This window comes from Hyla sarda, chromosome 5, assembly GCF_029499605.1.
Source record: "Hyla sarda isolate aHylSar1 chromosome 5, aHylSar1.hap1, whole genome shotgun sequence".
NCBI lineage: Eukaryota > Metazoa > Chordata > Amphibia > Anura > Hylidae > Hyla > Hyla sarda.
Genome location: NC_079193.1, coordinates 260,005,560 through 260,149,738, shown reverse-complemented (window position 1 = coordinate 260,149,738; position 144,179 = coordinate 260,005,560). Strand labels below are relative to the sequence as shown.

The 144,179-nt window shown below is 43.3% G+C and overlaps 1 long non-coding RNA gene across 1 annotated transcript; it reads left to right on the top strand.

The window, feature by feature from the left end:
- Window positions 1-34,106: 34,106 nt before the first annotated feature.
- Window positions 34,107-134,257, top strand: LOC130273976 (uncharacterized). The gene is made up of 3 exons (XR_008844189.1): window positions 34,107-34,269; window positions 53,518-53,678; window positions 134,153-134,257. It is a non-coding gene; the product is annotated as an uncharacterized LOC130273976 (long non-coding RNA).
- The last annotated feature ends 9,922 nt before the right edge of the window (window positions 134,258-144,179 follow it).

Here is a 144,179-nt window from a genome sequence, read left to right as displayed (position 1 = left end):
TCATTTAGCCTTATGCACTCATGACTTTGTCACTGGTTCCCGGGTTATCCCTTCTTAAACCATTATTGGTACGTCTTGACCACTTTATATCAGGAACACCCCACAAGACCTGTCATTTTGATCATGTTTTGACCCATTTTTCGAAATGTCACAATTTGGCCCATGTTAACGCTTACCCATTTTTTCTGCATATAGCATTAATTGATATGTCTCACCCCTTGACCTTCACACACATATACACACAAACTTTTCGTACTGGATTTCCCTGCAGCAGTGATGTGATCTTGGAGCTTTAAGTTCTTTCTTTCCACCCACTCTCCAACTCTCCTCTTGTCTGTAGGTCATGCTGCCTGCCATCTGCCATGTTGCCCTTGAGAATTATCACAACCGTCTTTCACAAAAGTGGCCTAAACTCACCTACCTCACAATCCTGGTGTACTTCCTCCTTGACAGACATTTAGCAGTTTTCATGGCACAATATTGCTATTAAAATATTCCCTTTCATTTTGACATATTTTTTTTAGAACCAATGGAAGTTAATGTGAGAAAGAATAAAGTGTACCTTGTCAGATCCCAAAAAATGAATATGCTACTAAGTACCTAATCCTGACCATGTACATCTAATTTTTATGTCTCTATCACCGACACCTACATTTATTATAAAAATCCCTTTTTTTTAATAAGCTCACAGTGTTAGAGCTAGAAGGCGTGTCCTTCCCTTGTGGTGGTGGGAGGTGATTGGTGTCTGCTCATGCAGCCTTGTCCATGAGTCATCTCTTGTCCATGACTTACAGACAAGCCTGATGCTGTTGCACTGGTTAGTGTCCCAGTAGGTATAGGGACCCCTAATGGTGTGATTTTCAAGAGCCGTTTTCTTTATTAAATATTCAAAAAAAATGTAAACAAGCATATTACAAAAGGTCTTGAAAGGAAATCTGTCAGCAGTATCACCTGCACTAAACATGTCACACAGGCTTGTAGTGCGGGTGATTCTCAAATGATACTCACGGCATCCAGATTTGCCCAGCCGTTCTCTTGCAATTCACCTTTTTCTTTTTATGCAAATAAGTGGCTTGGGGCATGGATGGAGCTCCGAACTGAGCTAGAGGCATGCTGACATCATCTTCGCCGGGCGGAGGCTCCCACCCAGCGAAGATGACGTCAGCATGCCCCTAGCTCGGTTTGGAGCTCCGTCTATGCCCCAAGGCCCTCATTTGCATAAAAAGAAAAAGGTGAATTATGGCGGAACGGCTGATTGTTTTGATCAGCATCACCCGCACTACCAGGGCCAGATTAAGGCTGCCTGGAGGATGGAGCACTTCAATATGACCAATACACCAATACTGGCACAGACACCTGATCCTAAGGTGGTGAGGGTGGTGTGATGGAGTTCCATGTGCCCCAGACAAATTTGCATATGCTCCTCCCCTCAGGTCTCCGGACATTTCCAAACCGGCTCTTCAATATGCATTACTTGCCTCCCCCTCTCCACTATGTATTACTGATGACTGCGTGTGTGCTGCTGCAGCCTCTGATCCTCCCACCTGCCTGACTGCCATCATCCTGAAAGTTTTCTCACTCCCATCATCCTCACACTAAGGCCCCTTACACACTGCCGTTGCTACTCATCGAGAACGGCCATTAAAGTCTCTTTTTTTTTCCTGATGAATTTAACGGTTGTTCTTGTGACCGGAAGCAATGGACAACAGCAGGTCCCGGCTGCTCCCATTTACTATTATGGGGGCTGCTTGGCGCCGTTATTTTTAGATGGGATTAGCTGGAGAAAAAGATGGAACAAGCAGTAATTTTTCTCCCGCTATTTCCCCGGGCTCCCCCGTCAGCCGTCACATTGCTGTGCTCACGGCAGTGTGAAAGAAGCCTAACCACACTCCCATCATCCTCCCACTGTCCCCAAACAGACATATACGCATTTATATCCAAGAGTATACCTTTATAGCAATTGCATACAATACTTATACACACACATATCTTTATTTATTTGGCGATACATGAGAATAGTCATGTTGATGTAATAATAATTTAATAAATATTTATACATCACTATATGCATTTATATATGTACACACACATATATCAGTGTTTTCCAAACATTGTATTGAAAGCTTTTGTAAAACTACAACTCCCAGCATGCTCAGGCAGGCTTTTGCTGGGAGTTGTAGTTTTGCAACATCTAGAGACACTCTCTAAAACACTTGTAAGTAAACACTAATCTATCTCACTCTCTCTCTCTCTCCTCTCTCTCTCTCTCTCTCTCTCCTCTCTCTCTCCTCTCTCTCTCTTCTTCTGTGTTTTCCAAACAGTGTGTTTCCCGCTGTTTCAAAACTAGAACTCCCAGCATGCCCAAACATCCATATCCTGTCCGGGCATGCTGGGAGTTGTAATTTTGCTAAATCTATCTAAACACTGTTTTGTAAACACTGATTATATATATATATATATATATATATATATATATATATATACTTTATATATATTATATATATATATATATATATATATATATATATATATAAACTTTAGGAGTCACGTCCAAGATAGCCGGTGATGTGAAGCTGCGCTGTGGCAGCACACACACAGTAGCCAGTAATAATGAGCGGAGAGGTGGAGGTAAGAAATGTATAATGAAGAGTCAGTTCGGAATTGACGCAGACCTGAGGGGAGGAGCGGACGTAATGTTGTCCAGGGTGCATGGAACTCCATCACAGTGGCCCTAGAATAAATGTATGTACAGTGATCCCTCAACTTACAATGGCCTACACATACAATAGTTTCAACATTTTCTGGACCATTGCAAGTTGAAACCAGACTCAACATACAATGCTACAGACAGTCCAGATCTGTGATACCTGTCAATGGCTGGAAGATCTGACCAATCAGAATGGACATTCACTGGTAAAACCCTTGTATTACTGAAGCATATGCACTGACTGATGTCTGGTACCGCCCCCTACAGTACAGGGAGGTATTACATGTTCTGTACTCTTTACCTGTACCAGGGTTACCTGCTCCTTTGGACACCAGGTGAGGGCGACCCCATGTTACTTTTTTAGGACATTGCGTGTACTGTACAGGACCCCGAAGAAGCTCCTGTCCTCTACATAGACCAGTGTTTCCCAAGCAGGGTGCCCCCAGCTGTTGCAAAACTACAACTCCCATCATGCCCGGACAGCCTTTAGCTGTCCGGGCATGCTGGGAGTTGTAGTTTTGCAACAGCTGGAGGCCCCCTGCTTGGGAAACACTGACATAGACGGTGATTTACAGCTCCCAGCAGATCTTTCTTACTTTTATGTGTAAGGATTTGCTTTATCTGTATTAATTATCTGCTTATTTTTCTTTAATCCTCACTTTTTCCTATTTTTGGATGACATTTTGGTGCCTTTCGAACCAATTACTAGGTTTCCATAGAGTTCTGGTCTCAACATATAATGGTTTCAACATACAATGGTCATCCCAGAACTAATTAATATTGTAACTTGAGGGACCACTGTATATGTGTGTGTGTTTGTGTGTATTTGGGATTATACATTTGTGTATGTATGTTTAAGTTTTTTTTTCCTGTAGTTGATATGTAGTGTATCTGTCACTAAGCCAATATGGCCCAGACCTAGTGCCGCATTTATAACAGCGGTGGCCAAGCTGCATCCCCCACCCCATCTCCCCATATATCATAAATAGTTCACATGACACATGTTCACACACTAGATCAGTGCTTTCCAACCAGGGTGCCTCCAGCTGTTGCAAAACTACTACCCCCAGAATGGGGAGGAGGAGCTGGGGGTGGGGGGTTGGGTTTTTAAAGGGATACTCCAGTGGAAAACTTTTTGCTTTTTAAATTAACTGGTGCCAGAAAGTTAAACAGATTTGTAAATTACTTCTATTAAAAAATCTTAATCCTTCCAGTACTTATTAGCTGCTGAATACTACAGTGGAAATTCTTTTACGTTTGAAACACAGTGCTGTCTGCTGACATCATGAGCACAGTGCTCTCTGCTGCTGCTCTGTTGGGCTTGTAGATAATATATGTTGTTTTTTCCCAGCTGAAAATACCAAGTACATGGATTATAGATCCCGGGATCAGACCTGGGCTACACAGTTGATACATTTATTTGATGAAGGTGGTACCCAAATTCAAGATGTGGATACGAAGGTGAGAGAGACTCAGACAATTAAAATTCTTGTTGAAAAAACGCATGAAGGTGTGGTGGAATAAGGCAACCCTAGAAAATTACCTGCAAAAAAACATCATACCCAGAGGGTTACGGGTGCAAATTTTCCCCTCATTTCCAGTAGAGGATCTGAATGTGAGATCCAGGTGGGAAGAGTCCTGTCGAGTGTGTTCAAGGACTTTCTTGGAGCTATTAATTGGCATTGATAAGAAAACCCTGGAACAATTGGAAATTGAAATTGATAAGCTCAAGGAGGTGTTGAGTAAGGAGTTGAATGCTGAGCGCCTGGCTATCTTTGAAGCCGATCTGAATACAGAATTTAAAAAGTGGGAGAGTGAGATACAGGCCTCTAAGATCAGTAAATTTAAAAGAGATCAAGCCGACTACTCCAATAATACCATATACAAATGGCAAAGACCAGGAAATGGGCGGTCACTATCCAGATCTTCCTCCTTCTCGTCTGTTCGGAGCAATGGGGGTGAGCGTTTTTTAGACAAACGCATGCCCAGCGAGGGCGAGGAGGAAGGTACAAGAGATATGCCAGTTACAACACGGAACCTGAGAGAGAGAGACAACGTCAAGTGGTTCCTCAACATCAAAGGAACAGATGGAGGCATTAAAGGTAATAAATTTATCAAGATATGCACTGACAGACGAACAGGTGAAAGTGTTATCAAAAGGACTTACCTTTTCCCCGAGCATTGACTTTGACTATTTTGAGGCGATCAAGGACCTTCATCTCTTTGCCCGGAAAATTATGCTACGTAGGTACCATGGTAGCAGAGAGATGACGTCCTTGATCCCGAATGACTCACAGGTTCTGGCCATGCTGGAAGAATTATGGAGTGAGGCCCAAGGTGAGAGTAATGACCCGATACCAGGGGCATTGTCACGATGCCGGCTGGCAGGAGGTGGATCCTCTGTGCCAGAGAGGGATTGGCGTGGACCGTGCTAGTGGACCGGTTCTAAGTCACTACTGGTTTTCACCAGAGCCCGCCGCAAAGCGGGATGGTCTTGCTGCGGCGGTAGTGACCAGGTCGTATCCACTAGCAACGGCTCAACCTCTCTGACTGCTGAAGATAGGCGCGGTACAAGGGAGTAGACAGAAGCAAGGTCGGACGTAGCAGAAGGTCGGGGCAGGCAGCAAGGATCGTAGTCAGGGGCAACGGCAGGAGGTCTGGAACACAGGCTAGGAACACACAAGGAAACGCTTTCACTGGCACAATGGCAACAAGATCCGGCGAGGGAGTGCAGGGGAAGTGAGGTATACATAGGGAGTGCACAGGTGAACACACTAATTAGAACCACTTGCGCCAATCAGCGGCGCAGTGGCCCTTTAAATCGCAGAGACCCGGCGCGCGCGCGCCCTAGGGAGCGGGGCCGCGCGCGCCGGGACAGGACCGACGGAGAGCGAGACAGGTACGGGAGCCGGGGTGCGCATCGCGAGCGGGCGCCACCCGCATCGCGAATCGCATCCCGGCTGGAGGCGGTATCGCAGCGCACCGGGTCAGTGGATCTGACCGGAGCGCTGCAGTAGCGAGAGTGTAGCGAGCGCTCCGGGGAGGAGCGGGGACCCGGAGCGCTCAGCGTAACAGTACCCCCCCCCTTGGGTCTCCCCCTCTTCTTAGAGCCTGAGAACCTGAGGAGCAGACTTTTGTCTAGGATATTGTCCTCAGGTTCCCAGGATCTCTCTTCAGGACCACAACCCTCCCAATCGACCAAAAAAAAAGTTTTCCCTCTGACCTTCTTGGAGGCCAGTATCTCCTTTACGGAGAAGATGTCCGAGGAGCCGGAAACAGGAGTGGGAGAAACAAGTTTGGGAGAGAAACGGTTGATGATGAGTGGTTTAAGAAGAGAAACGTGAAAGGCATTAGGAATACGAAGAGAAGGAGGAAGAAGAAGTTTGTAAGAGACAGGATTAATCTGGCACAAAATTTTGAAAGGACCAAGATAGCGTGGTCCCAATTTGTAGCTAGGGACACGGAAGCGGACATATTTAGCGGAGTGCCATACCTTGTCTCCAGGAGAAAAAATGGGGGGAGCTCTTCTTTTCTTATCAGCAAACTTCTTCATGCGTGATGAAGCCTGTAAGAGAGAATTTTGGGTCTCTTTCCATATGGTGAAAAGATCACGAGATATTTCATCCACAGCGGGCAAACCAGAGGGCAAGGGAGTAGGGAGGGGGGGAAGAGGGTGACGGCCGTACACCACGAAAAATGGGGATTTGGAGGAAGATTCAGAGACTCTGAAGTTATACGAGAATTCGGCCCATGGTAGAAGATCTGCCCAGTCATCCTGGCGGGAGGAAACAAAATGCCGTAAATAATCACCCAGGACCTGGTTAATTCTTTCTACTTGCCCATTGGATCGAGGATGATAGGCAGAAGAAAAGTTTAATTTAATCTTGAGTTGTTTACAGAGAGCCCTCCAGAATTTTGACACGAATTGGACGCCTCTATCCGAGACGATCTGCGTGGGCAACCCGTGAAGACGAAAAATGTGTACAAAAAATTGTTTTGCCAACTGAGGCGCTGAAGGAAGACCAGGAAGAGGGATGAAATGTGCCATCTTGGAGAATCGATCAACGACCACCCAAACAACAGTGTTGCCACGGGATGGGGGTAAGTCTGTAATAAAGTCCATACCAATCAGAGACCAAGGCTGTTCGGGGACAGGCAGAGGATGAAGAAGACCAGCGGGCTTCTGGCGAGGAGTCTTATCCCGGGCACAGACAGTGCAGGCTCGCACAAAATCCACAACATCCGTCTCCAGAGTCGGCCACCAATAGAAACGAGAGATGAGTTGCACGGATTTCTTGATGCCCGCATGACCTGCGAGATGGGAGGAGTGACCCCATTTGAGGATTCCGAGGCGTTGGCGTGGAGAGACGAAGGTCTTCCCTGGAGGAGTTTGCCTGATGGAGGCTGGAGAAGTGGAGATCAGGCAGTCAGGAGGAATGATGTGTTGCGGAGAGAGCTCTACTTCCGAGGCATCCGAGGAACGAGAGAGAGCATCGGCCCTAATGTTCTTATCGGCAGGCCGAAAGTGAATTTCAAAATTAAATCGGGCAAAGAACAGAGACCACCTGGCCTGGCGAGGATTCAGCCGTTGGGCAGACTGGAGATAGGAGAGATTCTTGTGATCGGTGTAAATAATAACTGGAAATCTTGATCCCTCCAGCAGATGCCTCCATTCCTCAAGTGCTAATTTAATGGCTAGTAGCTCTCGATCCCCGATGGAGTAGTTCCTCTCCGCCGGAGAGAAGGTCCTAGAAAAAAAACCACAAGTAACAGCATGCCCGGAAGAATTTTTTTGTAGAAGGACCGCTCCAGCTCCTACTGAGGAGGCACCAACCTCCAATAGGAAGGGTTTAGATGGGTCAGGTCTGGAGAGCACGGGAGCCGAAGAAAAGGCAGACTTGAGCTGTTTAAAGGCGTCTTCCTCTTGAGGAGGCCATGACTTAGGATTGGCATTCTTTTTTGTTAAAGCCACGATAGGAGCCACAATGGTAGAAAAATGTGGAATAAATTGTCTGTAATAATTGGCGAACCCCAAAAAGCGTTGGATAGCACGGAGTCCGGAGGGGCGTGGCCAATCTAAGACGGCAGAGAGTTTGTCTGGATCCATTTGTAGTCCCTGGCCAGAGACCAAGTATCCTAGGAAAGGAAGAGATTGACATTCAAACAGACATTTCTCCATTTTGGCATAAAGTTGATTGTCACGAAGTCTCTGAAGAACCATACGGACATGTTGGCGGTGTTCTTCTAGGTTGGCAGAAAAAATCAGGATATCGTCCAGATACACAACAACACAGGAATATAAGAGATCACGAAAAATTTCATTAACAAAGTCTTGGAAGACGGCAGGGGCGTTGCACAGGCCAAAGGGCATGACCAGATACTCAAAGTGTCCATCTCTAGTGTTAAATGCCGTTTTCCATTCATCCCCCTCTCTGATGCGGATGAGATTATAAGCACCTCTTAAGTCCAGTTTGGTAAAGATGTGGGCACCTTGGAGGCGATCAAAGAGTTCAGAGATGAGAGGTAGGGGGTAGCGGTTCTTTACCGTGATTTTATTAAGACCGCGGTAGTCAATGCAAGGACGTAGGGAGCCATCTTTTTTGGACACAAAGAAAAATCCGGCTCCGGCAGGAGAGGAGGATTTGCGGATAAAGCCCTTTTTTAAATTTTCCTGGATGTACTCAGACATAGCAAGAGTCTCTGGGGCAGAGAGAGGATAAATTCTGCCCCGGGGTGGAGTAGTGCCCGGGAGGAGGTCAATAGGACAGTCATAAGGCCTGTGAGGAGGTAGAGTCTCAGCTTGTTTTTTGCAAAAAACATCCGCAAAGTCCATATAGGCCTTAGGGAGACCGGTTACAGGGGGAACCACAGGGTCACGGCAAGGAGAACTGGGAACCGGTTTAAGGCAGTCCTTGAAACAAGAGGGACCCCAACTCTTGATCTCCCCAGTGGACCAATCCAGGGTTGGGGAATGGTGTTGAAGCCAGGGTAGTCCAAGGAGAATTTCGGAAGTGCAATTGGGGAGGACCAAAAACTCAATTTTCTCGTGATGAGGTCCGATGCACATTAGGAGGGGCTCCGTGCGGAAACGTATGGTACAGTCCAATCTTTCATTGTTAACACAATTGATGTAGAGGGGTCTGGCGAGACTGGTCACCGGGATGTTGAACCTGTTGATGAGAGAGGCCAAAATAAAATTTCCTGCAGATCCGGAATCCAAGAAGGCCATAGTAGAGAAGGAGAAGGTAGAGGCAGATATCCGCACAGGCACAGTAAGACGTGGAGAAGCAGAGTTGACATCAAGGACTGTCTCACCTTTGTGCGGAGTCAGCGTACGTCTTTCCAGGCGGGGAGGACGGATAGGACAATCCTTCAGGAAGTGTTCGGTACCGGCACAGTACAGGCAGAGATTCTCCATGCGGCGTCGTGTCCTCTCTTGAGGTGTCAGGCGAGACCGGTCGACCTGCATAGCCTCCACGGCGGGAGGCACAGGAACGGATTGCAGGGGACCAGAGGAGAGAGGAGCCGGGGAGAAAAAACGCCTCGTGCGAACAAAGTCCATATCCTGGCGGAGCTCCTGACGCCTTTCGGAAAAACGCATGTCAATGCGAGTGGCTAGATGAATGAGTTCATGTAGGTTAGCAGGGATTTCTCGTGCGGCCAGAACATCTTTAATGTTGCTGGATAGGCCTTTTTTAAAGGTCGCGCAGAGGGCCTCATTATTCCAGGATAGTTCAGAAGCAAGAGTACGGAATTGTACGGCGTACTCGCCAACGGAAGAATTACCCTGGACCAGGTTCAACAGGGCAGTCTCAGCAGAAGAGGCTCGGGCAGGTTCCTCAAAGACACTTCGAATTTCCGAGAAGAAGGAGTGTACAGAGGCAGTGACGGGGTCATTGCGGTCCCAGAGCGGTGTGGCCCATGACAGAGCTTTTCCAGACAGAAGGCTGACTACGAAAGCCACCTTAGACCTTTCAGTAGGAAACTGGTCCGACATCATCTCCAAGTGCAGGGAACATTGAGAAAGAAAGCCACGGCAAAATTTAGAGTCCCCATCAAATTTATCCGGCAAGGATAGTCGTAGGCCTGAAGCGGCCACTCGCTGCGGAGGAGGTGCAGGAGCTGGCGGAGGAGATGATTGCTGAAGCTGTGGTAGTAGCTGCTGTAGCATCACGGTCAGTTGAGACAGCTGGTGGCCTTGTTGCGCTATCTGTTGTGACTGCTGAGCGACCACCGTGGTGAGGTCGGCGACAACTGGCAGAGGAACTTCAGCGGGATCCATGGCCGGATCTACTGTCACGATGCCGGCTGGCAGGAGGTGGATCCTCTGTGCCAGAGAGGGATTGGCGTGGACCGTGCTAGTGGACCGGTTCTAAGTCACTACTGGTTTTCACCAGAGCCCGCCGCAAAGCGGGATGGTCTTGCTGCGGCGGTAGTGACCAGGTCGTATCCACTAGCAACGGCTCAACCTCTCTGACTGCTGAAGATAGGCGCGGTACAAGGGAGTAGACAGAAGCAAGGTCGGACGTAGCAGAAGGTCGGGGCAGGCAGCAAGGATCGTAGTCAGGGGCAACGGCAGGAGGTCTGGAACACAGGCTAGGAACACACAAGGAAACGCTTTCACTGGCACAATGGCAACAAGATCCGGCGAGGGAGTGCAGGGGAAGTGAGGTATACATAGGGAGTGCACAGGTGAACACACTAATTAGAACCACTTGCGCCAATCAGCGGCGCAGTGGCCCTTTAAATCGCAGAGACCCGGCGCGCGCGCCCTAGGGAGCGGGGCCGCGCGCGCCGGGACAGGACCGACGGAGAGCGAGTCAGGTACGGGAGCCGAGGTGCGCATCGCGAGCGGGCGCCACCCGCATCGCGAATCGCATCCCGGCTGGAGGCGGTATCGCAGCGCACCGGGTCAGTGGATCTGACCGGAGCGCTGCAGTAGCGAGAGTGTAGCGAGCGCTCCGGGGAGGAGCGGGGACCCGGAGCGCTCGGCGTAACAGGCATACAGAAAAAGTCCACGACCTTCCCACCCTTTGCACTTTGTCCGCAGGTTGAAGTATTTGTCAAATTGGTCTCTGAGGACCTCAAGACGCTACAGGGCCAACGTTGGGATAACCTCACTGGTAGCGAACGTGTAGCACTTAAACAACTGAGGAGTATTAAAGATGTCATCTATAAACCTGCGGACAAGGGTGGCAACGTGGTGGTTTGGCCGTGTGACATGTATGAGAAGGAGGCCAGACGCCAGCTAAATGATGTTAGAGTGTATCGCCAATTGTCTAACAACCCCATGGCAGTATTTCAGGGTAAATTATGTAGAATTTTGGACAGGGCTGTGGACGAAGGTATTATATCAAGAAAGGTCCGGGATGGCTTGGTTGTGACTCACCCGAGGGTATCAACCCTATATCTCCTGCCCAAAGTCCATAAGAGTGTAACTTGCCCCCCGGAACGTCCCATAATATCTGGGATAGGGAGTTTGACGGAGGTGGTATGTCAGTTTTTGGATTTTTATTTGAAGCCCCTTGTCGAGTCCCTGCCATCATACTTACGCGACTCCACTGACGTCCTTAAATGTTTTGAGGAGATTAGATTGGAGGAGGATATGGTCATCGTGACGAGTGATGTGGAGTCGCTCTATACTTCCATCGCACATGATGACGGACTGCGCGCATGCAAATTCTTTCTCAGTACCAGTAATCTTTCTTCACAACTTATTGATTTACTATTAGAACTGTTGGAATTTGTTTTGAGACATAATTTTTTAGTTTTTTGTGACAAATTTTATTTACAGATAAGTGGTACTGCTATGGGGGCGCCTTGTGCGCCCCCATATGCAAATTTATTCATGGGATACTGGGAGAGAGCAATGATCCAGGATGGTGAGCATGCATGCGTGCAGTCCGTCATCATGTGGCATCGTTATATTGATGACATAATTTTTGTATGGCAGGGACCGACAGATGACTTGAAAAGATTTTTAGTTTATTTACACGACAATTCCATGAATGTCAGGTTGACCAGCAAGTGGAGTAGGTCCAATATGGACTTTTTGGATGGGTCGAAATGGATGGGTCAATATCGACTGACATTCATAGGAAAGAGACCTCCGTTAACTTCTATCTTTTGGCTAGTTCATTTCACCCTCCCCATGTTATTGGGGGAATACCCCGGGGGCACTTCATACGGGCTAAACATATATGTTCTAATGATACCTTGTTTGATAGACAAGCGGATGATGTGGTCAATCGATTTTCTAACAGGGGATACCCACGTGATAAGGTAGTGCAGGAGTGGTTACAAGTGAAATAAATACCGAGAAAGACACTTATGAACAAGAAGGAGAAGAAGGAGGATGAGGGGGGTGGACACACGAGGTTCATATCCCAGTTTAACAAACAATGGTCAGGGATGCGGAAGATCTTGACGCGCCATTGGCACGTCTTACACAGTGATGCTAAGTTAAGACACCTACTACCGGATAGGCCCCTTATGACACCCAGGAGGGCACCCAACTTGAGGGACTTATTGATGACCAGCCACTATGTCCCTCCCAGGTCAGGAAAATATTTGTTTGGATCGAGGGGACCGCCCTGGGGCAACTATCCTTGTGGTAGATGTGGAGCCTGTTCCGTTATGGAAAGGACTCAGAATTTTGCCAATTCTAGCGGGACGAGGGAATACAAGATTGTCCACACCATTAACTGTGGTGTCTCTGGTGTGGTTTATCACGCGCGCTGCCCATGCAATAACATCTATGTGGGTATGACCACACGGGAAATGAGAGCGCGCGTGATGGAGCACATCAGGGACATCAAAAATTCTGCACGCGATGATTGGATAGACGAGGGTGGATCACGTGGGAAACCTTTAGCTAGACATTTTAAGATCATGCACCAATCCAATTGGAGATTATTGAAGGTTAAGGGCATTGATAGGATTTATATGGGGAATAGAGGAGGCGATGCCACAAGGGCCCTCCTACGTAAGGAAACAAAATGGATTGTGACGTTGGATACCATGACCCCTAAAGGGCTAAATGAATATGTGAGTTTCTCTCCCTTCCTATAATTTGGGACTTGTTTTTAATGACTGTTTCTTTTATTGAGGTACTACTGTGCTCTTTGTGATGAAGTGACATATATGGGGACACTTAAGGAGGAGTGAGTCGATTGGCATCATTGCAAGAATCATTTTTCACCCACATGGAAGAATAACATTTGAAGGATGTGGACCTACGTGATTATCCGACAGCAAAGGATTTGGACACTTAAAACTTGGGACTGATATATAACAATAATAGATAGGAATCTTTTTGTCCTGAGGACCATTTGGGTCTAATGTATATTGTATAGTTGTGTCCAGGTTTTGGGAATTTTCACTATGCGTTTATAGGCAAATATGTAGGTTGTGTTGTGAGTGTGGTATGGGTATGTAGGTGGTGGATCACTTGGGATTGTACGGTCACACAGCATGGGGTGTAGGCGTGTATGTGTGTGGGTTTGGTAGAATTTTTTTTGTGGGGGGGTTGATTGTGTGGGAGAGGGGGATCGATTAGTATGTGTGCGTGCGTGTGGTGTATGGGGTGTTAGTATTTATTGGGTATGGATACTATAGGGGAGGGGGGATGGGGCATGGGGGGGAGGTTGTTATCATTACACGAATTAATCAATTATTTTATTTTCATATTTGCACTACATTTAGTTTATCTATATCTTCACACTATGATCACTAGCACATACATTGATCACAAGTACACATAATAGGGGGTTTATCACCAGGTGGGTTATTGAGCTTTGCTCTCCTATGGGATTATTATTATTAGTATGATGAACCATTCTACTTTTGGGTATGATGGTGTTGGGTCGTGCATGCATGGGTATGTATGCGGGTGTATACACATGTACGCATGTGCATACATGGGTGAATGTATATATATGTATATAGATTCACTTCATATATATATATATATATATATATATATATTTTTTTTTTTTTACATAATTTTTTTACACAATATTATTTCACTATTTTTGAATCATTGTTTATATTGGTATCCATGATAAGTTGAAATGGATGTTTTGGTTAGAATATATCATTGGATATGGGATATTGGGTGTAGGCTGTGGGATTCTTGTGTAGGTTCCATGCTAGTCTATAGGGGGCTCCCTAAGGACAAGGATACATAGTTGCTAGAGATATCAAGCGATTATACGATAGATATGGATAGTGTTATGGTTCATAGGTCCTTATGATTCTTGCTTTGATAGACAATGAGGGTATCAAAATTATATTGTAAAAATTGATTTAGATTTAGGATCCAATGGTATGGTATTCCTACTTTTGATATTTGATATATGATCACTATTTCTATTCTATATATATAATTCTTAATACAGTGCAAACAATCTATAATGTTGTGTACCTTTCCCTTTTGGGATATGCGATGCGGCTCCCCTAGTGGATACTTAAGAATGAGGATGGTTACGCCCGGAGCGCATGCGCGGATTCGTGGCGCTGTGCCGTCTTTCGGAGGGCAGTCTGTACGGGCGGATGTGCTTCAAGTTATGACGCGCATCCGTCGGTGACGCCACCTGGAAGTCGGCCGGTTCCGCCACATGCGCCATTTGAGGGTGACCATATAAAAAGCCGGTAATTCCTACCTCATGTAGCGCCTCTTGAGAAAGGAATCATCCGAAAAACATGTCGAGGTTGCAGGATCATCACTGGGAAGCCGTCAGCATGTCACAATTAGGTATTGTGTTGATTTGAGATATTGTTCTCCTATGTGCTGACTAAACTAATACTGCTAGACTGTATATTGGCATTACCGATTTCTGTATATATCCCAGTGATATCCTGCTTAGCTTTGTGTTGGTTTTTTTTTAAGGGTGGGTCATTTTATGGGTGTTTTTTCTACCTGTTTTTGTATACATTAATAAAGATGAATTTTTTGACTATATCTTTGGGTTAATTTTGTAGGTTTTGTTGGAAATTCTTTTACGTTTGAAACACAGCGCTGTCTGCTGACATCATGAGCACAGTACTCTCTGCTGACATCTCTGTCCATTTTAGGAACTGTTCAGAGTAGGAGAAAATCCCCATAGCAAACATATGCTGCTCTGGACAGTTTCTAAAATGGACAGAGATGTCAGCAGACAGCTCTGTGTTTCAAAAAGAAAAGAATTTCCGCTGTAGTATTCAGCAGCTAATATGTACTGGAAGGATTAAGATTTTTTAATAGAAGTAATTTACAAATCTGTTTAACCTTCTGGTACCAGTTAATTTAAAAAAAAAAAAAAAGGTTTCCACCGGAGTACCCCTTTAACCCCTTAACCCCTTAAGGACACAGGGCGTAAATGTACATCCTGGTGCGGTGGTACTTAACGCACCAGGACGTACGTTTACGTCCTGTGCATAACCGCGGGCATCGGAGCGATGCCCGTGTCATGCGCGGCTGATCCCGGCTGCTGATCGCAGCCAGGGACCCGCCGGCAATGGCCGACGCCCGCGATCTCGCGGGCGTCCGCCATTAACCCCTCAGGTGCCGGGATCAATACAGATCCCGGCATCTGCGGCAGTGCGCGATTTGAATGAATGATCGGATCGCCCACAGCGCTGCTGCGGGGATCCGATCATTCAGAACGCCGCACGGAGGTCCCCTCACCTTCCTCCGTCCGGCTCCCGGCGTCTCCTGCTCTGGTCTGAGATCGAGCACACCAGAGCAGAAGATGACCGAAAACACTGATCTGTTCTATGTCCTATACATAGAACAGATCAGTATTAGCAATCATGGTATTGCTATGAATTGTCCCCTATGGGGACTATTCAAGTGTAAAAAATATGTAAAAAAATTTAAAAGTAAAAGTTAAAAAAAGTGAAAAATCCCCTCCCCCAATAAAAAAGTAAAACGTCCGTTTTTTCCTATTTTACCCCCAAAAAGCGTAAAAAATAAATTTTATAGACATATTTGGTATCGCCGCGTGTGTAAATGTCCGAACTATTAAAATAAAATGTTAATGATCCCGTACGGTAAACGGCGTGAACGAAAAAAAAAAAGTCCAAAATTGCTACTTTTTTAATACATTTTATTTAAAAAAATGTATAAAAAATGTATTAAAAGTTTTTTATATGCAAATGTGGTATCAAAAAAAAGTAAAGATCATGGCGCAAAAAATGAGCCCCCATACCGCCGCTTATACGGAAAAATAAAAAAGTTATAGGTCATCAAAATAAAGGGATTATAAACGTACTAATTTGGTTTAAAAGTTTGTGATTTTTTTTAAGCGCAATTATAATAGAAAAGTATGTAATAATGGGTATCATTTTAATTGTATTGACCCTCAGAATAAAGAACACACGTCATTTTTACCATAAATTGTACGGCGTGAAAACGAAACCTTCCAAAATTAGCAAAATTGTGTTTTTCGTTTTAATTTCCCCACAAAAATAGTGTTTTTTGGTTGCGCCATACATTTTATGATATAATGAGTTATGTCATTACAAAGGACAACTGGTCGTGCAAAAAACAAGCCCTCAAACTAGTCTGTGGATGAAAATATAAAAGAGTTATGATTTTTAGAAGGCGAGAAGGAAAAAATGAAAACGTAAAAATTAAATTGTCTGAGTCCTTAAGGCCAAAATGGGCTGAGTCCTTAAGGGGTTAAAGGGTAGCTCCCACCATCATGTTTTTTTTTTTTTCTGTCCCTGCCTATTGCCCTTCTATCCCTAACACCCTCCCTGCCTTTATTTTTTTTTTTTACTATTTTAAAAATGGCATTTAGTTTGCCTGGTAGTGTGCTCACTACCAGGCAAACTTCCCCAACAGGCACCACGTCACTGATGCCTGCTGGGGGCCAACTTCCGCCCTTAGTTCTCCTAACAGGGTGCCTCCAGCTGTTTCACCACTACAACTCCCAGCATGCCCTGACATATACTGGCTGTCAGGGCATGCTGGGAGTTGTAGTGGGGAAACAACTGGAGGCACACCGTGATGGCTGCACATCCCGCTCCCCGCCGCGCAGCCCGCAATACCAAACCCCCCCCCCCCCGGCCCCGTCGCGCCGCTCAACTCCCGCCCCACCCCCCCTTAGTTCACCTATTCAGCGTCCCTCCAGCTGTTTACGCACTACAACTCCCAGCTTGCCCTGACATCTATTGGCTGTCAGGGCATGCTGGGAGTTGTAGTGGGGAAACAACAGGAGACAGACTGTGATGGCCCATCCCGCTCCCGCCGCACAGCCCGCAACCCCCTGTCCCCGCTGCGCCGCCCAACCCACTACCGCAAAAACATGCAGTAACAGACACAACATAGATAATCTTACCTGTCGCCAGGGCCTGCCAGGGAGCCTGCGCGCGTCCTCTTCATTCAAAGCGCTCGCTCCCGCCTGTCTGACTGACAGGCGGGAGCAAGCACCGCAGTGAATTAATTCCGACTCGTTGCCAGGCTTCAACGAGTCGAAATTCATTAGTGACGTCACTGCCCAATGCATTTGGCCACTAGGAGGGCGACCCCCAGTGGCCGAATTTTAAAGTGATTTTAAACTGTTTTAAAATCCCTTTTTTTACTTAAAGTATATTAGAGATATGTTGTAGTACTTAAGTACTACAACATATCAATTTTTTTTATTTCATGACAGTGCCAATTTAAAATACGCAGCCCTTTTTCACCTTACTCTGGTGAAAACCTTTTTTCTTTTAAATCAACTGGTGGCAGAAAGTTAAACATATTTGTAAATTACTTCTGTTAAAAATTCTTAATCCTTCCATTACTTATTAGCTGCTGAATGCTACAGAGGAAATTCCTCTCTTTATGGAACACTGATGACATCACGAGCACAGTGCTCTCTGCTGACACCTCTGTCCATTTTAGCAACCATGTATGATGTATGATAAGGGCAGCATTGTGGCTCAGTGGTTAGCACTACTGCCTTGCAGTGCTGGGGAGTTGGGTTCAAATACCACTAAGGACAACAATAAATAAAGTGTTATTTTTATTATAATAATGTCAGCAGAGAGAACTGTGCTCATGATCTCATCAGAGAGCATTCCAAAAAGAAAAGAATTTCCTCTGTAATATTCAGCAACTAATAAGTACAGGAAGCATTAAGATTTTTTAATAGTAGTAATTTACAAATATGTTTAACTTTCTGCCACCAGTTGATTTAAAAAAAAAAAAAAGGTTTTCACCGGAGTACCCCTTTAAGGACTGAGCCCTTTTTCGCAATTTTGACCACCGTCGCTTTACGAATTAATAACTCGAAAACGCTTTTACCAAATATTCTGATTCAGAGATAGTTTTTTCGTGACATATTCTACTTTATTTTGGTGGCAAATTTTCAGCGTTACTTGCATCCTTTTTTGGTGAAAAATCCCCAAATTTCATGAAAATTTAGAAAATGTCGCATTTTTCTAACTTTGAAGCTCTCTAGCTGTAAGGAAAATGAATATTCCAAATAAATTTTATTTTTATTCACAAATACAATATGTCCACTTTATGTTGGCATCATGAAATTGACATATTTTTGCTTTTTGAAAAAATTAGAGGGCTTCAAAATGGAGCATCAATTTTCAAAAATTTCATGAAAATTGGAAAATCTGAAGGGACAGATGTTACAGAACTACAACTCCCAGCATGCCTGGGCAGTCTAGGTATGCAGAGAGTTGTAGTTTGGCAACATTTGGAGGGCTACCGTTTGGGCACCACTGTAACAGTGGTGTCCAAACTGTGACCCTCCAGATGTTGCAAAACTACAACTCCCAGCATGCTGGGAGTTGCAGTTTGGCCTTCCTAGTGGTTTGCCACAGTAAAGATCACTTTACTTTCCCTACTCCCCCCCCCCCCCCCCCATGTACCAATGTGGTTTCCCTACCTGTGCCTGTCTCCAGCGACGATCGGGGGTCCCCAGGCATTTTCTCCTCCAGGTACCGGCCTCCATCTTCTCCCCACGTTTCCCACAACATCCAGGGGTGGGCAGAACGGTGGTTGGCATGGCAACCCACAGACCTGCACTGCCATTGGTTAGAATCAGTTCTGACCAATGGCAGGGGATAGGAGGAGATCGCAGCACTGCGACCTCACTCCTAACCCTCAGGATGATCGGGGCTGTCACTGACAGCTTGGATCATCCCTATTTTCCGGGTGATCGGGTCACCAGAGACCCGATCAGCCCGGAATAGCAGAAAATCGCATGTCTGAATTGACATGCGATTTGCTGCGATCGCCGACATGGGGGGGGGGGGTCTCAGGACCTCCCTGGGTGATGTGCCGGGATGCCTGCTGAATGATTTCAGCAGGCATCCCGGTCCGGTGCCCAGCCGGCTAGCGGCGGGGACTGGAATTCCCACGGGCGTATGCATACGCCCCACGTCCTTAAGGACTAGGGATGCAGGGCATATGCATATGCCCGGCGTCCTTAAGAGGTTAAAGAAGCCCGGCCTCTCCCTGTCAGCACTACCTGAATGGCCTCTGCTGAGAACTTTTAAGAAGCAGCAAGGTTAACTTCTAAATGGTTGTCAGCATAGTTCCCACACATTAGGTTGGCAGCATAGTTCCCCCACATTAGGTTGGCAGTATAGTTCCCCCACATTAGGCTGTCAGCATTAGTGTTGAGCGGCATAGGCCATTGTCGAATTCGCGAATATTCGCGAATATATGGACGAATATTCGTCATATATTCGCGAATATTCGCATATTCGTTATATTCTCGTTTTATTTTTGCGTATGCGAAAATTAACATATGTGAAAATTAGCATATACAAAATTAGCAAGCGCGAAAATTCGCATATGCGAAAAGTAGCATATGTTAATTTTCGCATATGCGAATGTTCGCACGCCAGTCTCACACAGTAGTATTACAGCCTTCTTTACACCACACAAGCTGGAAGCAGAGAGGGGTGACCACTGTGATGTGTACTGTGTAGAAAAAAAAAAAAAAAGAATATTCGTAATTACGAATATATAGCGCTATATTCGCGAAATTCGCGAATTCGCGAATATGCGATATTCGCGAATAATATTCGAATTGCGAATATTCGCGAGCAACACTAGTCAGCATAGTTCCCCCACATTAGGTTGACAGTATAGTTCCCCCCAAATTGGATTGGCAGTATAGCCCCCCCCCCCCCATTAGGTTGGCAGTATATTTACTCAACATTAGGTTGTAGTTCCACCACATTAGGCTAGCAGTATAGTTCCCCCACATTAGGTTGGCATCATAGTTTCTCCACATTAAGTTGGCAGTATAGTTCCCCCACATTAGGCTGGCACTATAGTTCCCCCCACATTAAGTTGGCAGTATTGTTCCCCCACATTAGCTGGTAGCTCCCCCACATTAGATTGGCAGTATAGTTTCCCAACATTAGGTTGGCAGTATAGTTCCCCAACTTTAGGTTGGCAGTATAGTTCCCCCAATTTAGGTTGTAGTTCCCCCACATTAGGTTAGCAGTATAGTTTCCCCACATAAGGTTGTAGTTCCCATACATTATGTTGGTATCATGGTTCCCCCACATTAGATTGGCAGTATAGGTCCCCCACATAAGGTTGGCAGTATAGTTCCCCCTCATTAGGTTGGCAGTATAGTTCCCCCCACATTAGGTTGGCAGTATAGTTCCCCCCACATTAGGTTGGCAGTATAGTTCTCCCACATTAGTTTATAGTTCCCCCACACTAAGTATGCAGCATAGTTCCCCCACACTAAGTAGGCAGTACAGTTCCCCCACACTAGGTAGGCAGCATAGTTCCCCCCACATTAGGTTGTAGTTCCCCCACATTAGGTTGTCAGCCTAGTTCCCCCACATTAGATTGTAGTTCCCCCACACTAAGTAGGCAGCATAGTTCCCCCACACTAAGTAGGCAATACAGTTCCCCCACATTAGGTAGGCAGCATAGTTCCCCCCATATTAGCTTGTCAGCATAGTTCCTCCCACATTAGGTTGTCAGCATAGTTCCCCCACATTAGGTTGGCAGCATAGTTCCCCCAAATTAGGTTGGCAGTATAGTTCCCCCACATTAGGTTGGCAGCATAGTTCCCCCACATTAGGTTGGCAGTATAGTTCCCCCCAAATTGGGTTGGCAGTATAGCCCTCCCCAATTAGGGTGGCAGTATAGTTCCCCAACATTACGTTGTAGTTCCCCCACATTAGGCTAGCAGTATAGTTCCCCCGCATTAGGTTGTAATTCCCCCACATTAGGTTGGCATCATAGTTTCTCCACATTAAGTTGGCAGTATAGTTCCCCCACATTAGGTTGGCACTATAGTTCCCCCCACATTAAGTTGGCAGTATTGTTCCCCCACATTAGTTGGTAGCTCCCCCACATTAAATCGGCAGTATAGTTCCCCCCATTAGGTTGGCAGTATAGTTCCCCCCACATTAGGTCCGCAGTATAGTTTCCCAACATTAGGTTGGCAGTATAGTTCCCCCAATTTAGGTTGTAGTTCCCCCACATAAGGTTAGCAGTATAGTTTCCCCACACAAGGTTGTAGTTCCCCTACATTAGGTTGGCATCATGGTTCCCCCACATTAGGTTGGCAGTATAGGTCCCCCACATAAGGTTGGCAGGATAGTTCCCCCTCATTAGGTTGGCAGTATAGTTCCCCCCACATTAGGTTGGCAGTATAGTTCCCCCCACATTAGGTTGGCAGTATAGTTCCCCCCACATTAGGTTGGCAGTATAGTTCCCCCACATTAGTTTATAGTTCCCCCACACTAAGTAGGCAGCATAGTTCCCCCACACTAAGTAGGCAGTACAGTTCCCCCACACTAGGTAGGCAGCATAGTTCCCCCCACATTAGGTTGTCAGCATAGTTCCCTCCACATTAGGTTGTCAGCATAGTTCCCACTACATTAGGTTGTCAGCATAGTTCTCCCACATTAGGTTGTCAGCATAGTTCCCCCCACATTAGGTTGTAGTTCCCCCACATTAGGTTGTCAGTATAGTTCCCCCACATTAGGTTGTAGTTCCCCCACATTAGGTTGCAGTTCCCCCACATTTGGTTGGCAGTATAGTTCCCCCAAATAAGGTTGGCAGAATAGTTCCCCCACATTAGGTTGGCAGTATAGTTCCCCCACATTAGGTTGGCAGTATAGTTCCCCCCACATTAGGTTGGCAGTATAGTTCCCCCACATTAGGTTGGCAGTATAGCCCCCCCCCCCCCCCCCAAAAAAAAAAATAGGTTGGCAGTATAGTTCCCTTACATTAGGTTGTAGTTCCCCTACATTTGGTTGGCAGTATAGTTCCCCCACATTAGGTTGGCAGTATAGTTCATCCACATTTGGTTGGTAGTTGTTACGCCTAGCGCTCCGGGTCCCCGCTCCTCCCCGGAGCGCTCACGGCGTCTCTTTCCCTGCAGCTCCCCGGTCAGTCCCGCTGACCGGGAGCGCTGCTCTGTCATGGCCGTTGGGGATGCGATTCGCACAGCGGGACGCGCCCGCTCGCGAATCGCATCCCAGGTCACTTACCCGTTCCCGTCCCCTGCTGTCATGTGCTGGCGCGCGCGGCTCCGCTCTCTAGGGCGCGCGCGCGCCAGCTCCCTGAGACTTAAAGGGCCAGTGCACCAATGATTGGTGCCTGGCCCAATTAGCTTAATTGGTTCCCACCTGTTCCCTGGCTATATCTAGTCTCCTCCTTTGCACTCCCTTGCCGGATCTTGTTGCCCTTGTGCCTTGTGAAAGCGTATTGTGTGTTTTATAGCCTGTGTACCAGTACCTTTGCTATCTCCCCTGACTACGAACCTTGCCGCCTGCCCCCGACCTTCTGCTACGTCCGACCTTGCTACTGCCTACTCCCTTGTACCTCGCCTTTCTTCAGTATCTTCAGCAGCCAGAGAGGTGAGCCGTTGCTAGTGGATACGACCTGGTCACTACCGCCGCAGCAAGACCATCCCGCTTTGCGGCGGGCTCTGGTGAAAACCTGTAGTGGCTTAGAACCGGTCCACTAGCGCGGTCCTCGCCAATCCCTCTCTGGCACAGAGGATCCACCTCCTGCCAGCCGGCATCGTGACAGTAGATCCGGCCATGGATCCCGCTGAGGTTCCCCTGCCAGTTGCCTCTGATATCACCACGGTGGTCGCCCAGCAAGCCCGACAGATCGCCCATCTAACCCACCAGATGTCAGAAATGTCCACCATTGTGCACCAACTTCAGTCGCAACTTCATCAGCAATCATCTCCTCCGCCAGCTCCTGCACCCCTTCCGCAGCGAGTGGCCACTCCTAGCCTCCGCCTGTCTTTGCCGGACAAATTTAATGGGGACTCTAAGTTTTGCCGTGGCTTCCTTTCGCAATGTTCTCTGCACTTGGAGATGATGTCGGACCTGTTTCCTACTGAAAGGTCTAAGGTGGCTTTCGTAGTCAGCCTTCTGTCTGGAAAAGCCCTGTCATGGGCCACACCGCTCTGGGACCGCAATGACCCCGTCACTGCCTCTGTTCACTCCTTCTTCTCGGAAATTCGAAGTGTCTTTGAGGAACCTGCCCGAGCCTCTTCTGCTGAGACTGCCCTGCTGAACCTGGTCCAGGGTAATTCCTCCGTTGGCGAGTACGCCATACAATTCCGTACTCTTGCTTCTGAACTATCCTGGAATAATGAGGCTCTCTGCGCGACCTTTAAAAAAGGCCTATCCAGCAACATTAAAGATGTTCTGGCCGCACGAGAGACTCCTGCTAGCCTGCATGAACTCATTCATCTAGCCACTCGCATTGACATGCGTTTTTCTGAGAGGCATCAAGAGCTCCGCCAGGAAAAAGACTTAGATCTCTGGCCACCTCTCCCACAGTCTCCACTGCAATCTGCGCCTAGGCCTCCCGCCGAGGAGGCCATGCAAGTGGATCGGTCTCGCCTGACCCTGGAAGAGAGGAATCGCCGTAAGGAAGAGAATCTTTGTCTGTACTGTGCCAGTACTGAACATTTTCTGGTGGATTGCCCAATCCGTCCTCCACGTCTGGGAAACGCACGCTCGCACTCAGCTCTCGTGGGTGTGGCGTCTCTTGATGCCAAGTCGGCTTCTCCACGTCTCACGGTACCTGTTCGGATTTCCACTTCAGCCAGCTCTCCCCTCTCAGCCGTGGCCTGCCTGGACTCTGGAGCTTCTGGGAATTTTATTCGGGACTCCTTTGTGAATAAATTCCGTATTCCGGTGACCCGTCTTGTCAAGCCACTCCACATTTCCGCGGTCAACGGAGCCAGGTTGGACTGTACCATACGTTTCCGCACGGAGCCCCTTCTTATGAGCATCGGATCTCACCACGAGAGGATTGAACTTTTGGTCCTCCCCAATTGCACCTCGGAAATTCTCCTTGGACTTCCCTGGCTTCAACTTCATTCCCCAACCCTGGATTGGTCCACTGGGGAGATCAAGAGTTGGGGGTCCTCTTGTTCCAAGAACTGTCTAAAACCGGTTCCCAGTAACCCTTGCCGTAACTCTGTGGTTCCTCCTGTATCTGGTCCCCCTAAGGTCATTAAGGACTCTGCCTGCCACAGGAAATGCCCCTCCCCCCCTCCCAGTTCCATCAGGCAAGCTTCTGTGTCCCCTCATGGCCCTCGTCCTGGTGTCACACTGCCCCGTGCCAGGTCCCGCCCTCTGCCCTCTCTCCCCATTCCTACTCCTGCGGTTCTGCCTGCCGTTGAGGAATCCCTCCATCCTTTCCCGGTGTCCTCATCCCAGGGGAGGCAGTTACCCGATAAAGAGAAGGGGAGACCTAAGGGGGGGGTACTGTTACGCCTAGCGCTCCGGGTCCCCGCTCCTCCCCGGAGCGCTCACGGCGTCTCTTTCCCTGCAGCTCCCCGGTCAGTCCCGCTGACCGGGAGCGCTGCTCTGTCATGGCCGTTGGGGATGCGATTCGCACAGCGGGACGCGCCCGCTCGCGAATCGCATCCCAGGTCACTTACCCGTTCCCGTCCCCTGCTGTCATGTGCTGGCGCGCGCGGCTCCGCTCTCTAGGGCGCGCGCGCGCCAGCTCCCTGAGACTTAAAGGGCCAGTGCACCAATGATTGGTGCCTGGCCCAATTAGCTTAATTGGTTCCCACCTGTTCCCTGGCTATATCTAGTCTCCTCCTTTGCACTCCCTTGCCGGATCTTGTTGCCCTTGTGCCTTGTGAAAGCGTATTGTGTGTTTTATAGCCTGTGTACCAGTACCTTTGCTATCTCCCCTGACTATGAACCTTGCCGCCTGCCCCCGACCTTCTGCTACGTCCGACCTTGCTACTGCCTACTCCCTTGTACCTCGCCTTTCTTCAGTATCTTCAGCAGCCAGAGAGGTGAGCCGTTGCTAGTGGATACGACCTGGTCACTACCGCCGCAGCAAGACCATCCCGCTTTGCGGCGGGCTCTGGTGAAAACCTGTAGTGGCTTAGAACCGGTCCACTAGCGCGGTCCTCGCCAATCCCTCTCTGGCACAGAGGATCCACCTCCTGCCAGCCGGCATCGTGACAGTAGTATAGTTCCCCCACATTAGGTTGGCAGTATAGTTCCCCCACATTAGGTTGGTAGTATAGTTCCCCCCACATTAGGTTGGCAGTATAGTTCCCCCACATTAGGTTGGCAGTATAGTCCCCCCCCCCCCCCAGCAATAGGTTGGCAGCACACGGTCCACTTTCTGTACACAATACACCTTTTTGCACATGGTCTACCTTTTGCACACTGTCGACCTTTTGCACACTGTCTACCTCCTTTACACAATACACCTTTTGCACATGGTTCACATTTTGCACACGTTCCACTTTTTGCACACGGTTCACCTTTTGTACAATGCACTAATTCTACACATGCTTCTCCTTTTTGCACACAGTTCAACTTCTGCACACCTCCACCTTTTGCACTCAAGGCACTGTATAGGGAGAGCTAATCACCTTTATTGGATTATCTCCCAGACTCACTGTCACCTGTATTGTCTTTACTGACCCTTTCCCCTGTGATGTCCTTGCTATAAAAGAAGACACTTGTCCCACAATGAAGAGTTCTGATTTTATACCTGAAGACTGGTGTTGCCTGGTTCTTTGGGTACAAGGATGCAATAATCTCTAATTCTGCCTGGGGATATTGCCTGTGATATGGAGGAGAAGTCACTTTTGGTCAGTCTGTCACAAAAGATAACTGGGACATCCTTGTGTCCTGAAAAGATCTTTTGGGAGACAGGGATGTCCTGAATGGGACAGGGGAAATTAATCTGGGAGGGCGGAAACGGATCCACCACAGCGCAGGGGGGCCCCTGGGGGATGGGGACCCTGGGCAATTGCCCGGTTTTCCCCGGCTTAACGCTAGCCCTGCCTAACACCACAGCAGTAAGAGCACAAAGGGCTGATCCATTGTGAAGAGGAGCTGGGGGCGGTAGTTGTTATAGGAGCCCACAGCAATAAAATATATCAGCAGCAGCTCCTTGTGTGATTGAATTTCTGCACCAAGGCTAAGTCCTAGACACTGCAGGCAGCTGCCAGTACGCTTCTCCTGCCTCTGCTCAGAGCCCTATCCCCACCTCATAATGCCAGACATTTCAGGGGCCCCCCTTGTTTCACTGGGCACACAGGGCCTGTGTGACAGGTTTAGCATGGGTGATACTGCTGACAGATTTCCTTTAATTTTAGTTAGTAACAACATATAAAAAGTTTTGGGATTTGACAGTGCCCATTTAACTTTTATTCTTTTCAACTAATCTTACTATAGTTTTAACTTCCTATCCAAGAAATAACTAGAAAAAAATGTCACAAAACATGGAGGAAAACAAGCTAATCACTTTATAAATGTCCTCTTCAGTGTCCTAAATATTACAATTTCACAAACTTTCTATGAGATTAAATCTATAAACTAATACTGATTTTCCTAAAAGCATACAGGCATACATTAAAATAATGCATAGATGTGAGATTAGTGGAAAAAACTGAGCAAGTGACTTTGATGTGTAATGTGTCTGGCCTATCCTGTTTGCATGCATGCACCTTGCTGTATGTCCTTGTTGAGTGATCTGCAATACATAAAGCCAGGGCAACTGATGCATTGTAATTTTCTTCAGTGCATTTGATGTCAATGTGAAGAGATTAAGATCAGCATATTTATTAATCCAATAAGTGACCACAGAAGTACATCTTCTCTCCGGTTTACTCTAAAGTTGTCCTATCTGTCAAATAAATTCATTGAGTGGATAAACCTGCATAGTAAAGGAGAAAAAGTATGGACAGACTAGACTGAGGAACGACCAGGTAGGCAAGAATCGGTATGCGGGAGGTCAGTAACTCAGGAACAGGTAATCCAAGAGATAGACATGGAACCTATCCCCATTAGAGATATGAGGCAGATGTACCACCTATTGGAGCTAGGTGCTAAAATAAGAGACCAAAATTCTCCAAGGCATCTTAGGGCAATTAAATTATTCACAATTTTAGGTACAAGCCCCTCAGGACCGCCCTAAACTAAAGACTGCCTACAGTCTAAGTTAACACTTAGCTTTTAATCATGCTCAGTAAAAAGCAAACAAAAAGTGCTCTGGTACCTACAGTGAGAAATTATACTTTAAAATTTACGTTCACTTATATTGCGTGCACACTAAATAGTGACTATTACTGTCACTTGTTCAATGAGTTAATTAGTGTGTAAATCACTGATTAACTAATTGAACAAGTGACAGTAATAGTCACTATTTAGTGTGCACGCAATATAAATGACCGTAAATTTTAAAGTATAATTTATCACTTTAGGTACCAGAGCACTTTTTGTTTGCTTTTTACTGAGCATGATTAAAAGCTAAGTTTTAACTTTGACTGTAGGCAGTTTTTAGTTTAGGGTGGTCCTGAGGGGCTTGTCCCTAAAATTGTGAATAAGGTGCTAAAATATGTGATCATTTGCAGATATTAACTATACCTGCTACTATCTTTATTTGAATAACCTTTCAGCATGTCCTTTTTCGTATTGCAATTTCAGTGTTGAGGAGCAAAAATATTTTTAATCTGTACCTGCTCTATGTCCCAGCTACTTTTTCCTCCAGCTAGATCATAAAAGTCTTAAAATTGCCAAATGGATTTTAAACTTACATCACATAAACAAATAGAGGGTTTTTAAGCTCAACATGTACTTTGAAACAAGGACTTAATTAGTTTATTTGTAATAAAATTTAAAAAAAATGAGCTCCTGTTATACATTGATTGCTCCTCCACTATTCACTAGCTGTGACCACACAAAAACAGCCCTAATATTGAAACCGGCAAAAAATATTGTTTCATAGATGATAAAAGCAGTGTAAGATTTAGAAAGTTTATACAGAGCAACCCTCCCATCCTCCGTATGGCAGGTAAAAAAAATTCTGGTCTCCTCCCTAAATGTGAGGCTTGTAAGCATAAATTCAGGCTGCCGGTCACCTTGACATCTCCTTACAAATTACCTAATTATCTAAGAAATCACCACACACAGCTTTTTAAAACATGAAATTAAATATTCCCTGCATGCCATACTCTGTCTCTCACCAATGATAAGTAATAGGCCATCAGTACAAAACTTACACAGTATAACTTATGATGAACAACCTTATCTGAGGATAGCCTTGTAAACATTGTGCCTGAAAAAGTATCATGAGAATGAGAATGAGAATGCCTGTGTCAAAAACAATTCCTAACAATTCTTCAAGCATTCTGTAGGCTGTATACACATATACAATGTGAATACAATCCATTAGCAGTTGATTATATGCAAAGGAATATAGATTTTTATCAGCCCTTACACCGAGTTCTAAACAGCTATACATTGTATGGTGAAATGCTCCATGCAGTTGCCATGTGAGTGCATCAAGTAGCTTTTAATAGTAATAGATTTGCTGGTACGTGAATACCAAAGACCATAATGTACTGGCAGGGGGAAAGCGATGTATGATAAGGCAACCAAAAGAAAGCTTATCAATAGAACTGATTTTTTATGAAAACAAATTAGAAAACTTTTTTATTTGTAGTAAGAAGTCCATTTCTGCTCAAGTTCATCCCAGAAAACCCCTTTTATGAGCTGTTTATATATTTCTAACCCTCTAGTCACTTTCCCCTTCAGTGTTTTTGTGAACTGATGACAAAACTGATCACATAGTTACAAAATGTTTCATGCAGTGTTTTTATCAGTTGTGTCTAGCTCAGGTGAAAAAGAACTGGCCACTTTCCATGTCACAGCTGGAATCAAGACTCTTTAGACCAATCAATATTCTTTCAGTTTCCATTGTCCAATTTTGGTGAGCCTGTGCAAATTGTATCCTCAGTTTTCTATTCTTAGCTGCCAGAGTGATCTTCTGCTCCTCTAGACCATGTTTTAAGATATGATGTGTTGTCAATTCAGAGATGGTATTCTGCATACCTTGGTAGTAACAAGTAATTATTTGAGTTACTGTTGCCTTTTTCTAGTTTGGACTGTTGCCTTTTCATCATCTCAAACAAGTCTGCCCATTCTCCCCTGACATCAACAAGGCATTTTTGCCCACACAACTGCCGTTCACTGAATATTTTCCCTTTTTAGGATCACTCTCTAAAAACCTTAGAGATGGTTTTGAATGAAAATCCCATTAGATCAGCTGAAATACACAGACCAGCTTGTCTGGAAACCACAACCATGCAAATATCAAAGTCACTTAAAGCCCCTTTCCTCCCCATTCGGATGCTTGTTTGACCTTCATCAAGTTGTCTTGGCCACATCTACATGCCTAAATGCATTTAGTTGCTGCCTAATAAAGTGGCCAGTGAGTGTATGTGAATGCCCTCTAAGCAATGCATCTGTAACAACAATATGTACAATAGTTCTTCTTTTATTGCCTTCTTTTTTATTTATTTGGACATATTTTATATTTATGTTTTTTCAAAAACAAACAACAACAACTTTCTTAAACTTTTCTGTGAGTCTGCGTATGCAACAGATAAACATTACATATGACCAAGCAAGTATAAATATTTTATGAGAAAAGTCACTATATTTTCACTACTTCAGAACAAAATCACATACAAATCCTTACTGTTCCATTACTGTTGCCTCGGACTTGATATATGGATAAAGTCTGACAGAACAGTAAAAGAAGGAAAGCCGCACACTAATGAGCAGAATTCCATTTGCACTAACACTACAAATTGTGGCATCATATCCCTCTTAGTATGTTAGCACTGGACCTGTTTCAAGTTTTGGGTAGTTGAAGCCAAATGAAGCAAGTTGCCAGGCAAATCATTTGCATTACAGCTGGCTCTGCTATGGCACCTCCTGGAGTCATTGTCACTGTTGATTACCCAGAATCATATAAATGTGAGTAAAAAACCAGATCCACAGATGGGATGAGCTAGCATGGAAAAATTAGTAGGACTGCAATTTGATCCTGTTTCGTTTAATGAGAGCAACTTATCATTACTTAACCCCTTTCTGCCTTACTTAAGAATTAGGTTCAAAAAGTTTTTTTAACCTAGATATAGTAATGGATCACTAATGCAAGGATGGTGATTATCAGTCAGCAGTGCCAAAAATTTACAGTCTGGCATCTGAAAAAAAAAGAGACCAGGGGTTAAAGGGGTACTCCACCCATAGACTTGCATTGGAGGGGCATGGTGTGACGTCACGAGGGTGCGATCGTGACATCACGACTAGAGATGAGCGAACTTAAAGTAAATTCAATTCGTCACAAACTTCTCGGCTCGGCAGTTGATGACTTTTCCTGCATAAATTAGTTCAGCTTTCAGGTGCTCCGGTGGGCTGGAAAAGGTGGATACAGTCCTAGAAGACTCTTTCCTAGGAATGTATCCACCTTTTCCAGCCCACCGGAGCACCTGAAGGCTGAACTAATTTACACAGGATAAGTATCAACTGCCGAGCCGAGAAGTTCGTGACAAATCGAATTTACTGTAAGTTTGCTCATCTCTAATCACGACCCCAGCCGCCAGTACCCAGCGTACGCTGGGTGCTGCACAGAGATTGCGGGGTCAAATCTGAGGGACCCCCCCAATCCTTTGGATAGGGGATAAGATGTCTAGGGGCAGAGTACCCCTTTAAGTCCCAGGTAAAGTGTGGGAACTCCTCCACTCAAGAGCTGGTCCTGCAAGACTCCTGCCAATGGGAACGGTGTTCCTGCTGTGAAAAAAGTACAGGAACTCAGTTCCCATGCGTTCCTGCAGGACTTGAGCCCTGCATAATACCTATTGTGAAACATGGAAAGCTATATGGAGCTGGATGTAACCTTTCATTGTAAAGATAACGATTAAAGGGGTAATCTCAAAAACGGCATTCTGGGTCTGTGTTTTGAATGGTGTGCACCACAGCTCTATTAATTGTCTACAGTGAGATTGCTGGAGTTTCTGCAGATCTGATGTAAATTAATGAAAATTAAAGAAACAGTCGAACAAAAAAAAAATCCGCCATCTGCTTCAATCTGATCAAGCGCCATCTTGAGTTTTAGATCTCATTTTCTTCCTCTGTGCTTTGCTAGCAATCCTATGATGTTTCAGCACAGCACAGCCTTACATTAGCAGCTAGAGTCAGCACTATCTCTATCAGCAGAGAGGTCATTGTAAGAACATGAACTGCATAAAAATCTACAGTAACGTGAGAACAAGAGTAGAGCCGTCCATGCAGTTTCATCATACAGGAGGTTCTAGCAGCACCTGTAATTGTAATTTCTAGGGGGTCACCATGAGATCACATGATTGAACTGAAAAAAGGGATTTTAGGAATTCAAAAACAGAATGGAATAACAATAGTAAGTACTATTAACTGATTATACATATATTGGGTTACTAGCTACATAACGAATTAAAAAGATTTTTTTACTGGATTACCTACTGTTACGAATAGCTGGGATCATCCTACTGGGATAATTGCTCTGCAACTGCATTACAGAGGGGGAAAAAAGCTGCTAGATGTCAATACATTTTCAAATGTTATATCTCTTACTTCAGTCATTTTGGGCAAGAGTCTTCCAAAAGCTATAACATTTTAATTTTCTGTCAACGTGAGGGATAATTTTTTTATGAGGCAAGTTGTAGTTTTCGCTCCCCCCCTTCATTTAACTATATATATATATACCACATAGCAGGGAACACCAGAATGTGGCTTCCTGCTATGAATAAACAGGACTGTATGCTATTCTCGGGGGGGTTCTAGCAGCCATCCCATATTCACGCAGTCGTTCCCATTTTTGATGGTGGCACATACACAAGGGGCCTCATTTTCAATAAGCGTCATTTTTTTATCTTTTTATTGTGATTTTTTTTTTCACTTTCATCATATGCAGTGTCCAACTTTCACATGTTTTTAAACTTTAGTGCTTTGGAAAAGTACGCCAAAATGTTAAATCTCTCTGTTGAAAGTGAAAAATCACACTCTGAAAAGATGCTCAAAACAGTGAAAAAAAATCATGAATGAAAAAAAAAATCACACCCATGTTTCTCTCACACCATTAAAGGGTTACTCCACTACCCAGCATCCGAAACATTGAGTTCCAAACGCTGTGTGCGGGCTTCCGTGTTCACACCCGCCCCCTCGTGATGTCACGCCCCGCCATGTGACATCCCGTCCCACCCCCTCAATGCAAGTCTATGGTCCCATAAACTTTTATTGAGGGGGCAGGCCATGATGACACGAGGGGGCGGCCATCAACGCGGAAGCCTACACAGCGTTCGGAACTCAATGTTCCAGACGCTGGAGAGCAGAGTAACCCTTTAATAAAAAGAGTGAAATGCATTTTCCCATGCTTTTTTCACCAACATTTTTATGGAAACACAATAGTACATGAGGCCCAAGGTGTACTTTAAAGGGGTACTCCACTGGCAAGCATTCAGAAGTAAATGCTCCGAACGCTGTTTTCGCGCTGCGGGGGTCAGTCACGCCCCTTGTGACATCACGGCCACACACCCTCAATGCAAGTCTATGGGAGGGGGCGTGACGCCCCTCCCATAAACTTGCATTGAGGGGGGTGGCCGTGATGTCGCAATGGGCGTGGCCGACCCCCGCAACGCGAAAACAGTGTTCAGAACATTTACTTCCAAACTCTAACCAGTGGAGTACCCCTTTAAGGTTAAAATATTGAGCACTATCGATAAGGCGGTAACCACACTGCAGTTTCCTAGAACCAATCTTAGATAAACTGAGAGCAGTTTATCATTCAATCAATCAACATTGATCAATCAACTTCATCATTTGACTTCATGGAACATGGAGAAATAAGAAAAAAAATATTTACAGCTGCATCATATGAGTTGGGTAGAAATGTTCTTTAAAAGATATTGGGGAAGATTTATCAAATCCTGTGCAGAGGAAAAGTTAACCAGTTGCCCATAGCAACCAATCAGATCACTTCTTTCATTTTAAAAAAGGTCTCTGTAAAATGAAAGATGCAATCTGATTGGTTGCTATGGGCAACTGGGCAACTTTTCCTTTGCACAGGTTTTGATAAATCCCCCTATTATGTAAGTCGAAATGTAAAATTCAGAGAGCACAACAACTATCTTTAATTGTTGAACTTGACTCCAGGTGCAGATCCTTTCCTTCTCCCAAGGTCTCCACCTTTTGTGCTCACATGAAAGAAAATAAACTGCTTTTGATGCTGAAAAAAAATATGAGTGTTTGTGATCAAAGCAAGTGAAAGCTGCTCTCAAAATGAATTGACACATTGGATTAACAGGATGTAAAAGTCTGAGTTAACACTATCATGCTTGTAGACATCAATCAGCTTGGACAGTGTAGGAGGTTTTTCAAGATGAACAGAAAGTGCACATTATTCCTACTTATTGCGTGGCCCTTGGATCAAGTGCGAATTTGATTTAAAGCCCACTTTGAAATATGTGTAAATGCTAGCACCCCCGAGAAATCGTCCACCTAATGATCCTCATTACCATTTAAACAGTCTCTTAAAATATATATATATATATTTGTACTTAGGAAGGTTATCCATCTAGAAGCCAACTGAGATCTAAATCCCATCTCATGCATACAGATAAGCCGTATATATTTATTTATATATATATATATATATACAGTATTTCACCTACGTTAAGACGAAAAAATATATATCATATGTTCATGAATAACATCAGCCAGCTACAGTCGTGACAAATCTGTCCCAGGAGTCATTTAATCAATGAATGCTTGAGAAATAGACACATTTCATACAGATCCACGAGTGAAAGCATGCATATAATCATACGAGAATAATTATAAGCATTAAGTGACACGGACAATGCAGGCTTAAGTGGTTATATCCGTTCCTTAAAGAGGTTGTCCGATGATGAAACCTATGTTCAATTGTCTAATTAATTAAAATACATTGGTGAATGAATTTATTTTACTACCTTTTTCTCATACTTTCCTTCTGGTTTTTAACTGTCTGCTCTGTTGTCTTTAGCTCACCACCCTGTCTGGTGTACATCCTGTAATGGATTTCCTATTTGTGTGTACACAGTGCCCAGGAAATCAGCCAAATCGATCACTATGTAGGAGGGGTTGTAGAGGGGAAAGGATAGAGCTGGCTGAATTCCCGGCTAGAGTGTCCTGACCAGAAAGGAAGTTGGGCTGAAAAAGGCAAAACAGCAGAAAGTTTTCATCAGAAGCAGAAGAAAAGAATGAAGGACCACCAGAAGGTAGTCAAATAATGTTATCATCAGACAATCACTTTTTCACTCCGGTGAAAAACTATTTATTTATTTTTTTAAATTAACTGGTGTCAGAAAGTTAAACAGATTTGTAAATTACTTCTATTAAAAAATCTTAACCATTCCAGTACTTATCAGTGTCTGTATGCTCCACAGGTAGTTGTTTTCTTTTTAAATGTATTTTCTGTCTGACCACAGTGCTCTCTGCTGACACCTCTTTCTGTCTCAGGAACTGTCCAGAGCAGGAGCAAATCCCCATAGCAATTCTATCCTGCTCTTGACAGTTCCTGAGACCGACAGAGGTGTCAGCAGAGAGCACTGGTCAGGCAGAAAAGAAATTTAAAAAGAAAAATACTTCTTGTGGAGCATACAGCAGCTAATAAGTACTGGAAGGGTAAGGATTTTTTTAATAGAAGTAATTTACAAATCTGTCTAGATAAAAAAAAAAAATATTTTTTTTACCGGAGTACCACTCAAATAACACCAATATACAATGACCAAATAATAATTCAATAATTTAATAAAAGTGTCATAACATTTCTAAGTAAAACTGCTACACAATTAATAATAAGATTCATAGTGGTCACAAGTCTTGGGTGCCAGGTGTTCTGTGGTGATTATTTCAGCTGAAACACCCCAAATGTCAGCCCCCACTCTTTTTCACTGGAAACACTCTTTAAGGTTGTACGATCATATGGTCAAAAATTAACAACTGGCACTCTGTATATAGTTGTGTTTATGCTATCGCTACATAAGTGATAAATACTAAATTATTCTCATAAACAGAAGTATGATATATACTTTTACTTTATTTGATCAAAAAAAATGTCATTTAAAACTAATAATAGGACACATTCATGTGTAGGGATATTACATGAAGTCTCTGCCTGAAATAACACAACTCTTGAGACAGATAGTCACAGACTGTGCATGCACGTTTCTTTGACATATGAAATATGTAAGAGCTTTTTAATGCAACCAGTCTCAAGGGTCCCTTTAGTAGCTGAAACAGCAAGCAATCATGTGCCCCACTAAAGGATGATTATTACTGAACTGTAGTGTCAGATTTTTCTACCGTAACACTTTCATTATATAGTATTTATTCATCTTTGAATCTCTTGAGAATATATTTCCTTTAATTTCTCTTTGGATCTCTTTTGTACTTTCCACACTATCATATTTTTTTACAATCTCATTTCAATTCTATCAGAATCTAATCTGACATTATAATTTTTTCATGCATTGTTATGTCTTACCTATTGTTATCATGTGTAGTGTTGAGCGGCACAGGCCATATTCGAATTTGCGATATTTCGCGAATATATGGACAAATATTCATCATATATTCGCTAAATTTGCATATTCGCAATATTCACGTTTTATTTTCGCATATGCGAAAATTAGCATATGCGAAAATTTGCATATGCTAATTTTCGCATATGCAAAAATGCGCACGTCAGTCTTACACAGTAGTATTAGAGCCTTCTTTACACCACACAAGCTGGAAGCAGAGAGGGATGATCACTGTGATGTGTACTGTGAAAAAAAATATATATATGCGATATTCGCAAATAAAATTTGCATTGCGAATATTCGCGAGCAACACTAATCATGTGTTGGATTTATGGTTAGGTGAAACCATTTTAACCATTTTGTGGACTACATACGTTTCTGACAACCTAGTGAAATGACCAAGGCCTGAGACATAACAGCACCATAACCCTGAAATGTCACTTTTTCCATTTGAATGGGGTATATTAGTATTCTCAGTTATGCAAAACAGCTGTAAGCATGAACTGGCATACATAAAAGTGCAGCTCTGCCTTCCAGCCACTTAACAACCACAGCAATTCCCTACCACGTATTTCCTGATTTGCTCAAGATCACCATAAATTCTTTCTCAACATAGCAGTAGCATACTAATAAGCCTACATAAAAAAACATTCACATATAGTAATATATAAAGTTAGTCTGAAGACTCAACTTGTGATAAAATATGGTTGCTTCAAAGATAATTTAGTAACAAAAATGAATGCAAATATCTTGAGCTCCCTTTCAGGCATCTACAGTGTGTATCACTTAAAGGGGTACTCCAGTGAAAAACATATATTATTTATTTTTTTTACATCAACTGGTGCCAGAAAGTTAAACAGATTTGTAAATTACTTCTGTATAAAAATCTTAACCCTTCCAGTATTGAATCCAAAGATGATAATCTCGGCACCATCCAGTACATGCTTGTGTGAGAAGGACACTATTACAATAGCCAGTATGGACCCTGGAAGCTATTCCTGATTCCTCCTCAGTGCTAACTCGCTGGTAATACAAGTACAGTCAGTGCAATAGTATAAAAGAGAACTGTGGAGCACTCACCAGGTATGCATATCCAGTGGCGTTGCTAGGGTTGGTGTCACCCGGTGCGGTAGAAAATGGTGTCACCCCCATACCTCCCCCCTCCCCCCAGTAAGTTTTTAGCCTGTTGTGACAGACACCACTGTTGTAGCACATTGTGAGAAATTCCAGTATAATAATCAGATATACCAGTTGCCACAGAATAGGAAAGTGTTAAAGAAGTTTTCACCATTGAAATATACAGCTCCCAGAATTACTTAAAGGGGTACTCCACTGGAAAACATTTACTTTTATATCAACTGGTGCCAGAAAGTTAAGCAGATTTTTTAATTACTTCTATTTAAAATCTTAATACTTACAGTACTTATAAGCTGGTGTATGCTCCACAGGAAGTTGTGTAGTTCTTTCCAGTCTGACCACAGTGCTATTTGCTGACACCTCTGTCCATGTCAGGAACTGTCCAGAGCAGGATAGGTTTGCTATGGGGATTTGCTCCTACTATGGACAGTTCTTGACATGGACAGAGGTGTCAGCACAGAGCACTGTGGTCAGACAGAAAATAAATTAAAAAAGAAAATAACTTCCTGTGAATCGCTTATACAGCAGCTAATAAGTACTGGAAGGATTAAGATTTTTAAATAGAAGTAATTTACAAATCTGTTTAACTTTGTAGCACCAGCTGATTAAAACATTTTTTTTCCAGTAGATTACCCCTTTGAGCAGTGGTGAGGTTATGCTGGGAGTTGTAGTTTCACTGACCTAACTGTAGAACGGACAAGTGACTACAGGACACAGAGAGGAGAATGTACAATGATATCAGTGACTACAGGTGACGTCTTCTCTATAGTCTTTCCTTATCTAATTCAGATGGTACATACCGCCAGGAATTGTTCCAGCTAAAACTTCTCTCTGCAGAATGTGACGCCCAGACGTCTCCTCACTATGTCAGCGCATTCTCATCCTCTATATGAAAACAATTATTATTATAAACCTGCCAGACACTGTATCCTCTAAATATAATACTACTATACACTATACTCTTTGATTATAAACCTTCCATACACCATACCCACTGAATATAAAGCTACCTAACACTGTACATTCTGAATATTATACCAACACATACTGTACACTCTGAATATAAATCTGCCACATACTGTACCCCTGAATATAATACTATCACATACTGTACCCCTGAATATAATACTATCACATACTGTACCCTCTGAATATAAATCTGCCACATACTGTACCCCTGAATATAATACTATCACATACTCTACACTCTGAATATAAATCTGCCACATACTGTACCCCTGAATATAATACTATCACATACTGTACCCTCTGAATATAAATCTGCCACATACTGTACCCCTGAATATAATACTATCACATACTGTACCCTCTGAATATAAATCTGCCACATACTGTACCCCTGAATATAATACTATCACATACTGTACACTCTGAATATAAATCTGCCACATACTGTACCCCTGAATATAATACTATCACATACTGTACCCTCTGAATATAAATCTGCCACATACTGTACCCCTGAATATAATACCGCCATACACTGTACCCTCTGAATATAATACTACCACACACTGTACATTCTGAATATAATACCAACACATACTGTACCCTCTGAATATAAATCTGCCACATACTGTACCCCTGAATATAATACCGCCACACACTATACCCTCTGAATATAATACTACCACAAACTGCGCCCTCTGAATATAATACTACCACAAACTGCGCCCTCTGAAAATAAATCTGCCACATACTGTACCCTCTGTATATAAATCTGCCACATACTGTACCCTCTGAATATAAATCTGCCACATACTGTACCCTCTGAATATAAATCTGCCACATACTGTACCCCTGAATATAAATCTGCCACATACTGTACCCTCTGAATATAATACTACCACCCACTGCACCCTCTGAATATAATACTTAGAGATGAGCAAACTACAGTAAATTCAACTCGTCACAAACTTCTCTGCTCGGCAGTTGATGACTTTTCCTGCATAAATTAGTTCAGCTTTCAGGTGCTCCCGTGGGCTGGAAAAGGTGGATACAGACCTAGGAGACTCTTTCCTAGGAATGTATCCACCTTTTTCAGCCCACCGGAGCACCTGATGGCTGAACTAATTTATGCAGGATAAGTCATCAACTGCCGAGCCGAGAAGTTCGTGACGAATCGAATTTACTGTAAGTTCGCTCATCTCTAATAATACTACCACAAACTGCGCCCTCTGAATATAATACTACCACAAACTGCGCCCTCTGAATATAAAGTTGCCATACAGTGCACCCTCTGAATATAATACTACCACCCACTGCGCCCTCTGAATATAACGTTGCCATACAGTGCACCGTCTGAATATAATACCACAACCAAAGTAACACCCCTCAACATCCGTTAGCTGATGCTATTACCACGGGAGGGGGGGTATTGGTGGTGTTGCTAGTGGATGATGGGGGTGCTACTACTGGGGAGGTGTTGCTGGAGGATGATGAGGGTGCTACTGGCCATCCCCCCTGGCAGTATCACCCCCATCATCCATCGGCAGGATCATCCTCCTGGCAGGAGCACCTCCATCATCCACCATCAGGATATGTTGATGGAGGTGCTGCTGGGGGGGGGGTGTTGCTGGTTGATGATGAGGGTGCTACTGCCAGGGGGGGAGCATTAGGTAGGCAGCAGTGCCCCCACATTAGGTAGGTCGCAGTTTCCCCACATTAGGTAGCAATTTCCCCACATTAGGTAGCACAGATTCCCCACATTAGGTAGCAATTTCCCCACATTAGCTAGCACAGATTCCCCACATAAGGTAGCATAGACTCCCCACATTTGGTAGCACAGATTCCCCACATTAGGTAGCATAGACTCCCCACATTTGGTAGCACAAATTCCCCACATTAGGTAGCAATTTCCCCACATTAGCTAGCACAGATTCCCCACATAAGGTAGCATAGACTCCCCACATTTGGTAGCACAGATTCCCCACATTAGGTAGCATAGACTCCCCACATTTGGTAGCACAGATTCCCCACATTAGGTAGCATAGACTCCCCACATTTGGTAGTAGTTTCCCCACATTAGGCCGCAGGTCCCCTTGCAGGTTCCCCACAATGGGTCAGAGTTTCCCCACAATAGATCGCTGGTTATACCCCCTCCCCCCCCCACACACACACACACACACAAAAAAAAAAAAAACACATACAACACAGAGAGACACACACACACTCACATACAGACAGACACACACACACAGAGTCACACAGTCACACACACACAGAGTCACACACACACACTCAGAGAGTCACACAAACACACACAGTCACATACACACAGCCACATACAAGCATAGATAGAGACAGAGAGACAGACATAAAAACTCACCCATCCAGCGCAGCGCTCCTTCTCACCGGGAGCCGTGCGAGTGACGTAACTCCTGCGTCCTCCTGCGCGGCCATGCGGTGTGACGTCAGGCCGGCGCAGACATGGGAGCGGAGGACGGGCACAGTACTGGTGAAGGTGAGGGGGGGTGTGATGACGGTCGGGCGCACAGTGAAGGTGAAAGAGGGGGTTTGCTGATGGACGGGCGCACCGCACACACAGCGGGGGGGGGGGGGTGCTGACGGATGCGAGGCCGGTCGGGCACAGATGAGGGGGGTGTCTGTGTAGCTGGGGAGGGGGAGGGGTGCTGCGGAGCGTCTTGGTGTCACCCCATTGGGTTGGTGTCACCCGGTGCGGGCCGCACCCCCCGCACCCGGGTCGCAACGCCACTGTGCATATCAGGAGTTTCTTTATTGTATATCAGAGCAGTCGGGTTCACATGCAGGGGAGCAGGAGGATCATACGCAGGGGTACAGGAGCTGGCTTAACACCTCCAGTACTTATCAGCTGCTGTATGCTGCACAGGAAGCTCTTTTTCATACCACAGTGCTCTCTGCTGACATCTCGGTTTGTTTCAGGAATTGTCCAGAGCAGGATAGGTTTGCTATGGGGACGTTTCTACTCATGTCAGGACAGTTCCTGACATGGACAGAGGTGTCAGCAGAGAGCACTGCGGTCAGACAGAAAATACATTCAAAAAGAAAATAACTTCCTCTGGAGCATACAGCAGCTGAGAAGTACTGGAAGGGTTAAGATTTTTAAATAGAAGAAATTTACAAATCTGTTTAACTTTCTGGCACCAGTTGATTTTAAAAGAATTGTTTTCCACTGGAGCACCCCTTTAAGGACACATTTATCATTAAACAAGTTTTATTATGATAATGATAATAATAATACTTTATATATAAAAATTGCCTGTTTAAAATAAAACATTTTAAAAGAAGAGAAAATAGCAGAAAACCATTGACAGCTCCTCCCAGTTGATTTATTATGCTGGGCCTAAGGCTAAGTTTCCACTTGGTTTTTTTTCTGGCAGTTTTTGGAATACTACCACTGCAGTTTTTGAGCCAAAGTCAGAAGTGGATCCATAAGGGAGGAGAAATGTAAGTCCTTCCTTTATAAGTCCTATTCCTTATGGATCAACTTCTGGCTTTGGCTCCAAAACTGCAGTGGCAGTATTCCAAAAACTGCCAGAAAAAAAACATGTGGAAACTTAGCCATAGGGTGAATTCACATGACCTTAATCTGCTACAAATTTCATGCTGCTGATTTTCTTTAATGCTGGTAATTCAACAACAATAACCGTAGCAGAAAATCAGCTGCATGAAATCAGCATCAGATAACATATGTGAGAACACACACTTAGTAGTGATATCTCACAGAAAGAAGAGTTCCCTTAAGCTATACACATTAGGCTGGGGCTATAAAGCATTGTGGCTGCGACTGAGATTGTACAATTAAAAAGCAATGTGTCAAACTTCAGGTAACCAAATGGGGCTGCTTAATGATCCACAAGTGGCTGCAATTAACTTTGCCCCGACACAGGGCAATCACAGCAGTGCGACACAACTTTTGGTCATGTGACCCCTGTCACAGTCAAAATCACCATGTAGCCCCAGATCTAAATGAAGGTGGCTGATCCTGCCAAATTGAGAGAGATTGGCCAACACTCTAATGCAGTGTTTCCCAACCAGGGTGCCTCCAGCTGTTGGTAAACTACAACTTCCAGCATGCCCAGACAGGCATGCTGGGAATTATAGTTTTGCAACAGCTCAATGCACCTTTGTTGGGAAACACTGCTCTAATGTGTATGGGATTAGCCTTGTATCCCCCAAATGGCTAACAGCTTGTAAAAGAAGGCACAGGTATGTTGAATTTCAGTTTCTATTGAAGATAAGTCCTGCTGTTATGAACAGTTATTGTTTCATCTCCACTGTTTTATTAAAATCATTTAGTTCACTACAATTTGGTCTTACAATATGGTACTTCTACTGTTTCAATCTTACTGCTCAGATGTTTTGTTGCTTTTCTATATGTATATAATTGTCTATGTACTCCAGGAGCACGTTTCAGCACCTTTGTGCTTCTCAGGGTGCGTTCACACGGAGTAAATGAAGAGTAATTCACGCTGAAAAATTTAAGGGCGGAAAAAAGAATTTTATTTCTGCACGAAATTCACAAGAAATTTGCGCGCAATTCGTGCGCAATTTGCACAGAATTGCGTGCAGAATTGCGCGCGGAATTGAACGAGAAAGAAGTGAAGGGTTTTTCAGCCATTTCCCCAATTTTTTTTTTGCCATTGACTTCAATTGATTTCTGCTAGCGGATTCCGCTTGAAGAATGAACATGTTCTTTCTTCAAGCGGAACAGAATTCAGTGTCGGAATTCTGCTAGCAGAATTTCCGCAGTGGGAACAGGCCAGCAGAAATAACATTAAAGTCAATGGGCAGGGGAGATGTGCATTAATTTGGAGTGAAGAATTCAAGAGGAATTACTCGACTTGTGTGTACGAAGAATTTTATCTTGAAGAAAGATTTTGCTCAGGTATGCATCACATATATCTTTCATACTGGTATCGCAGCAGCTGTTGTATGTCAATTTGTGGCTATACAGTAATATATTTAACCCCTTAATGACCAAGCCCATTTTCACCTTAAGGACCAGGCCAATTTTATTTTTGCGTTTTCGTTTTTTCCTCCTCGCCTTCTAAAATCCATAACTCTTTTATATTTCCATCTACTGACCCATATAAGGGCTTGTTTTTTGCGTGACCAATTGTACTTTGTAATGGAACCTCTCATTTTACCATAAAATGTACGGCAAACCCCCCCCAAAAAATTTTAGGGAGGAAATTTAAATGAAAACCCAAATTTTGCACATTTTGGAGGGGTTTGTTTTCACACTATACAATTTACAGTAAAAATGACATGTGTTCTTTATTTTGTGGATCAATACGATTAAAATGATACCCATTGCTAGATACTTTTATATTTTTATACCGCTTAAAAAAAAATCTAAAACTTTTTGTACAAAATCAGTAATCTAAAATTGCCCTATTTTGACCACCTATAACTTTTTCATTTTTCCGTAAATAGGGTGGAATGAGGGCTCATTTTTTGCGCCATCATCTGTACTTTTTTAGATACCACATTTGCATATATAAAACTTTCATTTTTTATAATTTTTTTTAAATAAAATGTGACAAAAAAGCAGCATTTTTGGACTTTTTAAATTTTTTACGTTTATGTAATTCACCGTACGGGATCATTAACATTATCTTTTGATAGTTCGGACATTTACGCATGCGGCGATGCCAAATATGCTTATTAAAAAAAATATTTTACGCTTTTTGGGGGTAAAATGGGAAAAACTGAAAATTTTCATTTTTATTGGGGGAGGGGATTTTTCACTTTTTTTTTACTTTTTACTTTTAAATTTTTCAACTTTTTTTTACACTTTTTATGTCCCCATAGGGGACTATCTATAGCAATCCTTTGATTGCTAACACTGTGCAGTGCTATGCATAGGACACAGCACTGCTCAGTATTATCGGTGATCTTCTGCTCTGGTCTGCTCGATCGCAAACCAGAGAAGAAGACCCCGGGAGACGGCCTGAGCAAGGTGAGGGGACCTCCGGCGGTCATGCTGGATGATCGGATGGCTGCGGGCGATCCGATCATCCAATCCAAGTACCGCAATGCCGCAGATGCCGTGATCTGTATTGATCATGGCATCTGAGGGGTTAATGGCGGACATCCGCGCGATTGCGGATGTCGGCCATTATGGGCAGATCCCCAGTTGCTGCTAGCAGCCGGAACCTGCCGTGCATGACGCGAGCACCGTTCCGATGCTTGCGGTCATACACAGGACGTAAATGTACGTCCTGGTGCGGGAAGTCCCCCAAGCCAGGATGTACATTTCGTGGTCGTGAAGGGGTTAACAGTAGTACATTGCCTAGCTGTGTGTCTGTCATTCCTTCATGTTTGGATAATGTACTGTTTTTGTGTTGTTTTTATCTCTTTTTGTCTACATTTTACCTTACAGGGTAAATTCCATGTGTAATTTTAAAGAGTACCTGTCAAATCCCACAAAAAGAAAAATGTCATATGTTACTCAATACCTAATCCTGTACATATCATTTTTATGTGTCTAGTACATTTATTTCTCTTATAAAATACCTTTTATCTATTGCTCACTTGGTTTGTCATTCTGTGCTTTGGAGGGAATGTGTTACTCTGTATGACTCATCTTTCTCCCTCAGTCTGCTGTGCTGTGCTGGGTCTCTTCATCCAATCACTGCAGGCTGCTCTGTAACCCCCTCCTCTATTTTCATGCTGCAGTGTAATAGGACAGGAGTGAGCACAGGGGAGGTCTAGGCCTACCCTCACTTACTGGACTTTGTCCGTGCCTATGCTTCAGCTGGGACAAAGATGACTCTGCAGCTGGACAGGATTATGGTTTGGATTGTATGGGAACCACTAGTGGTGTTTTTATTTTTTTATAAGCCATGCTTTCTATAAAAAGGAAATTTTAAATTAAAGCATCTCATATAAAAAAAACTAAAGCATCTCAGAGGTGGTGTAGACTAAACAGACAGTGTAAACTGCCTCAGATTTTTATATAGCCTTAGACACCTTGCACAATTATAGACATGTCGTTTTTTTGTTTGCTTGTTTTGGTTTTGGTTTTATTACCAGTTCAACGCATTACTCTTTGGATTACTCTGCCAGCCAATTGCATGAACTGCAACTCAGTGCTGTCTGCAGCAAAGTTAAATGTGTTTTAAAGTGAATGGTGAGGTGGAAAAGAAAGTATTTGTCACTATTGGAAACACTACATTATGATATTCGAGATTATATCTAATAATTATGGCTACAGATAAATCATATCGGAAAATAGACCCTCTGCATTCCTTTAATCTTCATTTTCTGAAAATGAGAGAATCCATGCAAAGTAGAAACAAACATGTAACTTTAGTAAAACATTAACATTTTAATCAAATACAGAATTAATGTAATCTAAGCAATTTATAGGAATGTGCCTTGTGATATTTATTTCTGATTACCTTGTAGAATAATACAGGCATACATCTTGTCTTGATGAAGAAAAACATCAAATTTCTTTCAAGTAACAAGACAAGTGACAAATGCTCTGATGAGTAAATTTTTAGAGATGAATATAGATGTAGAACAGAACTATTCTGCGTGCTATTTGTTATTTAAATAACAGATATTTGTTTGTGAAAAGTTTACTGGGTGACTTGTTGAATTTGTCAGAAAGAACAAAGGAGGCTCGAGTTTTAATCAATCATCTAGAGAAAGTACAACTTTTACAAGACACATATGCAATTTATCTACTGTATTTATATTTCCATGGATGGTTGAATAAATTGATATAAAAAAATGATGTCAACTGTGATAAAGTTTGGCACCTAGGACACAAATCTCTTTAATGGCATACAGCTTGTGTGGCTGTAAACTATGTCAGACAAATTCAAGAATTCAGCAAGTTAAGAATGTATTTGTTAACCCCTAGAGGACATGCAACATACATGTAGGTCACTGCGCCCTGGTACTTAGTGCACAGTGCAGGGTTTCACGATCACCATGTCTCCCGACACTGTGATTGGGCTATGTTATCAACAGCCGAGACCTCAACAATAATGGTGGACATCAGTGATCATGCTGATTAGAGATGAGCGAATTTTTTAAAAATTCAGTTCGGTCCAAATTTATTCACAGCGAATCTGTATTGAAAACTGCTATTTCTGGCCTACAGAGATTAGAGGCGTCACTATTATAATCACTGTCGCAGACCCGCACAATGTCTGGAGGTGGCATCAGTATGAGGAGACCATATAGTGGCTGAATGACACAGTGTGGAGGTGGCAGCAGCAATAGCAGACAATAAAGTGGTTGAATGACAAAGCCTGGAGTTGGCAGCAGCATGAGGAGACCATATAGTGGCTGAATGACACAGCCTTGGGTTCACGGCAGCATGAGGAGACCATATAGTGGCTGAATGGCACAGCCTGGAGTTAGCAGCATGAGGAAACTATATAATGGCTGAATGACACAGCCTGGAGTTGGTGTCAGCAAGAGCAGACCATATAGTGGCTGAATGACACAGTCTGGAGTTGGCGGGAGCATGAGGAAAAAATATAGTGGCTGAATGACACAGCCTGGAGTTGGCGGCAGCATAAGGAGACCATATAGTGGCTGAATGAAACAGCCTGGAGTTGACGGCAGCATGAGGAGACCATATAGTGGATGAATGACACAGCCTGGAATTAGCAGAAGCATGAGGAAACAATATAGTGGCTGAATGACACAGCCTGGAGTTGGCGGCATCATGAGGAGACCTTATAGTGGCTGAATGATACAGCCTGGAGTTGGTTGCAGCATGAGGAAACAATATAGTGGCTGAATGACACAGCCTGGAGTTGGTGTCAGCAAGAGCAGGCCATATAGTGGCTGAATGACACAGCCTGGAGTTGGCGGCAGCATGAGGAGACCTTATAGTGGCTGAATGATACAGCCTGGAGTTGGCGGCAGCATGAGGAAACAATATAATGGCTGAATGACACAGCCTGGAATTGGCGGCAGAATAAGGAGACCATATAGTGGCTGAATGACACAGCCTGGAGTTGACGGCAGCATGAGGAGACCATATAGTGGATGAATGACACAGCCTGGAGTTGGTGTCAGCAAGAGCAGACAATATAGTGGCTGAATGACACAGCCTGGAATTGGCGGCAGAATAAGGAGACCACATAGTGGCTGAATGACACAGACTGGAGTTGGCGGCAGCATGAGGAAACAATATAGTGGATGAATGACAAAGCCTGGAGTTGGCGGCAGCATGAGGAAACATTATAGTGGCTGAATGACAACCTGGAGTTGGCGGAAGCATGAGGAAACCATATAGTGGCTGGATGACACAGCCGGGAGTTGGCGGAAGCATGAGGAGACCATATAGTTGCAAAATGAGACAGCCTGGAGGTGGCAGCAACATGAGGAGAACATATGGTGGCTGAATGACCCAGCCTGGAGGTGGGGGAAGCATGAGGAGACCATATAGTTACAGAATGATACAGCCTGAAGAGGCAGCAGCATGAGGAGAACATATGGTGGCAGTATGAGACAGCCTGGAGCCAGCATCAGCACGATTAGAACATATGGTGGCAGTATGAGACAGCCTGGAGATGGCATCAGCTTGAGAAGAACATATGGTGGCAGTATGAGACAACCTAGAAGTGGCGTCAGCATGAGGAGAACATATGGTGGCAGAATGAGACAGCCTGGAGCTGGCAGCAGCATGAGGAGAACATATGGTGGAAGAATGAGACAGCCTGGAGGTGGCATCATCAGCATCAGGAGTGCTGAGTGCAGAAAGTGTTAGTGTGCACAAGTAAGTAATAAGTGTATGCATTACGTAAAATTTTTGAAATCAAGCAAAAGGAAAGGTGTGCAAAAAAAACACCATGTGCCACTTACACCACCAAGTATTGATGTAACCGACCTCTAAAAGGTGGAAGGGAGCAATGTATGGTTCATTGTAACCGGTGGGGGTAAAAACTTCCCCTGTAAGGCCCTACTCTCGCATTATTAATTCCCTTCTGTTACTCGCCCTAAAAAGGGTGGCCCCACACAGGAACCTCTCCCTATTTCCACTTGCAAACACTGCCATTTCCCAGGGTTTTTAGGTAGAAATAGGGAGATGTTCGTGTGGGGCCGCCCTTTTTAAGACGAGTAACACTTTCCTCAAAAAGGTGGAAGGGAACAACGTATTGTCCATTGTAGCAGGTGGAGGTAAAAAATTCCTCTGTAAGGCCCTACTCTTGCCCTATTAATTCCCTTCTTGGCAAGTGTTACTCGCCCTAAAAAGGGTGGCCCCACACAGGAAACTCTCTCCCTATTTCCACCTAAAAACCCTGTGTTTGTAGGTGGAAATAGGGAGAGGTTTTTTTGTGGGGCTGCCCATTTTAGGGCGAGTAACAAGAAGGGAATTAATAATGCGAGAGTAGGGCCTTACAGGGGAAATTTTTACCCCCACCAGTTACAATGGACCATGTGTTGTTCCCTTCCACCTTTTAGAGGTCTTTGCATCACATCCCTTCTTAGTGGTGTAGGTCAGTTGTTCTCAACTTTTTTTTGCCTGAGTACCCCTTGACCGCCCATTCCCAAAAAATTGTACCCCCATATTAGAGACATTTTGTAATGATTATAGTATAATTCACATGCTTTACTTTCCTCTGTAACAGGCCCCCCTGTTCCTCTCCCTATCTCCCCAGTCCTCCGATTTACAGGTGATGTCTTCTCTAACTGGAGTCGTTTACTTTTCTTTTCTTCACTATCTGGCCTAGACCGCCATTAAGATTTCTCCCATACAAGACTTCGCCACAGAACCAGCCAAACAAACATTTTAGGCTCCTTTCTGCAGTACAATTCCCACCTATTTACAAACTCCCCATGTTTATTGTCACACACAGTAATAGTACCCGCTTTGCATCCCCATAAATTTGTTAGACCCCAAATATAGCTTTGGCACCCAAACTGCCCCCATATATAGTTGTAGGCCACCACACTGTCCCGCTTTGGTGCTCCACTGCTCCCCTGGTCTAAGGACCTATTGCTATGGCTCATAGCAGTAGGTCCCCAGGCTGCAGGGGCAGTGAGGCAACAAAGCTGATGGTAGTTACTGCCCACAGCAGCCCAGTTCCCACACTTACCCTTTGCTGTCCTCCTGCTCCGCTCCTCGGTGCAGTGATGTCAGTCTACCATTCTTTTCAAAGTCGTCCAGTCCTGTAACCAGTGGCTGTGGCTGCCATTATTGTTTTTTTTTCAAGTCCCCCCTGGGGAACTGCTAAGTATCCCTGGGGGTACTTGTACCCCAGGTTGAGAACCACTGGTGTAGGTGGCACATGTTTTTTTTTTTTTTTTTGCACACCTTTCCTTTTGTTTGATTAAAAAAAAAATGTGGGTACATATATTTTATCCTAAGAAAAGTTTAAGTTTAAGCTAATGCATATCCTTAATACTTACTTGTGGTCTGATGGTGAGGAATGTCTGTAACTGGGGAGCAGCACCTTAAATATGTTTTGCACTATCCATAATTGTGAAGTGTTGGTGTGGCACCATGGTCAATCTACGCTGATGCATCAGGCATTGGTGGGTGGAAATCCTGGCTGATCCATGCCTGATTCATTTTCACAAAGGTCAGTCTTTCCACATTTTTTGTGGACAGATGAGTTCTCCTTGGGGTTTCTATGGCCCCCGCCACACTAAACACCCACTTTGATGGTACGCTACTGGCCAGGCAGGACAGCTTTTCAAGGGCAAGCTTTGCTAGTTGCAGCCACAAATCAAGTTTAGCTGCCCAGAAGTCCAGCAGATCTTCACAAAAGCTACTCATCAACGACTGTAGACTGCTGCTGATGGTGCTGGTACTGCTCCTGCCACCCCTCTCCAGCAGCCATGTCAGTGGAAGGTAAGTGCAGAGAGCCACTGAGTCAGACCTGCGAGAGGATGGACGATGGCACAGATAGGCATCGGCCAACTGACTATGTAGGATGTCTCTGTAGTAGGTCAGTTTGTCCTCCCTCTCAGTGGGTGTAAAAAAAAAAAAAAAAGGCCCCCATTTTGTGCCATTAGCGAGGGTCCAATAAGGTGGAGAGCCGGAAGTCATCCTGCTGCCGATTGGTGACAATTCGGCGGTCACTACGCAAGCAAGTAAACATGCATCGTGCCATTTGTGCAAGTGACTCAGTGGGACTCCCTGCCTCTATCTCCACTGCATACTGCCACAGTGTTTCTGGATCCTCGGTCTCGCCTTCCTCATAACCCTCTAGCTCTTCTAGCTGCACCTGCACCTCCTCTCCTGTCAGATGACTAGAAAAACCGCCCATCTCCCGAAACCTAAACTGTGCTCCACTGTGCCCCTCCCCCTCCTCCTCCAGTTCAGCCCCCAAAGGGCTTATGTAGCCTTTGAGATGTAGGCGCCACGTTTCCAGTGCCCTTACCAGCCATCGTTTCCAACACGTGTTGTAGTAAGTGAAGCAGTGGAATGACATCGTTCATCCCATAATCCTGGTGACTGACTACTATAGGGGCTTCCTCAAAGGGCCTGAGCAAATGGCCTGTGTCACGTATGAGCTGCCACTGGTTGCCATTGAAGTTACATTGACATTGAAGTCCCCTTATCCGCTTGGATCATCAAGAAATCGGGGATGGCTTTTCTCTGTTCGTATAGTCGGTCCAACATGTGGAGGGTGGAATTCCAACGTGTGGAAACATTGCAAATCAGACTATGATCTGATGCCGCAGCTCAAGGAGGGTGTGTTTTGCAGTGTACGAGTGGCTGAAGTGCATGCAAAGTTTCTTTCCCATTGTTAGGATGTCTTGCAGTTCTTCCTATTGTCAGTCACCATGGTTCCCATTTCCAGTTTTCATGGAGTAAGCCATGATTCGATTTCTTGATGAATTACTTTTAGCAGTTCCTCCCCGTGTGACTCCGTTCGCCAGGGCAAAACATGTGAAGAACAACGTGAAACTGTCATGCCCTGCACACATGGTATGCTGGAGGGGCACTGAGACTTGTCTGTGCAGTGGAGGCTGAGGACATGGTATAGGACAAGGAGGCGGAGGCGCACACTGTCACAGGACCAATGGCCTGAGAGCGTGGAGGCGGAAGCGGCGTGACCTGTCCAAGTTGCTGCTGTGGCTGTGCAGGAACTACATTCACTTTGGTACACACCGACAGTACAATACGCTTTAAGTGCTCTGCTCACCTTAACTGGCTAGCTACTATTAGCTTTTCAGTTGTTGTACACACCAGTGCTGCAGCACACAGTCGCTGTGTACTACACCCAAAATTGTACTCTCTATTAATCTCACTCCCTTCCCTATCAGTGCTTCTAGGCTGGACTTGGGCTTGAGGTGAATCACTGCTGTAATACACCCACAATTGCACTTTCTCAATCTCTCTCCCTTCCCTATCTGTATTTCTAGGCGTGATTTCGGCTTGAGGTGAATCGCTACTGTAATACACCCCCAATTGCACTTTCTCTCTCAATCTCTCTCCCTTCCCTATCAGTGCTTCTAGGCTGGATTTGGGCTTGAGGTTAATCGCTGCTGTAAAAAATATTTTCTGTGCAACACACTGCTCTCTGTCCCTCTCATTCTGCAATAGAATGCTCATGTGAGTGGCTGCAAGATGGCTGCCGATTATAAAGGTCTGTGACATCACAGGGGTGGCTGGCTGCTGATAGGCTGCATGTGATTCAGGGTCATCCCGCCAACCCTTGTTCCTGCCTTCCCAGGATTCCTTGCCCCATGTCCTCACATGTGGGATCCACCCCCTCACGTGTGCCCTGCCCCTGGAGCCTGGACTGAACTAAATGAAGTTTATTGAAGCGATTTGCGCGATCGAATCATGACAATATTCGCATTAGCTACAAATCAAACTTTTCCTGAAATTCGTAAGGAATTCGTCAGATTCGATTCGCTCATCTCTAATGCTGATGTCTGCCATTAACCCTTTAGATGTTGTGATGAACACTGATCACAGCATCTAAAGCATTAGGGCTTTGTGAGACTCTTAGGACCACCCACAACACTATTTCAGGGGTCCATTGAGTCAAGATGGCAACTGGGGCTCTCCTTACCTGCTCCATTCCTATACATAGCACTTTACAATAATAAAAATCGATAGACGGTTCCCTGTGGGGATTAATGGTAAAATGAAAGGCGTCGTTACAAAGTACAATTGGCCACACAAAAAACAATCCCTTATATGGGTCTGTGGATGAAAAAAAAAATGAGTTATGGCTATTAAAAGACGGGAGGAAAACTGAAAAAGCAAAAATAAAAATTGGCTGTGTCCTCAAGGCCAAAATGGGCTGTATCCTTAAGGGGTTAACAGAGTTGTATGAGCTCAGAAAAATATGGCTGTTTTTTCTAGAAACATCATGTTTGTACACAGATTGGGGGAATTTACTAAGACTGACACTTCACAAATGTAAGTTGTCAATTTAGTGTATGTGTGACCACTCCCCCTTCACACAAAGCCACAGACAAAGCATAGTACACATTGCAAATTTTTGTGCAAACCAAACTTTTGTGCAAATTAGCAACTTTTCCCTGATCTTTGTCTGTCACAGGCTTCATGAATTCTCTCCATTGTGTCTAGTAGCCTCATTCACTTGTTCTTTACTATAATAGCAGTATTCCATGAGCAAGATTGGTAATGTTTCCGGAAGTAAATAGTCATGTTTCTCCTAATTTCAGGAAATCCCTAAAACATTTTTGTACTTCTTGGCACACATTTTGATTGGCTTGTGAGCCTTGATCAACCTTATTTAGATTAACATGTTGAGTCTCTTTCTCTTGGAGCTTAGCCAACCATCTCCACAGAAGACTCACAATCTACACAATATGTTCCCAGGAAAGTCCCATTTATGTGGCGGAAATGCTGTAAATATTATCTGGGGCTTTGTACAGGTGAAAGATAGTATAAAATCTAACCTAATACAAGTTAATGAGGCCAACATTGAGTCAGTTTGGGTTACGTTGCAGTTTGGTAATCAGACAGCAGCAGGTGTAGGTGTGATATATAGACCACTTGTCCAAGTTAAAGAATAGGATGATCTACCAGTTGAGGAAATAACTAAAATGACAATGAAAGGAGAATTTATTATTATGGGAGACTTCAATCTTCCGGATATAAACTGGAAAACCAAAATGTCTAGTTCTGCCAGGAGTAGAGATATTCTAAATTCCCTACTGGTATTATCTCTACAACAAGTGGTTGAGGAACCAACCCGGAGGGAGGCCATTTTGGATTTGGTATTCACAAATGGGCATTTGGTATATGATGTTATTGGAATCTAGTGATCACCAATCAGTGCGGTTTAATATAAGAACAGTAAAGGAGTTACACCACACAAAAACTAAATTTTTAGATTTTAGAAAAACTGACTTTTCAAAAATAAGATTAGTCATAAATGAGTCCCTATCAGACTGGAATGGATTACATGAAGTCCAGGAGAAATGGGACTACTTAAAAGACACATTATTGAAGGCAACAGAAAATTGCATTAGTCTTGTCAGTAAAAGCAGAAAAAGGGAGAGACCACTGTGGTACTCAGCATAAGTGGCCAAAATCATAAAACAAACAAAAAGCTAGCATTTAGTAATTATAATAAAAAAAAAACAGAGCAATTAGGATAGGGAAATCTACAAGATTAGGCAGAAAGAGGCCAAAGTTATAAGAAGTTCTAAAGCGCAGGCAGAAGAAAAACTAGCTCAGTCTGTGAAAAAAGGGGATAAGACATTCTCCAGATATATAAATGAAAAAAGGAAATTAAAACAAGGAATTACTAAATAAAAAACAAAGGAAGGTATGCAGAAGAGAATAAAGGGCAACTGCCTTAATGAATACCTTCTGTTCTGTTTTTACAGATAAAAAAGAAGGAAAAGGATCTCCATCAGGGAGGAAGACTAATGAATCATTTGATGCATTGATACAGAGGAAGAGGTTCTACGTTTTCTGTCCAAAGTGAAGACAAATAAGTCACAGGGGCCTGATGGGATTTACCCGAAATTATTAAAAGAGCTAATTGGTAAGCTATCAAAACCGTTAACAGATTTATTTAACCAATCACTGGTAACAGGAGTCGTCCCGGAAGATTGTAAATTAACAAATGTTGTGCCCATTCACAAGAAAGGTAGTAGGGAGGAATCAGGCAACTATAGGCCAGTAAGTCTGACATCAATATTGGGGAAATTAATGGAAACCCTACTAAAGGAGAGGATTGTGGAACATCTAAAATTCCATGGATTGTAAGATGAAAAACAACATGGGTTTACTTCAGGGAGATCATGTCAAACAAATCCTATTGATTTTTTTTGACTGGGTGAATAAAAAAATATATGGTGGAGGGGCAGTAGACATTGCATATCTAAATTTTAGTAAGGCTTTAACACTGTCCCACATAGAATACTTTATCAATAAACTACAGTCATTGAGTTTGGACTCCCATATTATTGAGTGGATTAGGAGTGACAGACAACAGAGGGTTGTAGCCAAGAGAATATTCAGAGCAAGGTCTTGTTACCTGTGGAGCACCTCAGGGATCTGTACAGGGACCAATTTTGTTTAATATATTCATTAGTGATATCACAAAAGGCCTCAATGGTTAGGTGTGTCTTTTTGCTGATTACACAAAGATTTGTAACAGGGTTGATGTTCCTGGAGGGATACGCCAAATGGAAAAGAATTTAGGAAAACTAGAAGAATGGTCAGAACTCTGGCAACTGAAATTTAATGTGGAAAAGTGCAAGATAATGCACTTGGGGCGTAAAAACCCTCGGGCAGATTATAGAATATTTGACACAGTCCTGACCTCAGTATCTGAGGAGAGGGATTTAGGATTAATTATTTCAGAAGACTTAAAGGTAAGAAGACCATGTAATAGAGCAGCAGGAAACGCTAGCAGAATGCTTGAATGTATAGGGAGAGGTATGAGCAGTAGAAAGAGAGAAGTACTCATGCTGCTGTACAGAACACTGGTGAGGCCTCACTTGGAATATTTTGCGCAGACCTGGAGGCCGTATCTCCAGAAGGATATAGATACTCTACAGAGAGTTCAGAGAAGAGCTACTAAACTAGTACATGGATTGAAGGATATAAATTACCAGGAAAGGTTAAAGGACCTTAACATGTATAGCTTGGAAGAAAGAAGAGACAGAGGGGATATGATAGAGACTTTTAAATACATAAATTGAATCAACACGGTAAAGGAGGAGAGCATATTTAAAAGAAGAAAAACTACCACAAGAGGACATAGTTTTATATTAGAGGGGCAAAGGTTTAAAAGTAATATCAGGAAGTATTACTTTACTGAGAGAGTAGTGGATGCATGGAATAGCCCTCCTGCAGAAGTGGTAGATGCAAATATAGTGAAGGAGTTTAAGCATGCATGGGATAGGAATAAGGCTATTTTTCATATAAGATAGGGCCAGGGACTATTGATAGGATTCAGATTATTGGGCAGACTAGATGGGCCAAATGGTTCTTATCTGCCGATACATTCTATGTTTCTAAATCCTCAGTCAAATATGTGATAGCAACAGGCAAATGTGCAAGGCAGAAATGGGTCAGACTACACTCTCCCAGCAGGGGGCAGGCTAGCTAATTTAGTAAGAGCAACTCTGTCCCCATACAAGTGGAAGTGATTTTACAAATGTCATCCATATACTCCAGAAATATCCCCCACATAAAGTGACTTGTAGTGAGAGTTTTTCAAAAGTTGTAAAGGAGAACAGCAGAAGTCCTGTGACAGGGACCCTGAGTAAGACACTGTATTAGCTTTCTTTATAGTTGTTGTCAACTGCGAATATCCGACACGTTATCTAAAGTATATGGCCAGGGTAAGAAGCATCTGACAGCTGTGTATGGTGGCAAATTTCAGCAAAAAGAACATTTTCCTTTGAAGATCTCCTTCACAAAGATAGGTGGGACTATATCTGTGAATAATATGAACAGTCAAAGCAATCATGTAAGTAGTTATTTTGGTTGAAGTATGCATGAAAAATGAACCATTGTCTCATAGATGTGCGTGGCTATGGAATGCCAATGTCACCTATGATTTAAGCAGACAGTTCTTGCATATAAATGTCCTAGATAGAGCCTTCTTGAAAACTCAAATTTTACTGTATATTACCTGCTTTACAGTTAATGTAAAACAGCTGTAAAGCCATCAAACCCCTTATACTTTTTATTAGTGTAAAAAAGGAAATGCAACAAAGTAGTTATTGTAATGTTACTGAAATGTAGTTGTTAAAAGCATTTTCTGCGTATGTCACCCTTATGCTTTCCTTCTGTATCTCACATTCATATATACAGTATCTTTGAGATGGGAAAAATCAGAATAACAGACTTTTGCATCAGAATAGTATAATACTTATGCTTTACAGTATTTCAAATCAAATTGTATGTTTGTATCATTCTTTGTATATTGTTTTAGGTAACTTCTTCATGACCTGAATTTTGGCTTGATGTTGGGCTTATTTTTATTTTTTTTCCTCGTCACCTCGTCACCTTCTGAGACCCGTATATTTTTCCACTGTATTTGGGCTTATTTTTATGGGGAAATTTGTACTTTTCATTGGCGTACTTTATTTATCATATAATATATTATGAAGCTTGAAAAAAATTATATAGGGAAAAAAGAAAAAAAAATGGAATATCACACTATTGTGGGACAATAATTTTTTTCAGCATTCATAATATGGTAAAATTGACATGCATACTGTAATCTATGGGTCAGTACAATTCCGATGACATGGTAAAAAAAAAGAAATTTAAAATTTAAAAAAGTACATTTGTTCATTGTTACATTACGACCTTTTAAGTTTTTACATTTCCACCTAGGGTGCTGTCTACCACTTTTGTGTAGTTCTGGCTTTTTGATCACTTTTTATTGCCTTTTATCTGGGAAGTGATGTTACCAAAAATCAGCAATTTTGGCATTTGGAATTTTATATATTTTTTTGTATTTATGCTGTTGGCCGTGTAGGATCAGAAATGTAAGAATGTCATAGTTCAGAAATTTATGCATGCAGGGATACCAAATATGTTTACTATCATTATTTTTTATGGTGTCTTATTTGAAAAATATGAAAAGGGAGGTGATTTAAATTTTTATTCACCTCCTACTGGAGGGGCGTTCGTGACGTTTGTGGACATGACGTGCGGATGGGCGTTTTTGGATCACCCGCCAGAAAATCCAGCGGCGCCCGGGTAGCTGCTCGCTGCCGGTTAACAGCCGTTTCCCCTCTCAGCGTCTCCAGAGAAGCTGCGGTAATCAAGTAAGGTCGGACTTTGCTGCCCGCCGGCGCTGCCTGCTACACTGCAGGATCCGGGAGCCGGGTGGGTGTGCAAGGGGGGTGCGAGAACGCAGGGGGGCTTGCAAGGTTTCTATTGCCTGTTTGCTATTCTCTACCTGCAGTATGGACCTCGTCCGGCCAGTTCACGCCCCCTAGCGTGATTGGCTGCTAAGCGTCATGACCAGATGCATAGTGACGTTACTGTCACTGCTGGGAGACTCCAGCATATTTCGGTCACGGACATCTCTTTAGTAACTGGCACACGTTTCTATCTGGTTCCTAACAGATGCAGTATCACACCGGAACCTCGCTGTCAGCTACTACTGCTGGGATGCGGTAGTAAAGGCTATTGTAATAGATGCTTTTCATTTATTTTTATGTGTTCATTTTCTCTACTGAAATTTAATGTTACATGCTGTACAAAGTCTATTACGCAGGCGGTATGGTCACGTTAAGCAGCACCGCCCAGCTAATGAATATTCATATATTGCCTTACTATGTTGTCTCATGTCGGCCGAGTCCCGGACGCTACTGCGCATGTGCGGGATTTCTCACTACACCCGGAAGCGGTCTTCAGCGCTGCTTCATTCGTCCGGAGCAGCGCTGCAGTAAGGGTGTAGGCAGTTTGAGACTCGGCCGATATGAGACAACATAGTAAGGCAATATATGAATATTCATTAGCCGGGCTGTGCTGCTGGCAGGGCGGCGGTTACAATACAGTGGCAGTTGAAGGCAGTAACCCCGCCTTTGCCAGTTAAGTGCTAATTTTAATACATAGAAAAAGACCTGGAACGGGCAAACAGCGCAGCGGACCCAGGCAAGGTAGGACTCAAATTGTTCAGCGTCTCCCGCACTATCCACATGTACCTGTGGATAGTGCGGGACAAAACATGTGACAGTTTTCCTTTAATCTTATAATTCTGTATATACACTCGTTACTTTATACGGGCTCATTCGCTTTTAGCCTAGATGGCATATATGGTCGTAACTCTACCGTGTATATTCTACACGTACGCCCACAATTTTCATACGCTTGTAGCATTCACATATATTCACATACACACGCCCATTGTTCATTTTGTACTTATGCTTGTAGCACACATGCCTGTAAAATTGATACTGTTCATACGCTTGTGCTATTATACGGTACATCCACTTGTAACTTCATTGCTGAGTATTTGCTAATAGTCATTGCACCGTGCATGCGTTGGTATTTAGCCTTATTTAGCACATACGCTAGTAGCTTTTACTGTACACTACATACACGTTTATAGCTTTATTATACATACACTCATAGCTTTCAGACTGTACATACACTGATAGCTTTCAGACTCGCACATCTCAACTGCACATGCCAATAATTATTCTATTCACGGTACACACACTTGCATTATTCATACTGCACATTCGCTAGTAGCTTTTACTGCAGATATGCTCATAGCATTCATACTGTATATGCACTAATTTCGTAACTACAGTAGGAATAGTAGTTATTTCATGCATTTATTCACAGCTTTATCTTGTGCTTAGCTTCACACATGTTCAGTTGTTGCATTCATGTTTACCTAGCATACCTTTATAGTGCTTACTTGGTACTGACATTTCTTCAGGCATAGTATTATTCGGTTTTACCAGGTTAGCATTTCTGTACACTTGGTTATGGAATAGTCCGTCCATGTTGTTTCAGTCAACGTATAGGTCACAGATTAAGTCTGTGTATACCGTGGTAGCATGTTATGTGCGTCATGCGTTCATGGCATTCATACTGTGCATAATGCATGCACTATTTCTTCCTTTCATTCAGCGATACGGGCGATAACGGGTTAAAACGGCTATTAGAAAAATCCCATAGACTATAATGGGATTTTCTAACGCCCGTTTAACGGACGTTTTTCAAGATTTTTATGACGGACGTTTGTAATGGAGGTATTTTTATAGTGTCAAAGGGGCCTTACTGTTTCGTACACCATTAGCATCCTCACGGTCATTCGCCCATGGCATGCACACAGCTCATACGCTCATTAGTTTCAGTTCACACGCTAAATGGCATTCAAACTGTTCAAACGCTCACAGCATTTACACTGGCCATTCAATCTTGGCGTTTACATCACGTCAACAACTTTTATGCTGTTCAAACGCATTGTATTCATACTCCTCGGTTCTTACTTTCTTAATTGTCACGGTTTCATATGCTCATGGTACTACTGTTCATAAGTTAATTGTGTTCCCATGCTCCTGGCATTGGTGCTGCATGGGCGCGCGTGGAGTTCTGTGTTAGATCGCCTAAGGCGTTTATGTTGCCCATACGTTCATACACGCTCATAGTATCACTAGGCACAGTAATCGACATCTAATCTCTGTATAAAGTAACATACTTTATAATGTACATATGGTCATTGCATTACACAACACATACGCTCGTAGTTATACCATGCACACGCGATAGTAGTTACACAGTATATATGGTCATAGTTTACATGGTACTTTCACGCATATCGCTACACATGTCGTTAGCGTTATACGGTACATACACTTATAGCATTGATACTGTGTTATAGGCTCATAGTATTCATGGCACATAACCGCATAGCTTTCTCTCAGGGTATACATTCTCAAATTTATAATGCCATACTGTAAAGTTGTGATAGCTTTACATTGTTACACTGTGCAGTCATACGTAGCATATACTGCACACAGGTTGCTAGCTTTCATATCAGTCATACGTCCATGAGGATGTACTGGACATACATGGGTCACATACAGACGTCGATGCCAGAATTTACAGGCATACTCCTGATGGCTTCATTACATCGTTTCATTCAATAGTACATTCCCACTACATACCAGTCACCCCATGCATAGGTTAGATGCTTTTGTAATCACACACGTGTCATCCATTTGTACTGCATGTCCATTCGTTCAGTGGAAGTTCCGGTTATCAATTACTTTACAGCGGAGCATACATGTACCAGCAATTCCAATGGCACCATACACGCCACTAAGTCAGTCTCACTCATCACTAGAATTGGAGAAGCTCACTACACAAACGTTAGTTAACCTTGCATGTTACAGTTTGCATCACGTGCATGCACCACTACGAGGTGATACTGGCTTTCGTTCCTGCAGCTCATAGATCTCACAAGTTACTGTAGTAATTGCACCACATGGTAGTCACAAGTGAGTATCACGGTCACATATCAGTCGACATCTGATACTCAGACTCTACCTTTCAATTCTGTGTCCAAAGAAACGCACCATGTTATTGTCACAGACATGTCTCCTGCAAATAACATCATGATACATAAGCGGTTCCCCCAACATACCTGCCACGTCCGCAGGGGGGCTTGCAGTGCACAGCTGTTGTTACTGACACTTTTTCAGAGCAACAACACCACGACAAATAGGCAGTTATATACCCTTTAAACTTGCCATCTGCAGGGGGATACACTGCGTAGTTGTCACTGACATGTTTCTTCCGAGCAACACATCACGATACATAGGTGAGGGTATACCATTTCACTGCCACATCTGCAGAGGGATGCACTGCATAGTTGTTGTTACTGATACACCTTCAGAGCAACAATATCACGACACACAGATGGTTGTTTACCCATTATGCCTGCCACGTCCGCAGGGGGTGGCACCACACAGTTAATTGTTACGGAAACATCTTCAGAGCAATAACATATGACACATGGTTTTTTTTTACCCGTTATGCCTGCCATGTCTGCAGGTGGAGGCACCAAACAAGTTATTGTTACTGACACGTCTTCAGAGCAATAACATTTCGACACGTAGGTGGTTGATTACCCGTTATGCCTGCCACATGTGCAGGGGGAGGCCCCACTTAGTATATTGTTTCTGACACGTCTTCAGAGCAATAACGTTATGACACATAGGTGGTTGTTTACCCGTTATGCCTGCCACGTCTGCAGGGGTGGGCACCACACAGGTTATTGTTAATGACACGTTTTTCAGAGCAAAAACATTTCTACTCACAGGTGGTCGTTTACCAGTTATGCCAGCCATGTCTGCAAGGGGAGGCACCACACAGGTTATTGTTACTGACACTGTCAAGCCCAAGGCCTGATTATGGAAACATACATGTGTTTTATAATTGCATCTATGTATAAACTAAGACCTGGGGGGTGAGGGATCATTCAGACGGTGTATCCTGTGTTTTTTGTGTATTGCATTTTGTTGGGGGGGGGGGTCTGGCTGTGTGTTTACATCTCCTTTGAAGTCATGCACTCTGGTCCCATCATATAATCAACCAGATAAGAGGGCCAGGCAGAGAGGTGCCCCCCTGGTGGGATCATAGGGGAGGGGGGAATGGAGTCTCCCTCCAAAAAGGAGATATATAATATTTAACAATGCTAGACCCAGGGTGTTCAATGCTGTGCAACAAGCTGACAAGAGCTGGACTCTGACTCTCTCATGGACTGATATCATCATGCTGTAAGAACTTCATATTTTGTTTTCTGAACCTGCCTTGCTAAACTCTTTTATACATTTTTGTAACTGTATGTAATTTGTTCCTGTATTTATATATATATATATATATATATTTAGCACTGTGATACCTTTTATCAGATTAAATGTTTAATTTATCAGCTCTGGTCATTGATCTGTAAATATATGAGCTCACCTTTCTGAAGGAGGCTCTGGTAAAACACGTTTATCTAAGGGTTAATTTGGTGACTTGCTGGGACTTGTAGTGGATACCCAGAGGTCTGGCGGCTTTAACCTTGCACCATCACACTCTCTCTAGCGTCTTAGCTGGACCGATAGGGTGTGATCGTCACAACTGGTGGCAGCGTCGGGATATATTTAGAGATTTTTAGTGCTTGCTGGATTTTACCCGTAAGGAAATCTTAGCACTAAAAAAGAAATTGCATACATCTTCTTGTGTGTAAATTCCAAAGACAGATCTCAGTGCTGATTTAAAAGACATACAAAAAGAGTGCAAGACAGTTCTGTCCTCCCCATCTCCTGTTTTACCTCCACTGTCTCATCTCGGAAATATGGAGGCATATCGCAAGCAGTCCAAGCCTGCACTGGAGCTAATGTGCCAAGAAAAGGACATCCCTACGGCAGGAAAGAACAAGGAACAACTTATTGCTGATCTTGTGGAGTATGATGCCCGTGCAGAAGAGCTGAGTGACATGAGACAAAGTCCTACAGCTGGAACTGCCATCCAAGGACTGATCTCTCCTGGGGAACGCAGCAACGTTACTCCCCATCAGGACAGTACTCCACATGGGGCCTTGGACTCTTATATGCGGACTGCTTAACAACACCTTGGGAATGTGGATGCCAATATGAAACTCCAACTGCTTCTCCAGTACCAAACTGCAGAGAGAGAGGCACAAGCCACAGAAAGAGAGGCCCAGCGAAGGCATGAACTGAAGGTTCTGAGGCTGAGAGGGAATGCTTCATCCGTACGGAACATTTCCCCATGTTGGAGAAAGATGGTGATCTGGATGTGTTCCTGAGGGGATTTGAAAAGGTTTGCCGCCAGTTCCATCTACCTAAGGAACAGTGGGGACGATATCTAACCCCACAGTTGCGGGGAAAAGCTCTGGATGTGTTTGCTTCTCTTTCCTCTGAGAGTGACCAGGACTATGAGGCAATAAAATCTGCCCTGCTCAAAAGTTTAATCTGACTTCAGAGACTTATCAGAAAAAGTTTCCGACTTTGCAACAAAGTGCCACAGAAAAGGAATTTTAAAGGAATTGGAGGTGTGCGGCCTGCTGTGCCCATGGCTCGTGTGTATCTGGATTGGGGTACAGGCAAAGGTTTGCAGGAGGTGGGGGTCTCTGAGGACATCCCTGTTAATGTTTTGCTGGGGAATGATTTGAGTCGGATGCTCTGTCATTATGCTCCAGAGGACACTACCTGCACACCGGAAGGGCTAGGAGAGAGCCCTGTTCATTCTGAGGTACTGTGCGAGACTTTGGGAGACACTGCGAAATGTGGTAACTGGGAGGGGGTGCAGGGGATTGATAATTGTTTACCTGTGACTGAACCAGTAATGTTTTCCAAAAGTGGAATGGGGTGTATTGTAAAATGTGGTGACAATGCATTGCCAATGCCAAAACCTAGTGGAGATGGGCTAGGGGGAGGGGTTGGTGTGCCCCTGGTGACAGGTAAGGATGAGGGACCAGCAGTGAGTGATATGTCCCAATCCTGTGAGCCTAAGGAGGAGGAGGGAAGGAGTGATAGCCCTGTGTATGATGCCTGTATTGTTATGTCTGGAACTGAGGGGGAGGAAGGTAAGCCTCAGGGAGGCATACCAATGGTGGCAGTGGTAACCCGTCAGCAGCATGCCAGGGCTGCAGCTTTAACAGGAAGGGAGGATGGTGATGCAAGGGGCAAGCTGTGTGACTTGCAAGCCCCAGCAGAGGAAGGTGGAGATGCTAGTTCACCTGGGGGAAGTGTGCTCCCTGATACCACGAGATGGGGGGAGGGAAATTAGCATTTCCGGGAAGCTCTGCGCAGTGACCCTTCCCTTGAAGGGCTGAGACAACGTGCTGAACATACAGGTGTTGACACAGATGGGCATCGGGTATATTGGGAAAATGATATCTTGTACTGGGAGTCCCTTTCAAAAGGCATGCTAGGGGCCCAGGAGGGAGAAAGGCAGTTAGTGGTTCCTAAGCCGTACAGGAAAGAGCTGCTGAGGTTGGCCCATGAGACCCCCCTGGCAGGACATTTGGGAGTGGCCTATGCGGTCATAGAGAAGGAATGTCTAGCTGTGGTCTGGGCTTAGCAAAAATTACGGCCATACCTGTATGGCAGGGATTTTACTGTCATAACTGATCACAACCCTCTACATTGGTTGGACAGAGTGTCCGGTAACAATGGCACCTAGTCTACAGGTTTCTCGCCCTTTGAGTTATTGTATGGTCGCAAAGTGCGGGGACCCCTAGATTTAGTTAAGGGAAGAATGGGAAGGGGGGCTACCTGCCCCTGAGACTTCTGTGGTGGAGTATGTTCTTAGATTCAGGGACAGGATGCAGGCATTGACGGGGGTGGTACATGACAACCTCACAGCAGCACAGTCCAGGCAGAAGTACTGGTATGATCGCAATGCAAGGGACCGGGTCTATGAAGTGGGACAGAAGGTAATGGTTCTGAACCCCATCAGGCAGAATTCTAGAACCCACCACATATGTAGTTGCTCTTGATGAGAAAGGTCAGAGGCAGAGACAGTACCCCATTAATATGCTAAATGCATACTATGACCCTGAGGAGGGGGTACTCAGTGTATGTAGTACACCAGAGGAAGGGCTGGGTAGTGATCCCCTACTGGACCTAGTGGAGGAAGCTAAGAGCCAGGGATCCCTTCAGGATGGGGAGATCAATCCACAGCTCTCAGATGAAAGGAGGAGGCAGCTTAATCAGGTACTAGGCCCCTTCAGTGCCATATTTGCCTGGGAATGCAGGGCCTGTGGTGTCAAGAAATAGATGGTTAAGGGAGACAGATCTATCGGCCTGGAGGGCCAGATCTCTCTGTCTCCATCTTAAGGGGGAGGTGTCAGGCCCAAGGCCTGATTATGGAGACATACATTCAGACGGTGTATCCCCTTTGGATAAGGGATAAGATGTTTAAGCACCGGAGAACCCCTTTAATGACTTTTTAGGGGGAACGTAGGAAGGTGAGTTAAAGTTTGTTTTGTTTCGCTTGGAAACCCGGGCACTGAGGGTTAAACAAATGCACCAGAGTACTCCTTTAAGGATTAAAAGAGTTGTAATAAATCACCTAGATTTTTTTTCATGATTAGAAACAGATACTGAAACATGTTTTTTTTTTCTAATTTGTTTTTATCTTCTGATTTACATTTTTTATTTTATTTTTGTGTGTGTGTGTTATGGGAGCTGCCATCTTTCCTGAGCTGTTAATGACATTTAGTGATAAGCTTTACAGCAGGACCCATGAACAACAGACAACAATACACAGGACCTGTCCCATTCAGATAACTTAGAGATGCTGCTGGGTATCCCTGTGACCTTTTCAGAGGTTATTCTACAGGTAGGGGGTGCCAATCTCTGCTGGGATTGATGGTGGTTCCAGTGTTATCTATATACTGGTTTTGCCTTTCACTGTACTCTGTCTGTGCTTAAAAGAAAAACATTACTAGGAAATGATCTGTATAGAACAGGAAGTCACAACTTACTTTTAAGCCTTGTGGCCAGAATGTAAACTGTATAATTTTAAGATTGCTATAGAATATAGATAGTAAAATGGGGAGAAGAAAAAAATCAGCAAAAATGTGTTAAAAACTGATTTAAACAATAAGTAATTTTCTGATAACACATTTCCATTAAATAAGGTTTAGGAGGGAAGTGTGTTTTTTTTATTTTTTTTTTATATATACAAAACTAAATACAAGCGGGCATCTGAAAATTAGTTTTAGATAAATCCATATGCTATCTTAGAATATATAAATAAAATCTTACATATTAGAAAATGGATTCAATAAATTAAATTGACAAAACTTATCAAAAAAGAATGTGTAGCCATTTTCAAAGCACTCACACTAAACTTTACTGTAATGTTAATGATTTTGCTTTTACAATTAAATTTATTCAGTTTGATCCATTGCTTCCATGAACTAAGCTGTTAAACTTATATATAAAACATAATGGATATCTAATAGGATGACCATAATTTTCCAGCTACAGGCTTATCCAAATGTCAGAAGTCAATAACTATATAATGAAGATAAGAACATTAATACTTACATGTAAAATACATTGCATGACTCCTGCTAGAGTCTGAGCCAGATAAGAAAGAGAAAAGAAACAAATGAGTAGAATTTGTAAATTATTTATTAAAATATTTTAAAAATGCACAACTTGTTCATAGTGGTGCATAGGTCTCCAATTTCTGATTAAAAAACAATCCTAGACCATCTTTGTTCTGCTACTCCTCCTGAAAATGTACAGTATCTAGTCAGCCACCAAATGTGCAAGTTCTACCATTTAAAATGAGAGAAGATGTAATTTTCATCATAGGTATACCTCAACTATGAGAGACATAATAGTCCATAAAATCCCATTGTCTAATTTTTAAAGAATTTATTTGCAAATTATGGTGGAAAATAAGTTCATCTCAATACTTTGTTATCTACCCTTTGTTGGCAATGACAGAGGTCAAACCTTTTCTGTAAGTCTTCACAAGTTTTTCACACACTGTTGTGGTATTTTGGCCCATTCCTCTATGCAAATCTCCTCTAAAGCAATTATGTTTTAGGGCTGTCACTGGGCAACACAGACTTTCAACTCACAAATTTTTTTATAGGGTTGAGATCTGGAGACTGGCTAAGCCACTCCAGGACCTTGAAATGCTTTTTACGAAGCCACTAATTCGTTGCCCGGGTGGTGTGTTTGAGATTATTATCATGCTGAAAGACCCGGCCACATTTCAACTTCAATGCCCTTGCTGATGGCAGGAGATTTTCACTCAAAACCTCACGATACATGGCCCCATTCATTCTTTTCTTTAGACGGATCAGTCGTACTGGCCCCTTAGCAGAAAAACAGCCCAAAGCATGATGTTTCCACCCCCATGCTTCACAGTAGGTATGGTGTTCTTTGGATGCAGCTCAGCATTTTTTCTCCTCCAAACACGACAAGTTGAGTTATTACCAAAAAGTTATACTTTGGTTTTATCTGACCATATGACATTCTCCCAATAATCTTCTTGATCATCCAAATGCTCTCTAGCAAACTTCAGATGGGCCTGGACATGTACCGGCTTAAGCATGTACTGGCTTAAGGTTGTGGACAGGTGTCTTTTATACTAATAATGTAACACTCACCTTTCAGAAGACAGGAACTCCGGTGGATATGGATCCGCTGGACCTGTGTGGCAGATGACTCGGACCATACCATGGAGCGGAGTCTAAGGTACCGCTAGTTTTCACCAGAGCCCGCCGCAAAGCGGGATGGACTTGCTGCGGCAGGCGGTACCCAGGTCGCAACCCCTCGCATGGCTCGACCACACAGGCGGCTGAGGAAATGCGAGGCACAGGAGGGATAAGGCAGCTTGTAGTCACAATAGCAGAAGGTAAGGGCAGGTGGCAAAGTAAAGTAGTCAGGACGTAGCAGGAGGTCAGTAGGCAGGCAGCAGAGGAGCAAGGTCAAGTCACAGAGCAAAGGATCAGATACACGGTAGGGCCACTCTCAGGAATGCTTTCTCTCAGGCACAAGGCAACAAAGATCCGGCAGGGAAGTGAGGAGGGTGGAGGAATTTATCAATGAACCATAGGTGAATTACACTAATGCTTTTAGTTATCATTCTGATTCCGAGATTGTTTTTTCGTGACATATTCTACTTTAACATAGTGGTAAATTTTTGTCGATACTTGCATCCTATCTTGGTGAAAAATCCGTAAATTTGATGAAAAATTAGAAAATTTTGCATTTTTCTAACTTTGAAGCTTTCTGCTTGGAAGGAAAATGGATATTACGAATACATTTTTTTTTTGGTTCACATATACAATATGTCTACTTTATGTTTGCATCATAAAATTGACAAGTTTTTACTTTTGGAAGACACCAGAGGGCTTCAAAGTTCAGCAGCAATTTTCCGATTTTTCACAAAATTTTCAAACTCGATATTTTTCAGGGTCTTCATATTAGAAATACCCCATTAATGACCCCATTACAAAAACTACACCCCCCAAAGTATTCAAAATGACATTCAGTCAGCGTTTTAACCCTAGGTGTTTCACACGAATAGCAGCAAAGTGAAGGAGAAAATTCACAATCTTCATTTTTTACACTCGCATGTTCTTGTAGACCCAATTTTTGAATTTTTACAAGGGGTAAAAGGAGAAAATTTTACTGGTATTTGTAGCCCAATTTCTCTCGAGTAAGCACATACCTCATATGTCTATGTAAAGTGTTCGGCGGGCGCAGTAGAGGGCTCAGAAGCGAAGGAGCGACAAGGGGATTTTGGAGAGTATGTTTTTCTGAAATGGTTTTTGGGGGGCATGTTGCATTTAGGAAGCCCTTATGGTGCCAGAACAGCAAAAAAAAACAACACATAGCATACCATTTTGGAAACTAGACCCCTCGGGGAATGTAACATGGGATAAAGTGAGCCTTTATACCCCACAGGTGTTTCACGACTTTTGCAAATGTAAAAAAAAAAAAAAAAATTTAACTAAAATGCTTGTTTTCCCCAAAATTTTACATTTTTAAAAAAGGTAATAGCAGAAAATACCCCATAAAATTTGAAGCCCAATTTCTCCTGATTCAGAAAACACCCCATATGGGGGTGAAAAGTGCTCTGCTGGCGCACTACAGGTTTCGGAAGAGAAGGAGTCACATTTGGCTTTTTGAAAGCAAATTTTGCTCTGGGGGCATGCCGCATTTAGGAAGCCCCTATGGTGCCAGGACAGCAAAAAAAAAAAACACATGGCATACCATTTTGGAAACTAGACCCCTCGGGGAACGTAACAAGGGCTTAAGTGAACCTTTATACCTCACAGGTGTTTCACGACTTTTGCATATGTAAAAAAAAGATTTTTTTTTTACCTAAAATGCTTGTTTTCCCAAAAATTTTACATTTTTAAAAAGGGTAAAAGCAGAAAATACCCCCCAAAATTTGTAACACAATTTCTCACGAGTACGGCGATACCCCATATGTGACCCTTAACTGTTGCCTTGAAATACGACAGGGCTCCAAAGTGAGAGCGCCATGCGCATTTGAGGCCTAAATTAGGGACTTGCATAGGGTTGGACATAGGGGAATTCTACGCCAGTGATTCCCAAACAGGGTGCCTCGAGCTGTTGCACAACTCCCAGCATGCCTGGACAGTCAACGGCTGTCCGACAATACTGGGAGTTGTTGTTTTGCAACAGCTGGAGGCTCCGTTTTGGAAACAGTGGCGTACCAGAAGCTTTCATTTTTATTGGGGAGGGGAGGGGGGCTGTGTAGGGTTATGTGTATATGTAGTGTTTTTTACTTTTTATTTTATTTTGTGTTAGTGTAGTGTAGTGTTTTTAGGGTACAGTCGCACGGACGGGGGTTCACAGTAGTTTCTCGCTGGCAGTTTGAGCTGCGGCAGAAAATTTGCCGCAGCTCAAACTTGCAGCCAGATACTTGCTGTAAACCTCCGCCCATGTGAGTGTACCCTGTACATTCACATTGGAGGGAGAACATCCAGCTGTTGCAAAACTACAACTCCCAGCATGCGCTGACAGACTGTACATGCTGAGAGTTTTAGTTTTGCAACAGCTGTAGGCACACTGGTTATGTATCACTGAGTTTGTGACCTAACTCGGTGTTTCACAACCAGTGTGCCTCCAGCTGTTGCAAAGCTACAACTCCCAGCATGTACGGTGCATGATGTACATTGACTGCTGAGAGTTGGAGTTTGCAACAGCTGGAGGCACACCGGTCGTGAAACACTGAGTTAGGTAAAAAAAAAAAATCTAAGTTTCACAACCAGTGTGCCTTCAGCTGTTGCAAAATTACAAATCTCAGCAGTCACCGACAACCAACGGGCATGCTGGGAGTTGTAGTTATGCAACCAGCAGATGCACCACTACAACTCCCAGCATGCACTTTAGCTGTTTGTGCAAGCTGGGAGTTGTAGTTATACAACAGCTGAAGGTACACTTTTCCATAGAAAAAATGTGCCTCCAGCTGTTGCAAAACCATAAGTCCCAGCATGCCCATAAGGGAATGCTGGGAGTTGTGGTGGTCTGCCTCCTGCTGTTGCATAACTACAGCTCCCAGCATACCCTTTTTGCATGCTGGGAGCTGTTGCTAAGCAACAGCAGGAGGCTGTCACTCACCTCCAACGATCCACGACACGCAGGTCAGTCCCTCGTCGTCGCCGCCGCCGCTGCTCCTGGGGCCCCGATCCCAACATTAATGCAGGGGATCGGGGTCCCCAGCACCCGGGGTGCACGTCCCGCACCCACTCACGTCCTCTGGGAAGAGGGGCGGAGCGGGTTGCGGGAGTGGCACCCGCAGCAGGCGCCCTGATTGGTCGGCCGGTAATCCGGCCGACGAATCAGGGCGATCGTGAGGTGGCACCAGTGCCACCTCACCCCTGCAGGCTCTGGCTGTTCGGGGCCGTCAGAGACGGCCCCGATCAGCCAGTAATTCCGGGTCACCGGGTCACTGGAAACCCGATTGACTCGGAATCGCCGCAGATCGCTGGACTGAATTGTCCAGCGATCTGCGGCCATCGCCGACATGAGGAGGCATAATGACCCCCCTGGGCGATATGCCGGGATGCCTGCTGAACGATTTCAGCAGGCATCCAGCTCCGGTCCCCAACCGGCTAACGGTGGGGACCGGAATTCCCACGGGTGTATGGATACGCCCACGGTCCTTAAGGACTCGGAATGCAGGGCGTATCCATACGCCCTATGTCCTGAAGAGGTTAAATCTTAGAGCTCCAGCGCACGCCCTAGGGGACAGGGACATGTGCGCCGGAGCAGAGAGGCAGAGGCTGGGGCAGGAGAAGCACCAGGTGAGTGATGGACATGCGAGTCCCAGCCCCGCCGGCAGCAGCAGGTTACGGGACCATGCGCTCACGGCCAGCGTGTGCGTCTGGAGCGCATAACGAAACAGATAACAAGTTCAAACAGGTGCCATTAATACAGGTAACGAGTGGAGAACAGAAGAGACTCTTAAAGAAGTTACAGGTCTGTAAGAGCCAGAAATCCTGCTTGTTTGTAGGTGACCAAATACTTATTTTGCACCATAATTTGCAGATAAATTCTTAAAAAATCTGACAATGTGATTTTATGGATTCTTTTTCTCTTAATGTCTCTCATAGATGAGGTATACCTATGATGAAAATTACAGGCCTCTCTCATGTTTTTAAGTGGGCGAATTTGCACAGTTGATGGCTGACTAAATACTTTTTTGCCCCACTGTATAATGAAATTGAGAACAGTGCTGCACTTACCTTTACAGTACATAGTAACGCAATTCATTGAAAAATTAAATAGTGACATACTAATTTCTAATTATTCTTTCATTTCCGGGGAAAATAACAAAGGAACCATGCAACATAAAGTTATAGATACAATGTTTTGAAATTAATATTATAATAATTATTATTTTTGTTATTGGACATGCAAATATTTACTAAAAGAGACAAGTTGGGAGAAATTGTAATTTTTTTTAATTTAATTTCAGACAATTTTTTGCTAACATTTTGGGCAGAAATTCACAGGGTGTCCTGCTGCTGAAACCCACAGCAAACAAAAGACCAAGGCTACAGCACAAAACTATGAAAGACTCTGTTTCTTTATATGAAGAGTTGTAATTTATTGGTTCCCCACATGCAATGTTTCGGCTAAATGTGAGATTTTTTTCAAGCATGCTTGAAAAAGGCTTGCATTTAGCTGAAACGTCTTCCATTATTTTGTGCTATGGCCTTGGGCTTTTGTTTGTCTTAAGATACCGGAGTGGCCCTCCAGCTGACCACGGGCACGGTGGATTGGCCCAGTGCAGTCTTCTACTTTTCTACCTTATGGAACCCACAACAGTTTGCTGTAATCTGCAGGGGAACCTGAAAACAAATTTTTCAATTCCCTGCAGCACCACCACAGGAGGAATTTTATTGCACTGCACTTTGAAATCAATAGACTGTTTGTGCAATGGAGAGTCCTACAGAAAGGGTATTTAAAAAGTAGGTTTTCTAAATCACTAAACCCCTTTATAGAATACAAAATCCCCGAAAATGTGCAAAAAATATATACAGTATGACGTATAATTAAATTTAAAAAAATGGAAAATATACCCTCCTTGCTTTATTTGATGGTTAAAGCATACCTGTCATAGTCCAAAAGAAAAAAGTGATATGTTACTCAGTACCTAATCCTGATTGTGTACATATAATTTGTATGTGTCTAGGACCTATATATCCCTAACAAATAGCATTTATATGTAGCTCACTTGCTTTTTATTCTTTCATTGTGGAGGGCGCTTGTCCATCTCTCTCCCTCACTGTGGATTACTCATCTATTCTGAGTCTTGGAGCAGCCTGGCAGTCTGCAAATCACTGCACAGTAGTTTCTGTTCATACATTTTATTCCTAGTAAAGCTGGATGCTAATCAACATAGCTGTCACTATGTTTATCATTCTGCTTTCACAGATTCCTGAATGTCTGATCAGCTTCTTTGTGATTCAGGATTCAGAAAGCTTTGGCTGTTCAAGCATGCTGGTTGTAGTTTTGCATTGCAACAGCTGGAGCTGCCGTGTTTATAAAGCACTGTGTTAGAGCAGTATTGCCTTTAGCTGTTGCAATACTACAATTCCCAGCATGCCCACACATCCTTTGTCTGTAGTTTTGCAAGAGCTGGAGGCACACACCTGGAGAATGCACAGCTCTTAAACTGAGTTTTACAAAGATTGAACCTTTGAGTTGTAGCTTAGGAACAGCTGAAGGCTGTGGTGGTGCTGCAGTGATCTCCTATACTGGATACCAACACACTTTACGGCCGGTATCCAGTTTGCTGCAAAATACAGAGTAGTCTGTCTGCATAAAGACAGATGACCCCTAGTGGTGGCTATTTTCATTTTAGATTTTTAAATAAAATTTACTTTTTTTTTTTTTTTTATAAATGTACTGTATATTGAAAAAAAAGTCATCTTATCAGTAGTACTACAAAATATTAAAAGTTTGTTCATAATGACAGTGCCTCTTTAAGACTCATAATCAGTTTTCAGATGTAATAAAGGAACATTGATTTAAGCACATTTATTTATGCTTGGGTAGACACATGAAAATGCAAATATTTAATTGTATAGTAAAAGTTAATATTTGATATTTACTTATCAAATTGTCTTATATTACATTTCTAAGTGAGAGAACTCATGACATGTGCACTTACACATTCCCAGATAAGAGACCACATTCCTAAGATAGTCGCACTGACATGAGCAATAAGAAAACACATGTTTATTCCATTGAGCTGAATGAAGCTACTTTCGATTTTTGAGTGTTTAAAATTCCTTCATATTGTATTTAAGTCTCCTTCATATTGTGTATGCTAAGCGTAGTGCTGGTTTATTTCCTTGTATCTTGTTGCTTTACTCTTTTTCAAATAAGACAAAAATACTTAGGGGATTGATAAATAGGGCCCCTTATACCCAAAATAATGATATGAATTACCCTTGGTGAAAAATTGTTTTCATGAGTATTACATAAGGAACACACCAATTAGGTCAGATAAAATATAACTTTTACTAGATAATCATATAAAAAAGATCTCTCAAAAAGACATCATGGTTATTGTAAGGTCACCAAGATAAAGGGGAAGGGGAAAGGGATACAGGTGAATACCTAAACTACCTAAAATGGGCCCTTACTATATAAGTGTGGATAGGGAAGGAAACATAAAAACAATACCAACAATTTCAAATAGAAAGTTTGGCAAGTTCACTCCAACGCGTTTCGTCCTGAAATTTACAGGACTCATCAGGGAAAGCACATAAATAGTGAAAAATACCCAAACAAGAATATAAAGTACAGTAACCAAGAAACGATATTCAAATCAGCTTGTCATGGTCTGTCATGTCACATACCGTCCTAGACAGCAAGTTAGAAATTACACTATTCAATACACCACATGGAAGGAACAAATTATCCCTCCCTTTTAACTCGAATCATACAAGATATGTATATATATATATATATATATATATATATATATATATATATATATATGTAGATGATACAAATGTGGGGTAGGCTCAAAATATGCCGCAACCTAGAAATAAAATAATGAAAACTTGATAAATATATTTGTAAGCATAAATCCCACAGATATATGTGTATATACATATATATATATATATATGTATATATATATATATATATGGAGGATGAATGCTTACCCAGAACAAAAAGTTCAATTCATATAGAGTGGTGTAAGGTAGATAGTTGTCTGGTTGGAAAAGACTATATAAACAATGCCATATATTAGAAACTGCTGATGTAATAAAATGAATCACAGAGGATAGTAAAAACTAGCTGCTTACCAGGGCAAATGACAGAGTCCTGATACAGTAATCTTAGAAGAAAGGGATGAAAGCCCCAAAGCTGAAGTCCCAACTGAAAAAAAAGTTAAAAATAAAAATAAAAAACATTGCTGTGTCTATTTTGTGCATATATTACACATTAGGTGAAAAAAGCCTTAAAGGTGAGGAGCACTCACCAGGATAAGGCGAGGCTCCAGAGAAAGTGAGAAACCCTAGCAGGGTTGATGCCAAATGCCAGGTGATTTCAATTAGGGACCGACTGCAAGTTGAATTATATTCAGCAATCAAAACATAGTAGGGGCAACAGGAAAATCATACCACGGATGCATATAAGTACTTACTGAGAAGATAGTAGGTCAGTGGTAAAGATGAACAGGTCCTCATAGGGGACGCCGCTGACATACTGTGTGCGCTATGCTCCTTTTATATATCCCAGGCCGGAAGTGTCCTCCCGTCACTTCCGGTCTATGGAACGCAAATGCGTTCCAATAGCCCGGAAGTAGGTGCATGGGTGGCGGTTTTGGAAAAGGAGATGTGGAGTGACGTCACGTCCGGCAGGTGGAACGCAAGTATGCGTTCCACCAACATAAAAGAGCTGAAAGATGATTTCATAGATGACACATCCACCATCGTCCGACCGGAAGTGAAGGAACATCACGTCCAGCAGATGGAACGCATATATGCTTACATCATAATCCAAGGGCTAGGACTTAAAAATAGATGGTGATGTTAATGTTTACATTTTTGCATGGCCACCAGGATATAAAGTATCATAATGGTGCTACCAAGTAGATCACAAAATGGAAGAAAAAAGTAGAACATCAGCAGGTAAAGCTAGATAAATACAGGCATGGCTGACATAGCTGAGTGAATCCAAGCCATGCAGAGACAAAATAAAAATAAAAAATATAATTAATGATATAAGGATAAATATTGCTAGAAATGATAAAGATTTATGACATAAGCATAAAATAGATCAATTTAGATATTATAGACTAGTATAGAAAATATTAATTGGTTGAATGAAAGAGGAATGAAAATAGTGAGAGTTGGTACAAAAGAAATGCATTAATTTAACCCTCTGGGTGTCACAGTTTGAAGACGGTATATCCACCTTGCTTCAGTTTGGAGTCATTTAGAGTCAAAATTCCCTCCCCTAGGGTCCTTCTTTGGTAATTCAATTGTTTGAAAGTAGATGTTAAGAGGGGACTCTGAATGAAATATCCGCATGTGGTTTGCTTGGGGTTTATCTCTTTCGTGTTTAATGTCCCCTATATGTTCTAGCACTCGTCTCCGAAATTCCCTCTTAGTTTTGCCTACATAACCCATGGGACATGGGCAGGTAGCAAGATAGATGACGCCAGTCGATTTGCAATTTGCATATTGTAGATTTTGAAAGGTATGGTTATCTGTATATCTCAGAAAAGATTTAGATACCTTAATAAATGGGCAAGCTTTGCAGGAGCCGCACCTAAAAGTACCTATGACTTTGGTACCCAACCAAGTGGATTTCTTAGAAGGAAAGGGAGAGACAAAGTGACTATGAACAAGTCTATCATTAAGATTACTCGCTCTACGATAGGTGATTATTGCCCTATCTTCCACTAGATTACCAAGAATTGGATCGAACTTTAAGATGGGCCAGAATCTTGTGATAACTTCACGGATTTCTGATGCCGCCGCATCATATGTACCAATTATCCTGGGGGGGGGGGGATATTTGAACAGGGCTGTTTGTCTTTTGGACATAGTAGTGTAGATCTGTCCGTACCTTTTATTGAGTTGTATGCTTTTTTCAATACAGAATTGGGATACCCTCTTTGTTTAAATCTCTCTTTTAGTTCCAAAGCTTGGTTATGGAAGGACTCTTCTGACGAGCAATTCCTGCGCATTCTGGCATATTGTCCTTTTGGTATGTCCTTCTTTAGGGGTATTGGGTGGTGGCTGTCCCAAATCAATAGGTTATTGCACGCAGATGGTTTCCGATAAACACAAGTATCTAAGCATTCCGTAGGATTACGCTGGATTGATACATCCAAGAACATCAAAGAATCCTGATTTATTTCATACGTAAAATGAAGTCCTATTGTATTTTTATTTAGGGAAACCAGAAATTCTTCAAACAGTAATTTGGACCCAGACCAGATGATTGCGATATTGACAATATATCGACCCCAAAAAACAATATTGCTGTGAAAGTTTTGATGATAATCACTAAACACGGTGGTCTCCTCCCACCAGCCCAGGAGCAGGTTGGCATAGGTGGGAGCCACAGGGCTCCCCATTGCCGTGCCCCTGAGCTGGTGGTAGCATTTGCGATTAAACGTAAAAAAGTTGTGTGTAAGTACGAACGACAAAAGGGTGACAACAAAGTCATTATGCGGAGTTAAGTGGATACTTCTTCTCTTCAAAAAGAACTCTACTGCATTGAGACCTGAGGGGTGCAGGATGGAGCTCTATCAAGCTTCTACATCGATAGAGCACAACCACATGTCCTTTTCCAAAACCACATCCTCTAGTTTTAAAAGCAAGTCGGTAGTATCTCTTAAGTAGGATGGTAAACTGTACACAAAGGGACGAAGGATTTGATCCAAATATATACTGGCATTCTGTGTCAGATTTGCAATGCCAGAAACGATGGGTCTACACTTCAGCGGGTGTGTCCCTTTGTGTACTTTTGGAAGGCCAGAGAATGTGGCCAACCGAGGGTGTGGTGGAAACAAAAAAGCATATTCATCACTGGATATTAAGTTTATGGTTTTTGCCTGTACTAGAATATCCTTGAGTTCCTTACAAAATTTTGGTGTGGGGTCACTATCCAAGATTTTGTATGTAGAGGGGTCTTTTAAGATGTTTTGTCTCTCTTAGTCCAAAAAGTCCATTAGGACCAAATTGACGCCTTTGTCAGATGGTTTGATTATAAGTTGTTCCTTTTGTTCTAAAGTTTTTATGGATTGGTGCTCCTGGTATGTGAGGTTATAATTCACAATATGAAAATTTAAAATCAATGCCTCCAATTCAGTACTGACCATATCAACAAAAGTGCCAATACAGTCCTTATCTCCTAAACGGGGAAAACCAGTATTCTTTGTTTTACAATTAGAGAAGGGTCCCTCACAAAAGTCCCGTTCATTGTCCTGCAGTAGGGAATTCAAAGTGTTGATACCTTCCAGGTCCATCATATCGATTCCAAAATTAGAACACGTGCGTTGATCTTTAATCGCAAATTTTTTTTTACATTTAAGCTTTCGAGCAAATAAGTGTAAGTCCTTAATCCAGTCAAATATTTTGGGTTTTGAGGTAGGTACAAATGATAGTCCTTTCTTTAACAGTGACATTTCTGTGTCTGTTAGTACATGACTCGAGAGGTTAATAATCTGATTATCCTCTATTTGTATTTCTACATTTGTGTGGGATGGGTGGTTAGACCCTTCTCTAAAAAAGATAAAGGAGCAGACGAGGAGGAAGAAGTACATCCTTGTGTGGAGATCCCAGGCTGGGGGTTTTGTCCCCCAGTTTGTTCTTGTTGATTCCCAGGTTTTCAACCCCTTTGGTTTATATTTTTTCCTCGGCCACGGGAGTTGTTGTTGTTTCTCCACGTGCCTCCATGTCTGGTCCGATATGGTGACCTGTTCCATTGGGCCTTAGGTGGTCGGGTAGGTCGATCAGTGTCCGAGAAATCGGTTTCAGATGAAAATAAATCCGTCTTGGTAACTGAATATTGAGTTTGTCTAATGGACGTATATGCCCTATTTTCTTTGAATTCGGATAAATCTTTCTTAAACTGTTTATGTTTTCTTTCTTTTAGTATAAATTTACATTTCTCCACGTTATTTTGTAATTCTCCCTCCTTTTTGATGAATTCTGGGTCGTTTCTTAAGGTGTTAGCAATTTTTATCTGATCCTGTAGTTTTTGAGGTTTTTTTCAGTTGGAACTTCAGCTTTGGGACTTTCGATTACTGTATCAGGACTCTGTCATTTGCCCTGGTAAGCAGCTAGTTTTTACTATCCTCTATGATTCATTTTTTTACATCAGCAGTTTCTAATATATGGCATTATTTATATAGTCGTTTCCGACCAGACAACTATCTACCTTACACCACTCTATATGAATTGAATTTTTTGTTCTGGGTAAGCATTCATCCTCCTTTTATATATATATATATATATATATATATATATATATATATATATATATATATACATATATCTGTGAGATTTATGCTTACAAATATATTTATCAAGTTTTCATTATTTTATTTCTAGGTTTGCGGCATATTTTGAGCCTTCCCCACATTTGTATCATCTACATATATATATATATATATATATATATATATATATATATATATACATATCTTGTATGATTCGAGTTAAAAGGGAGGGATAATTTGTTCCTTCCATGTGGTGTATTGAATAGTGTAATTTCTAACTTGCTGTCTAGGGCGGTATGTGACATGACAGACCATGACAAGCTGACTTGAGTATAATTTCTTGGTTACTGTACTTTATATTCTTGTTTGGGTATTTTTCACTATTTATGTGCTTTCCCTGATGAGTCCTGTAAATTTCAGGACGAAACGCGTTGGAGTGAACTTGCCAAACTTTCTATTTGAAATTGTTGGTATTGTTTTTATGTTTCCTTCCCTATCCACACATATATAGTAAGTGTCACGATGCCGGCTGGCAGGTAGTGGATCCTCTGTGCCAGAGAGGGATTGGCGTGGACCGTGCTAGTGGATCGGTTCTAAGTCACTACTGGTTTTCACCAGAGCCCGCCGCAAAGCGGGATGGTCTTGCTGCGGCGGTAGTGACCAGGTCGTATCCACTAGCAACGGCTCAACCTCTCTGGCTGCTGAAGATAGGCGCGGTACAAGGGAGTAGACAGAAGCAAGGTCGGACGTAGCAGAAGGTCGGGGCAGGCAGCAAGGATCGTAGTCAGGGGCAACGGCAGGAGGTCTGGAACACAGGCTAGGAACACACAAGGAAACGCTTTCACTGGCACGATGGCAACAAGATCCGGCAAGGAAGTGCAGGGGAAGTGAGGTAATATAGGGAAGTGCACAGGTGATCAGACTAATTGGAACCACTGCGCCAATCAGCGGCGCAGTGGCCCTTTAAATCGCAAAGACCCGGCGCGCGCCCTAGGGAGCGGGGCCGCGCGCGCCGGGACAGGACCGACGGAGAGCGAGTCAGGTACGGGAGCCGGGGTGCGCATCGCGAGCGGGCGCTACCCGCATCGCGAATCGCATCCCGGCTGGAGGCGGTATCGCAGCGCCCCGGGTCAGTGGATCTGACCGGAGCGCTGCAGTGAGGAGAGTGTAGCGAGCGCTCCGGGGAGGAGCGGGGACCCGGAGCGCTCGGCGTAACAGTACCCCCCCCCTTGGGTCTCCCCCTCTTCTTAGAGCCTGAGAACCTGAGGAGCAGACTTTTGTCTAGGATATTGTCCTCAGGTTCCCAGGATCTCTCTTCTGGACCACAACCCTCCGAGGAGCCGGAAACAGGAGTGGGAGGAACAGATTTGGGAGAGAAACGGTTGATGATAAGTGGTTTAAGAAGAGAAACGTGAAAGGCATTAGGAATACGAAGAGAAGGAGGAAGAAGAAGTTTGTAAGAGACAGGATTAATCTGGCACAAAATTTTGAAAGGACCAAGATAGCGTGGTCCCAACTTGTAGCTAGGGACACGGAAGCGGACATATTTAGCGGAGAGCCATACCTTGTCTCCAGGGGAAAAAATGGGAGGAGCTCTTCTTTTCTTATCCGCGAACTTCTTCATGCGTGATGAAGCCTGTAAGAGAGAATTTTGGGTCTCTCTCCATATGATGGAAAGGTCACGAGAAATTTCATCCACAGCGGGCAGACCAGAGGGCAAGGGGGTAGGGAGGGGGGGAAGAGGGTGACGGCCGTACACCACGAAAAATGGGGATTTGGAGGAAGATTCAGAGACTCTGAAGTTATACGAGAATTCGTCCCATGGTAGAAGATCTGCCCAGTCATCCTGGCGGGAGGAAACAAAATGTCGTAAATAATCACCCAAGACCTGGTTAATTCTTTCTACTTGTCCATTGGATTGAGGATGATATGCAGAAGAAAAATTTAATTTAATCTTGAGTTGTTTACAGAGAGCCCTCCAGAATTTAGACACGAATTGGACGCCTCTATCCGAGACGATCTGCGTAGGCAACCCGTGAAGACGAAAAATGTGTACAAAAAATTGTTTAGCCAACTGAGGCGCTGAAGGAAGACCAGGAAGAGGGATGAAATGTGCCATTTTGGAGAATCGATCAACGACCACCCAAATAACAGTGTTGCCACGGGAAGGGGGTAAGTCAGTAATAAAATCCATACCAATCAGAGACCAAGGCTGTTCGGGGACAGGCAGAGGATGAAGAAAACCAGCGGGCTTCTGGCGAGGAGTCTTATCCCGGGCACAGATAGTGCAGGCTCGCACAAAGTCCACAACATCCGTCTCCAGAGTCGGCCACCAATAGAAGCGAGAGATGAGTTGCACAGATTTCTTGATGCCCGCATGACCTGCGAGATGGGAGGAGTGACCCCATTTGAGGATTCCGAGGCGTTGGCGTGGAGAAACAAAGGTCTTTCCTGGAGGAGTTTGCCTGATGGAGGCTGGAGAAGTGGAAATCAGGCAGTCAGGAGGAATGATGTGTTGCGGAGAGAGTTCAATTTCAGAAGCATCCGAGGAACGAGAGAGAGCATCGGCCCTAATGTTCTTATCGGCAGGCCGAAAGTGAATTTCAAAATTAAATCGGGCAAAGAACAGAGACCACCTGGCCTGGCGAGGATTCAGCCGTTGGGCAGACTGGAGGTAGGAGAGGTTCTTGTGATCGGTGTAAATAATAACTGGAAACCTTGATCCCTCCAGCAGATGCCTCCATTCCTCAAGTGCTAATTTAATGGCTAGAAGCTCTCGATCCCCGATGGAGTAGTTCCTCTCCGCCGGAGAGAAGGTCCTAGAAAAAAAACCACAAGTAACAGCATGCCCGGAAGAATTTTTTTGTAGAAGGACAGCTCCAGCTCCCACTGAGGAGGCATCAACCTCCAATAGGAAGGGTTTGGATGGGTCAGGTCTGGAGAGCACGGGAGCCGAAGAAAAGGCAGACTTGAGCCGTTTAAAGGCGTCTTCCGCTTGAGGAGGCCAAGACTTGGGATCGGCATTTTTTTTGGTTAAAGCCACGATAGGAGCCACAACGGTAGAAAAATGTGGAATAAATTGCCTGTAATAATTGGCGAACCCCAAAAAACGTTGGATAGCACGGAGTCCGGAGGGGCGTGGCCAATCTAAGACGGCAGAGAGTTTGTCTGGATCCATTTGTAGTCCCTGGCCAGAGACCAAGTATCCTAGGAAAGGAAGAGATTGGCATTCAAACAGACATTTCTCTATTTTGGCATAGAGTTGATTGTCACGAAGTCTCTGAAGAACCATACGGACATGCTGGCGGTGTTCTTCTAGATTGGCAGAAAAAATCAGGATATCGTCCAGATATACAACAACACAGGAGTATAAGAGATCACGAAAAATTTCATTAACAAAGTCTTGGAAGACGGCAGGGGCATTGCACAGGCCAAAGGGCATGACCAGATACTCAAAGTGTCCATCTCTGGTGTTAAATGCCGTTTTCCATTCATCCCCCTCTCTGATGCGGATGAGATTATAAGCACCTCTTAAGTCCAGTTTGGTAAAGATGTGGGCACCTTGGAGGCGATCAAAGAGTTCAGAGATGAGGGGTAGGGGGTAGCGGTTCTTAACCGTGATTTTATTAAGACCGCGGTAGTCAATGCAAGGACGTAGGGAGCCATCTTTTTTGGACACAAAGAAAAATCCGGCTCCGGCAGGAGAGGAGGATTTACGGATAAAGCCCTTTTTTAAATTTTCCTGGACGTATTCAGACATGGCAAGAGTCTCTGGGGCGGACAGAGGATAAATTCTGCCCCGGGGTGGAGTAGTGCCCGGGAGGAGGTCGATAGGACAATCATAAGGCCTGTGAGGAGGTAGAGTCTCAGCTTGTTTTTTGCAAAAAACATCCGCAAAGTCCATATAGGCCTTAGGGAGGCCGGTTACAGGAGGAACCACAGAGTCACGGCAAGGGTTACTGGGAACCGGTTTTAGGCAGTCCTTGGAACAAGAGGGCCCCCAACTCTTGATCTCCCCAGTGGACCAATCCAGGGTTGGGGAATGAAGTTGAAGCCAGGGAAGTCCAAGGAGAATTTCAGAAGTGCAATTGGGGAGGACCAAAAGTTCAATCCTCTTGTGATGAGATCCGATGCACATTAGAAGGGGCTCCGTGCGGAAACGTATGGTACAGTCCAATCTTTCATTGTTTACACAATTGATGTAGAGGGGTCTGGCGAGACTGGTCACTGGGATGTTGAACCTGTTGACGAGAGAGGCCAAAATAAAATTTCCTGCAGATCCGGAGTCCAAGAAGGCCATAGTAGAGAAGGAGAAGGCAGATATCCGCACAGGCACAGTAAGACGTGGAGAAGCAGAGTAGACATCAAAGACTGTCTCACCTTTGTGCGGAGTCAGCGTACGTCTTTCCAGGCGGGGAGGACGGATAGGACAATCCTTCAGGAAGTGTTCGGTACTAGCACAGTACAGGCAGAGATTCTCCATGCGGCGTCGTGTCCTCTCTTGAGGTGTCAGGCGAGACCGGTCGACCTGCATAGCCTCCACGGCGGGAGGCACAGGAACAGATTGCAGGGGACCAGAGGAGAGAGGAGCCGGGGAGAAGAAACGCCTCGTGCGAACAGAGTCCATATCCTGGCGGAGCTCCTGACGCCTTTCAGAAAAACGCATGTCAATGCGAGTGGCTAGGTGAATGAGTTCATGTAGATTAGCAGGGATTTCTCGTGCGGCCAGAACATCTTTAATGTTGCTGGATAGGCCTTTTTTAAAGGTCGCGCAGAGGGCCTCATTATTCCAGGATAATTCTGAAGCAAGAGTACGGAATTGTACGGCATACTCGCCAACGGAAGAATTACCCTGGACCAGGTTCAACAGGGCAGTCTCAGCAGAAGAGGCTCGGGCAGGTTCCTCAAAGACACTTCGGATTTCCGAGAAGAAGGAGTGTACAGAGGCAGTGACGGGGTCAATGCGGTCCCAGAGCGGTGTGGCCCAAGACAGGGCTTTTCCAGACAGAAGGCTGACTACGAAAGCCACCTTAGACCTTTCAGTGGGAAACTGGTCCGACATCATCTCCAAGTGCAGGGAACATTGGGAAAGAAAGCCACGGCAAAACTTAGAGTCCCCATCAAATTTATCCGGCAAGGATAGGCGTAGACCAGAAGCGGCCACTCGCTGCGGAGGAGGTGCAGGAGCTGGCGGAGGAGATGATTGCTGAAGCTGTGGTAGTAACTGCTGTAGCATAACGGTCAGTTGAGACAGCTGTTGGCCTTGTTGCGCTATCTGTTGTGACTGCTGGGCGACCACCGTGGTGAGGTCAGCGACAACTGGCAGAGGAACTTCAGCGGGATCCATGGCCGGATCTACTGTCACGATGCCGGCTGGCAGGTAGTGGATCCTCTGTGCCAGAGAGGGATTGGCGTGGACCGTGCTAGTGGATCGGTTCTAAGTCACTACTGGTTTTCACCAGAGCCCGCCGCAAAGCGGGATGGTCTTGCTGCGGCGGTAGTGACCAGGTCGTATCCACTAGCAACGGCTCAACCTCTCTGGCTGCTGAAGATAGGCGCGGTACAAGGGAGTAGACAGAAGCAAGGTCGGACGTAGCAGAAGGTCGGGGCAGGCAGCAAGGATCGTAGTCAGGGGCAACGGCAGGAGGTCTGGAACACAGGCTAGGAACACACAAGGAAACGCTTTCACTGGCACGATGGCAACAAGATCCGGCAAGGAAGTGCAGGGGAAGTGAGGTAATATAGGGAAGTGCACAGGTGATCAGACTAATTGGAACCACTGCGCCAATCAGCGGCGCAGTGGCCCTTTAAATCGCAAAGACCCGGCGCGCGCGCGCCCTAGGGAGCGGGGCCGCGCGCGCCGGGACAGGACCGACGGAGAGCGAGTCAGGTACGGGAGCCGGGGTGCGCATCGCGAGCGGGCGCTACCCGCATCGCGAATCGCATCCCGGCTGGAGGCGGTATCGCAGCGCCCCGGGTCAGTGGATCTGACCGGAGCGCTGCAGTGAGGAGAGTGTAGCGAGCGCTCCGGGGAGGAGCGGGGACCCGGAGCGCTCGGCGTAACAGTAAGGGCCCATTTTAGGTAGTTTAGGTATTCACCTGTATCCCTTTCCCCTTCCCCTTTATCTTGGTGACCTTACAGTAACCATGATGTCTTTTTGAGAGATCTTTTTTATATGATTCTCTAGTTAAAGTTATATTTTATCTGACCTAATTGGTGTGTTCCTTATGTAATACTCTTTTTCAGTTAAGTAAAATATATCCACTTAAAGGGGTACTCCAGTGGAAAACATTTTTTTTAAATCAACTGGTGCCAGAAAGTTAAACATATTTGTAAATTACGTCTATTAAAAAATATTAATCTTTCCATTAGTTATCAGCTGATGTATACTACAGAGGAAGTCGAGTTATTCTTTTCTGCCTGACCACAGTGCTCACAGCTGACACCTCTGTCCTTCCAGAGCAGGAGCAAATCCCCATACCAAACCTGTCCTGCTCTTGACAGTTCCTAAAGCAGACAGAGGTGTCAGCAGGAAGCACTGTGGTCAGACAGAAAATAACAATTCAACTTCCTCTGTAGCATAAAGCAGCTGATAAGTACTGTAAGGATTACGATTTTTAAATAGAAGCCATTTACAATTATGTTTAACTTTTTGCTACCAGTTGATTAAAAAAATTGTTTCCCAACTTTTAACTCTTGTGTTTGAACCTGTGTAAGGATCAATAAGATCAGTTTTCATTGCAATGTTTTAGATTGTGGGTAGAGATGAGCGAATTTTTGAAAAATTTGATTTTACCGATTCGTGGAATTCTCCAAAAACTATTTGTTTTGGTCCAAATTTATTTGCGGTGAATAACTTTTAAAAAAGGGCTATTTCTGGCCAACAGAGAGCCTCAGCAGGGGTGTAGAACGCTTTGCCTTGCTGTAACACGCATAGGGTGTGTGCTGGGTTAGTGAAATAATACTGTTATTCAGTATGACATGCAGATTAGAAGCGTGGCTATTAGAATCACTAAAAGGTAAAGAGGAGAGACAGCACCGATCCAATCAGCGTGTGCAAGTAATCATCCGGGAATGCCAAGCATGCTTGAAAAAGGCAGTTTGTTGCCGAAATGTTGCACATGGATAGCAAATAAAGTCTCATTCCATCTACAAGCTTGAGTCCTCAGCTGTTTGGTGCTGTGTCCACTTTGGACTTTTGCTATTAGAATCACTGTCGCAGAGCGGCACAATGACAGAGCCTAGAGGTGGCATCAGTATGAGGAGACCACATAGTGGCTGAATGACACAGCGTGAAGGTGGCAGCAGCATGAGGTGACCAGATAGTTCCTGAATGACACAGCGTGGAGGTGGCGGCAGCAATAGCAGACAATATTGTGGCTGAATGACACAGCGTGGAAGTGGCGGCAGCATGAGGAGACCATTTAGTAGCTGAATGATACAGCGTGGAGTTGGAGGCAGCATGAGGAGACCATATAGTGGCTGAATAACACAGTGTAGAGTTGGCGGCAACATGAAGAGACCATATAGTGGCTGAATGACACAGCGCGGAGGTGGCGGCAGCATGAGGAGACCATATAGTAGCTGAATGACGCAGCCTGGAGTTGGTGGCAGAACGAGGAGGCCATATAATGGCTGAATGACACAGTGTGGAATTGGCGGAAGCATGAGGAGACCATATAGTGGCTAAATGACACAGCCTGGAGGTGGCGGAAGAATGAGGAGACCATATAGTTGCAGATTGAGACAGCCTGGAGGTGGCGGCAGCATGAGGAGAACATATGGTGGAAGAATGAGACAGCCTGGAGCTGGAATTAGCATGAGGAGAACATATGGTGGCAGTATGAGACAGCCTGGAACCGGTATCAGCATGAGGAGAACATATGGTGGCAGTGTGAGACAGCCTGAAGCTGGAATCAGCAGCATGAGGTGTCCTGAAAATGACCTGGTGACATAGTGGGGCAGTGGGTGGCAATACCAGTACCTGGTGACGAAGGTGGGTGAAAAAAGGAGAACTTTGCATCAGATGTGTGGCATCAGGCAGGTGACAGGATCAAAATAGTAGCTAAGGCAGGTAGGCAGAAGAAAAAAACGGTCTCTTTAGTAAAAGTGTTAGTGTGTACAAGTAAGTATTGAGGATATGCATTACTTAAAACTTAACTTTTAACCCCTTAAGGACCAGGCCATTTTTCATTGTAGAACCAGAGCGTTTTTTGCACGGCGCAAAAAATGAGTCCTCATACCGGCCCGTATGCAGAAAAATAAAAAAGTTATAGGGGTCAGAAGATGACAATTTTAAACGTATACATTTTCCTGCATGTAGTTATGATTTTTTTCCGAAGTACGACAATATCCAACCTATATAAGTAGGATATCATTTTCACCGTATGGACCTACAGAATAAAGATAAGGTGTTATTTTTACCGAAAAATGCACTGCGTAGAAACGGAAGCCCCAAAAATTATAAAATGAATTTTTTTCTTCAATTTTGTCGCACAATGATTTTTTTTTCCGTTTCGCTGTGGATTTTTTGGTAAAATGACTAATGTCACTGCAAAGTAGAATTGGTGGCGCAAAAAATAAGCCATGGTATGGATTTTTAGGTGCAAAATTGAAAGCGTTATGATTTTTAGAAGGAGATGAGGAAAAAATCAAAATGCAAAAACGGAAAAACGCTGAGTCCTTAAAGGGTTAAGCATTAATAACTCTGGGATGCTTTTACCTTTCATTCTGATTCTGAGATTTTTTCGTGACATATTCTACTTTATGTTAGGGGTAAAATTTTGTCGATACTTGCATCATTTCTTGGTGAAAAATTCCAAAATTTTATGAAAAAATTAAAAATTTTGCATTTTTCTAACTTTGAAGCTCTCTGCTTATAAGGAAAATGGATATTCCAAATATACAATATGTCTGCTTTTATGTTTGCATCATAAAGTTGACATGTTTTTACTTTTGGAAGACATCAGAGGGCTTCAAAGTTCAGCAGCAATTTTACAATTTTTCACAAAATGTTAACCCTTTAGGTGTTTCACGGGAATATCAGCAAAGTGAAGGAGAAAATTCTAATTCTTCATTTTTTACACTCGCATGTTCTTGTAGCCAGTTTTAGAATTTTTACAAGGGGTAAAAGGAGAAAAATCCTCTCAAAATTTGTAACCCAATTTCTCTCGAGTAAGGTAATACCTCATATGTGTATGTCAAGTGTTCGGCGGGCGCAGTAGAGGGCTCAAAAGGGAAGGAGCGAGAATGGGATTTTGGAGAGGGAGTTTTTCTGAAATGGTTTTTGGGGGGCATGTCACATTTAGGTAGCCCCTGTGGTACCATAACAGCAGGAAAAAAAACACATGGCTTACCATTTTGGTAACTAGACCCCTCAAGGCACATAACAAGGGGTCCAGTGAGCCTTAATACCCCACAGGTGTTGACGACTTTTCGTTAAAGTCGGATGTGTAAATGAAAAAAAACATTTTTCACTAAAGTGCAGTTTTTTTCCCCAAATTTACCATTTTTATAAGGGTATTGGGAGAAAATGCCCCCCAAAATTTGTAACCCCATCTCTTCTGAGGATGGAAATACCCCATGTTAGGACGTAAAATGCTCTGCGGGCGAACTACAATGCTCAGAAGAGAAGGAGTCCCATTTGGCTTTTGGAAAGCAAATTTGCTGAAATGGTTTTTGGGGGTATGTCGCATTGAGGAAGCCCCTATGGTGCCAGAACAGCAAAAATACCCACATGGCATACTATTTTGGAAACTAAACCCCTCAAGAAACATAACAAGGGTTACAGTGAGCCTTAACACCTCACAGGTATTTCACGACTTTTTGTTTAAGTTGGATGTGTAAATGAAAATAAAAAAATTTCACTAAAATGCAGTTTTTTCCCCAGATTTTACATTTTTACAATGGGTAATAGAAGAAAATTACCCCCAAAATTTGTAACCCCATTTCTTCTGAGTATGGAAATACCCCATGTGTGGACGTCAAGTGCTCTGTGGGCGAACTACAATGCTCAGAAGAGGAGGAGCGCCATTGAGCTTTTGAAGAGTGAATTTGTTTGGAATGGAAGTCAGGGGCCATGTGCGTTCACAAAGCCCCTCGTGGTGCCAGAACAGTGGACCCCCCCCCCCCCACATGTGACCCCATTTTGGAAACTACACCCCTCTCAGAATTTAATAAGGGGTGCAGTGAGTATTTACATCCCACTGGCATTTGATAGATCTTTGGAACAGTGGGCTGAGCAAATGAAAAATTATATTTTTCATTTTCACGGACCACTGTTCCAAAAATCTGTCAGACACCTGTGGGGCGTAAATGCTCACTGTACCCCTTATTACATTACATGAGGGTTGTAGTCTCCAAAATGGGGTCACATATTGGGGGGTCCATTGTTCTGGCACTATGGGGGTTTTGTAAACACACGTGGCCTTCAATTCCGGACACATTTTCTCTTCAAATCCCAATGGCGCTCCTTCTCTTCTGAGCATTGTAGTTCGCCCACAGAGCACTTTACATCCACATATGGGGTATGTTCTTACTCAGAAGAAATGGGGTTACAAATTTTGGGGGGATTTTTTCCTATTTACCCTTGTGAAAAGGAAAAATTTAGGGTATACCAGCATTTTAGTGAAAAAAATTTACTTTAACGAAAATTTGTCAAACACCTGTGGGGTGTTAAGGCTCACTATACCCCTTGTTACATTCCGTGAGGGGTGCAGTTTCCAAAATGGGGTCACATGTTGGTATTCATTTTTTTGTGTTTATGTCATAACCGCTGTAAAATCAGCCACCCCTGTGCAAATCACCAATTTAGGCCTCAAATGTACATAGTGCGCTCTCACTCCTGAGCCTTGTTGTGTGCCCACAGAGCATTTTACGGCCACATATGGGGTATTTCCGTACTCAGGAGAAATTGCGTTACAAATTTTTTTTCCTTTTACCTCTTGTGAAAATAAAAAGTAAAGGGCAACACCAGCATGTTAGTGTAAAAAATTTTTTTTTACACTAACAGGCTGGTGTAGACCCCAACTTTTCCTTTTCATAAAGGGCAAAAGGAGAAAAAGCCCCCCAAAATTTGTAGTGTAATTTCTCCAGAGTACGGAAATACCCCACAAGTGGCCCTAAACTGTTTCCTTGAAATACGACAGGGCTCTGAAGTGAGAGACCGCCATGCGCATTTGAGGACTAAATTAGTGATTGCAAAGGGGTGGACATAGGGGTATTCTATGCCAGTGATTCTCAAACAGGGTGCCTCCAGCTGTTGCTAAACTCCCAGCATGCCTGGACAGTCAGTGGCCCAGAAATGCTGGGAGTTGTTGTTTTGCAACAGCTGGCGGCTCCGTTTTGGAAACACTGCCGTACAATACGCTTTTCATTTTTATTGGGGGGCGGGATAGTGTAAGGGGGTGTATATGTAGTGTTTTACCCTTTATTATTTGTTAGTGTAATGTTTTTAGGGTACATTCACACTGGCGGAGTTTTACAGTGAGTTCCCTGCTAGGAGTTTGCGCTGCAGTGAAAAATTTGCCGCAGCTCATACTTGAAGCAGAAATTTACTGTAAACTTGCCCTTGTGAATGTACCCTGTACATTCACATGGGGGGGGCAAACCTCCAGCTGTTTCAAAACTACAACTCCCAGCATGTACTGACAGACCGTGCATGCTGTGAGTTGTACTTTTGCAACAGCTGGAGGCACACTGGTTGGAAAACCTTCAGTTAGGTTCTGTTATCTAACTCAGTATTTTCCAACCAGTGTGCCTCCAGCTGTTGCAAAAAGATGTAGTTATGCAACAGTTGGAGGGATCGCAACTACAACTCCCAGCAGCTACTGTATAGAGACCACTGCAAACTGTGGCCCTCCAGATGTTGCAAAACTACAAATCCCAGCATGCCCAGACAGCAAACAGTTGTATGGGCATGCTAGGAGTGGTCGTTTTGCAAGATCTGGAGGGCTATAGTTTAGATACTACTGTATAGTGGTCTCAAACTGTAGCCCTCCAGCTGCTGCAAAACTACAAATCCCAGCATGCCCAAACAGCTGTCTTGGCATGCTGGGAGTTGTAGTTTTGCAACATCTGGAGGGCTACAGTATAGAGACCACTGTATAGTGGTCTCAAACTGTAGCACTCCAGATGTTGCTAAGCAACTTGCAGCTCAAGGAGGGTGTGCTTTGCGGTGTACGAGTGGCTGAAGTGCATGCAAGGTTTCCTTCCCATTGTTAGGATGTCTTACAGATGGGGGGAACACTTCAGAAACTGCTTGACAACCAGATTGTACACGTGTGCCATGCAGGGCGCAGGTCGCAGCGCAGACAAGATTTTCTTCCCGTTGTCGGTCACCATGGTTCCCATTGTCAGTTTTCGTGGAGTAAGCCATAATTCGATTTCTTGATGAATGACTTTTAGCAGTTCCTCCCCTGTGTGACTCCATTCGCCAAGGCAAACCATGTGAAGAACAGCGTGATACCGCCATGACCTGCACACATGGTATGCTGGAGGGACACTGGGACTTGTCCGTGCAGTGGAGGCTGAGGAAACGGTAGAGGATGAGGAGTCGCACACTGTCACAGGACCAACGGCCTGAGAGAGTGGAGGAGGAAGCGGCATGACCTGGCCAAGTTGGTTTTGTGGCTGTGCAGGAAACACATTTACCCAGTGGACCTTAAAGGACATCTATTGTCCCTGACCGTAGTTACAGCTCCACAAGTCGGCGCTACCGACAGGCTCAAGGACTGGCCCACCTTCTGCTCCACAAAATTGTGCAGGGCTGGTATTGTCTTCTTTGCAAATAAATTATGGCTTGGGACTCCCCACCTAGGCTTAGCACAAGCCATCAGTTCTCTGAAAGGTGCAGAGTCCAGCAATTGGAAAGGGAGGGACTGCAGCACCAGCAAATTGTACAGGAGCACATTCAGCTTCTGTGCCATTGGATGAGTGGGCACATACTGTTGTCTCTTTGACATGGCTTCGCCGATGGATTGCTGGCGGAATGACTGACTAAAAGTAGGAGGAGCAGGAGCATCTGGAGCGACAGAAGATGGGTATGACACATAGCTCCCTTCGGCTGAGGTGGTTGAGCCTTGACTGGCTGAAAGAGGGAGAAGGCTGGACCACCACATCGGAGCCACGGTTCCCCCAGGCCACTTTATGGTGGTGCAGGATATGTTGATGCAGGGCTGTGGTGCCAAAATTGGGACCCTGGCCACGCTTCACCTTCTGACGATAGATCTTGCATGTGGCCATGATAACCTCCTCCAGATGCTTGATGAAAAAATGCCACTCCGCCGAGTAGGTGATTTTCCCACCAACAGTCCACACTAATTGACTGCTACTGCCGCCGACTCCAGGAACCCCTGTTTCACTACCTTGAGGGAAAGTAGGCTGCCGCGAAGCAGGTGGTCTACCCCGAGCATGTTTGGCTCCAGACTTTCCACTTCTGCCACCATTCTGACTGCCAACCATACTACCACCTTGCTGGCTCAGCTGCTGCCTCACGAGCAACCTGCAACCCTCTTCTCCTGATGATGATGATGCCCCTTCTGCACCCAGCTCCCAAGTGCGATCGGCTTCATCATCATCCAGTTATATCTGCATGTCACTGATGTCCTCCTTAGGTTCCTCAACAGTGTCTGCTTCAGGAGTCTGAATGCTGGCAACATCACCTCCCATGCCACTCTCCTCATCACTACTTGCCCGCCCAGCGGAGGAAGCGGCGGGTGTCTCCTCCACTTCTTGGCTGGGCAGTAGCTGCTGACTGTCCTCTATTAGATCGTCCTCACTGAATAGTGGAGCTGAACCCACAGTATAAGATACTTCTGTAGGGGAGGGAATACCATAGGACAGAGGCAATGGGAGGACAAAATAGTACACCACTTAGATGTACGTATGTGGTGTGCACTTATGAGGGGAGGACAATGCACTCCAGTATGCTTAAAAAAGCATTTGTGTACAACACCGGCAGTACACACTAGTGCTGCAGCACACAGTCGCTGTGTACTACACCAAAAATTGCACTTTCTCTCTCAATCTCACTCCCTTCCCTATCAGTGCTTTTAGGCAGGATTTGTGCTTGAGTTGAATCACTGCTGTTCTGTGCAACACACTGTTCTACACACTGCTCTCTGTCCCTCTCTGTAATAGAAGCTGTAGTGACTGGGAGGGAATCACTACTGTAAGAATGCTTTTCTGTGCAACACACACTGCTCTCTGTCCCTCTGTGCATCAGAACGCTGATGTGACTAGGAGCTGAATCGCTGCTGGAAAAAGGCTTTTCTGGCCAGCACACAGCGCTGTCTGTCCCTATCTATCTCTCAGCAATGGAAAGCTGAAGTGACTGGCCGCAATATGGCTGCCGATTATATAGGGCTGTGACATCACAGAGGTGACTGGCTTCTGATGGCTGCATGCTGCATGTGATTCAGGGTCATCTCGCCTACCCTTGTTCCTGCCTTCCCAGGATTCCTTGCCCCATGGATGCACTAAATGGAGTTTAATGAAGCGATTTGCGTGATCGAATTGTGGCGATATTCGTATTCGTTGCGAATCAAATTTTTCCGGAAATTCGTAACAAATTCGGATTCGTCAGATTCGATTCGCTCATCCATAATTGTGGGGTACATTTCTCCTGTGCCTTTTTTTTATGATGTGAATATGTATTTTTTTTAGGTTGCCCTACTACAAGTGGATTATCTTAATAAACTTTATATAAAGTGAGTAATAATGTGTGATTTTCTCAAGGTGTAATAACATATGCACAATAGTATCAGTTTTCATCCTTGACTTCTGGAATAATGTTAAATACAATGATAATTTATAATCATCTTGAAGCACTTTGTCACATAGATAAAAAATATATATATATATCTATATAGTGTGGATGGTTTCCAGAGTCTTTTGCTATTACAACTTAATTTATAATCACAAATGTCCTATGTTTGTCTTTGTAACACCAAGGCATTAGTGCTGAGATATGTATGCACCTTCATGAGAAACTCAGGCCCTATATCATGTTATTAACAGGCTACCAGTGAAGATTACCTTTAGTATTTTCATTGCACACATGCAGTAACAGGGAACAGGAACAGTTTGTGCTTGCAAAACAATGAAAATGAAACCACAGGCCATATTATTGGCTGTTAGTAAGTAATCTGTATTTACTTTTCAAGAGTTACTTTGATGCAAGCATGAATAAGGTTGACATTTTCTAAATTCATACATTTAGAGATTAAAATAACAAAAACTGCAACTATATTCACAGAATAGAAAGTAGAATACTACTGCTTAAGATGCAGCCGGTATTGTGCATTTAATCATATGTATGGACATTTATCAACGGGTTTAGTCAGGTTTTCTTTACTATAATTGTCGCAACTGCGACTACGCGATTTTTCGTGCAACATTTTGACTGGAAAGCGAGAAAAGCAAGTTTTCCAAAAATTAACTACGTAGTAATAATTTTAAAATGGACTACAGGTAGTCAGGTATTTGTTAACTGCGACAGTCGCAACTGCGCAAAAGAAAGTCGCAACAGGGTTAAAAACTGACTAAATTTACTCCAGCTCAAACATGGAGCAGAAAAAGCTACTACCAAAGTAAAAAAAGAAAAATTGTTTACGTGAAAGAAAATTATCAACAGGCTGAAACCAGTTGATAAATAAGTCAGACATAAGCAAAAAAAAAAAAAGTAAGGAAAAAATTACTAAAAAAAAAGAATACATAAGCAAACATTGATAAATGTCCCTTATGGAGAGGATTCAATTCATAAGTGTTTCCAGCCCATGGATACAGGAAATCAAAAACTATAGATGTTTCATCACCATTGCCTTGTCCACTTTATCACTTGACCTGTCAGTTCTTCCAGTGAGACCATTTTTAATTTTTTTACTTTAGCCATAGTTTCAGAAAATATTTTATTTGAATTGCCCTTACCATTTAGCATTGACATATTAGAATTACTTTATATAGAAGCCTAGCCCTATGTAGTGACCTATACAATACTTTACTATGAAATGTTTTTTTTGTAAAGGCTGTCCTAGTCAATGATTTTCACATATTTTTCAAAAAACAAGAAAAGTGGCGGAGTGAAATCCAGTCAGGAGAGTAGGTGTTCTAGTACATCATAAATACAGTGAAAAGTACTTTTACACCAAGTGCCGCAATGGGGCTTTAAAACTAACTTAGGAGCGGAGCTCACTTTAAAGCCAGTGAGTAATGGCTACTATCAGCAGCCAGGACTTACCTCTAATGCCAGACAATGGCGATCACACTGTTGTCTTGCATTAGCACTTTAGATCCCATCGAAGTCAATTGCAGGATCTAAAATAGGCAAAATGTGCAAGGAGGGCTGATTATGACCTCTGCAGTGCAATTGCGGGGGCCCAATCTGAGATAATGGCAGGAGGGTCCTTACCTACCTCTGTGATGTCTGATCGATGTTCCGAGTATACAAGCAGCCCCAGCAGCCTGGATAAACAGAGCGCCGAGAACACTGATCAATGCTATCTTAGGTAAGTAACTAGCTCAGTGATAGGAAACAGAGGGTGGTTAATTATGGTACTTAATCTGATTGGATTACTATTACTAGTGGGGTACAACAGGGGTCAGTCTTGGGTCCTCTTCTATTTAATATATTTATTAATGACCTTGTAGAGGGGTTGATTAGTAAAGTAGCAATCTTTGCAGATGATACTAAACTCTGTAAAGTGGTAAACACTATAGAGGACAGTGCAAAAATGGTTCTGGATAGGTTGGATGTTTGGGCTGGGAAGTGGCAGATGATGTTTAACACTGATAAATGTAAGGTAATGCACATGGGGAGGAAAAATTAAGGCTGGGATTATGTATTAAATGGGAGAACACTTGGAACGACTGATGTGGAAAAGGACTTGGGAGTCTTAGTTAACAGTAAATTTAGCTGTAGTGACCAGTATCAGGCAGCTGCTGCAAAGGCAAATAAAATCATGGGGTGCATCAATAGGGGCATAGATGCCCACGACAAGGAAATAATTCTACTGCTGTACAAATCACTAGTCAGACCACACATAGAATACTGTGTATAGTACTGGGCACCAGTGTGCAAGAAATATATAGTGGAGCTGGAGAAGGTTCAAAGACGGGCAACCAGAGTAATACAGGGAATGGGAGGACTACAGTACTCAGAAAGATTATCAGAATTAGGGTTATTTAGTTTAGAAAAAAGAAGGCTTAGGGGCGACCTAATAACTATGTATAAATATATCAGGGGGCAGTACAGAGATCTCTCCCATGATCTATTTATACCCAGGACTGTATCTATAACAAGGGGGCATCCTCCACGTTTAGAGGAAAGAAGGTTTCTACACCAGCACAGACAGGGGTTCTTTACTGTAAGAGCAGTGAGACTGTGGCCTTCTCTGCCTGAGGACGTGGTCATGGTTAACTCTGTAAAAGAATTTAACCTATTAAGGAACAAGGACGTATCGGTACGTCCTGAGTCCTTTCCCTTTCTATAATGCGGGGCCACGGCGTGGTCCTGCATATTAGCGGGTCGGGCCGGGACCCATGGCTAATAGCGCGCAGCACTGATTGCGGTGCCGCGCACTATTAACCCTTTAGTGCAAAGTTGGACGCTGCGTCTAAAGTGAAAGTAAATCACTGCTGGTTAGCTCAGGGGGCTGTTCGGGATGTCCGGGCGAAATTGCGGCATCCCGAACAGCTCTGGGACACGAGGAGGGACCCTACCTGCCTCCTGGTGTCCGATCGCCGAATGACTACTCAGTGCCTGAGATCCAGGCATGAGCAGTCAAGCGGCAGAATCATCGATCAATGGTTTCCTATGAGAAACCATTCATCAATGTAAAAGATCAGTGTGTGCAGTGTTATAGTCCCCTATGGGAGCTATAACACTGCAAAAAAAAAAGTGGAAAAAAAAAAAGTGAATAAAGATCATTTAACCCCTTCCCTAATATAAAGTTTGAATCACCCCCCTTTTCTCATTTAAAAAAAAAACTGTGTAAATAAAAATAAGCATATGTGGTATCGCCACGTGTGGAAATGTCCGAATTAAAGAGAAGGTGTGATTTTTACCGAAAATTGTACGGTGTAGAATTAAAGAGAAGGTGTGATTTTTACCGAAAATTGTACGGTGTAGAAACAGAAGCCCTCAAAAGTTACAAAATGGCGTTTTTTTCCAACTTTGTCTCACAATGATTTTTTTTCCGTTTTGTCGTAGATTTTTGGGTAAAATGACTGATGTCATTACAAAGTAGAATTGGTGGCGCAAAAAATAAGCCATCATATGGATTTTTAGGTGCAAAATTTAACGAGTTGAAAGAGATTTTATAAAGGTAAGGAGGAAAAAACGAAAGTGCAAAAACGGAAAAAACCTTGGTCCTTAAAGGAGTAGTCCTGTAGTGAACGAGTGGTGAACAACTTATCCCCTATCCTAAGCATAGGGGATAAATTGCAGATCGCGGGGGGTCCGACCGCTGGGGCCCCCCGCGATCCCCTGTACGGGGCCCCGACAGCCTGCGCGAGGGGCCTGTCGACCACCGCACAAAGCGGTGGCCGACACGCCCCCTCGATACAACTCTATGGCAGAGCCGGAGCGCTGCCTCCGGCAATCTCCGGCTCTGCCATAGCGATGTATTGAGGGGGCGTGTCGGCTGCCGCTTCATGCGCTGGTCGACACTCACTATCTTACAGAGGGATCGCTGGGGACCCCAGTGGTCAGACCCCCCCGCGATCTCAAACTTATCCCCTATCCTTAGGATGGGGGATAAGTTTTTCACCACTGGACTACCCCTTTAAGGGGTTAAAAGGGGTCTGGATGCATTTTTTGAGAATAATAACAGGTTATGGATTCTAGATGTAAAGGGACAGAAGGATGATCCAGGGATCTATTCTGATACCATTTTTGGAGTCCGGAAGGAATTTTTACCTCAAGTATGAGAGTTTTTTGCCTTCCTCTGGATCAACTCAGTAGGGACTCATTAGGGTTAAAGGGGTACTCCACGCCCCGTTAAAGGGGTACACCATGCCTCGTCCCCCGTCGCCCCGTCTATAGACTTGCATTGAGGGGACGGGGCTTGACGTCACACGGGGGCGGAGTCGTGACGTCACTGACTTCCGTTCCGGTGGTCGGGACCCAGACCCTCCAGTGCTTCCGGAGCAGAAACAGGTGGATGACGCATGCTATATTGCGGGGGTCCCCAGCGGCAGGACCCCCGCAATCAGACATCTTATCCCCTATCCTTTGGATAGGGGATAAGATGTCTAGGGGTGGAGTACCCCTTTAAAGGTTGAACTTGATGGACTCTGGTCTTTTTTCAACCTTAGAAACTATGTTACTATGTATGTCATAGCACTGAATAGTATTTCCTATCAAAAGATTGTGGAATAGTCCTTCATAGAGATTAAAAAATTGTGACATTAAAAAAGTAATAATAAATGCGAATAAACCTAATAATATTTTAATTCACCCCTTTTTCCTATTTTAAAAAAACAATTCAATAAACTAGCCCTCATATTAACAAAATATATAGGCAAAGGTTATGATAACATAGGCCACTAAACCATACTCTCACAAAAAATTGAGGCCAAATAGGGAAAACGTACATTAATCTTTATTAGAGAACATATTAAAATGTGGTGAGGGGTGTGTTGCAACAGTGTAGCAGGGTCTGATGGTTTTAACCCTGTGGGGTAAGGTGTTATTAACCCCTGCCGACAACAGGCCCAGAAACGGCAGGAAATAATGACATTTCCACAGCAGGAATTGTGCAAATAACTGTAACTTTTACTGAAACTTCGTATAGAACAGTCTTTACAGTTATGCAGTCTCTCAAGAGGCAACGGGGATGCAGGATACCTCACAGGCTTGCTGGGACTTGTAGTATTGAGATTTATGCAGGCCACTGAGCTACTAATTACATGCTTGAGTTGAATAGTAGTCACAAGGAATTGTAGAAAGAGCTTGATAACTCACGTTTATATACTACGGGGGCTGGACTAATCCCATTTGTTGTCAAGCCTGGAGGTCCTGTCCCCAGGGAACTCTGGGTACATCACATGACAGCATCACATGACCCATGAAGGTCCTATACATTTTATACATTTGTACATCCTTTATATATACTGAACAATATGTACAATACACTTACAAAGAATCTATATGAGGCAGGAACTGATGAGTAAGGGGTGAAAGCCCTGCAGGAGAGCCCTATGGACTGTAGGGACTCTTCCTGAGGGGACTTAAAGGGGATGTTCGCTGCCCTGCTTTTCGGAGTTCCGCTCGCAGCGTCCAGAAGTTCATTACTCCGAACGCTGTGTGCGGGCTTCCGTGTTTGCGGCCGCCCCCTCATGTCGTCACGCCCGCCCGCCCCCTCAACGAAAGTCTATGTGAAGGGGGCGTGACAGCGGTCGCACCCCCTTCCCATAGACTTTCATTGAGGGGGCGGGCGTTACGTCACGAGGGGCCAGGCGTGACATCACGAGGGGGCGGCCGCGAACACGGAAGCCAGCACACAGCGTTCGGAGTAATGAACTTCCGGACGTTGCGAGTGGAGCTCCGAAAGGCAGGGCAGCGCACAACCCCTTTAAGACAGAAACAGGACAAGGTCCTATACCGGGATACCACAAAAATATATACATAAAATCCCAAATACAATAAATCGGTGGTCAGAATACACATACAGAAAAAAGGGTGAGTATATCCCAGGTGGATCTGAAGGGGCTATATGGTATATCAATTGTTACAGATGGGGGGTATGGTTCTATATTCCAAACCTTATATATCAATAAGCAATTTCAAATACAATGCATAAGCCAATGGAGGCAAGAAGAGGATATAAGACTTAAACAGAGCTACAGATGTATAAAGATAGGGGATACTGAAAATAAAGTATAAAGCACAAGAGAACAAATTACCCAGTCATGCACCCTATCAGGGTATATCTCACATACCCCAAACCCGTTTTCGCTTGTCGCTTCGTCGGGGGACGTCCCTGACCCTGAATCACATGCAGGATACAGCCTATCAGCAGCCAGTCACCCCTGTGATGTCACATCCTTATATAAACCAGCAGCCATTTTGCACCTTGTCATATCATTCATTACACTGCATACAGCTAGGACGGACATCACTGTGTGTGTGTTACACAGAGAAGCTCATTCTAGCAATGTTTCACATCCTAGTCACATCAGCGTTCTGGTGGACAGAAAGCAGTGTTTTTTTTTATTGAAAAGGATTTTTACTGCAGCCATTAACCTCCCAGTTACTTTCTTCAGCATTGAATTACAGAAAGGGGCAGATAGCTATGTGTTACCTCATACATTTCAACAAGCTGGCTCAACTTCTCAAGCCGAAAGGTCTCATTGTGGAGACTGAAACGTAGCACCATTCACATGATGGGTGAATAAACCACAGCTTTTGAAGCTATTTTGGAGTGCCGCTTCTTCTTTCATTTGGATTATATATATATATATATATATATATATATATATATATATATATATATAATGCACTAATATTTTAATAAACACTTTGTTTTATTTATATTATTATTATTCCTTATTTTTTCACTATTGTATTTACCTTGGGTTCACACACATATAAATATATATATATATATATATATATATATATATATATATGTTATTTTTATTATATTTATTTTATTTTTATTTTCATTATTAAAAAAAAAAATTATATAGCAACAATAACTATAGTGTATAGCACACCTACATTCACAATTTTATCTGTTATTCTCTTTTTTTACACTGGAGATTAGAAACATTAGCACATTATAGATATATTGAACACTATTCACATTAGGTAGACAAATTACTTCATAGTGTCTACTCATATTACATTGTTTGATTCATAATATACTTACATTTGTACACAGTGTTCCGCTTTATGCTTATATTATACATTATTAAAACTATGTACATTTATATTTTACATTTACATTTCTTTTACTGGAGATTACTACATTATACACATGTGGAATACTGCTCACATTAGGTGGACAAACCCCTTTATAGTATCTGCCCATACTATACTTTGTGAACTGCTATAAATGTACATATATTTCCCTTTTTACTTTACATACAGTGTTTTTGGGACAAACATATTGGAGTTTATTACTTGTGAGACATGTATAAACACACTGGAATTCATGGTTTATTTTCTCTCACACACATACACGTAATACAGTGACAGATATCCTTCAGTAGGATGCAGAAATCGGTGTCACTATACTAAGTGTGCATGCGCAACGGAGGTATGGGTCATGTGACCACACTTCGATCATGTGTGGATCACATGACGCGGACACACGGACATGGAGACTGAGGAAGCCGTAATAGCGTGTATGGGAGACTAGGTGAGTGTGGATCCGCCCCCAATGTTTAGTTTTTATGGTGATTAGATCAATAAGCACAGGTGTTGCATTTAAGAAATGTTTCATTTTATCACTGTATTATACAGTACAAGTTTTATGTGAATCCCACAAATCTATGTGATGCGACTAGAAAGGTACATTGTCCTGGCTGTCATATAAACTATATGTACGTGGAATGTCAAATTTTTATACATTGTTTTTATGATATTGCACTGATTTTAATTGATGTCACTAATTGAGCAACTTATATATATATATATATATATATATATATATATATATATATATATATATTCAATTGTATAGCTATTGCCCTATGCTTCATAATGACGGTGTGATACCCTCGAAGCATTACACCTTTTGACATGGGTCAATAAAGCACTGTTGGTGTTTTGCCTATACCTGGGTGTGCTGCTGGATTTCTAACAACTGAATCTCTATATACAGTCTGCGACTGGGACTGTGTTCCTTGCTTGCACCCTGACTTTCTACTATCCTCAAGCTTGGTTGTGCTGCCTATACACTGCTGTTTGTAACTACCTAGCTGGCTACCTGGATACTTACAAACCTGGATACTTAAATATCTAATTACATACCTACCTTAATACCTAATTACATGCCTACCTACATAGATGGCTACATAACTACCTATCTAGCTACCTACTTACATGCATGGCTGTCTTCTGGCTTACATATATTGCTACCTAACTACATAGTTAGCTACCTACCTACCTGCCCTTTTCTGTGCAGGACACCAAGGAGGGAATTATAACAGTTCGGGGCTTATAAATGGAAAGATAGTGTAGAGGAGGAGATGGCAATTGAAAAATACAGAGTCAGATGGAGCCTTGTAACCCCGCCCCTGCAAGTTAGAAGATAATTTACATATTAAGAATAATTAAGATAACGGGCGGACGGCGGGACAAATCCGGGCATGGTAGGCAGCATATTGATCAGCGTCCCCCGCACTACCAGCCAGTTCCTCTGGTTAGTGCGGGGAGGGGGGAGTTTAGTGACAGTTTTCCTTTAAAGACATATAAACTATGAAGGTACACATATTGAATTAAGTAGAAAGCAACCTTAAAATCTGATTAAGTCTATGGGTAGCAAAACTGTGAGATATAAACAAACCATCATTTTATTTTATTTTACATTCTTTAAAGTAGCTACTTTGCTTTGATAACAGCTTTGCACACTCTTGTCATTCTGGATATGGATGCAGGAGGCATAGCGTGACATCATGAGGGGTGTGGTGTGATGTCACGACCATGGCTGCCCGAACCCAGCATTCTAAACATAATGTTCAGAACGCCGGGGGTGCTGGTACAGAGATTGCGGGGATAAGATATCTAGGGGTGGAGTACCCCTTTAAGGTGTTGGCCGCAGGATAGAGATGTCACCAGACTAAGCTCCCTGAGCTATGGAGCACTGTGATGTATTTTCCCCAATAGGAGGGAGCAGCCTTGGTCAATAGTTAGAGGAAAAGAAAGGACGTACTTAACTTCCATTGAGGGGGAACTTTGTATAGGAATGGGGTTACACCAGATTTAATTGAACTATATCAGTAATGCATAACCTGCCCTGATCCATTGGTTGCACACTCATTTTCTGTCCCAGGAATAACCCTTTAACTACCTTTGGGAGTATATCTTTATATTACTTGGATAATCAAAATATCTTATGTGAATCATGTTGGATGTATACTGTCATTATTATTCTATTATTGGTGATCTATGATAAAAAAGAAAATAAGCTCTTTTTTTCTCTATGATTGTATTTAATTACGTTATGAAATGGGCTTTGTATGTCAGGTGTGCACATTTTTTCCCCTTTGGGGTTTTAATATATGTCATTGATTTCAGTAGAGGACATGCATGTTATTCAATTCCTCTTCTTTGTAGGACCTGAAAGGTATTGCATTATAGGTCCATAACATTAATCCATAGGGGTACTATAATGTGCCTCCAAAGGATGTGAGGCATGATTTTATATCTCCTGAAGCAAGTGGTTGTGGGGACAAAATCTCCATAATACATCATGTCTTACAGCATGTCCTGATTATTTTCTTTTAAATACTTATGGACTCTGTACAGCTCTTTGTAAAATAAAGGTTATGGTGTGTGCTATTTGGTGTTTGTTTGAAACAAACCCAATATATTGCTTCATGCATGGGGCTTTGAAAGGATCTGCATGGGAACAGCAAACTATTTGAGTGTAGAAAACAGACTAAACTGTCATTTAAATAATTTATAACACTGAACTAACAATGATAAGTTAACAATAAGACTAGTGAGGAATAGAATGGAAAGTGTAGCAATGTTCATATATGTTATTGGCTTTTCCAAGACTTGTTTGTTTTGTTTACCCTTCCATTGTTGACTTTCACAAGTAGTTTTTATGCAGGTTAGTAAAATTACTGTGGTACCTAGGTTATATAGGTTTTTCTTTCTATTTACCACCTTCTGCACAATAAAACTCTTTCTAAAAACATTGGGGGATATTTATCAAAGTTGTCTATGTCCCGCATAAGTTTAGACCAAACTACAGAGAGTTTAGCAGGTCTATTGTGCGCCTAATTTATCAAAAGGCGCATGGCTCTTGATAAATTCTGTGCTCAGACTTTGGGATCTGTGCTTTAGTCTATATTTAAACCTGCTCCAACATGGTCTGACATTTCGGTGTACTTTCAGCCGATGCGACTTGTCGCTGAAAAGTCGCTTTTGATAAATTCAGCACCAATGCATTTTCCAATGCATTTCCGTCTAAAATAGACTAGAATGCATCATGTTCTAAAAATCCTCTAGAGCAAAAGTCGCACATATTTAGACTGCGACTTTCTGTGCGACAAATTTAGACAGGAAAAAACAGTCTAAATCCTTTGATAAATCTCCCCCATTGTTTTTATGTTGCCATATACCAAGAGCTATAACATTTTGACGCTTCATGAGGGTTTCTTTTTGGCTGATATATTTTTTTGTTTATGGTACCAATACTCATTGTTAATCTTCATGATCATCATTGTTAAATTCATCCTCATACCATTAAGTGTGTATCATACATAATTTTTTATGGTGTGTATGAAACAGTATAAATATTATTTTAATTTCATTATACATATTGTTATATATTTATTAATACTATTAACCCCTTAAGGACCCTTGGTTTTTGCATTTTTGTTTTTTCCTCCTCCCCTTCTAAAAATCATAACACTTTCAATTTTGAAAGAAGACAAAAAGGATGAAGCGCCACTTACCATACAGGGTAACTTCTTTATTCACTCGGCAGTGACATCAAGCGGGATACAGGCGGGGGAGCGGGGTGGAGAAGGGGTGGCCGGAACAAGTTGTTTTGTGCGCCTTGCGCACTTCCTCTAGCCGGATGTGACGACTTGGGAGCGCGTCCCGGAATTACATAGAGACGGCGCGACCCAGTCGCTAGGCAATCTGACGCAATACAAAGTCATGTGACAGGGGAGGTAAGGTGAATTTAAACAAAAAAATATACACAAGTAACGATACAGAACAGCATCATTAAACACATGGATTAAAGAAAAGAACTATATTCATTCCTGTCATTAAGTCCGATGTTGCCCGTTGCATTAAGCCGCGCTATCCAGCGGGCTTCTCTCTGTAATAGGACCCTGTGTCTGTCACCTCCATCACGGAGGGGTGGGATCTTTTCAAGCCCTAGAAATTGTAAGCCATTATTTCTACCTTCATGTTCTTCCACCAAGTGGACAACATCCTGGGAGCCCCAGTGCCGATTTGGATGGACCGAACGTGCTCACGGAAACGGACCTGAAGCTGCCTGATCGTCTTGCCCACATAGTATCTTTTACAGGGGCATAGGAGGATATATACAACGAAAGTAGACCTACATGTGATAAGATCAGAGATTGTATGGGTGACACCACCCAAAGTGACATGGTCACTTCTGTACATGTGTTCACAATGTGGGCAAGAGTGACATGGTCGATTTCCCGTGAGTGTCTGGGTAGGGAGCCAATGAATAGGAGATTTGGATTTCAACTGAGTCAATTTTTTAATTCTGTCTCCAATAGTGAGATTCCTTCGGAAAGTAATCAAGGGAGGGTTACTAACCATTTCTCGAAGATCGGGATCAGATTCCAACATGAACCAATTGCGGCGTATGGCGTTAGCCACCGCTTGGTTCATGTTGGAATTGGTGAGGGAAAAGGTAAATCTATTAAGAGGGACTTTTTGTTAATTCTTAGAATAGAGGAGTTGGGCACGATCCAGGGTCCTTACTCTGTTAAGACTAGACTCGATCCCTTCTACAGGGTATTGTCTTATTTACAGGCGCTGCTTAAGATCTTTTGCTTGGCTCTCGAACGTGTGGTCTTCACTGTTATTGCGACGGAGTCTGAGAAATTGAGAATAGGGAATACTGTGCTTCACGTGTTGGGGGTGTGAGCTATGACAATGAAGGCGACCATTCTTTGCTATAGGTTTACGAAAGCCCTCAGTAATGAGGAAGCCATTCTATTCACCTTACCACCCCTGTCACATGACTTTGTATTGCGTCAGGTTGCCTAGCGACTGGGTCGCGCCGTCTCTATTTAATTTCAGGACGGCGCTCCCCAGTCGTCACATCCGGCTAGAGGCGCAAGGCGCACGAAACGTGCAAGGCGTGCAAGGCGCACAAAACAACTTGTTCCGGCCAACCCTCCTCCACCCCGCTCCCCCGCCTGTATCCCGCTTGATGTCACCGCCGAGTGAATAAATAAGTTACCCTGTATGGTCAGTGCCGCCTCATCCTTTTTGTCTTCTTGTTGAACTGCTGCTGTTCCTGTGCTGAGCACCGCCGCAACGGTTCTTGGTTGTCAGGCTCCTGTTTTGCTGCACCTCTCCGTTCCTCCTTGGGGCTTAGTTCTAGTAGTGCCGGCTGCTTTTCCCTCCCTATACGCTATTTACTTTCAATTTTGCACCTACAGACCCATATAAGGGCTTGTTTATTGCGTCACCAATTGTACTTTGTAATAACATCACTTATTTTATAACATAATCTGCGGCGAAACAAAAAAAACTTACTTGTGGGGTGAAATAAAAAAAACACAATTTTGTAAATTTTGGGGGCTTCGGTTTCTGAGCAGTGCACTTTTTGGTAAAAATAACAACCAATATTTATTATGTAGGTCCATACGGTTACAAGGGTACCCAATTTATGTTGGTTTTATTTTATTTTTCTACTTTAAAAAAAATCCTAACTACATGTACCTAAATTTGTATTTTAAAATTGTCATTTTCTGACCCCAGTAACTCTTATTTTTCTGCATACAGGGCTATATGAGGGCTCATTTTTCGTGCCGGGTCTGTAGTTTTTATTGGTACCATTTTTATTTTGATGGGACTTTTTGATCAGATTGGACTTGGTATATTTTTTACATGTCCTCTGCTGCTCCAGAGTACCAATAGCACTGATCAATGCTATGATATGACATAGCATTGCTCAGTGTATGCAATCTACAGATTGCATGGTATAACCCTCTATTGGGACAAAAAAAAAAGTTTAAAAAAAAGTTAATAAAAGTGAATTAACCCCTTCCTAATAAAAGTTTGAATCACACCCCTTTTCCCATATTTTAAATAAAATAATGTAATAAAAAAATAATCATATGTGGTACTGCAACGTATGTTAATGTATGAACTATTAAAATAGTTAAACTGCATGGTCGATGGCATATACGTAAAAAAAAAATACCAAAGAACAAATTTATGCATTTTTGGTCACTTCATATACCATAAAAAAAATAATAAATAGCATTCAAAAAGTCCTGTCAAAATGAAAATGTTACCGATAAAAACTACAGATCAGGATGCCAAAAAATAGCCCTCATATAGCCCCATAAGCGGGGAAAAAAAAGTTATAGGGGTCAGAAGATGACAATTTTAAAGTGTTTTGCATTTGCAGTTAGGGTTTTATTGAAAATTTAGATTTTCACAGTGAATTTCAAGGGGTACTCCGGTGAAAACCTTTTTTCTTTTAAATGAACTGGTGGCAGAAAGTTAAACATATTTGTAAATGACTTCTATTAAAAAATCTTAATCCTTCAAGTACTTATTAGCTACTGAATGCTACAGAGGAAATTCCTTTCTTTTTGGAACACTGATGACATCACGAGCACAGTGCTCTCTGCTGACATCTCTGTCCATTTTAGCAACCATGCATAGCAAATGCATAGCAGATGTATGCTAAGGGCAGCATGGTGGCTCAGTGGTTAGCACTGCTGCCTTGCATTGCTGGGGACGTGGGTTCAAAGGACAACAATAAATAAAGCGTTATTATTATTATAATAACGTCAGCAGAGAGAACTGTGCTCGTGATGTCATCAGATAGCATTGCAAAAAGAAAAGAATTTCCTCTGTAGTATTCAGCAGCTAATAAGTACAGGAAGGATTAAGATTTTTTAATAGAAGTAATTTACAAATATGTTTAACTTTCTGCCACCAGTTGATTTAAAAGAAAAAAGGTTTTCACCGGAGTACCCCTTTAAGGCTAGTGGTATGCATTTTTGAAGAAGTTGTGCCATTTGATGCAAGTGTATTAATACACAACTTTTCAAAGCTCTGCAGTGCACAGACTTGCACAGCAGTGCTTTTTTAAATACACAGGGCCAGTGAACATTTATACATGCCTCTAATTATGTCATAGTTGCTAGAGGAAATATTCAAAATATTACAGTAGAGACAGGAACCCCACACAGCCTGCACCAGCTCCTTGTTGGTAAAGGCAGTGTGATTGTATGTGTGACTTTTAAAGCATTTTTTGAAAAGTCACACATAATACCTGCCAGCATGAATAATACGCCAGGATGAAAACTCTTCCTCCCCATCCATTCTCTGCCCACTAACCACAAGCTAGATTGACCGTCAAAAATAGCCATTTATGCCGATAAATAAAACGTAATACTGTGTGTCGCATGAGCTCTGAATTATAGGCCGATTAAGCCTTAATACATGGCCCCCTAAATGTCTGATGATATGGGCAAGGTCAGTGTCACGATGCCGGCTGGCAGGTAGTGGACCCTCTGTGCCAGAGAGGAATTGGCGTGGACCGTGCTAGTGGACCGGTTCTAAGCCACTACTGGTTTTCACCAGAGCCCGCCGCAAAGCGGGATGGTCTTGCTGCGGCGGTAGTGACCAGGTCGTATCCACTAGCAACGGCTCACCTCTCTGGCTGCTGAAGATAGGCGCGGTACAAGGGAGTAGGCAGAAGCAAGGTCGGACGTAGCAGAAGGTCGGGGCAGGCAGCAAGGATCGTAGTCAGGGGCAACGGCAGAAGGTCTGGAAACACAGGCAAGGAACACACAAGGAACGCTTTCACTGGCACTAAGGCAACAAGATCCGGCAAGGGAGTGCAAGGGAAGTGAGGTAATATAGGGAAGTGCACAGGTGAAAACCCTAATTGGAACCACTGCGCCAATCAGCGGCGCAGTGGCCCTTTAAATCGCAGAGACCCGGCGCGCGCGCGCCCTAGGGAGCGGGGCCGCGCGCGCCGGGACAGAACAGACGGGGAGCGAGTCAGGTAGGGGAGCCGGGGTGCGCATCGCGAGCGGGCGCTACCCGCATCGCGAACCGCATCCCGGCTGGCAGCAGGATCGCAGCGCCCCGGGTCAGAGGACGTGACCGGAGCGCTGCAGCGGAGGGAGTGAAGCGAGCGCTCCGGGGAGGAGCGGGGACCCGGAGCGCTCGGCGTAACAGTACCCCCCCCCTTGGGTCTCCCCCTCTTCTTGGAGCCTGAGAACCTGAGGAGCAGACTTTTGTCAAGGATGTTGTCCTCAGGTTCCCAGGATCTCTCTTCAGGACCACAACCCTCCCAGTCTACTAAAAAAAAATTTTTCCCTCTGACCTTTTTGGCAGCCAAAATTTCCTTGACCGAGAAGACGTCCGAGGAGCCGGAAACAGGAGTGGGAGGAACAGATTTGGGAGAAAAACGGTTGAGGATGAGTGGTTTGAGAAGAGAGACGTGAAAGGCATTAGGGATACGAAGAGAAGGAGGAAGAAGAAGTTTATAAGAGACAGGATTAATTTGACACAAAATTTTGAAAGGACCAAGATAGCGTGGTCCCAACTTGTAGCTAGGGACACGGAAGCGGACATATTTAGCGGAGAGCCATACCTTGTCTCCAGGGGAAAAAACGGGGGGAGCTCTTCTTTTCTTATCCGCGAACCTCTTCATGCGTGAAGAAGCCTGTAAGAGAGAATTTTGGGTCTCTCTCCATATAATGGAAAGGTCACGAGAAATTTCATCCACAGCGGGCAGACCAGAGGGCAAGGGGGTAGGGAGGGGGGGAAGAGGGTGACGGCCGTACACCACGAAAAATGGGGATTTGGAGGAAGATTCAGAGACCCTGAAGTTATACGAAAATTCGGCCCATGGAAGGAGATCTGCCCAGTCATCCTGGCGGGAGGAAACAAAATGTCGCAAATAATCACCCAGGATCTGGTTAATTCTTTCTACTTGTCCATTGGACTGGGGATGATATGCAGAGGAAAAATTTAATTTAATCTTGAGTTGTTTACAGAGAGCCCTCCAGAATTTAGACACGAATTGGACCCCTCTATCCGAGACAATCTGCGTAGGCAACCCGTGAAGACGAAAAATGTGTACAAAAAATTGTTTAGCCAACTGAGGCGCAGAAGGAAGACCAGGAAGAGGGATGAAATGTGCCATTTTGGAGAATCGATCAACGACCACCCAAATAACGGTGTTGCCACGGGAAGGGGGTAAATCAGTAATAAAATCCATACCAATCAGAGACCAAGGCTGTTCGGGGACAGGCAGAGGATGAAGAAAACCAGCGGGCTTCTGGCGAGGAGTCTTATCCCGGGCACAGATAGTGCAGGCTCGCACAAAGTCCCCAACATCCGTCTCCAGAGTCGGCCACCAATAGAAGCGGGAGATGAGTTGCACAGATTTCTTGATGCCCGCATGACCTGCGAGATGGGAGGAGTGACCCCATTTGAGGATTCCGAGGCGTTGGCGTGGAGAAACAAAGGTCTTTCCTGGAGGAGTCTGCCTGATGGAGGCAGGAGAAGTGGAGATCAGGCAGTCAGGTGGAATGATGTGTTGCGGAGGGAGATCAACTTCTGAGGCATCCGAGGAACGAGAGAGAGCATCGGCCCTAATGTTCTTATCGGCAGGACGAAAGTGAATCTCAAAATTAAATCGGGCAAAGAACAGAGACCACCGGGCCTGGCGAGGATTCAGCCGTTGGGCCGACTGGAGGTAGGAGAGGTTCTTGTGGTCGGTGTAGATAATAACAGGAAATCTTGATCCCTCCAGCAGATGCTTCCATTCCTCAAGTGCTAATTTAATGGCTAGAAGCTCTCGATCCCCGATGGAGTAGTTCCTCTCCGCTGGAGAGAAGGTCCTAGAGAAAAAACCACAAGTGACAGCATGCCCGGAAGGATTTTTTTGTAGAAGAACAGCTCCAGCTCCTACTGAGGAGGCATCAACCTCCAATAGGAAGGGTTTGGAAGGGTCAGGTCTGGAGAGCACGGGAGCCGAAGAAAAGGCAGACTTGAGTCGTTTAAAGGAGTCTTCTGCTTGAGGAGGCCAGGACTTGGGATCAGCATTTTTCTTGGTTAAAGCCACGATAGGAGCCACAATGGTAGAAAAATGTGGAATAAATTGCCTGTAATAATTGGCGAACCCCAAAAAGCGTTGGATAGCACGGAGTCCGGAGGGGCGTGGCCAATTTAAGACGGCAGAGAGTTTGTCTGGATCCATCTGTAGTCCCTGGCCAGAGACCAAATATCCTAGAAAAGGAAGAGATTGGCATTCAAACAGACATTTCTCAATTTTGGCATAGAGTTGGTTGTCACGAAGTCTCTGAAGAACCATACGGACATGCTGGCGGTGTTCTTCTAGATTGGCAGAAAAAATTAGGATATCGTCCAGATATACCACAACACAGGAGTATAACAGATCACGAAAAATTTCATTGACAAAGTCTTGGAAGACGGCAGGGGCATTACACAGTCCAAAGGGCATGACCAGATACTCAAAGTGTCCATCTCTGGTGTTAAATGCCGTTTTCCAATCGTCCCCCTCTCTGATGCGGATGAGGTTATAGGCGCCTCTTAAGTCCAATTTAGTGAAGATGTGGGCACCTTGGAGGCGATCAAAGAGTTCAGAGATGAGGGGTAAGGGGTAGCGGTTCTTAACCGTGATTTTATTAAGACCGCGGTAGTCAATGCAAGGACGTAGGGAGCCATCTTTTTTGGACACAAAGAAAAATCCGGCTCCGGCAGGAGAGGAGGATTTACGGATAAAGCCCTTTTTTAGATTCTCCTGGACGTATTCGGACATGGCAAGAGTCTCTGGGGCAGAGAGAGGATAAATTCTGCCCCGGGGTGGAGTAGTACCCGGGAGGAGGTCGATAGGGCAATCATAAGGCCTGTGAGGAGGTAGAGTCTCAGCTTGTTTTTTGCAGAAAACATCCGCGAAGTCCATATAGGCCTTAGGGAGACCGGTTACTGGAGGAACCACAGAGTTACGGCAAGGGTTACTGGGAACCGGTTTTAGACAGTTCTTGGAACAAGAGGACCCCCAACTCTTGATCTCCCCAGTGGACCAATCCAGGGTTGGGGAATGAAGTTGAAGCCAGGGAAGTCCAAGGAGAATCTCCGAGGTGCAATTGGGGAGGACCAAAAGTTCAATCCTCTCATGATGAGATCCGATGCTCATAAGAAGGGGCTCCGTGCGGAAACGTATGGTACAGTCCAATCTTTCATTATTTACACAATTGATGTAGAGGGGTCTGGCGAGACTGGTCACTGGGATGTTGAACCTGTTGACGAGAGAGGCCAAAATAAAATTTCCTGCAGATCCAGAGTCCAAGAAGGCCACTGTAGAGAAGGAGAAGGCAGAGGCAGACATCCGCACAGGCACAGTAAGACGTGGAGAAGCAGAGTAGACATCAAGGACTGTCTCACCTTTGTGCGGAGTCAGCGTACGTCTTTCCAGGCGGGGAGGACGGATAGGACAATCCCTCAGGAAGTGTTCGGTACTAGCACAGTACAGGCAGAGGTTCTCCATACGGCGTCGTGTCCTCTCTTGAGGTGTCAGGCGAGACCGGTCGACCTGCATAGCCTCCACGGCGGGAGGCACAGGAACAGATTGCAGGGGACCAGAGGAGAGAGGAGCCGAGGAGACGAAACGCCTCGTGCGAACAGAGTCCATATCTTGGCGGAGTTCCTGACGCCTTTCAGAAAAACGCATGTCAATGCGAGTGGCTAGGTGAATAAGTTCATGTAGATTAGCAGGAATTTCTCGTGCGGCCAGAACATCTTTAATGTTGCTGGATAGGCCTTTTTTGAAGGTCGCGCAGAGGGCCTCATTATTCCAGGACAATTCTGAAGCAAGTGTACGGAATTGTACGGCATACTCGCCAACGGAAGAATTACCCTGGACCAGGTTCAACAGGGCAGTCTCAGCAGAAGAGGCTCGGGCAGGTTCCTCAAAGACACTTCGGATTTCCGAGAAGAAGGAGTGTACAGAGGCAGTGACGGGGTCATTGCGGTCCCAGAGCGGTGTGGCCCATGACAGGGCTTTTCCGGACAGAAGACTGACTACGAAAGCCACCTTAGACCTTTCAGTGGGAAACAGGTCCGACATCATCTCCAGATGCAGGGAACATTGGGAAAGAAAGCCACGGCAAAACTTAGAGTCCCCATCAAATTTATCCGGCAAGGATAAGCGTATCCCAGGAGCGGCCACTCGCTGCGGAGGAGGTGCAGGAGCTGGCGGAGGAGATGACTGCTGAAGCTGTGGTAGCAACTGTTGTAGCATAACGGTCAGTTGAGACAGCTGTTGGCCTTGTTGCGCTATCTGTTGTGACTGCTGGGCGACCACCGTGGTGAGGTCAGCGACAACTGGCAGAGGAACTTCAGCGGGATCCATGGCCGGATCTACTGTCACGATGCCGGCTGGCAGGTAGTGGACCCTCTGTGCCAGAGAGGAATTGGCGTGGACCGTGCTAGTGGACCGGTTCTAAGCCACTACTGGTTTTCACCAGAGCCCGCCGCAAAGCGGGATGGTCTTGCTGCGGCGGTAGTGACCAGGTCGTATCCACTAGCAACGGCTCACCTCTCTGGCTGCTGAAGATAGGCGCGGTACAAGGGAGTAGGCAGAAGCAAGGTCGGACGTAGCAGAAGGTCGGGGCAGGCAGCAAGGATCGTAGTCAGGGGCAACGGCAGAAGGTCTGGAAACACAGGCAAGGAACACACAAGGAACGCTTTCACTGGCACTAAGGCAACAAGATCCGGCAAGGGAGTGCAAGGGAAGTGAGGTAATATAGGGAAGTGCACAGGTGAAAACCCTAATTGGAACCACTGCGCCAATCAGCGGCGCAGTGGCCCTTTAAATCGCAGAGACCCGGCGCGCGCGCGCCCTAGGGAGCGGGGCCGCGCGCGCCGGGACAGAACAGACGGGGAGCGAGTCAGGTAGGGGAGCCGGGGTGCGCATCGCGAGCGGGCGCTACCCGCATCGCGAACCGCATCCCGGCTGGCAGCAGGATCGCAGCGCCCCGGGTCAGAGGACGTGACCGGAGCGCTGCAGCGGAGGGAGTGAAGCGAGCGCTCCGGGGAGGAGCGGGGACCCGGAGCGCTCGGCGTAACAGTCAGTAATTTCCATCAATCCTGGTCTGGTTAAATTGCCTTTAGGGATGGCACTGCTCTTGTTTGATGGCTAATCTGACCATTTTCTCCTATGAAGTACTACCTCTCTGTTCCTGCTTCCCTTTATTTGGATGCTTGTTTAGTCACGTTTCAGTCACAAAAATACTATTTATACAGATTTTGGTTTTTTTTCTTGCTTGTTAACTTCATGTAATTCATGTAGCTTTTAGATGAAAATGTCCTGCATTTTTTATATTACTATTCAAATGCACTATGTGAATTTATTTGCTTATGGCTTCTCTCCCTATTGCATGCCCTGCGCCCGGTCCTGGTGTTTAAAACGGGGTCACGCCGTGACCCCGCATCACACCGGGTCAGTCCCAGCTGCTATTCATAGCCGGGAACCTGGGCTAATAGCGTGCGGCACCGATCGTTGTGCCGCACACTATTAACCCTTCAGGCACGGCGATCAAATTTGATCGCCATGCTGAAAATGAAAGTGAACGTTTCCCGGCAGCTCAGTCGGGCTGATCGGGACTATCGCGATAAAATCGCGATGTCCTGATCAGCTAGGATGCGAGCGGAGGTCTCCTTACCTTGCTATGTCGCATCCAATCAGCACTTGATTGCTACAAGCCTGAGCTACAGGCTTGAGCAATCAAGCCCCTATTACGCTGATCCATGCAAAGCTATGGCTTTGCAGGTATCAGGGTAAAAGATCAGTGTGTGAAGTGTTATAGCCCTCTAATGGAGCTATAACACTGCAAAAAAAAAGTGGAAAAAAAAAGTTAAACAAAGGTCATTTAAACCCTTCCCTAATAAAAGTTTGAATCACCCCCCTTTTCCCATAAAAAAAAACTATGTAAATAAACATATGTGGTATCGCCGTGTGCGTAAATGTCCGAAGTGTAAAAATATATTGTTAATTAAACTGCACAGTCAATGGCGTATGCTCCCAAAAATTCCAAAATAGTAATTCGTATTTTTGGTCACTTTTTTATATCAGAAAAAATAAATAAAAAGTCTGATCAATGCAAAAATGGTACCGATAAAAACTTCTGACTACGGTGCAAAAAATGAGCCCTCATACCGGCCCATAAGCGGAAAAAGAAAAAAGTTATAGGGGTCAGAATATGACTATTTTAAACGTATAAATTTTCCTGCATGTAGTTATGATTTTTTTCAGAAGTACGACAAAATCAAACCTATATAAGTAGGGTATAATTTTAACCATATGGACCTACAGAATAAAGATAAGGTGTCATTTTTACCAAAAAAAAAAATGCACTGAGTAGAAACGGAAGCCCCCAAAATTTACAAAATGACATTTTTTCTTCAATTTTGTCACACAATGAATTTTTTTTTCTGTTTTGCCGTGGATTTTTTGGTAAAATGACTAATGTCACTGCAAAGTAGAATTGGTGGCGCAAAAACTAAGCCATCATATGGAATTTTAGGTGCAAAATTTAAAGCATTATGATTTTTAGAAGGTGATGAGAAAAAAATGAAAGTGAAAAACGGAAAAACGGCCATGTTAAGGACCAAGCCCATTTTGACCTTAAGGACCAGGCAAATTTTATTTTTGCATTTTCGTTTTTTCCTCCTTGTCTTCTAAAAATTGTAGCATGAGGGCTTGTTTTTTGCGTGACCAGTTGTCCTGCGTAATGACATCACTGATTTTACCATAAAATGTATGGCACAACCAAAAAATACTATTTGTGTGGGGAGATTAAAAAGAAAACTGTAATTTTGCTAATTTTGGAAGGTTTTGTTTTCACACCATACAATTTACGGTAAAAATTACATGTGTTCTTTATTCTGTGGGTCAATACTATTAAAATGATACCCATAATTATATACTTTTCTATTATTGTTGCACTTAAAAAAAATCACTTATTTTTAAACCAAGCGCCATGATCTGTACTTTTTATTGATCTCACATATTTTATTGATATCACATTTGGGATTATAAAACTTTTATACATTTTTTTATTTTTTTAATAAAATGTGACAAAAAAGTAGTAATTTTGCGCTTTTTTTTATTTTTGCATTCACGCCATTCACTGTACGGGATCAATAACATTATATTTTAATATTTCAGATATTTACACACGGTGATACCAAATATGTGTATTATTATTATTATTATTTCTTACACTTTATGGGGGTAAAATGGGAAAAAAAGGACATTTGAAATTTTTATTGGGGAGGGGAGTTTTCAATTTTTTTTTTACTTTTTTTAAAACTTTTTTTCCTTTCATTTTTACACTTTAATAGTCCCCATAGGGGACTATCTATAGCAATCCTTTAATTGCTAATACTGTTCAGTGCTATGCATAGGGCACAGCACTGATCAGTATTATCGTATTTTTGGTCACTTTTTTATATCAGAAAAAATAAATAAAAAGTCTGATCAATGCAAAAATGGTACCGATAAAAACTTCTGACTACGGTGCAAAAAATGAGCCCTCATACCGGCCCATAAGCGGAAAAAGAAAAAAGTTATAGGGGTCAGAATATGACTATTTTAAACGTATAAATTTTCCTGCATGTAGTTATGATTTTTTTCAGAAGTACGACAAAATCAAACCTATATAAGTAGGGTATCATTTTAACCATATGGACCTACAGAATAAAGATAAGGTGACATTTTTACCAAAAAAAAAATGCACTGAGTAGAAACGGAAGCCCCCAAAATTTACAAAATGACATTTTTTCTTCAATTTTGTCACACAATGAATTTTTTTTTCTGTTTTGCCGTGGATTTTTTGGTAAAATGACTAATGTCACTGCAAAGTAGAATTGGTGGCGCAAAAACTAAGCCATCATATGGAATTTTAGGTGCAAAATTTAAAGCATTATGATTTTTAGAAGGTGATGAGAAAAAAATGAAAGTGAAAAACGGAAAAACGGCCATGTTAAGGACCAAGCCCATTTTGACCTTAAGGACCAGGCAAATTTTATTTTTGCATTTTCGTTTTTTCCTCCTTGTCTTCTAAAAATTGTAGCATGAGGGCTTGTTTTTTGCGTGACCAGTTGTCCTGCGTAATGACATCACTGATTTTACCATAAAATGTATGGCACAACCAAAAAATACTATTTGTGTGGGGAGATTAAAAAGAAAACTGTAATTTTGCTAATTTTGGAAGGTTTTGTTTTCACACCATACAATTTACGGTAAAAATTACATGTGTTCTTTATTCTGTGGGTCAATACTATTAAAATGATACCCATAATTATATACTTTTCTATTATTGTTGCACTTAAAAAAAATCACTTATTTTTAAACCAAGCGCCATGATCTGTACTTTTTATTGATCTCACATATTTTATTGATATCACATTTGGGATTATAAAACTTTTATACATTTTTTTATTTTTTTAATAAAATGTGACAAAAAAGTAGTAATTTTGCGCTTTTTTTTATTTTTGCATTCACGCCATTCACTGTACGGGATCAATAACATTATATTTTAATATTTCAGATATTTACACACGGTGATACCAAATATGTGTATTATTATTATTATTATTTCTTACACTTTATGGGGGTAAAATGGGAAAAAAAGGACATTTGAAATTTTTATTGGGGAGGGGAGTTTTCAATTTTTTTTTACTTTTTTTAAAACTTTTTTTCCTTTCATTTTTACACTTTAATAGTCCCCATAGGGGACTATCTATAGCAATCCTTTAATTGCTAATACTGTTCAGTCCTATGCATAGGGCACAGCACTGATCAGTATTATCGGAGATCTTCTGCTCTGGTCTGCTCGATCTCAGAACAGAGCAGAAGACCCCGGGAGACGGCCGGAGCAAGGTGAGGGGACCTCCGGCCACAATGCTGGATAGCTGTGGTAGCGCTGCGGGCAATCCGATCATTCATTCAAAGTACCGCACTGCCGCAGATGCCGTGATCTGTATTGATCACGGCATTTGAGGGGTTAATAGCAGACATCCGTGTGATCGCGGATGTCCGCCATTACGGGCGGGTCCCTGGCTGCTGATAGCAGTCCATTCCGGTGCTCACAGTGATGGCGGCGCTTAAATCTATGTCATGGTGCGTTAAGTACCATGGCACCATGACGTACATTTACGTCCATTGTCGTTAAGGGGTTAAAGTCCACCAATTGAGACCCCTCTTCAGTGGCACTCTAGGCAACCACCTGCTGGGCCTACATTTCCTCCTGCCTTTGAACAAACAAAGAAACATAAATTTTTAAGTTATTTTTTTACTGCAAATTGAATGCATGTTCAATAATATATTACACAGGCTAGTACTGCTTTACACAGGTGGGAATGAATTGGGCTATAGATATAATAATTGTTCACAATCTATTATAATTAGAAAATGTATTAATTTTACTAAGTTTTTCTTTTTTCACTATAAAGAGATTTTTTGAGCAATCTATTTGAACAATTTTATAAGTTATGATTGCAGTTTTATCATTGGACACTAGAGGCCAAAATACAGTATCAGTCAAATGTTTGGACGTGCATTTTCATTAAATGTTTTTTTTTCTCCACTATAGATTCATATTAAAGGAAAACTGTCTCTAAACTCCCCCCACAATAACCAGAGGTACTGGCTGGTAGTGCAAGGGACGTTGATCAATATGCTGCCTTCCATGCCCGGATCCATCCAGCCGTTTGCCCATTATCTTCATTATTCTACATATGTAAATGATCTTATAACTGGCATGGGCGGGGTTAAAAGGCTCCATCTGGCACCATAATATCAGCCCTGCTCGTCTGCAGCACCACCGGCTTACGAATATACATCCCCTCTCTTCGCCTCTCCTCCCCGCTCTGTACAGGACTTCATTGGGCATGTGCCACTTCCTGTGTACACCCGGAAGCGGCCTCAGCGCAGCGGTGCTGCGGACGAGTGGTGCTCACGTCACAGTGCCAGAGGGAGCTTTGTAACCCCGCCCGTGCCAGTTAGAAGATTATTTACATATCAAGAATAATGAAGATAACGGGCGGAAGGCGGGACGGATCCGGGCATGGTAGGCAGCATATTGATCAGCGTCCCCTTGCACTACCAGCCAGTCCCTCTGGTTAGTGCGGGGGGAGTTTAGTGACAGTTTTCCTTTAAAGACATATAAACTATGAAGGTACACATATGGAATTAAGTAGAAAGCAAACTTAAAATCTGATTAAGTCTATGGGTAGCAAAACTGTGAGATATAAACAAACTATAATGTTTTTTTTATTTTTTATTTTACATTCTTTAAAGTAGCTACTTTGCTTTGATAACAGCTTTGCACACTCTTGTCATTCTGGATATGGATGCAGGGGGCATAGAGTGACATCATGAGGGGTGTGGTGTGATGTCACGACCATGGCTGCCCGAACCAAGCATTCTAAACATAATGTTCAGAACGCCGGGGGTGCTGGCACAGAGATTGTGGGCATAAGATGTCTAGGGGTGGAGTACCCCTTTAAGATGTTGGCCTTAGGAGAGAGATGTCACCAGGCTAAGCCCCCTGAGCTATGGAGCACTGTGATGTATTTTCCCCAATAGGAGGGAGCAGCCTTGGTCAATATATGAGGAAAAGAAAGGACGTACTTAACTTCCATTGAGGGGGAACTTTGTATAGGAATGGGGTTACACCAGATTTAATTGAACTATATCAGTAATGCATAACCTGCCCTGATCCATTGGTTGCACACTCATTTTCTGTCCCAGGAATAACCCTTTAACTACCTTTGGGAGTATATCTTTATATTACTTGGATAATCAAAATATCTTATGTGAATCATGTTGGATGTATACTGTCATTATTATTCTATTCTTGGTGATCTATGATAAAAAAAAAAAAAAAAAAAGAAAATAAGCTCTTTTTTCTCTATGATTGTATTTAATTACGTTATGAAATGGGCTTTGTATGTCAGGTGTACAAATTGTTTCCTCTTTGTGGTTTTAATATATGTCATTGATTTCAGTAGAGGACATGCATGTTATTCAATTCCTCTTCTTTGTAGGACCTGAAAGGTATTGCATTATAGGTCCATAACATTAATCCATAGGGGTACTATAATGTGCCTCCAAAGGATGTGAGGCATGATTTTGTATCTCCTGAAGCAAGTGGTTGTGGGGACAAAATCTCCATAATACATCATGTCTTACAGCATGTCCTGATTATTTTCTTTAAATACTTATGGACGCTGTACAGCTCTTTGTAAAATAAAGGTTATGGTGTGGGCTATTTGGTGATTGTTTGAAACAAACCCAATATTTTGCTTCATGCATGGGGCTTTGAAAGGATCTGCATGGGAACAGCAAACTATTTGAGTGTAGAAAACAGACTAAACTGTCATTTAAATAATTTATAACACTGAACTAACAATTATAAGTTAACAATAAGACTAGTGAGGAATAGAATGCAAAGTGTAGCAATGTTCATATATGTTATTGGCTTTTCCATTACTTGTTCATTTTGTTTACCCTTCCATTGTTGACTTTCACTAGTAGTTTACTCTGCAGGTTAGTAAAATTACTGTGGTACCTAGGTTATATAGGGTTTTCTTTATATTTACCGCCTTCTGCACAATAAAAACTCTTTCTAAAAAATGAGGGTTTCTTATTGGCTGATATATTTTTTTGTTTATGGTACCAATACTCATTGTTAATCTTCATCATCATCATTGTTAAATTCATCCTCAAACCATTAGTGTGTATCATACATAATTTTTTTATGGTGAGTGTGAAACAGTATAAATGTTATTTTAATTTCATTATACGCATTGTTATATATTTATCAATACTATTAACCCCTTAACCCCTTAAGGACGCAGGGTTTTTCAGTTTTTGCACTTTTGTTTTTTCCTCCTTACCTTTTAAAAATCATAACCCTTTCATTTTTCCACCTAAAAATTCATATTATGGCTTATTTTTGGCATCACCAATTCTACTTTGCAGGGACATTAGTCATTTTACCCAAACATTCACGGCGAAATGGAAAAAAAATCATTGTGCGACAAAATCGAAGAAAAAACGCCATTTTGTAAATTTTGGGGGCTTCCGTTTCTACGCAGTGCATATTTCGGTAAAAATGACACCTTATCATTATTCTGTAAGTCCATACGGTTAAAATGATACCCTACTTATATAGGTTTGATTTTGTCGTACTTCTGAAAAAAAATCATAACTACATGCAGGAAAATGTATACGTTTAAAAATGTCTTCTGACTCCTATAACTTTTTTATTTTTCCATGTACAGGAGGTATGAGGCAAATTTTTTTGCACCGTGATCTGAAGTTTTTATCGGTACCATTTTTGTTTTGATCGGACTTTTTGATCACTTTTTATTCATTTTTTAATGGTATAAAAAGTGACCAAAAATACACTTTTTTGGACTTTGGAATTTTTTTTACGTGTACGCCATTGACCATGCGGTTTAATTAACAATATATTTTTATAGTTCGGACATTTACGTACACGGCGATACCACATATGTTTATTTATATTTTTATTTACACTGTTTTATTTTTTTATGGGAAAAGGGGGGTGATTCAAACTTTTATTAGGGAAGGGGTTAAATGACCTTTATTAACACTTTTTTTTTACTTTTTTTTTGCAGTCTTATAGCTCCCATAGGGACCTATAACACTGCACACACTGATCTCTCATGCTGATCACTGGCGTGCATTAACACGCCTGTGATCAGTATTATCGGCGCTCGACTGCTCCTGCCTGGATCTCAGGCACGGAGCAGTCATTCTTCGATCGGACACCGAGGAGGCAGGTAAGGGCCCTCCCGGTGTCCTGTAAGCTGTTCGGGACACCGCGATTTCCCCGCAGCGGTCCCGAACAGCTCGACTGAGCAGCCGGGTTACTTTCACTTTCACTTGAGACGCGGCGGTCAGCTTTGATCGCTGCGTCTGAAGGGTTCATACAGGGCATCACCGCGATCGGTGATGTCCTGTATTAGCCGCGGGTCCCGGCCGTTGATAGCCGCCGGGACCGACTCGATATATCGCGGGGACACCGTGTGACCCCGCGGTATATCGCGGGAGCCGGCGGAGGACGTACATATACGTCCTTGGTCGTGAAGGGGTTTGGCCTTAAGGACCCTTGGTTTTTGCATTTTCGTTTTTTCCTCATCCCCTTCTAAAAATTTTAACACTTTCAATTTTGCACCTACAGACCCATATATGGGCTTGTTTATTGCGTCACCAATTGTACTTTGTAATAACATCACTTATTTTATAACATAATCTGCGGCAAAACAAAAAGAAAACTTACTTGTGAGGTAAAATTTTAAAAAACACCATTTTGTAAATTTTGGGGGCTTCCGTTTCTGAGCAGTGCACTTTTAGGTAAAAATAACAACCTATATAATTCTGTAGGTCCATACATTTTACTACTTTAAAAAATTATAACTACATGCACCAAAATTTGTGTTTTAAAATTGTCATTTTCTGACCCCTATAACTCTTATTTTTCCGCATACAGGGTTATACGAAGGCTAATTTTTTGTGCAATTTTTTATTGGTACCATTTTTTTTATTGGTACCATTTTTTTTATTGGTACCATTTTTATTTTGATGGGACTCTTTGATCGGATTGGACTTGGTATTTTTTACATGTCCTCTGCTGCTCCAGGAAGCTTCCGCAGGCTGGAGCAACAGAGCACTGATAGCACTCATCAATGCTATGCTATGGCATAGCATTGATCAATGTATGAAATCTACAGCTTGCATGGTATAACCCCCTAAGGTTAGTTAAACCTAAGGTTAGTTAAAAAGCATGGTCAATGGCATATTTGGAAAAAGAATACCAAAGTCCAAATTTCTGCATTTTTGGTCACTTCATATACCATAAAAAAAATTATAAAAAGCGATTGAAAAGTCCCATCAAATAAAAAAAATGGTGCCGATAAAAACTACAGATCAGGATGCTAAAAATGAGCCCTTATATAGCCCCATATAGGGAAAAATAAAAAAAGTTATAGGGGTCAGAAGATGACAATTTTAAACATACTAATTTTCATGCATGTAGTAAAATAAAATAAAACCTACATATATTGGGTATTCTTGTAACCGAATGGACCTACAGAATAATGATAAGGTGGCATTTTTTCCGAATAGTGCACTGCGTAGGAACAGAAGCCCCCAAAAGTTACAAAATGCCGTTTTGCTTTTTGAATTCCCACCCACATACATTTTTATTTTGTTTATTTTTCATTTTGTTATTAAATAATTGATGTCATTACAAAGTACAATTGTTAACACCAAAAATAAGCCCTCATATGGATCTGTAGGTGCAACATTTTAAGTGTTATGATTTTTAGAAGGGGAGGAGAAATAAACAAAGGTGCAAAAACTAAAATTGGCCTAGTCCTTAAGGTGGAAAATGAGTCCTTAAGGGGTTAAATAGAAGTGATTTAAAAATCTGTTTAACTTTCTGGCACCAGTTGATTAACAAAATTTGTTTTCCACTGGCGTACCCCTTTAATTTATAATGAATATTTTACTTAAAGAAAATTTGTCGTCAGTGTCACCTGCACTAATCTGTAGGTCCAGGTAGTGCAGGTAACACTGACGACAACAATACTTACCTGGTCCAGTTCTGTGCTGTGGTTCTTCGGCTATCCTCTTCGGTATCTTCAGCTCCAGGCCTGGAGCATGGGCAGAGCTTAGTGACATCACTGCTGCTGTGTGCTAGCAGCGGGACCCAGCAGAACACACAAGCGGCAATGTCACTAAGCTTCGCCCATGCTCTAAGTCGGGTCCGGAAGATAACAAAGAGGGTAGCCGGAGAACCGCAGTACGGTACGGGATCAAGTAAGTATTGTTGTCATCAGTTTCATTTGCACTATCTGAATGTATTGATTTCCTTGAAACAGATTTCCTTTAACCCCTTAACAGTCTTAATAAAATTGGAAAGACCCTCCCGAAAATAACACTTTTTTTTATTGTAAATTTAAAATATATGTGTTTTTTTTTTAAATTATCTGAATGCTAGAAAGTTAAACAGATTTGTAAATGACTTCTATTTATAAATCTTAATTTTTCAGTGCTTATCAGCTGCTGTATACTATATGTATAGAGGAAGTTGTGTAGTTCTTTCCAGTCTGATCACAGCTCTCTCTGCTTACATCTCTGTCCGTGTCAGGAACTGTCTAGAGCAGGAAATGTTTGCTATTGGGATTTGCTCCTGCTCTGGACAGTTCCTGACTCAGAAAGAGGTGTCAGCAGAGAGAACTTGCAAATTTGGGGGGGGGGGGGGGGGGATTTTGTTTTCGCGCTGTACAGTTTACAGTAAAAATTTTATGTTTTCTTTATTCTCTGGGTCAATACAATTAAAATGATGCCATGGTTGCATACATTTCTATTATTGCACTGCTCTTAAAAAATCTCAAACTTTTTTTTACAAAATCAGTGCGTTTAAAATTGCCCTATTTTGACCACCTCTAACTTTCTTATTTTTCCATATTCAGGGATGTGTGAGGGCAAATTTTTTGCCCCATGATCTGTAGTTTGTTTCAGTACCATGTTTGCGCATATGTGACATTTTGCTTTTTATAAAATAAAAAAAAATTGCAGTTTGATGTGACAAATTTCTTCTTTTATCTTTACGCCGTTCGCTGTAGTGGATCATTAACCCCTTAACCCCTTAAGGACCGGGGGGGGGTTCCGTTTTTGCATTTTTGTTTTTTGCTCCTTGCCTTTAAAAAATCATAACTCTTTCAATTTTGCACCTAAAAATCCATATGATGGCTCATTTTTGCGCCACCAATTCTACTTTGTAATGACGCCAGTCATTTTGCCCAAAAATCTACGGTGAAACGGAAAAAAAAAACATTGTGCGACAAAATTGAAAAAAAAACGCGGTTTTGTAACTTTTGGGGGCTTCCGTTTCTACGTAGTACAATTTTCGGTAAAAATGACACCTTATCTTTATTCCGTAGGTCCATACGATTAAAATGGTACCCTACTTATATAGGTTTGATTTTGTCGGACTTCTGGAAAAAATAATAACTTACATGCAGGAAAATTAATAAGTTTAAAATTGTCATCTTCTGACCCCTATAACTTTTTTATTTTTCCGTGTATGGGGCGGTATGAGGGCTCATTTTTTGCGCCGTGATCTGAAGTTTTTAACTATACCATTTTTGCATTGATAGGACTTATTGATTTGACTTATTGACTTATTTATTTTAAATGATATAAAAAGTGACCAAAAATGCACTATTTTGGACTTTGGATTTTTTTTGTGCGCACGCCATTGACCGAGCGGTTTAATTAATGATATATTTTTATAATTCAGACATTTCCGCACGCGGTGATACCATATATGTTTATTTTTATTTTTATTTACACTGTGTTTTTTTTTTTATTGGAAAAGGGGGGTGATTCAAACTTTTACTAGGGGAGGAGTTAAATGATCTTTATTCCCTTTTTTTTCACTTTTTTTTTTGCAGTGTTATAGCTCCCATAGGGACCTATAACACTGCACACACTGATCTTCATCATTGATCACTGGTTTCTCATAAGAAACCAGTGATCAACGATTCTGCCGCATGACTGCTCATGCCTGGATCTCAGGCACTGAGCAGTCATTCGGCGATCGGACAGCGAGGAGGCAGGTAGGGGCCCTCCCGCTGTCCTGTCAGCTGTTCGGGATGCCGCGATTAGCCGAACAGCCGAACAGCCCGACTGAGCTAGCCGGCAACTTTCGCTTTTCGCTGCGCGATATGAGAGGCGGGTCCCGGCTTCACTATGACGCCGGGACCGCCGTGATATGACGCGGGGTTACTGTGTAACCCCGCGTTATATCAGGAGAGCAGGACCAAGGACGTACCGATACGGACCAGGCCAATTTTATGTTTGCGTTTTTGTTTTTTCCTCCTCGCCTTATAAAATCCATAACTCCTTTATTTTCCCATCTACCGACCCATATAAGGGCTTGTTTTTTGAATGACCAATGGTACTTTGTAATGAAACCTCTCATTTTACCATAAAATTTACGGCGAACCCTAAAAAAAAATTTCTAGGGAGGAAATTTTTATGAAAACCACAATTTTGCACATTTTGGAGGGTTTTGTTTTCACACTTTACAATTTATGGTAAAAATTACATGTGTTATTTATTCTGTGGGTCAATACAATTAAAATTATACCCATGGCTAGTTACTTTTATATTTTTGTACCGCTTAAAAAAAATTAAAAACTTTTTGTACAAAATCGGTAATCTAAAATCGCCATATTTTGACCAACTATAACTTTTTCATTTTTCCATATATAGGGCGGTATGAGGGCTAATTTTTTGCACCATCATCTGTACTTTTTATCACTACTACATTTGCATATATAAAACTTTTAGATAATTTTTATAAAAATGTTTTAAAATAAAATGTGACAAAAAAGCAGCATTTTTTGACTTTTTTATTTTTTACGTTCACGCCATTCACCGTACGGGATAATTAACTTAATATTTTGATAGTGCAGACATTTACGCATGCGGCGATACCAAATATGTTTATAATAAAAATTACGCATTTTGTGGGTAAAATGGGGAAAACGGACAATTTTCATTTTTATTGGGGGAGGGGATTTTTTAAACTTTTTTTTACTTTTTTATTTTTACATCTTTCAACTTTTATCTTACACTTTTTATGTCCCCATAGGGGACTATTTATAGCAATCCTTTGATTGCTAATACTGTTCAGTGCTATGTATAGGACACAGCACTGATCAATATTATCAGTGATCTTCTGCTCTGGTCTGCTCGATCTCAGACCAGAGCAGAAGACCCTGGGAGACGGCTGGAGCCAGGTGAGGGGACCTCCAGCCACCATGCTGGATGACCAGATCCCCGCGACAGCGCTGCGGGGGAGCCGATCATCTATTCAAAGTACCGCACTGCCGCAGATGCTGTGATCTGTATTGATCATGGCATCTGAGGGGTTAATGGCGGACATCCGCGCGATCGCGGATGTCAGCCATTACCAGCAGGTACCTGGCTGCTACTAGCAGCCGGAACCTGCCATGTATGATGCGAGCACCGTTCCGATGCTCGCGGTCATACACAGGACGTAAATGTACGTCCTGGTGCGGGAAGTCCCGCCAAACCAGGACATACATTTACGTCCGTGGTCGTTAAGGGTTTAACATTATATTTTTATAGTTCGGACATTTATGCACACGAAGATACCAAATATGTTTATTATTTATAGTTTTTTTTAATGCTTTTGTGTATTAACCCCTTAAGGACTAAGCCCTTTTTCACCTTAAGGACTCGGCCATTTTTTGCAAATCTGACCACTTTCACTTTAAACATTAATAACTCTGGAATGCTTTTAGTTATCATTCTGATTCCGAGACTGTTTTTTCGTGACATATTCTACTTTAACAGAGTGGTAACATTTTGTGGTAACTTGCATCCTTTCTTGGTGAAAAATCCCAAAATTTGATGAAAAATTTGAAAATTTTGCATTTTTCTAACTTTGAAGCTCTCTGCTTGTAAGGAAAATGGATATTCCAAATAATTTTTTTTTTTTTCACATATACAATATGTCTACTTTATGTTTGCATCATAAAATTGATGAGTTTTTACCTTTTGGAAGACACCAGAGGGCTTCAAAGTTCCGCAGCAATTTTCCAATTTTTCACATAATTTTTAAACTCGCTTTTTTTCAGGGACTAGTTCAGGTTTGAAGTGGATTTGAAGGGTCTTCATATTAGAAATACCCCATAAATGACCCCATTATAAAAACTGCACCCCCCCCCCCCCCCAAAGTATTCAAAATGACATTCAGTAAGCGTTTTAACCCTTTAGGGGTTTCACAGGAATAGCAGCAAAGTGAAGGAGAAAATTCACAATCTTCATTTTTTACACTCGCATGTTCTTGTAGACCCAATTTTTGAATTTTTGCAAGGGGTAAAAAGGAGAAAATTTTTACTTGTATTTGAAACCCAATTTCTCTCTAGTAAGCACATACCTCATATGTCTATGTTAATTGTTCGGCGGGCGCAGTAGAGGGCTCAGAAGGGAAGGAGCGTCAAATGGTTTTTGGGGGTCATGTCAACTTTAGGAAGCCCCTATGGTGCCAGAACAGCAAAAAAAAAACACATAGCATACCATTTTGGAAACTAGACCCCTCGGGGAACATAACAAGGGGTAAAGTGAACCTTAATACCCCACAGGTGATTCACGACTATTGCATATGTAAAAAAAAAATAATAAATTTACCTAAAATGCTTGGTTTCCCAAAAGTTTTACATTTTTGAAAAGGGTAATAGCAGAAAATACCCCCCAAAATTTGAAGCCCAATTTTTCCCGATTCAGAAAACACCCCATATGAGGGTGAAAAGTGCTCTGCTGGAGCACTACAGGTCTCAGAAGAGAAGGAGTCACATTTGGCTTTTTTGAAGGAAATTTTGCTCTGGGGGCATGCCGCATTTAGGAAGCCCCTATGGTGCCAGGACAGCAAAAAAAAAAAAAACACATGGCATACCATTTTGGAAACTAGACCCCTCGGGGAACATAACAAGGGGTAAAGTGAACCTTAATACCCTACAGGTGTTTCACAACTTTTGCATATGTAAAAACAAATAAAACATTTTACCTAAAATGCTTGGTTTCCCCAAAAAATTACATTTTTACAAAGGGTTAAAGCAGAAAATACCCCCGAAAATTTGAAGCCCAATTTCTCCCGATTCAGAAAACACCCCATATGGGGGTGAAAAGTGCTCTGCTGGCGCACTACAGGTCTCAGAATAGAAGGTGTCACATTTGGCTTTTTTAAAGCAAATTTTGCTCTGGGGGCATGCCGCATTTAGGAAGCCCCTATGGTGCCAGGACAGCAAAAAAAAAAAAACCACATGGCATACTATTTTGGAAACTAGAGCCCTCGGGGAATGTAACAAGGGGTTAAGTGAACCTTAATACCCCACAGGCGTTTCACGACTATTGCATATGTAAAAAAAAAAAAATTTTTACCTAAAATGCTTCTTTTCCCAAAAATTTTACATTTTTAAAAAGGGTAAAAGCAGAAAATACCCCCCAAAATTTGTAACACAATTTCTCCCGAGTACGGCGATACCCCATATGTGACCCTAAACTATTGCCTTGAAATACGACAGGGCTCCAAAGTGAGAGCGCCATGCGCATTTGAGGCCTAAATTAGGGATTGCATAGGGGTGGACATAGGGGAATTCTACGCCAGTGATTCCCAAACAGGGTGTCTCCAGCTGTTGTAAAACTCCCAGCATGCCTGGACAGTCAGTGGCTGTCTGGCAATACTGGGAGTAGTTGTTTTGCAACAGCTGGAGGCTCCGTTTTGGAAACCGTGGCGTGCCAGACGTTTTTCATTTTTATTGGGGAGGGGAGGGGGGCTGTGTAGGGGTATGTGTATATGTAGTGTTTTTTACTTTTTATTTTATTTTTTGTGCTAGTGTACTGTTGTGTTTTTAGGGTACAGTCGCACGGGCGGGGGTTCACAGTAGTTTCTCGCTGGAAGTTTGAGCTGTTGCAGAAAATTTGCCGCAGCTCAAACTTGCAGCCCGATACTTACTGTAAGCCTCCGCCCATGTGAGTGTACCCTGTACATTCACATTGGGGGGGGGGACATTCAGCTGTTGCAAAACTACAACTCCCAGCATGCGCTGACAGACTGTACAAGCTGAGAGTTTTGGTTTTGCAACAGCTGTAGGCCCACTGGTTATGTATCACTGAGTTTGTGACCTTACTCAGTGTTTCAAAACCAGTGTGCCTCCAGCTGTTGCAAAACTACAACTCCCAGCATGTACGGTGCATGGGGTAAGGTGACTGCTGGGAGTTGTAGTTTGCAACAGCTGGAGGCACACCGGTCGTGAAACACTGAGTTAGGTAAAAAAAAACGAGTTTCACAACCAGTGTGCCTTCAGCTGTTGCAGAACTACAACTCTCAGCAGTCACCGACAGCCAATGGGCATGCTGGGAGTTGTAGTTATGCAACCAGCAGATGCACCACTACAACTCCCAGCATGCACTTTAGCTGTTTGTGCAAGCTGGGAGTTGTAGTTATACAACAGCTGAAGGTACACTTTTCCATATAAAAAATGTGCCTCCAGCTGTTGCAAAACCATAAGTTCCAGCATGCCCATAAGGGAATGCTGGGAGTTGTGGTGGTCTGCCTCCTGCTGTTGCATAACTACAGCTCCCAGCATGCCCTTTTTGCATGCTGGGAGCTGTTGCTAAGCAACAGCAGGAGACTGTAACTCACCTCCTGCTGCTGCTCCGTCGCAGGACTGTCCCTTGCCGGCGCCGTCGCTCCTGGGGCCCCGATCCCAACATGGACGCCGGGGATCGGGGTCCCCAGCACCCGGGGTCGTCTTCCCGCTCACGTCCTCCGGAAGAGGGGCGGAGCGGGTGGGGGAGTGAGACCCGCAGCAGGCGCCCTGATTGGTCGGCCGGTAATCCGGCCGACGAAACAGGGCGATCGTGAGGTGGCACCAGTGCCACCTCACCCCTGCAGGCTCAGAGACGGCCCCGATCAGCCAGTAATTCCGGGTCACCGGGTCACTGGAGACCCGATTGACCCGGAATCGCCGCAGATGGCTGGACTGAATTGTCCAGCGATCTGCTGCCATCGCCGACATGGGGGGGCATAATGACCCCCCTGTGCGATATGCCGGGATGCCTGCTGAATGATTTGAGCAGGCATCCGGCTCCGGTCCCCAACCGGCTAGCGGTGGGGACCGGAATTCCCACGGGCGTATGGATACGCCCTGCGTCCTTAAGGACTCGGAATGCAGGGCGTATCCATACGCCCTGCGTCCTTAAGAGGTTAATATGGGGAAAAGGGGTGATTTAAAACATTATTGGGGGAGGGGCTTTTTCATTTTTTTTTTTTTACTTTTTTTACATTTATTCTACACTTTTATATTTCCCAAGTGGACATTTTTATAGCAATCATTAGATTGCTAATACTGTTCAATGCTATGCATAGAGTATAGCACTGATCAGTATTATCGGCGATCTTCTGCTCTGGTCTGCTGAAGGCAGATCAGTGCAGAAGACCCCGGGTGACGGAAGGAGGCATCTTGGCGGGTGATTACATCAGCCATTTTAAGTGTCCCACTGCCGCAGATGCCGTGATCTGTATTGATCACGGCATCTGAGGGGTTAATGGCAGACATCAGCGCGATCGTTGATGTCTGCCATTACCGGCGGGTCTGTGGCTGCTGACAGCCGCCGAGAGCCGCTGGGAATGAAGCAAGCGCAGCTCCTGCTCTCGTCTCACAGCCGAGGCGCTGTGCGCTAAGTGACGCCATGCAGCATCGTACATTTACGGCACATTTCCATAAGGGGTTAAAAAAGCAATGGGCAACATTGAGGACTAGTGGTCCACCAAAGAAACATATGGCACCAAATACAGTATAAGACACACCATGCTTCCTTTCAAAATCAGAAGATGTCCATCAGTGACATGAGCTCAAAACTGTCAGATAGCAGTGGGACCCAGGTATAAATCTACTTTTTGGAGAAGTCTTGCCAGAAGGAGTCTTCATAAAAGAACTTGCAGCCAAAAAGGCATACATTTGAAATAGAGGTAAGGCCAAGCAACTCAGTTATGCACAAAAACAGGAATGAGGGTACAAAAAAAACCTTAGAAGGTGCTCTGGAGTTAAAATGTGAAATATTTGGCTGTAACAGCAAGCAATTTATTTTTGATTTGAAGGCTCTGTGGAGAAATGGGCCAACATCTCACCAGAGAAATTTTTATTTAGATGGGACTTTTTAATCAATTTGTATAAAAAAATTCTGCTGTATGAAGTGACCAAAAATGCGCAATTCTGGACTTTTTACATTTATTGCCACTGATCGTGCAGTTTAATTAAAACTATATTGATGGACACTGACACACATGGCAATACCACATATCTTTATTTAAATTTTTTACATGATTTTGTTTATAAAACAAACCCCTTAGATGCGGCGATCAAAGTTGATCGTCGCATCTAAAATGAAAAAAAAAAAGCATTCCAAGCAGCTCAGTCCAGCACTCGGGATCACCAGCACCAGGGTCCTTACCTTCCTCCTCGCCATCCGATTCCTTCTGCGATGCCCCAGCCTTGCTCACCAGGCTGGAACAATCGAGTGCAGATAACACTGATCAATGCTATGATATGGCATAGCATTGAACAGTGTATGTAATCAGAAGATGGCATGTAATAGTTCCCTATAGGGACTAAAGAATGGTGTAAAAAAAAAAAAAAAAGTAATAAATGTGAATTAACCCCTTCCATACTAAAAGTTTAAATAACTGCCCTTTTCCCAAATTCCATATAAAAAATATGTAAACATAATAAAAAATAAACACATGTGTAAATGTGTAAAAATAAACATATGTGTAAATGTCTGAACTATAAAAATATTACGATAATTATACCACACAGTCAATGGCCTATACGTGAAAAAAATCCAAAGTCAAAAATTGCGTATTTTTGGCAATTTTGCTAACTCTAAAAAAACTAATAGAAAGTGATCAAAAAGTCCCATCAAAACAAAAATGATACTGATAAAAACTACATACCACAGCAAAAAAAATTTGCCCTCATACATTCCCGTATGCGGAAAAATATAAAAGTTATAGGGGTCAGAATATGACAATTTTAAACACACTAATTTTGGGGCACGTAGTTATAATTTTTTTTTAAATAGTAAAATAAAATAAAACCTATATATATTAGGTATTCTTGTGACTGTATGGACCTACATAATAAAGATAAGGTGTCAATTTTTCCGAAAAGTACACTGCGTACAAACAGAAGCCCCCCAAATTTTGTTTTTCAATTTTGTCCCACAAATATTTTTTTTCTGGTTTCGCTGTAGAATTTGTGGTGAAATGATTAATGGTATTACAAAGTAAAATCGGTGGCGCAAAAAACAAGCCCTCATATTGGTCTGTAGGTGAAAAATTGAAAGTGCTATGATTTTTAGAAGGTGAGGAGGAAAGAATTTGATAACCTGTGGTCAGGCCCGGCCTTTGGGGTGTGCGAGCTGTGCGGCTGCACAGGACCCCATAGCAACAGGGGCGCCGGGAGGCTGACACAGCTCGCAGTGTAAAAGGCCGGTCAAAGATGGGGAGAAGCGAGCTACAGGCTGCAGCTGCTTTGAAGGAGGAAGCAAGGTCCGGAGTGTGGAGGAGGAGCTTGGGGGTGCGGGCAGCGTCCAAGTGCTGCGCGTGCCTTCACAGAGAGCCACAGAAGGATCCCTGTGTGCAGTGTGAAGGCGGTGGCCGGTGCTCTACAAGTGGATTCCAGTACCTGGCTGTTCTAAATAATTGTTTATTTTGTGCTTTTTTAATTTATTTATTTTTTAAACAGGGCATAAGAAATGTGAAGGGGGGCAGGGTCCATCCGTCTAATTATGGAATAAAGAGAGAGAGTCTGATTAATGGGGACAGAGAAGTGGACTGGTGAAGGGGGGAGGGTCTGGTGAGGGGGGGGGATGGTCTGATTACGTGTGACAGGGGACTGAGTAATAAGAACATGGGACTGGTGAAGGGGGGTCTGAGTCTTCTTAAGGGGGACTGGTGAAGTGGGAGGACCTGATTAAGAGGGTCTGCATCTGATTAAGGGGGGCAGGGGAATGGTGAAGGGGGATATGGAACTGATTAAGGGGGCAGGGGACTCATTAAGGGGGACAGGGGACTGATTAAGGGGGAGAGGGGACTAGTGAAGGGGGGCAGGGGACTGATTAAGGGGAGGCAAGTGTTTTGTTGAACGGGTGGCCAAGGGTTTTGGTGATGGGAATGAAGGTGGCATATCATGTGCTTCAAATTGTCTAGAGGGTGCCAAACAAAAACATTGGTTGAAGAAATGTGGGAGAGTCTATGCATGCTTAGTGTTGTAAAATAGTTAGATATAGTGTTCTAACAACATAGCTCTTGTTTCTACAATACATAAACTTATGCATAACTTATGTATACATTGATTGTTACCAGTCAATCCAGTTATTTATTATTGTACTTGTTTGCACTTGCACTTAAATTATCTGTAATAAAAAATAAATATTTGTTACAAAGATTTTTTTCCTCTTTGTGGGGGGGGGGGGGGGGCACCACAACGTTAGCTCACACAGGGCACCTGAACACCTAAGGCCGGCCCTGCCTGTGGTCCTTAGGGGGTTAAACCAGCATAAGAATCTTTCCGCAGAGTATCAGATAATCTGGCACCTATACAGTTTCCTTAAAGGGGTGCTCCGTTAAAAAACATTTTTTTTAAATCAACTGTTGCAAGAACGTTAAACAGATTTGTAAATTACTTCTATTTAAAAATCTTAACCTTTCCAGTACTTATCAGCTGCTGTATGCTCCACAAGTTCTTTTCTTTTTAAATATCTTTTCTGTCTGACCACAGTGCTTTCTGCTGACTCCTCTGTCTGTCTCAGGAACTGTCAAGAGCAGGAGCAAATCCCCAGAGCAAACCTATCCTGCTCTTGACAGTTCCTGAGATAGACAGAGGTGTCAGCAGAGAGCACTGTGGTCAGATAGAAAAGAAATTCAAAAAGAAAAGAACTTCTTGTGGAGCATACAGCAGCTGAAAAGTACTGGGAGGGTTAAGATTTTAAATAGATATAATTTGCAAATCTGTTTAACTTTCTGGCACCAATTGATAAAATAAAATACTTTTTCATCGGAGTACCCATTTAATGCTAGATTTAAGAAATGTTTCTAAATTATTATTATTTTTAATTTCATATATACAATATTGATTTTTAAAGATCTGTAAAGTATTACATAGTTAAACATATAGAAAGCGATCCATATGTTTCACCATAACTATATAAAAGTTATAAGAATATCATACCTTTTTGTTGTTCTTTCTTACCTACTCTGTTTATTTATCTTACATCATATGGACATTTTTAGTTGTAAAACTCAATTTTATTATTTACCCAAAACTATAATTTCTAAGTGTTGGCTATGTCTCTACCATATTTCATATTATTTTAACTTAAGCAGATTAAAACCTTTTTCAAAGATTTCTATTTTATGTTCAGCCAGAGATGGCAGCATTCCCCAATTCTCAAATTATCTCCAACCACACTGCTGCTACAGAAAGCGAAGTAGAAGAAACATCAGCAGCAAGATAACAGAGACCTGAGGTTAATTCAAGTATTTAACAGCATACCTATACACAATAATTATTGTGAATGTTTGTTTATGTACACATAAACACCCAGACACATAGGCACAGACACACTCACACACATTTATACATCACAGTTTGTTATGTTTCAACTTTATGCTCAAATAAAAATAAATAAATGTTTCCCCATCATTCTGCAGTCAGAATTCCATAAAGAGAATGTGTAAATATAATTACAGACATTTTTTCTAAGGCTGCGTTCACATCACGATTTCTCTTGCCGACTTGAGTACACGATTTTATAACTTAAAATCGTATGAAATCGTATATAAAGTCGGATCCATTGACCTCCATTAAAAAATCGGATCCATTACACACATGCGATTTGATCCACATCCGATTTCACACGATTTTTGTTTGTGTCTGAAATCGGGTTTGACCACAATTTCAGAGCTGAACAAAAATCGTGTGAAATCGGATGCGGATCAAATCAGATGTGTGCAACGGATCCGATTTTTTAATGGAGGTCAATGGATCCGACTTTATATACGATTTCATACGATTTTAAGTTATAAAATCGTGTACTCAAGTCGGATGGAGAAATCATGATGTGAACGCAGCCTTACTTATTAAAAATAACAAAAACCTTAACCCCTTAAGGACAATGGACGTTCTCCTATGCCCCCGTTTCCGAGTCCTTAAGGACCGAGGACGTAGGAGTACGTCCTGTCCATTCCCAGCCCCCCACCGCTAGCCGGAGGGGAGCCGGTGCCCGATGCCTGCTGAAATCGTTCAGCAGGCATCGCGGCATAACGCCCAGGGGGGTCATTATGCCCCCCCATGTCGGCGATCGCAGCGCATCGCTCGTCAATTCATACGAGCGATGCGCTGCGATTCCGTTCCCCGCCGCTCGCCGGGCGGGGATCGGAGCCGGATGTCTGCTGATTTCTATCAGCAGACATCCCGGCAGTGTGCAGGAGTCATCAGGGTCACGTGTGACCCTGTGACCCGGATATAGATGGTGACTGGTGGTGTAGTATCCACCACCAATCACCATCCATGCTGTACTGGGGGCTGGCATTGTGGCCACCCCCCTCAGTACAGTTGTGATTGGGTGGCCAAAGTGGCCACACCAATCACATAGTAATGGGAGGGGGTGGTGGGGGCTAGGAGCACGTTGCTCCGTTCTGCCCACCATTCCACAGAGATCTGGTGTGCAGGACGGAGCCCCGTGCTGCCCACCATCCCCTGAGTCCCAAAAAAGTGCCCCTTGCCCCCTTTCTGTGGCCCCTTGGGACAGGTTAGGGTTAAAAAAAAAAAAAGTTTATTTTTTTGTCTTTTTTTCAGCGTACCTCAGTGGGTGTCCGTGGGTCCGTAGCACCTTTAGCTGCTTGACCCCGACCCTGCTGGGTCGCTGTGGTCTGCCGCCAGCCTTTTTTTTTTTGGCGCAGATCTTTTTTTTTTTTTTTTTTCACTAAGCGTGTGTGCAGACCCTCTTAGTTATAAAAGAGCGGTCCGCCACCGTTTGTTAAAGCCCACCCGCCACTGATCAGTCCCGTAGTACTGATCAGCGTTTTTTTGTGTGCTGCCGGAGCTTTTTTCGGGTTTTCTAGCGTGTTTTTGCACCCATAGGCGGTCCGTGCCACCAGTAGCAGGCGTGTACTTACCTGTGTGTGTGCGGCGTGCCTCACCGCTGTCGGTGATTTATCACTGATCAGCGTTTTTTTTTGTGGTACAGGCACTTTTTTGGTTAACGCGGTTTATTTTTTGCACCCATAGGCGGTCCGTGCCACCAGTAGCAGGCGTGTACTGTGTGGACGGACCGTACCTGTGTGTGCAGCCTGTCCCACCGCTGTCTGTGATTTATCACTGATCAGCGTTTTTTTTGGGGTTCAGGTGGGTGCATTTTTTTCGGGGTAAAGCGTTTTTTTATTTTATTTTTCGGGTTTTTTTTGTGTGGGGGTCAGTGGCCAGACCCCCCACTGACTTCTGCGCCCCCTGCCGCCACAAGCGCTAATCAGTGCGCACACCACTGATTAGATAAACACTTTTTTTTGGCGCAGGGCTTTTTTGCGCTAGAAGTCCCCCCGTTTTTTTTTTTTAAAAAGGCTCCTTTTTATTTTATATTTTTTTCTGTTAGGGCGGGTTAGTTTAGTTAGGATAGGTTAGGGATGGTTAGGGAGGTAATATCGCACCACACCACACGCAGCACACACACCAATAAAGTTTCCCCACACACACACACACATATCCACATTAGAGTAGGGAAATGGCCCGCAGAGCGTTTTCGGCGGAGGAGGCATATGACCTAATTGCCTCCGACACCGAGAGCGGCTCAGAGGACGATGAAGACCCCACCTTCCTTATTTCATCGTCCTCCTCATCATCTAGTTCTGATGATGAGCCACCAAGGCGGCGGAGACGCCGCCGTGCGGTGCCGCAAACCTCCTCTGCCCTTGACCCTGTGCCCCATGCTAGTATGAGTCCCCCTGGCGCTCATACTAGTGAAGCCCCCCTGCCAAGGTCACTGGTACATCGTACCGGAGAACTTGACTGGGCTGAGCCAGTGGACCACGAGCCCGTGATTCCTGAGTTTGTTGGCGACTCAGGAATCAAAATTAACATCGCCGGGTTCACTGAAAAGGACTTTTTCGGTCATTTTTTCAGTGACGACTTTGTTAATTTGATGGTTACACAGACGAATCTGTACGCCCAACAGTTCGTCGCCGCTAACCCGGGCTCACTTTTAGCTAGACCCGGCGGCTGGACTCCAGTCGATGCAGCCGAATTGAGGACCTTTTGGGGCCTCGCGCTGCATATGGGTATAGTTAAAAAAACCAGTGTCAGGCAATATTGGAGTGGGGACGTCTTTTACCAGACACCCCTCTACAGTATGGCCATGGCACGCTCCCGGTTCGAGGCCATTCGGAGATGTTTGCATTATGCTGATAATGCGCCATGTCCCCCCCGAACTGATCCCGCGTATGACCGCCTGTATAAAATCAGGCCGGTCATCAATCACTTCGGGGCCAGATTTTGGGAGGCCTATGTCCCGGGGCGGGAGGGTTCTATTGATGAGTCTCTCATCAGCTTCAAGGGGAGACTCAGCTTCCGGCAATACATCCCGACCAAGCGGGCGCAGTATGGCGTGAAGATGTATAAACTTTGCGAGAGTACCTCCGGGTACACTTGCAAGTTTATAGTGTATGAGGGACGAGATTCCCGTTTTGAACCCCCAGAATGTCCCCCCACTCTGGGTGTTAGCGGGAAAATCGTTTGGGGCCTTTTGCACCCATTGCTAGATAAAGGTTACCACCTTTACGTGGATAACTTTTATACTAGTATCCCTCTCTTCACATCCCTCGCCGCCAGATCCACGGTCGCTTGTGGGACAGTCCGGAAGAATCAAAGAGGCCTTCCGCCCCATCCCCTACATGCTCCTATCCCCCGGGGTGAGAACCTGTTGTTGGTCCGGTATAAGGACAAGAGGGATGTCCTTATGCTCACCACAATTCATGGGAATGGCAGCACCCCTGTCCCTGTGCGAGGTACCGCGGGACCGGTCCTCAAGCCCGATTGTATTCTGGACTACAATCGGTATATGGGGGGAGTTGATCTTTCTGATCAAGTCCTCAAGCCATATAACGCTATGCGGAAAACACGCGTATGGTATAAAAAGGTTGCGGTCTACATGGTACAGGTTGCCATGTACAACTCTTTTATACTGTACCAGAATGCTGGCAACACAGGGACATACCTGGAGTTCCAAGAGGTAGTTCTAAAGGCCCTCATCTTTGGTGACCGCCAAAGAGCGGGTCAGAGCACCTCTGGAACTTTAGGTCCCCGGATCGTCCCCGGCCAACACTTTCCAGGTGTGATCCCCAACACTGGAAGGACGGGACGAACCCAGAAGAAATGCATAGTGTGTCACAAGAAGGGGAGACGGAGGGACACCACCACTCAATGTGACACTTGCCCCGATCATCCGGGCCTCTGCATAGGCTGCTTCAGGGAGTATCACACTTCCATGGAGTACTAAATTTTCCATCCTTTGCCCTAATTTTCATTCCCCAGAATTCGGCTCCAATGTACCAGTCCAGGGTACATTGACTTCCAAATTTTAAACCAAAACACACCCCCAAAAAACAAAACCTTTTTCCCAATAGCCCAATATCTTTTTTTTTTTCTTCCACCTAAAAAATGGGTCATGGGACACAGAGTCAACAGCATTGGAGGTTTGCATCTGCCTCAAATGCGCAACGCCCTCTCTCCCCACCTAAGCGGGTTGCGCATTTGAGGTAACAGAATAGGGACGGCCCCACACATCCCTTTCCCAGAATGATGATTCAGAGTATAGGGTTTGGGGCAGGCATCATTTTTACTTTTGGCTGTACTCTGGGTCATCATTCTGGGAAAATAATTGGCATATCAGTACTAAAATTGCAATTTTCTTCCCCCCATAGTATACTTCATCCATTCCTGGAAAATCAATGAAGGGAACACCCGTCTGTTCCAAATCTCCACTTCACCCTATACACCTTCCCTAGGGGTGTACTGTTTGTAGTATTCTCACATATGGATGTTCCTTTCTTGTATTTTCCTCTGAATGTATGTAACTGTTAGGTCCGTAACAAACATCCGCCTCAAATGCGAAGAGTTCTCGCTGAGCTCTGTCATATTTCCAGGCGACAATTCGGAGTCACATGTTAGTTGTTCCCAGAAAGATGAAGCAGAGCATAGGTTGAAAATTGCAATTTACAAAAGCTACCCTTCATCCATTCCTGGAAAATAAATTTAGGAAACACCTGTGCATTAAAAATGTACTCTTTACCCCTATACCCATTCCTCAGGTTGGGTACTTTCTGTAATGGTGTCACATGTGGGTGTTTCATTTTTGTATTTTCCTCGGAATGTATGTAACCGTCAGCTACTGATATGCCAAAGGCCACAAATACAAAGTGACCTCTATGACTTCTGAGCCTTGTTGTGCGCCCGCCCAGCACGTTACCCCATATGTGGATGTATTTTTATAATCAGGGGGAAAAGCCCTCCAAAATTTGTAACTCAATTTCTCATATTGTGTTAATAATTGGGTAACCCCAGCATTTTACTGTAAAAAAATCAAATTTTTCAATTTATCGCCCACTTTTCAAAAAAAACCTGTGAGGTGTTATTTCCCGCTGTACCCCTTGTTACGTTCATTGAGGGGTGAAGTTTCTAAAATGGTGTCACATGTGTTTTTTTTTTTTTTTCCTGTTGGGGGCTTTATAAATGCACATGACCCCCGACTTCAATTACAACAAAATTTTCACTCCTTCTATTCTGAGCATTGTAGTGCGTCCACAGAGCAATTTACATCCACATATGGGGTATTTTTTTTTCTCAGACAAAATTGTTCTACAAATTTTGGAGGCCTTTTGCCCTATTACCCAATGTGAAAATGAAACATTTGGGGTAACACTATCAATATAGTGCAAAAAAATCTAATTTTTCACTTTTACGGCCCACTGTTCAAAAAACCTGTGAGGTGTAAGTACTCACTGTAACACTGTTACGTTCCCCAAGGGGTCTAGTTTCCAAAATGGTATGCCATGTGTTTTTTTTTTTTTTACTGTCCTGGCACCATAGGGGCTTCCTAAATGTGGCATGCCCCCAGAGCAAAATTTGTAACTCCTTCGCTTCTGAGACCTGTAGTGCGCCAGCAGAGCACTTTTCACCCCCATATGGGGTGTTTTCTGAATCGGGAGAAATTTGGCTTTAAATTTTGGGGGGTATTTTCTGCTTTAACCCTTTGTAACAATGTAAAATATTTGGGAAACCAAGCATTTTAGGTAAAATTTATTATTTTTTTTTACATATGCCAAAGTCGTGAAACCCCTGTGGGGTATTAAGGTTCACTTTACCCCTTGTTACGTTCCCCGAGGGGTCTAGTTTCCAAAATGGTATGCCATGTGGTTTTTTTTAGCTGTCCTGGCACCATAGGGGCTTCCTAAATGCGGCATGCCCCCAGAGCAAAATTTGCTTCAAAAAAGCCAAATGTGACTCCTTCTCTTCTGAGACCTGTAGTGCGCCAGCAGAGCACTTTTCACCCCCATATGGGGTGTTTTCTGAATCGGGAGAAATTGGGCTTCAAATTTTGGGGGGTATTTTCTGCTTTAACCCTTTGTAAAAATGTAACATTTTTGGGAAACCAAGCATTTTAGGTAAAATTTATTATTTTTTTTTACATATGCCAAAGTCATGAAACCCCTGTGGGGTATTAAGGTTAACTTTACCCCTTGTTACGTTCCCCGAGGGGTCTAGTTTCCAAAATGGTATGCCATGTGGTTTTTTTTAGCTGTCCTGGCACCATAGGGGCTTCCTAAATGCGGCATGCCCCCAGAGCAAAATTTGCTTCAAAAAAGCCAAATGTGACTCCTTCTCTTCTGAGACCTGTAGCGCGCCAGCAGAGCACTTTTTACCCCCATATGGGGTGTTTTCTGAATCAGGAGAAATTGGGCTTCAAATTTTGGGGGGGTATTTTCTGCTTTAACCCTTTGTAAAAATTTAAAATTTTTGGGAAACCAAGCATTTTAGGTAAAATTTATTATTATTTTTTTTACATATGCCAAAGTCGTGAAACCCCTGTGGGGTATTAAGGTTCACTTTACCCCTTGTTACGTTCCCCGAGGGGTCTAGTTTCCAAAATAGTATGCCATGTGGGTTTTTTTTTAGCTGTCCTGGAACCATAGGGGCTTCCTAAATGCGGCATGCCCCCAGAGCAAAATTTGCTTCAAAAAAGCCAAATGTGACTCCTTCTCTTCTGAGACCTGTAGTGCGCCAGCAGAGCACTTTTCACCCCCATATGGGGTGTTTTCTGAATCGGGAGAAATTGGGCTTTAGATTTTGGGGGGTATTTTCTGCTTTAACCCTTTGTAAAAATGTAAAATTTTTGGGAAACCAAGCATTTTAGGTAAAATTTATTATTATTTTTTACATATGCCAAAGTCGTGAAACCCCTGTGGGGTATTAAGGTTCACTTTACCCCTTGTTACGTTCCCCGAGGGGTCTAGTTTCCAAAATGGTATGCCATGTGTTTTTTTTTTAGCTGTCCTGGCACCATAGGGGCTTCCTAAATGCGGCATGCCCCCAGAGCAAAATTTGCTTCAAAAAAGCCAAATGTGACTCCTTCTCTTCTGAGACATGTAGTGCGCCAGCAGAGCACTTTTCACCCCCATATGGGGTGTTTTCTGAATCGGGAGAAATTGGGCTTCAAATTTTTGGGGGTATTTTCTGCCTTAACCCTTTGTACAAAAGGAAAATTTGGGGGAAACCAAGCATTTTAGGTAAAATTTATAATTTTTTTTTACATATGCCAAAGTCGTGAAACCCCTGTGGGGTATTAAGGTTCACTTTACCCCTTGTTACGTTCCCCAAGGGGTCTTGTTTCCAAAATGGTATGCCATGTGTTTTTTTTTTGCTGTCCTGGCACCATAGGAGCTTCCTAAATGCGGCATGCCCCCAGAGCAAAATTTGCTTCAAAAAAGCCAAATGTGACTCCTTCTCTTCTGGGACCTGTAGTGCGCCAGCAGAGCACTTTTCACCCCCATATGGGGTGTTTTCTGAATCGGGAGAAATTGGGCTTCAAATTTTGGGGGGTATTTTCTGCTTTAACCCTTTGTAAAAATGTAAAATTTTTGGGAAACCAAGCATTTTTTACATTTGCAAAAGTCGTGAAACCCCTGTGGGGTATTAAGGCTCACTTAATTCCTTGTTACGTTCCTCAAGGGGTCTAGTTTCCAAAATGGTATGGCATGTGGGGGGTTTTAGCTGTTCTGGCACCATAGGGGCTTCCTAAATGCAACATGCCCCCCAAAAACCATTTCAGAAAAACGTACTCTCTAAAATCTCCTTGTCGCTCCTTCGCTTCTGAGCCCTCTACTGTGCCCACTGAACACTTTACATAGACATATGAGGTATGTGCTTACTCGAGAGGAATTGGGCTACAAACACAAGTAAAAATTTTCTCCTTTTACCCCTTGCAAACATTCAAAAATTGGGTCTACAAGAACATGCGAGTGAAAAAAAATGAAGATTTTGAATTTTCTCCTTCACTTTGCTGCTATTCCTGTGAAACATGTAAAGGGTTAAAACGCTTACTGAATGTCATTTTGAATACTTTGGGGGGTGTAGTTTTTATAATGGGGTCATTTATGGGGTATTTCTAATATGAAGACTCTTCAAATCCACTCCAAACCTGAACTGGTCCCTGAAAAATATTGAGTTTGAAAATTTTGTGAAAATTTGGAAAATTGCTGCTGAACTTTGAAGCCCTCTGGTGTCTTCCAAAAGTAAAAACACGTAAATTTTATGATGCAATCATAAAGTAGACATATTGTATATGTGAATCAAAAAATCAATTTTCCTTACAAGCAGAGAGCTTCAAAGTTAGAAAAATGCAAAATTTTAAATTTTTTCGTCAAATTTTGGGATTTTTCACCAAGAAAGGATGCAAGTTACCATAAAATTTTACCACTATGTTAAAGTAGAATATATCACGAAAAAACAATCTCGGAATCAGAATGATCAGTAAAAGCATTCCAGAGTTATTAATGTTTAAAGTGACAGTGGTCAGATTTGCAAAAAACGCTCTGGTCCTTAAGGTATAAAATGGCCTGGTCCTTTAATTTTTCAGAGGAATATTTAAAAATAAAAGAAGGAATCTTGGTTGCTATGGGCAACTACACCACTCTTTCTCTACACAGGTTTTGATAAATCTCCCCCTATAACCCTACCACGGTCAAAGCAATACAGGAGCCATAGCCCTGACTTAGACCTGTACCCCATAATTGTAAGCGCTGCGGAATCTGTAGGCGCTATATAAATAAAATTATTATTATTATTCTTATTAGACCCAATCAAACATCGCAGTAGAGATATGTAGAGATATGACAATTGTTTCCTCCAACTGTTTCCATCGAAGCTTGAGATCATCTGCAGAAAATAGTGGAAAAAATTCCACAAATTCATGTGTGCAGACTTTGTGGTATCATACCAATGAACACACCAAACAATAGCAACCATTGAACAATGCTGTGTGGACCCTGCTTACTACAAAGTACCACTCTTCAAATCAACACAATGTGTGCATTAAAGGGGTTATCCAGCAATTTGTTTTCTGGCTTAGCTGCCACAATAAAAGTATTAAACTTCAACTTACCTACAACCGCTCTCCCAGTGCCGCTGGAATCGATGTCCTTTCCTCTAGCCCTGGTCTTCTTCCAACTTCAGGAGTCCGACACGTAACCCTTAGCTCACTGCGCCCGGGCATTACAGTGCCACTCAGACTATCACCGGCCAAGGTGGAACAATGCTGCTGCTGGCAATTAGCTGATTACAGTGTTACGCTTCGGGCCCCAGAAGCTGAAAGACGAACAGGGCTGGAGGACAGAAGAGCAATTGCAGCCACAACTAGCAGTGGACAGTAAAGTGATGATTACAGTATAATCTCCCAATAGCGGACACTCACTGGGAATAAAAAAGTGTCCACTATTGGGAGATGTCCCCTTTAAGCCTTTTTTTTCCCAATAGGGGACATCTCCCAATAGTGGACACTTTTTTATTTTTTTTTTAAATCGACTGGTGCCAGAAAGTTAAACAGATTTGTAAATTACTTCTATTAAAAAATCTTAATCCTTCCAGTACTTTTTAGGGGCTATATATACTAGAGAAGAAATGCTTTTCTTTTTGGATTTCTCTGATGTCATGACCACAGTGCTCTCTGCTGACCTCTGCTGTCCATTTTTGGAACTGTCCAGAGCAGAAGAAAATCCCCATAGCAAACATATGCTGCTCTGGACAGTTCCTAAAATGGACAGCAGAGGTCAGCAGAGAACACTGTGGTCGTGACATCAGAAAAATCCAAAAAGAAAAGCATTTCTTCTGTAGTATATAGCCCC